This window comes from Amblyraja radiata, chromosome 26 (assembly GCF_010909765.2).
Source record: "Amblyraja radiata isolate CabotCenter1 chromosome 26, sAmbRad1.1.pri, whole genome shotgun sequence".
Taxonomy (NCBI): domain Eukaryota; kingdom Metazoa; phylum Chordata; class Chondrichthyes; order Rajiformes; family Rajidae; genus Amblyraja; species Amblyraja radiata.
In genome coordinates this window covers 21,374,498-21,508,039 of record NC_045981.1, presented here as the reverse complement: position 1 = coordinate 21,508,039, position 133,542 = coordinate 21,374,498, and the positions used below count along the sequence as shown (strand labels likewise).

General features: G+C 44.5%; 2 protein-coding genes across 2 annotated transcripts in view; one reads left to right on the top strand and one right to left on the bottom strand.

Annotated features, from left to right (window-relative positions):
• The window catches only part of LOC116988046, a 15,882-nt gene extending 3,034 nt beyond the window's left edge, over nucleotides 1–12,848 (top strand). Inside the window, exon 2 of the mRNA XM_033044469.1 lies at nucleotides 12,291–12,848. Coding sequence (XP_032900360.1) covers nucleotides 12,291–12,649 — 359 coding nt within the window. The 3' untranslated portion in view covers nucleotides 12,650–12,848. The remainder of the gene's footprint in view (nucleotides 1–12,290) is intronic.
• A 12,860-nt stretch (nucleotides 12,849–25,708) lies between these two features.
• Nucleotides 25,709–108,829, bottom strand: xylt2 (xylosyltransferase 2). Its single transcript, XM_033044468.1, has 11 exons — nucleotides 108,641–108,829; nucleotides 78,929–79,403; nucleotides 69,660–69,835; nucleotides 59,858–60,060; nucleotides 48,710–48,790; nucleotides 43,693–43,909; nucleotides 41,785–41,961; nucleotides 35,627–35,886; nucleotides 34,209–34,404; nucleotides 32,450–32,783; nucleotides 25,709–29,728 (listed from the first exon to the last, which is right to left on the bottom strand). The coding sequence occupies exons 1-11, from the start codon at nucleotides 108,767–108,769 to the stop codon at nucleotides 29,406–29,408; spliced, it is 2,571 nt and encodes an 856-aa protein (XP_032900359.1). The 5' UTR covers nucleotides 108,770–108,829; the 3' UTR covers nucleotides 25,709–29,405.
• Between the last annotated feature and the right edge of the window lie 24,713 nt (nucleotides 108,830–133,542).

Genomic DNA, 133,542 nt, shown 5'->3' with positions numbered 1-133,542 from the left:
CAATGAAATTCAGATTGCCATACATTCATACCAATAAAGAGCAACAAGACACCCAAATAAATTTTGAACATGAATTCCCACATTCCTCACTGTGATGGAAGGCAAAAAAAGTTCAACCTTCTTCTCTTTTTTGTTCTCCCGCGGTCGGGACACTAGAACCTTCCATTGTCGGGGCGATCTTGACTCTCGCAACTGGCGGTCGAGCCCTCCGCATCGGGGCGATCAAGCTCCCGCATCGGGGGGGATCTCAGCTCCCTGCGCTGGGTGATCGGACTCCCGAGTTGGGGCTGATCGAACCTCCTGCGGCTTGGAACTGACCGACATCAGTCCTTACCCGAGACTGTGAGTGCCTCGATGTTGAAATCCGCAGGCCGGGGTTGGAGCGTCGATCCCATGCAAGGGATCACAGGCTCCTATGGTAAATCCACAGCCCCGCGGTGGGGCTCAAAGTCAGTCTATGATCTAGAAATAAATTGCATCTCCGGCAAGGTTAGAGATTGAAAAAAGTTTCCCCTGACCCCCCCATCCCCCACATAAAACAAACCAGAGAACACAAAAACATGCTCTTTAACACATACTTAAAATAACAAAACGGAAAGGACAGACAGACTGTTGATGAGGCAGCCACTGCCGGTGTATAAAATCATGAAAGGAATAGAAAGGAATAGATGCACAGTCTCTTGCCCAGAGTAGGGGAATAGAGGACCAGAGGACATAAGTTCAGGGTGAAGGGGAAAAGAATTAATATGAATCTGAGGTGTAACTTTTTCACACAAAGGGTGGTGAGTGTATGGAACAAGCTGGCAGAGGAGGTAGTTGAGGCTGGGACTATCCCAACGTTTAAGAAACAGTTAGACAGGTACATGGATAGGACAGGTTTGGAGGGATATGGACCAAGTGCAGGCAGGTGGGACTAGTGTAGCTGGGCCATGTTGGCCGGTGTGGGCAAGTTGGGCCGAAGGGCCTGTATCCACACTATCACTCTATGACTCTATGACAGGATGATGAAGAAGGCAAAATATGCGCTGTCTTTCAGCAGTTGAGACATTGAGTACAGGAGTTGGAGCATCATGTTACAGCGGTACAAAACACATTGGGAGTTTTGGGTGCAGTTCTAGCCACCATAAAATAGGAAGGATGTGATTAAGCTAGAGAGGCTACAGAACAGATCCACAAGGATGTTGCCTTGACTGAAGGGCTTGATTGTTCAGGACAGATTGGATAGACTGGGCCTATTGTCCCTGGAACAAAGGAGCTGACGGATGCCATGATAAAGTTATATAATCTAATGGAAGGCACAGATAAAAAGACTATCTATCATAAAAGATTATAAAAGATAATCTATCCTATTTATGCCTTGGACAACTCAGCTATGGGGAAACGTTTCTTACTATCTACCCTCTTCACGTTTTTCATAATTTTCATTGAATTGTACCGCACAGAAACAGCCCACCTCATACATATGACCCTGATCCATATTCATGCTAATCTCATTTGTCTGCATTAGACTTGTAACCTTCTACACCTTTCCTATCCAAGCACCGGTCCAAACGAAAGTTTAATGTAGTACTAGAATCTGCATCTATCACCTCCTCTGGCTACTCGTTCTAGATAGCCACCACACTCTCTGAAAAAACATACCCCATCGTTTTCCTTTAAATGTCTCCCTGCCAGCTTAAACCTGTGCCCTCTAGTTGAATTTAAAACTAGAGGGCGCAGGTTTAAGCTGACCAGGGAGACATTTAAAGGAAAATGATAGGGTATGTTTTTCAGAGAGTGTGGTTTTCCTGGGGAAAAAAACTATGATAAAAGATAATCTATCCTGTCTATGGCCCTCAATTTTATAATAGGTTTACCCGTCAGCTTCCCTACATTCAGTGAAAATAAACCCAGCACATCCAATCTCGCTGTATAACTACAGCCCTCCATTCCAGGCATCATCCTGATGAATCTTTTCTGCACTCTCTCTTATTGTTACAACATGATTCCTGCAGTGTGGTGACCAGAACTGTGCATAATATTCCAAGTGTGGTCTATCCAATGTTTTGTACAACTGCAACATGACATCCCAACATATACTCAATTACTCAGCCTATGAAGCCAAACACATCAAATGTCTTCTTCACTACTCTAGCCACCTGTGGTGCCACATTCTGGGGGCTATGGACTTGTACAGGTCCCTCTGTACTTCCCAATATACAAACTTCACAAGTCCCAATATACAAGTTCACAAGGGATGGGGAGTGAGAGCGGAGCTACGGGATATAAAAGAGACCCTGGTGTGAGCCTCATCTGTAGTCGAAGAGGGGAACTGCCGTTCCCTAAAGAATGAGGACATCTCCGTTGTCCTGGGTGAAATCTTCAGCACTGCTCCGAGTGTTATGAGGTCTTTTCGCCTTTGCTGTATCCAGTGCTGGTTATGGTTGGCAACTGGCCTTGGGTAACAATGGTTAGCAACTGGCCTTGTGGACAGAACACAAGTATTCAGCTAAAGAATTGCCATGTCTATGCTTGATTTGTCAATGTAAAGTACCTTGAGAGCACATTGAGAGCACCTAATGCAGTGCACAAGATTTGAAGAGGTACATGTGAACCTCTGTCTCATCTGAACGGACTGCTTAGATCTGATTGGCTCTAGCCCAAGTGGGAGGAGAGAAGTGAGTCAGTGCCGGGAAAACTGTTGAAAACTGAGGAATTTGGTTTGTAAATTGGTAAATCAGGCAATTTATCAGTCAATTTAAGCAAGACGGCTCTTAGCGAGCGGCAGTGAGTGAGCGGCCTTGCGAGGGAAGTGCCCTGTGAGTAAAGTGTGAGTCTTTGGCTCGAGAGTCTTCGGCGAGGAGGCTGAGGAGAGGAGACCACGCAATACCACGCTTGAGAGGTAGAGACGAAAGAAGGAGATGTCAGGCAAGCTGATTCAGTGAGATGCTTGCAGTATGTGGGAGGTCAAGGACACCGCTGGTGCCTCTGGCTGCTACAAATGCGAGAAGTGCATCCAGGTAGAGCTCCTGAAGGGCCGTGTTGGGGAACTTGAGAAGCAAGTGGATGACCTCCGGTTCGTCCGAGAAACGGAATCGTTCCTCGACAAGTCCTACAGTACGATTGTTACACCTAAGGTACTGGAAGAGAGAAGGTGGGAGACAGTGAGAACGGGAGGGAAGCATGGAATGCCAACTTCCCCGGGTGTTGTACCTCTTGTGAACAGGTTCACCCACTTAGAAGCTGTCGGGACAGAAGAGGTGTTTACACTGGGCGGCGGACTGGCTTGCGATGCGAATAGGGCTGTTGAGCCAAAACCAAAAAGGCCTAAGGCAGGCAACGCCATTGTAGTGGGAGACTCCATTGTGAGAGGTACGGACAGGGGTTTCAGCGGCAACAGACGGGATGCGAGGATGGTGTGCTGCCTTCCTGGTGCCAGGATCCAGGATGTCACGGGCAGAGTGCAGAAAATCCTCAAGGGCGAAGGTGAACATCCGGAAGTGGTAGTGCATGTCGGCACAAACGATGTCGGAAAGAAGGGGATGAATATTCTGCAGCGTGACTTTAGAGAGCTCGGAAAAATGCTGAAAAGCAGGACCTCCAGGGTTGTTATCTCCAGTTTGCTTCCAGTTCCTCGTGCTGGCGAGAGCAGGAACAGGGAGATACGGGACCTGAACGTGTGGCTGAGGAACTGGTGCACGGGGCAGGGATTTAGATTCTTAGATCACTGCGATCTGTTTTGGGGTAAGGGGGAACTGTACAAAAGGGACGGATTGCATCTTAACAGGTGTGGGACCAGCATTCTGGCAGGCAGGTTTGCCACTGCTACACGGGTGGTTTTAAACTGAATAAGGGGGGTGGGGTGTCGAATGGGATAGTGGAGGATGGAGTTAAAGGGAAAGGGTTTCTTAAATGTGTGAGCGTAGAGACAGAGGGGTGTAAAATGAGGGTAGAAGCAATAGGTAGCAAGGTGAAAAGTAAAAGTGGCAGGCAGACAAAACCAGGGCAAAAATCAAAAAGGGCCACTTTTCAACATAATTGTATAAGGGGTAAGAGTGTTGTAAAAACAAGCCTGAAGGCTTTGTGTGTCAATGCAAGGAGCATTCGTAATAAGGTGGATGAGTTGAATGTGCAGATAGCTATTAATGACTATGATATAGTTGGGATCACGGAGACATGGCTCCAGGGTGACCAAGGCTGGGAGCTGAACATCCAGGGATATTCAATATTCAGGAGGGATAGAGAGAAAGGAAAAGGAGGTGGGGTAGCATTGCTGATTAGAGAGATTAACGCAATGGAAAGGAAGGACATTAGTTTGGAGGATGTGGAATCGGTATGGGTAGAGCTGCGAAACACTAAGGGGCAGAAAACGCTGGTGGGTGTTGTGTACAGGCCACCTAACAGTAGTAGTGAAGTTGGAGATGGTATCAAACAGGAAATTAGAAATGCGTGCGACAAAGGCAAAACCGTTATAATGGGTGACTTCAATCTACATATAGATTGGGTGAGTCAAATTGGCAGGGGTGCTGAGGAAGAGGATTTCTTGGAATGTATGCTGGATAGTTATCTAAATCAACATGTAGAGGAACCAACGAGAGAGCAGGCTATTTTAGACTGGGTATTGAGTAATGAGGAAGGGTTAGTTAGCAGTCTTGTTGTACGTGCCCCCTTGGGCAAGAGTGACCATAATATGGTTGAGTTCTTCATTAGGATGGAGAGTGACATTGTTAATTCAGAAATAATGGTTCTGAACTTAAAGAAAGGTAACTTTGAGGGTATGAGACGTGAATTGGCCAAGATTGACTGGCAATTAATTCTAAAAGGGTTGACGGTGGATATGCAATGGAAGACATTTAAAGACTGCATGGATGAACTACAAAACTTGTTCATCCCAGTTTGGCAAAAGAATAAATCAGGGAAGGTAGTACATCCGTGGATAACAAGGGAAATCAGGGATAGTATCAAAGCGAAGGATGATGCGTACAAATTAGCCAGAAAAAGCAGCATACCGGAGGACTGGGAGAAATTCAGAGACCAGCAGAGGAGGACAAAGGGCTTAATTAGGAAAGGAAAAATAGATTATGAAAGAAAACTGGCAGGGAACATAAAAACTGACTGCAAAAGTTTTTATAGATATGTGAAAAGAAAGAGATTAGTTAAAACAAATGTAGGTCCCTTGCAGTCAGAAACAGGTGAGTTGATCATGGGGAACAAGGATATGGCGGACCAATTGAATAACTACTTTGGTTCCGTCTTCACTAAGGAAGACATAAATAATCTGCCGGAAATAGCAGGGGACCGCGGGTCAAAGGAGTTGGAGGAATTGAGTGAAATCCAGGTTAGCCGGGAAGTGGTGTTGGGTAAATTGAATGGATTAAAAGGCCGATAAATCCCCAGGGCCAGATAGGCTGCATCCCAGAGTACTTAAGGAAGTAGCTCCAGAAATAGTGGATGCATTAGTAATAATCTTTCAAAACTCTTTAGATTCTGGAGTAGTTCCTGAGGATTGGTGGGTAGCAAACGTAACCCCACTTTTTAAGAAGGGAGGGAGAGAGAAAACGGGGAATTACAGACCAGTTAGTCTAACATCGGTAGTGGGGAAACTACTAGAGTCAGTTATTAAAGATGGGATAGCAGCACATTTGGAAAGTGGTGAAATCATTGGACAAAGTCAGCATGGATTTACAAAAGGTAAATCATGTCTGACGAATCTTATAGAATTTTTCGAGGATGTAACTAGTAGCGTGGATAGGGGAGAACCAGTGGATGTGGTGTATCTGGACTTCCAGAAGGCTTTCGACAAGGTCCCACATAAGAGATTAGTATACAAACTTAAAGCACACGGCATTGGGGGTTCAGTATTGATGTGGATAGAGAACTGGCTGGCAAACAGGAAGCAAAGAGTAGGAGTAAACGGGTCCTTTTCACAATGGCAGGCAGTGACTAGTGGGGTACCACAAGGCTCGGTGCTGGGACCCCAGCTATTTACAATATATATTAATGATCTGGATGAGGGAATTGAAGGCAATATCTCCAAGTTTGCGGATGACACTAAGCTGGGGGGCAGTGTTAGCTGTGAGGTAGATGCTAGGAGACTGCAAGGTGACTTGGATAGGCTGGGTGAGTGGGCAAATGTTTTGCAGATGCAGTATAATGTGGATAAATGTGAGGTTATCCATTTTGGTGGCAAAAACAGGAAAGCAGACTATTATCTAAATGGTGGCCGACTAGGAAAAGGGGAGATGCAGCGAGACCTGGGTGTCATGGTACACCAGTCATTGAAAGAAGGCATGCAGGTGCAGCAGGCAGTGAAGAAAGCGAATGGTATGTTAGCTTTCATAGCAAAAGGATTTGAGTATAGGAGTATTGCGTACAGTTTTGGTCTCCAAATCTGAGGAAGGACATTATTGCCACAGAGGGAGTGCAGAGAAGGTTCACCAGACTGATTCCTGGGATGTCAGGACTGTCTTATGAAGAAAGACTGGATAGACTTGGTTTATACTCTCTAGAATTTAGGAGATTGAGAGGGGATCTTATAGAAACTTATAAAATTCTTAAGGGGTTGGACAGGCTAGATGCAGGAAGATTGCTCCCGATGTTGGGGAAGTCCAGGACAAGGGGTCACAGCTTAAGGATAAGGGGGAAATCCTTTAAAACCGAGATGAGAAGAACTTTTTTCACACAGAGAGTGGTGAATCTCTGGAACTCTCTGCCACAGAGGGTAGTCGAGGCCAGTTCATTGGCTATATTTAAGATGGAGTTAGATGTGGCCCTTGTGGCTAAGGGGATCAGAGGGTATGGAGAGAAGGCAGGTACGGGATACTGAGTTGGATGATCAGCCATGATCATATTTAATGGCGGTGCAGGCTCGAAGGGCCGAATGGCCTACTCCTGCACCTAATTTCTATGTTTCTATCCCTGGATGGAAATGAGAGAGGAGGTTTTATAGAAAATTCCATTATAAAGACAAAATGTCTTAATGGAGGAAAGAGGATTAGGGACTGGAGAATTTAAGACTAGCAACAAAAAAGCGATTTTTCCTGCAGGATTTCAAAAATAAAGGTCTTTTCAATAGCAATAAGTTTATTTTGTTACTGCAAGCTAAATATACTAAATGCTTCTGCTTCTTTTCTTCTTTGGAGTTTTACGGCAGCCGGCATCCGCAATGTTGCATTGCTGCCACCTTCTGGCTTCATTCCACAGTATTCATGTCTTTATATTAGATCCTTTTTATAAGCCCAGAGGCCCTCAAGAAATCAAACAACAACTTTATTCCTTTTCCTTTCCATCCACACTCTAGAATGTTCTTTACTGATATTTCTGTCAATCCAATTTTCCTCATTTCAATGATCATAAATCCTCATTCTGTCTCATATCTCCTACATGCAACTAGGGCATGCTGAACTGTTTCTGGTTGATGGCATTCCTCACACAGCCCAGTAGGGTGTTTTCCCAATATTAATACTAAATGCTATGTTACATTGTTTATTAGAGTACCGCTGCACGTGTCAGTAGAGGTGATGGCTTGTTAATTCCAGTGAGCACCCACAGTGAAAGTAGCAGCTGTGTGGCGAAGAGACAATGGTGCCTGATTACTGCAGGGATGTAACATTGTACTGTTTAAATCTAATGCAGTTTTTTTTTTTGCCTATCAATTTCTGAGGTAACTTTTAAGTGGTTTCTAGTTTGCAATCAAAATGGTTTATAACCAATTTGGTCCACGTACTACAAATACTGATTCCTAATTAATTGATCATATATCCAATTTATGTAATGAAAGAGGCGTTATAACAGAATCACCTGTATTCTAATTTTGTTCCCATTGTTAAGTGTTTCAGTATTGAAGGAGTTAATAGCTCCTAGCCAGTTCTGACACTAATACAATTAAATACCATTAAATCTCTCCTACCCCTTGTTTGCATGGAGAATATTGCCTCCACATTTGCACTAGCTGATGGGTAAATAATGCACAGCTTGTATTATACTTACTCTAGGAATCATTTATTCTGCATGCTTGGCACTTTTCCAGTTTCCATTTTATTTTCCCCTTTTTTTATTGCTTTTGTAATAAACAGCAAACTAGATTGGAGAAGACATGAATCCTGGCTGCTTATTTGCATTTTAGAAGACAAGCACTGATAACATCAAAACAAATTTTCCCAAAGGAACTCAAAATCAGTAAGTCAAAAGTATTAAGTAATGTATTTTAACCTTTTGGAAACATTGTTATTAAGAAAAGCAATGTTTGAGATTATTCCCCAATTGCTCCAATTTATCTCCCCAAATATAATTTTTTATATTCCTTATTTAATTAATTTCATCATCCATTTCACTGATGCCAATTTTGTTTTGAAATCTTGGCATCTCATACCCTGAATAGAGATACTCCTACTTATGACAACATGACCTGGATTCCACGTGGCCATTGTGGACTCCAGTTCTCTCCCTCTCCCTCTCCCTCAATTCTAAATGAAAGAAATAAGAAGACAAGATGAAACCAAACTCCATGATTTTGTTTCCTGTAGAAGCTTCACAAATAACTGAACAACTTAGAATAAACAGTTAATTTCCATGATGAAAACTTTTAATACGTAATCCAAACAATAAAAAATGGATCAGGCACAACTCGCACAACTTCTGAAAGAGACACTGCCTGTTATGAGGCAGAGTTAACACTGCCACAAGATCAGTTTCAAATCAGTTTCACAATGAGTTGTAAAATCATTTAGTTAGTCACATCCCATTCCTGTAGAATATAGGATTAATATTTGAATATCTTCCAACATAGATTTAACAAACAATTGGCTGATTTTTCAATAATTCACACAGGTTAAGTCACAGGCTGTCACTGCCTCATGCAATATTTTAAACTCACAGCTCATCCAAGCACTTTAAACACAATACAATGTCTTAATACAGACTAAAGTACCCCTGAGACCTCATCTACATCTCTGACTCCAAGCATAAATTGTCTCCCTTATCCATGAATGATCGTACCTTTTCCCTAGTTACTCTCTTGTTTTTAATGTACATATAAAAAGACTGGGGATTTTCTTTAATCTGACAATAACAACTTCCAATGAAACATCAGTCACCTATCCAGGCTCATTTCCCAATATAATCCAGTATAGTCCTACCCGAAGTTGAAGCCTGTATCAGTGTTCCTCTCCAAATAGGATTCTTGTATCTAATTTTCATGTCTCAGGGAACCCCTACATAAAAATCATTATATATCTTTATTAATCTCTTTCTTTCTCTTTCATAAACCTGAAGTTCATAAGGCAAACATAATATATTTTTCTGATAACTGCTTGTTCAAGAGCACAGACAGGACTGATGGAGACCGTGCATGCGTTAACTCGAGTGAGTCACTTGATACGCAAATCCGTCAAGTACAGCTCCTGTTCACTGTCCATTAAAGGCCGTTTCACACTGGCGCCGTATAGACGTCGCTAAATATATTCCCTATGATTATTATACTTTTAAATGATATAACAAGTTGAAGACTTTATTATAATACCCAAGAATTTTCCAAGAATATCCCGTACGTGTATTATAAAATTATGAATATGAAATTAAACATAAAAATGACTCAAAATGCATTTACATATGATTAGCCTATTTATCACTTTTTCTCTCGGAACCCCTGGCGACCTCTCGCGGAACCTTAGCGTTCCGGGGAACTCCGGCTGAGAAACACTGACCTAGACGGACTGATTGGATTACTGAGGTGAAACCAAGTGGGATTTGGGGCTGCCCACCATCACTGACCACACAGTGGCAGCAGAGAGCAGCTGGAGACATCTGTGAAACAGATAACAAACTTTCCAACTGTTGCCTCTACTGATGACCATTCACTGCTGCTAGAAGCAAACCAGGCAACTGCACTGGGCCACTGCACTGCTTGTGTTAGACTGAGGGACAGTTTAATGTCCATTTAAATTTTTAAAACTTCTGGTAATTCACCGACTCTGGTCAATCTGTGAGCTGCAGCAAACCACAGCTTAACCTTCTGACAGGAGCTGATGTCCTTTGAGAAGGGAAACCTGCCGTCTACACCATCTGGTCTGGTATGGTTGTCTCTTACCGAATGGCGGTGCAGGCTCGAAGGGCCAAATGGGCTCCTACTGTACCTATTTTCTATAATCCCATTTACCATTGACTTGGCAATCTGTACATGAAGTCAGAGGTCTTGAATTTGGCTGCATAGTCATGAATGTAAAGGACGTAAAGTAAGGGCTGAGATCGCAGCCTTGCAGGGTATCGGTGTTAAGTATTATTGTGGAAGATCTCGTCGCCTTTCCTCACTGGTTGCGGTCTATTGGTTGGGAAGTCAAAAATCCAGTTGCAGAGGGGGGTGCTGAGTCGTTGATCCAGGTGTTTGGAGATGAGTTTGGTTGGAATTATGGCGTTGAAGGCAGAGCTACAATCAAATGATGAGTTTGGTATAGGTGTCCTTATTATTCAGTTGTTCCAGGGATCCAGAGAGATGACATCCGCTGTGGACCGTTTGCAACAGTAGGCAAACTGCAATGGATCAAGGCTGACTGGGAGGCTAGAGTTAATGTGCACCATGACCACCTCTCACTTCATTAGAGTGGATGTCAGAGCCACTGGATGGTAGTCATTAAAGCACAAAAGGCTGGAGTAACTCAGAGGGTCAGGCAGCATCTCTGGAGAAAAGGAATAGTTAACATTTCAGGTCGAGACCTTTCTTCAGACTGAGAGTCAGGGGGAAGGGGAATTGGAGATGTAGGCGGTACTTAGGATACGTTACCTTGCTTTTGTTTGGCACCGGGAAGATGGTGGTCTTTTTAAGGCAGGTTGGGACCTCAGGTTGGTGTAGCTAGGACTTAAAGATCTCCGCAAATACTCCTGCCAGCTGATCCAACAAGGTTCTGAGAACATGGCTGGGGACTTGTTTGCCGCGTGTTCACTCTCCGGAAGGCCGATCTGACATATATGATGGTGACTGTTCATTGCATCCTATGTGATGGTGATAAATTCCACTCTAACTCCAATTACAAGTTTGAAATTGACACCACTGTAGTGGGCCAGTTCTCAAACAATGACAAGGAGCATAGGAAGGTGATAGGTTTAGTAGCTGTTGTCAAGGCAACAACCTTTGGTACATGTTAGAGTGATGGGATGGGTGATACCATTCCACTGACCTGTTTAAAACCACCATAGAATGCTGTGAGCTTGTCAGGGAGAAATGTGTTCTTGTAAGCGATACTACCCAACTTTGCTTTGTACTCCTTATAGCCTGCGAGCTTTGCGATAATGGATGTGTGTCCATGTGGTCACCCTGGAACTCTGGTCTGAAATTCCCTTTTGGTACCTCTGAGGGCTTTGTGAATGTCCTACTTATATCCCCTATATAAGTCTGCGTCACCAGAGTTGAACCCCACATACTTTGACATCACCAGGGAGCTGATAACATGGTTCATTAATAGTTTCCAGTTGGGAAACTCTCGGATTGATATATTTGGTATGCAGTCCTCCACATATTGACTTGTGAGAGGAGGGATAGAAAGAGGCGATTAAAAAGTAAATGGCGGATGGAGAAGCGGAGACGTGGGAGATGAGTGGAAGGGGGAGAGGAAAGGTATAGAGAGTTCAATGTTCACCCTTCCTTGATCTCACTATCTTCCATGTCCTTCGCTCTGGTCAACACTGATGGGAAGTACTCATTCAGTACCTCTGTCCATTTCCTCTGCTCCAGGCATAACTTCCCTTCTTTATCCTTGAAGGGGGCTGCCCTCTCCCAACTTACACTCTTGTTTTCAATGTGTATGTAAAATGGTATGGGAGCTTCTTTAATCCTGCTCACCAAGAACACTTCATGGGACCCTTCATTCTTCCATGTATATTTATTGTTTGTGAAGTTCTGTGATAATGTAACACGCTTTGGCAAGGAAGCAAAACATTTCTCAAATCGGGATTTTAATATTCTCCCTATGTGTGCCCCATTGCAATGCAGACAAGCACAACAGCAGGAGGCAATGTAGCAATGGCCAGATTGGCTTTTGGTGAAACAAGAGCCAACCCAAAGCATTAACTGTGTTTGTCTCTCCACAGATGCTGCCTGACCTGATGAGCAGTTCCAGCATTTTCAGTTTTAATTTCAGGTTTACAGCCACTGCAGCATCCTGCTGTGTCTATGACATTGGTGGTGGGATGGGTGTTGGTACACTCCTTCTGCTTAACTGGATGAGTCCAGTGTATGGGCACTGTCCCACGGGGGCAACCTCTGATGCAAGCTGGGATGATATGATTGACAGGTCTTCCTGTCTTCTCTTGTTCCACAGCCAGTGAGAATGAGTACTGCTGGCCCTCCTACTTGCGCTGTTGGAACGGTGAGCAGCTGGACAAAGCCTTTGTGTTCTTGGACACGGATGAGGGAAAGGTCAACGCGTCTGCGAGTTACGGACTGAGCTCAGCCACAGCAACGTCAGCCCACGGAGTGCAGGTGGCACCGCAGGCTGCCAGCTCCGTCATGAGCGAGCTGTGCGGCATCAAGTTCGACACAACAACCCTCTTCAAAACCACAGCCAGTAACTTCTGCGTGCAGGTCACCTGTCAGGACACTATTTCCACCTCATGTGGCTCACTGAACACCACCCTGAAGTGTCCGCCGTTCTTGGCGACCGTGTGGTCCAGGTTCTAGCAGCCTGTGTGCTGAGGGATGGATGGTGGACACTGTCCGCAGTGAACTTAACACAGCAACATTTTCTAAAACTATTTTTTGTTGAACAGAAGAGTCAAAATATTTAGAACTGTTACAAAATGGCGCCCCAGAAATGCTGGGTGCCCCTCATTTTACAGAGAGGACAGATTTTTTTTTTTATAAATCCTTGTTTTGTGTATGTCTGTGAATTCAACACAAGGCACTAGATCAGTTCTTGATGCTGCTGAACGTCTGTCAAGCAGTCAGTGCGAGTCAACATCAAAACGGGACGGCCCCACCAACGGGGAGACTCAAGTACAGGAGATGAGCTCCCCAGTACACTCCTGGGACCTAGTGCGGAGGACGATACACAGGGGCATTTTTGAAAGATCAGACTGTGAGCGTGTGTTTGGCTGACAAGACAGATCTGATCGGTCAGAGAGTCTGACCATTATCCATATTGATGTGGGCAGGTGGGCTACACCAAGCTGAGTGTAGAGTAGTTACTGATGGGAAGTGGGGCAGGGATTTGTTTAGAAACTTCAGGAATGCACATCTAGTGTTCGCAAGTGAATCCAGTGAAAACACATTGCACAACACTGAATCCACTCTGGTGGATATTTGCTTAGTCTAGTGCAATATAGTATATTTCTCTCTGAATCCAGCATGGTGCAGCATATTTGTCACGATTCCCTTTTGATCCAGTGCATATCCCTCTGATTCCAGTGAGGTGTAATGTATTACTTCATAAAACTATCCAACCCTCGCCCTGCTCACTGGACTAGAGGAGCTCATGGCAATTGTTTTGAGCAGTCGTTCCTGGTCAACATTTTGCCAACTTGATCTCAGCATTACAGTTCCTACACAGGATGTGCATCATCAGAGCTTGCCCAAATGTTACACTCCTGGTAACCATGTGAACCAAGTGGTTATGATTCAGTGCTTCCTGGGAGGTTGGAGGGAGGGGGCTCACATGGTGTGGAAAGCATAGGTATTCAACTGTTTTAAATAGATGAATGTCACATGTAAATCCCAAACACTTTAACTCTGTAGTATGAAGTGCAACTGAACACAGAGTTCATTACAACAACTGCAAAGCATGCCTTAAACCTCTGCGAAAATGATGTTTCCTGATATTAGGGATGTGGGAAATTGTTGGACCATTCAGCCCCACTAATGGGCTGACACAGGCTCCCAAATTTCTGTAGAGAGCCCCCTATTCCCCTGCACCCTGTGTAATCCTGTCCCTTCCACATTCCCTTTTCACATCGTGAGCCCATGGTTTGCCACTGAGGAAAACATCTCTCACAATTTCCTCTCAAATCCCATCTAAAGCTCTTCATTTGTACTTCCCTGAATCTTCATGAGCAAGGAACAGAAGCTCTTGACATATCTTCACACTTAGCCACAAAACTGCACTGAATCTGCGTGATTCAGTTATGATTGTCATGATGCTCATACAAGGTCAACTTTCAGACCACAGTCCAATGTTCTGCTTAGTGCATACCATAACCAGAGCCTTCTACAATTGGAACATGGGTTCCTGTGGAAAGGTCCAACATTGCTTAATTCCTTTTAATCATTTTTAAATGCCTGTTCTCATTACAATGTAAGAAACAGGAGGTGAAAGCCATTGGGACCCCTGCAACTGTTTCTCCATTTGGGAAGACCATGGCTTTCATGCACTAACCTTACTCCCTCTGGTGGTGGCATTGAGTCCACATTCCTCCATAACTGCTAATTATTTACTACTGATAAATATTCCGATTGACCTTCAGGCACCAGACAGGTGAGTCCGGTAACATTTTCTGCACAGGACTGGCTGTCCCTCCCGGAATCCATATCCCTGTGGGCTTCAACTATCCTGAGTGGGCAGATTAAAATGCATTGATGGTGGCGTGGCAGTAGAGTTGCTGCCTCACAGCGAATGCAGCGCCAGAGACCCGGGTTCAAGCCTGACTACGGATGTTGTCTGTACGGAGTTTGCACGTTCTCCCCGTGACCTGCGTGGGTTTTCTCCGAGATCTTCGGTTTCCTCTCACACTCCAAAGGTTTATAGGTTAATTGGCTTGGTAAATGTAAAAATTGTCCCTAGTGGGTGTAGGATAGTGTTAATGTGCGGGGATTGCTGGTCGGCGCGGACCCGGTGGGCCGAAGGGCCTGTTTCCGCGCTGTATCTCGAAACTAAACTAAAAAATGTCACACCTCATTGTGTTTCATAGAGTAGCACACAGAAACAGGCCCTTTGGCCTGACATGATGACCATCTGGTCTAATCTCATTTACCATCACTTGGTGCCTAACGTTTGGTTTCTTAGCAATACAAGAGCTTATCTGGATGCTCTTGAAAGTTGTGAGAGTCTTAGTCTCCCCCACTTCTCCAGCAGTATGTTTCAATTTGCAACACTCTCTGGTCTCACCTTCCTCACATCTCCTCTTCGCCCAATCCTAAAGCTATGCAGTCTAACCTGACCCACAGTGCACTTGCACATTGGAAAGCTGCAATGAAAGGTCTGGCACATTGAGCTCTCAAATATTACATGCTTCAAAGCCTCAAGCTGCACTCACCATTAATTGGTACAAGAACATTGCACCCAAAAAGTGCCTCAGAAACATTTTAGATATATCTCCTCAAATCTGCTGCTACTGTAAATTATTTGAACTAATAGACACCATTACCTGCTGCTTTCAGGTGCATTCTTTTGGCATATATAGAACCAGTTATAAACCTTTTAACATTGCACCTGGATTCTGTGAAACATGAACAATTTGTATGAAAAATAAACAATTTGCAACAAATAAAATTAGAACATTTCCGTCTCCCATGAGCTATATTGAACACAAAAGCATGAAGAACGAACTAATGCCATTCCATAAGACATGATTCAATCATGGCTGATCTATTTTTTTCTCACAACCTTATTCTCCTGCATTCTCACCGTAAACTTTCATGTCCTTCCGAATCAAGAACTTATCAATTTCCTGCTTAATAAAACCCAATGTCTTGGCTTCTACAGCCATCAGCCATAGATTCACCACCCTCTGGCTAAAGAAATTCCTCCTCATCTCCATTTTGAAGGTACATCCTTTTATTCTGAGGCTGTGCCTTTGGTTCTAGACTCTTCCATTACTGCAAACATCCTTTCCACATCCACTCTAGGCCTTTCATTTTCTGGTAGGTTTCAATGAGAGATTCGATAAGTCCACTTATCTACCATCCCTTGTATTCATCAAAATTCAATCTGACAAGCAAATTCATTCATTTGCTGCAGATCCTCATTAATAACATACTGTTACACCAGTCAAATACAATTCAACTCCTATATTCTATTACTCCTGAAATACATAGCCTTAAATGGCAGGTCAAACATCGTAACGCATCAGGTTCACAGTCAATCCTGTTAGCAACAAAATTGGACATAGACGCTTTTAAATACCATTACTTTTCACCGCTCATTGGTACACAATATCAATCCAGTAGCATCTCACAGCAACACTACCTCATCTAGTTGCCGCACAACTTTGTGTCATCTCTCAACTCATTCCAACACCACCTAATCTAACTCCATTAACAGCTTCTTTCAGCAATATATTGGTAGAGCAGCATCTCATTTTTTTATTTCATCATACTCCTGCAACATCTCATTCCAGGACCACCACATACAATTTCAGCAACATCTGATCTCATCACAGGCATATCACATTGCCTTTATATTTGTACTTCTCCTTTCAGCATCATCTAATTGCAGAACCATTTCACAGATTTAAATTGGAAAGGGTGCAAAAGAGATCTACAAGGATGTTAACAGGTCTGGAGGGCAGAGTTACAGTGCCCTACATAATGTTTGGGACACAGACCCATCATTTATTTATTTGCCTCTGTACTCCACAATTTGAGATTTGTAATAGAAAAAAAACACATGTGGTTAAGGTTGAGAAAATTGTTAGATTTTAATAAAGGCCATTTTTATACATTTTGGTTTCACCATATAGAAATTACAGCAGTGTTTATACATAGTCCCCCATTTCAGGGCACCATCATGTTTGGGACACAACAATGTCATGTAATTGAAATTAGTCATGTTTAGTACTTTTTTGCATATCCTTTGCATGCAATGACTGCTTGAAGTCTGTGATTCATGAACATCACCAGTTGCTGGGTGTCTTCTCTGGTGATGCTCTGCCAGGCCTGTATTGCAGCCATCTTTAGCTTATGCTTGCTTTGGGGGCTAGTCCCCTTCAGTTTTCTCTTCAGCATATAAAAGGCATGCTCAATTGGGTTCAGATGGGGTGATTTACTTGGCCACTCAAGAATTGACCATTTTTTAGCTTTGAAAAACTCCTTTGTTGCTTTAGCAATATGTTTGGGATCATAGTCTTGCTGAAGAATGAACCGCCGGCCAATGGGTTTTGAGGCATTTGTTTGAACATGAGCAGATAGGTGTCTATACACTTCAGAATTCATTGTACTACTGCCATCAGGAAGATAAGTGAGCCAGTACCTTCAGCAGCCATACATGCCCAGGTCAAAGCACCCCCACCACCGTTTCACAGATGAGGTGGTATGCTTTGGATCTTGGGCAGTTGCTTCTCTCCTCCATACTTTGCTCTTGCCATCACTCTGATATAAATTAATCTTCATCTCATCTGTCTTGGCAAACTGTAACCCGGCCATCCTATTTTTGCGGCTAACCAGTGGTTTGCATCTTGCAGTGTAACCATATAACCATATAACAATTACAGCACGGAAACAGGCCATCTCGACCCTTCTAGTCCGTGCCGAACACGTATTCTCCCCTAGTCCCATATACCTGCGCTCAGACCATAACCCTCCATTCCTTTCCCGTCCATATAACTATCCAATTTATTTTTAAATGATAAAAACGAACCTGCCTCCACCACCTTCACTGGAAGCTCATTCCACACAGCCACCACTCTCTGAGTAAAGAAGTTCCCCCTCAAGTTACCCCTAAACTTCTGTCCCTTAATTCTCAAGTCATGTCCCCTTGTTTGAATCTTCCCTACTCTCAGTGGGAAAAGCTTCTCCACGTCAACTCTGTCTAATTTTAAAGACCTCTATCAAGTCCCCCCTTAACCTTCTGCGCTCCAAAGAATAAAGCCCTAACTTGTTCAACCTTTCTCTGTAACTTAGTTGCTGAAACCCAGGCAACATTCTAGTAAATCTCCTCTGTACTCTCTATTTTGTCGACGTCCTTCCTATAATTAGGCGACCAAAATTGTACACCATACTCCAAAATTGGCCTCACCAATGTCTTGTACAATTTTAACATTACATCCCAACTTCTATACTCAATGCTCTGATTTATAAAGGCCAGCACACCAAAAGCTTTCTTTACCACCCTATCTACATGAGATTCCACTTTCAGGGAACTGTGCACAGTTATTCCCAGATCCCTCTGTTCACCTGCATTCTTCAATTCCCTACCATTTACCATGTACTTCCTATTTTGATTTGTCCTGCCAAGATGTAGCAACTCAGCATTAAACTCCATCTGCCATCTTTCAGCCCACTCTTCCAACTGGCATAAATCTCTCTGTAGACTTTGAAAATCTATTTCATTATCCACAACCCCTCCTATCTTAGTATCATCGGCATACTTACTAATCCAATTTACCACACCATCATCCAGATCATTGATGTACATGACAAACAACAGTGGACCCCGTGGAGCTGTAGCCTCTGTATTTCTGTTCATGAGGTCTTCTGCAGACAGTGGTCATTGACAAATCCACACCTGACTGCTGAAGAGTGTTTATGATCAGTCGGACAGGTGTCTGGGGATTTATCTTTATTATAGAGAGAATTCGTCTTACCATCAGCTGTGGAGATCTTCCCTGTGCCAGTCCCTTTGCGATTAGTAAGCTCACCAGTGCACTCTTTCTTCTTAATGATGTTCCAAACAGTTGATTTTGGTAAGCCTAAGGTTTGGCTGATGTCTCCAACAGTTTTATTCTTGTTTCTCAGTCTCATAATGGATTGGGGGGTGGGGGGGGGGAGGGGACTATATATAAACACAGCTGCAATTTCTACATGATAAAAACAAATGTATAAAAATACCTTTTAATAAAATCTGACAATGTGCACTTTAACCACATGTGATATTTTCTATTACAAATCTCAAATTGTGGAGTACAGAGGCAAATACATAAATGATGGGTCTTTGTCTCAAACATTATGGAGGGCATTGTATAAGGAGAGTCTAGGTAGGCTGGGTCATTTTGTTAACAATGGAGGTTAACAGATGAACTTATAGAAGTTTATAAAATCATGAGAAGCATTGATAAGATGAATGGTCACAGTCACCAGGATAGGAGAGTTTAAATGTAGAGGACACAGATTTAAGGTGAGACGGGAAAGATTTAAAAGGGACCTGAGGGCTAAACTTTTTCCACAGAGAAGGTGGTGTGTACAAGGAACGAGCTACCAGAAGAAGTGGTAGAGGTGGGTCCACTCACAACAGTTAAGACCAGTACATGGATAGGAATAATTTGGAGGGACAGGGTCAGGCAAAGGCAAGTGTTAGGCAACTTGGTTGCATGGTAGAGTTGGGGTAGGTGCTTGTTTCCATTCTTGTATAACTCTTAAGACTCACCTTTCACCAAGTTTGCATTTATTTAAACGCAATTTCATTCCAGTGTGTTCTAATTCCTAGACTTATACCTCTTACAGATGACATTCAAAGAGGACTTTATCTCGTCCCATTGCTGTTTCATCTACACCGGTGTCAGTGCAAGTTCAGAGTGTTTAATTGTCACATGAGTCTAACATAGATTGTCTTGATGAGAACACATTCCTCCACACATTTCCTTATGAAGTTAATAACAACTGTGCAGTCTAATCATCTCGTCTAATCCCAGCACCAGCCCTTTCCTGGGCCACCATCTCCACTCACTGCAGAGCTGCCTCCACCCATTGTATCCCTATCTCACGCAACCAAGGCTTATGAATTCAATGAGGAATCACCTCACCGTTCTACAGCTTAACCTGAACTCATTGCACTGTCTCTATCCTATAGTGCCTCCTCAGAGTGGCAGCACCTCTTCAACACAATGCTGCACCTGGCAAATTACAGTGACCCCTCAACTAATTGTCACAGCTCCCACTGCAATGGCATCTCATTAGACAACAATGTCCTCTCTCTGCAGTGCAACATTAACTCATGTCATCAACACATACATCATTACTGAGCCTCTCAAGTCTTGGCATTGCTATCACAGCGCACTGCAGTGCAACCTTGATTAAGTCCAGTGGTACTTCTGCCCAGCAGAGATTCACTTCAACTCATCACAACATATAGCAGCGCCACCTCAGCACCAACTACATTGCAGTAACATCTCTGCTCATAGCAGAGTCCCTCAGCTGCTGCAGCAGCATCTTAAGTTGCAACAAAATATCAACACATCACAGGAAGGACACATGCCAACATTACAATGCACAACAGCATCTTCTCAGCTCTGTGATGTGGCACATCGTCATGGAGCTATACAGCACGGAAACCAGCCCTTCGTCCCAACCCATCCATGCCGACCAATTTGCCTAGCCGGACCAGTCAAATCCCTGCATTTGGGCCATATCCCTCCAATTATAACCTATCCGTGGACTTGTTCAAGTATATTTTAATTTTTTTATTGTACCCACCTCTGACAACTCGTTCCATATATGAGCATGGAGCTATATTCCTGGCAGGATCACCCATGGCGGGAAGATCAAGGGGCAGGTTCCTGACAAAGCGTGATCCAGAAGAAAGACTTGAACAATGAAACAGCCAGAGGAGGGTGGCTGGCCAGCTATTGGAGCATCACAATGGCTAAGAAAGTGGAAAAAGGTTGCAGCAGGGAGTGACTCCCAGCCGTTGCGGAGTCCATGGCATTGGACATGAGTCTGTCTCTGTCAAGGACAGTGTGGTGGCCGTCAGTGCACCATTGCCTAATGTTAATAGATGTCACACATTAAAAGACATCCACCTGGAGGGTGCAATAAACACTGTGGTTCCACAAACGACCACCAGCCATCTCAAGACCACCAGGGCGACAATCACATTCTATTTCGAGTGATTGCTGAAGATGACTCTCATTGTGAAAAAGTTGCCCTCTGATCCCTTTTACTTGCCCCTTTCAACATAAACATATGCCCTCCTGTTTTAGACTCCCCATCCCCGTGGAAAAGACTGACTATTCACCTAAACTATACCCTCATTATTTTATAAACCTCTGTAAGATCACCCTCAGCCTTCTACACACCTGAGGAAACTGCCCCACCTGTTCAACCTTCCCTTATCTGAAGAAGGGTCTCAACCCGAAACGTCACCCATTCCTTCTCTCCAGAGATTCTGCCTGGCCCGCTGAGTTACTCCAGCTTTCTGTGTTTATCAACCTTCCCTTATAACTCGAAACTCTCCAGAACTGGTAACATACTCTTAAACATTGTTGTATCCGTTCCAGTTTAACGACATTCTTTCTATAGCGTGATGACCAGAATACTGTATACAGTATTCCAGTCGTGGCCTTACCGATATCTTCTACAGCGGTAACTTAACATCATAACTCTTGTACGCAATATCCTGATCGATGAAGGCCAATCTGTCAAAGACCATGTATTGGCAACTCAACTAGTTGGCACAGTGTGGAGAGTTACTTACTCCCAAAACATCAGTTCAGAAAAGCCCAGCATCAGTACAATTCATTCAAGTATCTACCCAACAACTGAAAATTATCAGCAATATCACAGAGGTTTACCCTTTTGCCCATCATGTCATTCATCATCGTTGAAAACATTAGCGACACAGTGGTGCTGGTTTCTGACAGGAATGATGACGGACACACAACACATCTCTGTCCCCCAGTTCCTGCAGACATCTGCTGCTGGAAGTATCGGATTTTGGTGTGTGTGCTTTATCATCATTCCTTACAATGCAATGTATGACAGTGATTGCAACTTCTACTGAAGTGTGGATGGCCGTTGGCTCGTTAGAAGCTCATCTGCCCTTTAACAGGTCTTGTTTTTGGTCCAGCCCCCTCCTCACCTGGCAAACCATGTAGGGGAGATGGTTTAGTCGCAGACTATCCGACCATGGAGCAGGTAGCACGGGATTACATGGTACCTGTGGTGGGGGGAACTCCCCCCTGACCTGACATCATGTGCACTGATTCAATTGTAACATGCTCAATTTGGGTTTCACAGGACCACTTGGCTCCAGTCCTCATCACAGTCCAGGTCCAGACATGGACCAAAAGAGGTGAATACCACAAGGTAACATCAAAGTAGTATTTGACTCAATGTAGCGTGAGTCGTGATGAATCTTGTAAAAACACACATTGCCAAAATTAGGCTTTGCTCAAGACAGTTGCAATTGTTGGAGGTTAATCATCCCAGCCCTAGGACATCAATGCACAAGCTTCTCAGGGCAGAAGATCCTCAGGGCAGTGTCCCAGGCCTCACTATCGTCAGATTTTTCACCAGTCTCCTTACTTCCACTGTATAATCAGAAGTGGAGAAATTTGCCGATGACTGCACATCGCTCAATTCCATTCACAGCTCATCAGAGGTTGAGGCAGCAGGACCAGCAAATAACATTTGACGTTTTGTGGAACAATTATTGCCACCAAGGGAGTCAAACCAGCTACACTTTATGCTCAATGGCATTACCATTGCCAAGTCTCCAATACTCTCAAGGTTCTGGGGTGTGGAATAGATGGATTCTTCCGCTAGATAAATAATTGTCCTCAACTGCACCTCCTACTAAGGGACAAGATCCACTCATAAATGGCCAGCAACACACTGTCTCGGGCCACCATTGTCACATTTCTAATGGGTTGCAAACAATTCACCCACCAGTGGAATCTCAACTTTTCATGAGGATGAAAAGAACAAACTGCTGGAGTAACTCAGCAGGTCAAGCAACATCTGCGGAGGCAAAGGAATGGTCAACATTTTGAGACCTTGCAATAGGGCTGAATGAATGTAGGTGAAAGATAACCAGTGTGTAGTAGTGAGAGGAAGGGATAAGGCAGAGGCTGGTAAGTGATGTGGAACCAGGTGAGGGGAAATGATAGGCAGATGGATCCAGGTGGTGAGGGGGAATATTGAGACACAGATGAATAGATAATTAAAAAAGAATGGGCCAGATGGGGAAGGACACTAAGGGAGAAGGAAAGGTGAGTGTTTTGAGTCAAAACCCTGCAGCATAACATGGGTGGGAGTGGATAAGGAACACGGTGAGTGGGGAGAGGGAGAGGTTAGATTACCTGAAACTGAAAAATTCAATGTTCATACCATTTGGATGTAGGCTACCCTAGCAGAATATGAAGCTTTGTTCTTCCAATGTACTCTTGAAGTCACCCTGGCAGTGAAGGCTGAGGAGAAATAAGTTGGCGTGGGAAGGGGAACAGGTAGAGGTATGGGAATGGGAAGGATTAATGGGAAAGGAGTAGAGTTAGCAGAATGGGAAGGGGTAGGGGAATGGGAAGACAAAGGTTAGGGGATGGGAAGGGGTAGGGAGAGTGGAAGGAGAAGTTGTAGGGAGAAGCTTTGAAATTAAATTATTTTTTTTGTTGCTTTAGATATACTGTAGAAGCAGCTCCGACTGAATCCACTCTGAGAAGGAACAAAGATCATTAGGAATATTACAAGGATTGGCTCAAGCTAGGATTTCATGAAAGATACTAGCTGATAACATGAATTTTGAATGAGACTTCCGTATAGTCATGGAAGTGAGTGGTAGACTCTTCATTTGTTGAATCTTTATTGCTGCAAAGTCCAGGTTTGTTGAGAAGACATTCTCAAAATCTGCACCACAGGCTATGTTCCCCCACACAGAACATTTCTGGGACATTACAGAAACCATGCTGAGAAAATGATTATAAAACTATCTGGGACATTGAACGCAAAAATCAGCAGCTTGCATATATTGGAGCACTGCTTCCAACGCATCACTCCAGGTGGGAAAGAAGCCCGAAAGAGGCTGCAGGTTTCATTTAGTGGCTAAGGCCAGTATTTGACAAGAGTCACTTCATGGAGAAACTGGAGAAGCTAGAGTTGCTTGCATTAAAGCAAAGAGAAAAGGCAAAGAGAAAATTCAGCCCACCAAGTTCTCACCAAACATCAAAGCACACATTCACAATGGTCCTACACCTGTCCCACGTTATTCACTCTCCCTTACACCTGGGATAATTACAATTGCCACCAGCCCATATGCCTTTCGGATGTAGGTGGAAACCAGGGTGTTGGGAGAAAGCCATGTGGTCACAGGGAGAACGTGCAAACTCTACAGATAGAGTATTCATCAGGACTGAACCTGGGGCACTGAGCTGTGAGGCAGCATCAGTGAATTAGATACTTGAGGGAGAAATCTATCATGCACGACTCAGGGAAATAATTCAGGAATGGCCCAAATAGAATGGGTCCATACTATATGCCCAGGGAATTCTCACACGCCATTGTGATGGCTGTTTACATTTCTCCGTCCGCTGCGCGCGAGTGACGTCATCCACACAATCACCGTGAGACTCCAGACACAGCACCCGAGTGCTTTCATCACAATCTCGGGGGATTTAAACCACGTGACTTTGGACACTACCCTACCCACTTTCACTCAGTTTGTTGACTGTCCCACCAGGGATATGAAAACATTGGACCTGCTGTATGCCAATGTTGAAGAGGCGTACAGCTCCATAGCCCTTCCGCCACTCGTAAGATCTGACCACAACTTGGTTCACCTCTTTCCCAGGTATAAGCCAATGGTCCAGAAACTGCCTGTGATTACAAGGTCAGCGAAGAAGTGGACACAGGAGGCCTGTGACACTCTACATGGCTGTTTTGAGATCACAGACTGGGACGTGCCCACTCTGTAGTCCCCATTACATAAAGTTATGTGTGGATAACGTTGCCCCAGAGGAGAGTGTACACTGTTTCCCCAACAAGCCCTGGGTCACCAATGACATGAAGGCCCTTCTCCACCAGAAGAAAAGGGCCTTCAGGAATGGAGACAGGGAGGAGGTGAAACGGGTGCAGTCACCTGAAGCCACCCCTAGGGTACTCAAGGCATGTGCCAGCCAGTTGGGCAGAGTACTCCAGCTTATCATCAAACTTAACCTGAGCCTGGAGAGGGTTCCTGTGATGTGGAAGACATCCTGCCTGGTTCCTGTACCAAAGACAACGCACTCCAGCTCTGCCAATGACTACAGACCGGTGGCGCTGACTTCACTTCGTGAAGTCCCTGGAGAGGCTGGTGCTCACTCACCTGAGACCCCTGGTTAAACCCTACCTGGACCCCCTGCAGTTCGCTTAGCAAATAAAGATGGGGGTTGAGGACGACATCATCCACCTGCTCCATCATCCCTATGCTCACCTGGATAAGACGGGAAGCACTGTGAGAGATGTTTTTTTTTAACTTCTGCAGTGTTTTAACACCACCTGGCCTGCATTGCTGGGGAACAAACTGCCAAAGATGCGGGTGGGCGCTCCATTGGTGTCCTGGCTCACCAACTACCTGACTGGACGACCACAATATGTCAGGCTACGGAACTGTGTCTTGGACATGGTAGTGAGCAACACAGGGGCCCCACAGGGGACGGACCTCTCTCCCTTCCTGTTCACCAACTGCACCTCGGACTTCAGATATAACTCGGACTCCTGCCACCTGCAGAAAGTTTCAGATGACTGCAATTGTGGACTGCATCAGTGAAAGGAGGGAAGCTGAATACAGAGGTGTAGTCAACGATTTGGTTGAGTGGTGTGGGCTGAATCACCCGCAGCCCAACGTAGCACTAAATGTAGCCGCCAAGGAACGCAGGGGCGATACATACTAAGGGACTGTGGTACACTGTGAAATCGACAGAAGGATGTAGGGTTGGGTGTTTATGCGTGCTATTTTCATGATATTTATTTTAGTTGTTTATCTTTTTTAATATTTTACCTTGTATGTATCGTTAGCTTTTAGAAATGTTTGAATGGTGCACTGACTGGCTGACATTTTTAAATTTCGTTGTACATGGTTCATGTTACAATGACAATAAAGAAACTATTCTATTCTATTCTATTCTGATATGGTATATATTTTATTGTTTAAAAATATGAATTCTCCATTTTTCTGCAAAATTTCATGACGACGTATCGGAACAAATACAATTCTTGACAACAGAGGCAGGGCAAATGTTCAGTCACAAACAATTGGAGCTATAGTTGCATAGCCAACAAAAACTATACAAGGTGTATAGATATTTTATGTAACATAGCCTTTGTGAGCATTACAAGTTGTCCAAGTAAACATGGATAGAAAAATCAAACAGAATGTACTTTACTGAATTATAGACAGACTCTGTTTTAAATATGTAGTTGAGGCTGTGGGGTGAACTCAGGGCAGCGGCTTATAATTCTTGCTGCATTGATACAGGAGGCATTATTGATCCCTGCATTTCACAAGTGAAAATGAATCTTATTGCACATTAAAGAGTATTTAAAACGAGTTACTTTGCTCCTTTAGTGGGAAATTGTCCATTAAGTGCTTTTACTCTGAAGAAGGGTTTCGGCCCGAAACGTTGCCTATTTCCTTCGCTCCATAGATGCTGCTGCACCCGCTGAGTTTCTCCAGCATTTTTGTCTACCTTTGATTTTCCAGCATCTGCAGTTCCTTCTTAAACACATGTGCTGTTACTCTCCTGGTAAATGAAATAACATAGGAGGGCATTCAACCCTTTGTCAAATGTGCTGTGTCTCTCTGTCTAGTCACAGCCATTCCCCATCCCAGACTTGGCATCATCCTTGGAGTTTCATTTGATGAATTTTATGATTGAATTTGCTTCCATCTGCCCATTCAGTTTGAAAGAAGATTTGAGCTTCCCTATGGCACTTTTGCCCATTTCACCAGACATTCAATGTACTCAAGTGCCATCTGTAACTCATCAGCTTATCAACCATGGACTCATCATCCTCACTTGATGCCCATATTGACTAGTCTTTCTTCCCCAATTGAGTTCAGAAATTAAAGTTTGTTTAATATGGTCAGTCTTTTCATTGAGTTACTTTATTTACCGATTCCTGACAGTGACTGGATTTCAAAATGAATTCTGTGCAATTATTAGGCCAAATAAAAGTAATTTTTTTTCTCATTTCTTATTTTATTACTAGATTATCTCACTCAGTATGGCTGATGGATGTGGAAATGTAACCTATGCTTTCAACCATTAGAAAAGGCCTCATTGTTTATCTGACCTATGCCGTTCCTTCCTTGGTTATCTTTGATGGAACAGTGTAGAGGGGCTTCATTTTATTTCGGATCCCTGCTGCACTTACACAGCCAGTGTTTAGACAATGAAACATAGGAGCAGAAATAGGCCATTCAACCCATCGAGTCTGCTCTGCTCCTCTGATCTATTTTTCCTTCTTAACCTCATTGTCCTGCCTTCGCCCCATAATCTTTGACACCCTTTCTAATCAAGAACCTATCAATCTCTGCTTTATAGATACCAAACGACTTAGCCTCCACAGTCCTCTTTGGCAACGAATTCCATAGATTCACCACTCTCTGGCCAAATAAATTCCTTTTCTTCTCCTTTCTAAAGAAATGCCCTTTTATTCTCAGGCTGTACCCTCTGATCCTAAACTCTCCCACAACTGGAAACATCCTCTCCACATCCACTCTATCTTTCATTATTCGGTAGGTTTCAAAGACCTTTTTGATGGTGAAGTTACACTGTATGTGACACATGAAGTGCTGGTGATTGATGGGACAGTGTAGACGGAATTTTAATATCTACCCGACCTATGGAAGATCATTAATCTCAACCAAACTCTGATTTATTACCATAGATGCTGCCCAACCTGCTAAGCATTTCCAACTATTTTGTTTCTTGTTCAGATTTCCAGCATCTGCAGAATTTTGCCTGTGTAACACATGATATGTGTCCATTTATTTATTTAAGTATTTATTTGTTATTCCAGATCTGGCAGAGCCAGCATGTATTGCCCCAGAAAGTGCCAGTGAGTCGCTCCTTGAACTGGTGGAGGTGTTCCCTCAGTACCGCCAGGGAGAGGTTTCCACTGCTTAGACTGAACTATGTTGGCAGAATGGAGATCTATTGCCAAGTCAGAGTGGCGTGCGCTTTGGAGGAGAACATGCAGTAACAGGTTGTGACTGTTGCTGCTGCTGATCAACCACAGTGCCTGTTGGATGCCCAGTTTTGAGCTGCCAGATCTGTTCTCAGTCCACCCCATTCAGCCTGATGGTAATGATTGACAACACAGCAGAGGATGTTCTAGGTGTAAAGACAGGACTTTGGCTCCACAATGCTCTGCAATCTCCAACCAATATTCTCTGAGACAACTGCAGTTGCCACAGATAGATTAGCAAGGTCGAGGTAAGGTAGATTGTTCCAATGGTTTCTGACTGCTTGCCCCAGACCCCATCTAGCTGCTCTGTCCTTCAGGACTGAATCAACTCAATCAGTGTTGGTGCTGAATCCAGAGTACTTTGTGCCCTTGCTGCTTTCATGGCCTCTTCAAGTGTTGTCCACATATTAAAGCAGGTTAATCGGCTGACAGACCACGTCCTGAGACTTTACAGGGTCTGGAGTTAATGTTGAGGATTCCAAGAGCTACTGTCTCTGTCAATATATCATCATGCCACTTTGTCTGGTCTGATTGTCCTGTTCTAGTGGATTGTGAAAGAATAGATTGACACGTTGTGTTTGAGGTGTTGATGATGACACCAACTGCTTGATTGATCTGTGAGACAGTTCCTCCGATTGAGACACTAGTCCCTCAATGTTAACGAGGAAATCTTTACCGTATCTGAATTTGGTGGCTTGGTCGATGTTGGGCGTGCGATTTTCATTCGAACAGTTATGGTGATGAATGACATGCCGCGGCATTTCAGAGCCACCAACTTTAGAGGGTCTTAATGAACAACGTGTTGTCTCCCGAAGGGCATTAGTGAGCATGATGAGGTGTTGCAATGTAGTTTTGCAATCATTAGTAATTTTTAATTTCAGATTAATTTAAACCTCACAGGGATCATGGTGGGATTTAAATTCTGGTGTCTGGAGTACCAATCCTTCTTTACCACTGCACCCAAAGAGAGTTTTGATGCTGACACTGTCTGCCTGACATGGAAAGTGCTCTGTAGCCCATCACAGATGGTGAGCACAAACTAAAGATAGAATGTTGTTAAAAGTTGCGTCTTTATTTAGAGTTCTGTAGTTCAGGCCATGTGCAAATAAATCTTTAGTATCTGAAGTTAGTGATTCTCGTCCGCTGAGGGATAAGGTAATGGCTTTCAAACTATCAAATCATTGCATTAACTCTTTTCAGTAACAACCCGCTAAATTACAATCACAAAACATCATAGCAGAAGTGCTGAGGGACAATGATTTCAGAGGCAGTTGTGTGAAACTGGGAATAATGAGGTTGTCCTCAGATCTGTTCTGAGCCGCTCTACCAGGGACCACTGTCTTTTCATTCCTCTCACAGCCTTCGTGCCGGGGACAGACACCTCAGTGCAACTCCTGCTGAACTTCTGTGCTGCATTGGAGTGGTTGATCCAGGGTACTCGAAGAAACTGCTTCTCCATCCCCCTAAGCCTCGCGTTAAATGTTCGGTCCTTTTAACACAATGAGGTCATTCTTGTATGTACCAGTGCCACTCTTGACAAACCACTGGACTAACACACCAGCCCAGAGATGGGTTTCTTTCTACTCGGTTGAGTCCTATGCCAAATACTCACCCCAACCACCCTCCTTTGCTACCTCAGGCGCCCATCATCTTTCACTGGACCCAGTTCAGATTTGGGGTCATCGGATAGAGAACTCCAGGTTGTCTTCCGACAGGGTTGGAGTGCAGGACAAAGCGAAGGCTCTACTGCACAGGACTCAGTGGCTGACCAGAACTTGCTTACACTCTCATATATCCACGATTCCAGCTGCTCACCAACCAGCTGAGAGTTATGGAGAGCCTCCTTCTCAGCAAAGTCAGATGGAGGGAGATTCAATATCCCACTGAGGCGCTGGAAGCTCTGATCCATGTATTCATTGTTTGGTGGCCCACCATGAAGCCACTGGTCTTGTCCTGCATCACAGTAAATAAAAAAAGCAAAGGCTTGTTTAAATGACTAAATCTGAAATCAGCCACTGCAAGAAATAACTGACCATCGTCAGACTTTTCCCACCCATCCTCTCAAGAGTCCAGAATCGGGATGCACGCCAGAGAGGTGCTCTCTGTCAGAGGGAACTTTTTATTCAAAGCTGTAAGACTGAAGCCTACATGCTCCCACCAGTGGACATAAAAGGCACTTCAAGGCTGGTCATTCGGCATGTTTGTTTATGGGATCTTGTTGTGCACCATTCACATTTCCTATATTACAGCATTACAATTACTTAATTGGCTGAAAAATACTCTGCCATTTCCTGATGTCACGAAGGACTATAAAGTAAAATCTGTTTCTATGTTATGAGGACGCTTGGGGCTATAAAGAGCAACTATTCCATAACGGGCCTGGTGACAGGAGGCAGACGAGTGTTTCTCTGAATGGAGGTATGTGACCAGTGGTGTTCGGAGGGATCAGTGTTGGGACCACTGTTGTTTGGCATCTTTATAGACAACTTGCTCAAGAATGCCTGTGGTCTGATAAGTTTATTGATGACATGGAGATTGGTGGAGTTGTAGATAAGGAGAATGGTTGCCTAAAACAGAGATATAGATCGGCTGAAAGTTGGACACAACAAAGGTGGATGGAATTTAATCCAGACACCATGTTGTGATGTAATTTGAGTTGCCTAATATTAGCCAGACATATGCAGACTTTAGAATTATTGATGTACAGATGGATCATGGTTTGAAAATTCATAGCTCTCTGAAAATAGCGATACATTTGGATAGGGTAATAACAAAAGTGTTTACTTCACAAGTTATAGGAGTAGAATTAGGCCATTCGGCCCATCGAGTCTGCTCCGTCATTCAATCATGGCTGATCTCTGCATCCTAATCGCATTTTCCTGCCTTCTCCCCATAACCATCGACACCAGTTCTAATCAAGAATTCGTCTATCTCTGCCTTAAAAATATCCACTGACTTGGCCTCCACAGCCCCCTGTGGCAATGAGTTCCACAAATTAACTACCTTCAGCCTAAAGAAGTTTCTCCTCACCTCCTTTCTAAAAGAGCAGCACCCTTTAACTCCATGACTGGTCCTAGACTCTCCCACCAGTGGAAACATCCTTTCCGCATCCCCTCTATCCATGCCTTTCATTATTCTGTAAGTTTCAATAAGGTTCCCCCTCAGCCTTCTAAACTTTAAAGAGTACAGGCCCAGTGCTGTCAAATGCTCGTCATATGCTAACCCACTCATTCCTGGTAAATCTCCTCTGGACCTTCTCCAGATCCAGCACATCCTTCCTCAGATATGGGGCCCAAATTTGCTCACAGTACTCCAAGTGTGGCCTGGCCAGCGCCTTACAGAGCCTGAGCATTAAATCTCTGTTTTTGTATTACAGTCCTCTTGATTTAAATGCTAGCATTGAATTTGCCTTCCTTACTTCTTGATTCGACTTGCAAATGAACTTGTACCAGCACTCCCAAGTCCCTTTGCACCCTCCGATTTCTGGATTCTCTCCCCATTTAGAAAATAATCTACGCCTTTATTCTTATTAACAAAATGCATGACTCTGCATTTTGCTATACTGAATTTCATCTGCCACTCTCCTAACCTGTCCAAGTCCTTCTGCAGAGTCCTTCCTTCCTCTACATGCCTGCCCCTCCACTTACCTTAACACCATCTGCAAACTTGGCCACAAAGCCTTGAATCCCCTTATCCAAATCATTAATATACAACGTGAAGAGAAGTGGGCCCAGCACCGACCCTTGCAGAACTCCACTAGTCAATGGCAACGAACCTGAAATAGTGCCTTTTATTGTCTTCTGAAAATTGATGTAAACAACATCTACAGCCTCCCCTCTGCCTATCCTGCTATTAACTTCCTCAAAGAACTCCAGCAGATTTGTCAGGCAAGATCTTCCCTTCACAAAACCATGCTGACTTTGGCTTATTTTACCGTGAACTTCTAAGTACTACATAATCTCATCCTTGATAATTGACTCTAAATTCTTACCAACCACCGAAGTCAGGCAAACCAGCCTAAAACGGGGTGATATTCCTAACTAGTGATTCTTGAAATATCACAACTAATGCCTCCACAATCTCTGAGGCCACCTCCTTCAGAACCCTGGGGTGCAATCCATCACTGGGTCCAGGTGACATCCACCCTCAGACCTTTCAGTTTTCCTAGCACCTTCTCCTTAGTAATCGCCTCTCCACGAACTTCCACCCCCTGACTCTTTAGGATTACAGGCACACTGCTGGACTCGTACAGCTTCAGCCCAACTTGCCCACACCGACCAACATATCCCATCTACACTAGTCCCACCTGCCTGTGTTTGGCCCATATCCCTCCAAACCTGTCCTATCCACATACCTGTCTAATTGTTTCTTAAACATTGCAATAGTCCCTGCCTCAACTACCTCCTCTGGCAGCTCATTCCATACTCCCACCACCGTTACCCCTCAGATTCCTATTAAATCTTTCCACCTTCACCTTAAACCACTGTCCTCTGGTTCTGGATTCCCCTACTCTGTGCAAGAGACTCTTCCTCTCATGATTTTATACTCCTCTAAAAGATCACCCCTCATCCTCATGCAAAATGTCCTACAAAAGTCCTTTCTGAACCGAGTGACTGGGCCAGGGCAGTCAAACCTATTGCTCCTCTTGGTTTAGCACCACAGGGTTGAACGTACCTTTTCTGAGAGGCCGATTGCCACTGAAGGCCAGAGGAATCACCAGGAACTTGGTTTCTGCCAGCAGGACCCATTGGTGCAGCACTCGCACTGTCCAGCTCCCCGGCCGCAGAGGGTGGTGTAACGGGGGCTTGTACTGGGTGTACTCGGCCTCAAAATCCACTGTAATGTCGTAGGAGGTGGCAATGATGTACGTTGGATCTATCCACACCACCGTGGCAGTCATGTTAGGCCCTTTGGCCCACTTCTGCATCGCAATGGGCTCATCGAAGGGTGAAATTAGACCACCAAAGTTCCGGAACAACCGCTCCTTGGGGTCCCAATCTGTTCCCATCTAAACAACAAGGAGGGCGAATGGAAAAGGATCAGTTCACTCGACTGCAGTTGTTCTCAGAGACTACAAAAGTCAAAGTGAAACACTGGGTGATTTTACATGACATGGAGCAATCCATTGGGCTTCAGTTCTGACACCATCCATTTGCATTAGTATATTAAAACTACAACTCAAACTATGCTTGTCAGCGGCAGAATTGTATAAAATAATTATGTTAAATCATATGGTGATATCAAAATAGATGTTTAAGAATTTGGATAAAGATGAGGACAGGGTGTCATCCACATGGACTTTAACAAGATCTATGACAAGGTCTCACAAGGTAGGCTCGTCTGGAAGGCGAGATCACATGGGTTGCAGGGTGATCCTGCCAAGTGGGGAAAGGGGGGGGTGGGGGTGGGGGGAGAGGGAGAGGCAGTGGAGGGTTGTTTCTTCAGATTGGAGGCTTGTGAACAGCATGTGCCGTGGACAGTGAAGATGGTTGTCAAAGGTTACAACAGTGTCTGGATCAACTAGGGAAGTAAAGCGAGGAATGACAGATGGGCATGGAGGGGATGGGCATGGAGGGGATGGGCATGGAGGGGATGGGCATGGAGGGGATGGGCATGGAGGGGATGGGCATGGAGGGGATGGGCATGGAGGGGATGGGGATGGAGGGGATGGGCATGGAGGGGATGGGCTTGCTGGGATTTTTTTTTGTTCTTTCTTTGTCCCTCATCTGAACCTGTACCAATTGTACCTGAACCACCTCTTCCTTCAAGGCAGACCATGTTCTCTTACTGTTTTACCAGTCAAAGTTTGGTTCCATTTAAGAAAAATAGAAACAGGCTGTCATACTTAGAGAGCTTGACTTCCACTATAATTTTAATCTATTATCTACCAGAAGTACATGTGCAAGAAAATAAATAACTTTTCTGAAAACTCCACCAAATGTCTGAGGATGTGTCATTCAGAAAGGCTTATCGAAGGAGAGTATATTACAGAACTTTTTTGTAAAACGTCTTGTAAATGGTCACTGGAATACCAATAACAGGAAAGCTTATGTGACAACTGTGGAAATACAGGTGTGCAAAGGGCACAGTTTCAAGCAATAACGTCTTGGCTTAAAATTACAGTCTGCCCATCAAAAGGTCCGAATGTTGACTTTACCAGTTTTTGGTAACCCACACAGCAGCGTTCTCCTCCCACACTCACCCATCTCCCTTTGTCTGCCTTTCCCATCTCCACCTGCTTCCACCTGCCTACTCTCTCCCTAACACTCACGTGGTCCCACCTTTCATCCTCCAGCCTCTGTCCCTCCCCTCCCTCATGCTGCCACAGAGGGGAAATCTCCCCTCTTCCCTCTCCGTCCTGATGCAGGATCTTGACCTGCATCAATGGCAACACCATGTCTGCTCATTCACTTGGAGAGTGCTGACTGATTACCTCAAGGCTCTGCAGTCGGCCAAGTTCTGGGTCAGTGTTTGCCAGATGCAGCATGGTTCGAGGCGACACCCAGCTCTCCAGAGTTTCTTTCTGCCCGGTGGTCACATTCTTAACTTGCTGCATCACTAAATAACCTTGGAATTGATCATCGTAGAAGTAAAGGTGAACAGAGAGAGGATAGCCCAAAGGTTCATACCTGAAGAAAGGAACACATGCTCTTTAGCCTTCCGTGAAACAAACAAGTACAATTAAATCATTAATTTAAAAATATTTCATGTTAACACAACACTTTTGAGTAGGAAATTGTGCACCAAATGCAGCAGCACCTTAACCAAAACAGAAGCATCCATCTGCCTCTGCAGAAGCTGCTCAACCTGCTTAACCCCTCCAGCAGTTTGTTTTGGCTCCAGATTCCAACATCTGCAGGCCGTTGTGTCTGTAGAATTTTATCAATCATTTATCTCTGCAAATAGTTGACAGTTGTATTTGGTTGGTGTCTCCATTCATAGATCACAACTCTATTCACAAGATGGGTGAGGGGGTCAATACATATTGAAATATACTGTATAATGAAAGACCTGGACTGAGTGGATGTGGTGATGATTTTTCCAGTAATGGGAGAGTCTGGAACCACAGGGTACAGCTTTACCTTTAGAATGGAGACGAGGAAGAATTTCTTCAGCCTGTGGGTGATGAATCTGTGGCATTAATTGCCACAGATAACTCTGGACGCCAAGTCATTGGGGAAATTTTAAATAGAGACGGATACTTTCTTGATTAGTAAGGGCGTCAAGAGTTACAGAGAGAAGGCAGGAGAATGGGGTTGGGAGGGAAAAGAAGATCTATCATGATTGAATGTAGGAGTTGACTCGATGGGCCGAATTGCCTAATTCTGTTCTTATCTCTTATCTGAAAACATGGCAAGCAACTGCCAGCACGGAAAAATCTCTAACTACTTTCTCAAAGCTTCCTTAAATAAATTCAACTACTGCACCAACTCATGGGAATCCATGCCTGAAAAACATTCAAACTGCAGCAGGACATATTTGGGAAGGTGCTAACCACTTTCAATTGCTGTTGCCCATTGTAAAGAAAAGCTTGAACAGCAGATGGAGGCAACAACCAATCCAACAACCCTCCCATCTGTCCTATGGTAGAGTCTGTCGATTCATCACCCACCTCGGGACCTGGGCAACTCATGGGTCTGGCATCGAAAATCACACCGATGGTTGACTTTCGTTATATCACACAGTTTCATGGAATTTCTGGGCTTGACTGGGAGTAAGAAGCATGGCCATTCCCCACTGTCTGAAGGTATAGAGGACAAGGATCATGCTCCTTGAATTGGCCCAGAGAAGCTAGCTGCATGTGGAGTGTTTTACAGTGCGGCTCAGGTATCGGACCATCCACTCCCATACCTGCAGGAGCTGCCTGTTCCTTGTAGCCACGCCTGCACTTTGCTCAGGGCCAGCTTGAAGAAAATCAGGTAGCTGGTAATTGCAGCATTGGTGAGGCTGCTCACCCCATCCATCTGATCAAAGACATTCTCCCAGTAGGCTTTGAGAGCTGCTGTCCCAGTGGGGTAGTTTCCATACAGATGTGAGTCCAAGATGTCAATCACCTCCTGGTTAACTGTTGATTCAAACTTCCTGGCAAAAAATGTCGGTCTCGTCATTTGCTGTGAACAAAAATGTAGTAAGTTGAATAAGAAAGGAGTAATGAACATGTTGGAGAAACAGCAACTGTAGATGCTGGTTTATTAAAAAAAGACATTAAGTGCTGGAATAACTTAGCGGGTCAGGCAGCATCTATGGGGAACATGGATGATTCCTTCTTCAGATATCAGGATCCTTCTTCAGACTTCGTTTTTCCATGTTCTCCAGAGATGCCGTCTGACCCGCTTAGTTGCTCCAGCACTTTGCTTTAAATCTATTCCTTCCCTGAAACCACTCGGTTTCACAGGATTTCCAAGATTGTCAGGATCCCTGCAATACCTCTGCTTATCGACATTCTTCCAGAATTCTTTGATTCTTCATCCTGTTCCACTGTAGCGTGTGGGCTAGAATATTTTCAAAATGCGTTTCACCAGCTTGGTTCCAATATTTACCCAGACCCTCTATTCAATGTTCCTTTCAAACACAACTGGGCAAAGACCTCCTTTCTCAAACTCGCACATTGAAGAGTAAAGAGGCAATGGACTGCAAAGTGGATGTGAGGAGAGATATATATATAATCATGCAAGGTGGCACCTAGAGAGGAGATTGTGGTGAGCAGGAGGTGATTGGAGGAAGAAAATGGGAGTGAGAGTAGTTGGGAAGTTATGTCGAAAATTGGTGAGGTAGATTTTTGGATATTGTGGAGAGTTTAGTTTAGATTTTAAGTTAGAGATAGTGTGAAAATAAGTGCGTTGGCCCACCGAGTCCATGCTGACCACAATCATTTGTACACTAGTTCTATCCTACACACAAGGGACAATTTACAGAAGCCAATTAACCGACAAACTTGCAAGTCTTTGGAATATGGGAGGAAACCGAAGCAACTGGAGACAATCCACGAGGTCACAGGGGGAGAATGTACAAGCTCCGTACAGACACCCTTAATCAGGATCGAATACAGGTCTCTGGAGCTGTAAGGCATCACCTCTACCACTGCGCCACTGTGCCGCATCCAGTTGTGGAAGGTCTGTGTATGGAATGGCTGAGAGTGGCCCTGGTGAACCGTTGGTCAAACAATACGATAGAACTGTATCTATCCCAGGAGGGAAATTAATCTGCCAACAGTCATAAAACACAAAATACATGAAACATGAAATTAAAGTGAGGAGTGGAAAGGATTGGGGATGTGCAAAGATTGGGGAAGGGGGGGGGGGGTGGGGGAGGGGAGTCTCAGTCTATCTCATGACAGAAGGGGGAGGAGTTGTACAGTCTGATAGCCACAGGAAAGAAGGATCTCCTGTGGCGTTCTGTCCTGCGACTTGGTGGAACCAGTCTGTTGCTGAAGGTATTCCTCAGGTTGACCAGTGTGCCATGGAGGGGGCGAGCTGTATTGTCCAGGATGCTCCGCAGTTTGAGGAGCATCCTCCCATCCAAGACCATCTCCTATGAATCCAACTCCGCCCCCAGGACGGCACCAGCCTTCCTGATGAGTTTGTTGATCCTATTGGCTTCTGCAGCCCTGCTGCCCCAGCACATGGCAGTGAAGAAGATGGCACTGATTGGTAGAACATCTGCAACATCTTACTGCAGACGTTGAAGGAGCAGAGCCTTCACAAAAAGTACAGATGGCTCTGTCCCTTCTGGTACAGGGCTTCAGCATTCCTGGACCAGTCCAGATTACTGTCCAGGTACACTCCAAGATATTTGTACTCCCTGGTAAACTGCACATCCACACCATTGACGGAGACAGGGAACAGGGGTGTTTCTCTTGGTGACTTTTACCAACTAATTTTCTTACAGTAATCTCCAATTACAGATTTAGTGTCATGGAGTAGTACACGGCCTAGGGCCCATGATGTCTGTGTTGAACATGATGTCAAATTAAACTAATCCCTTATGCCTGATCATGCTCTATATCACTGCATATTCATGTGCCTATGTAAAAGCCTCTGAAACAACTCTATTGTATCTGCTTCCACCGCCACCCATGCATTAAGTGTCTGTCCTAATGCTCTGTATTCATCTGCCACCCTCAGGTCATACAAGATAAGCAACTTTTCCTATCGATATTACAACACACTTTTAATTAGCTTTTTTTAAAGATGTAACACAGTAGCATAATCAATTTTCCAGTGACCAGGTGCGCTTAAAGGAAGCGTGGGAAACAAAACGGAGTGATTTTAAAAACAGTGCGAGTGAGGAGCCCTGTGAGATTATCAAGAATGTGGGAACAGGGGCCTGGTGCGTTTGTGAGCGGCGTGCAAACAGGGTCCCGTAGATTGCTAAGGAGCATTTGATCAGGATCCTGATGAGTTTAAGGACCGTCAGATCATGGTCCTGGTGAGTTTAAAAGGTACTCTTGCTTTCGCTGATTCCATTTTTTTACAGTGAACTCTGTTAACAGAGGTAGAGCCATAGGAGCAAACGCTGGATGCAGGTCAGGTGAATCTGAAGGGATTCTGGGGGAGTCAGATACTAAACTGTTGTGATTTCCAAATAATTGGATAGCATATTGTTGGAATTTTATTCTACCTGCAGAATCTTTACAGGCAAGTTGGTCTGAAGGGCCTGTTTCCATGCTGTATGATTCTATGAAATGGAATGGCTGTACAATTACACCTGCAAAATGCCAGTGAGTCCAGGGAAGTTAGCACGTTTCACAAAGTCCCCTACCTGTTTCAAGGCTGCTCACACGGAGCAGTCTTGTATCCCTTTCATACAGCCGACAGGAACTTCTGGACTTCGGTTCCTGCGGCTGCAACAACTTTCTGGGCGATCTCCGTCTCGCTCCTGAGGTCGTCAGAGCAACAGAGCACTGGAGCCCCGGGGCTGGAGAACGCCAGCTGAGCCGCGGTGCTGGAGAACGGCAGCTGAGCCGCGGGGCTGGAGAACGCCAGCGGAGCCGCGGTGCTGGAGAACGCCAGCTGAGCCTCGGAGGAGCGGAGCGGCAGACCAGCAGCGCGCACCAAGCCAGCTCGGCCGACCGGAAGCACCAACAGACGGCGACGCGTACGAAAGCACCGCCGGGGACGCAGAGGTGGGTTAAAGGCCAGGTTAGAGCTAGCACCACACAGGGTAGCGATTCCTAGCCTTTTCCTCGCCAACGTGCGCTCACTGGCAAACAAAATGGACGAACTCCGGCTAAGGATCACCTCCCACAGCTGGACCAAAGACTGCAACATCCTGATCTTCACGGAAACTTGGCTCAACATCGACGTTCCTGATAGCGCCATCCAGCTAACGGGGCGACATTTACTCCGAGCGGACAGGACAACAGACCAGAGGTGGGGGTCTGTGCATCTATGTAAATAAAGCATGGTGCACGGACTCCACCATCATCGAGAGTCACTGCTCAGCTAACCTTGAGTTCCTCTTGGTCAGATGCAGACCGTTCTAACTGCCCAGAGAGTTTACCTCCACTGTTGTGACTGCAGCCTATATCCCTCCTGATGCTAATGCCAAGCTTGCAATGAAAGAGCTGCATACTGCTATTAGCAAACAAGACTCACAACCCCGAGGCAGCCTTCATTGTTGCGGGTGACTTCAATCACTCCAACCTGAAGACAGTACTCCCCAAATTCCACCAACATGTCTCCTTCGCCACTAGAGTAGACAAGACACTGGACAAAGTCTACACTAACATGGCTGAAGCTTACAAAGCCCCACCTTGGTCAGTCAGATCACCTCTCATTGTTCCTGGTCCCTAAGTACTCCCCACTCATCAGACGGGTTAAACCCACTGTGAGGACAGTTAAAGTCTGGTCAGAGGAAGCGGACTCCACACTTCAGCAGTGTTTTGGAAGCACTGACTGGAAGGCGTTTACAGCCCAGGCCACCCTTGACTCCCACACGGACATTGATTCCTACACATCCTCTGTTCTGGACTTTATAAACTCCACCATCAATAGTGTCACCATATTCCCGAATCAGAAGCCATGGATGAACAGCGAGATCAGGCTACTGCTGAAAGCAAGGGACACAGCTTTCAGGTCAGGCGATGCTCGAGCCTACAGTTCGTCCAGGGCTAACCTGAAGAGGGGCATCAAGAAGGCCAAGCACTGCCATAAGCTCAGGATTGAGGAGCACTTCAACAACAACTCCGACCCCCGACGCATGTGGCAAGGGATCCAGGCCATCACGGACTACAGACCCACCAACACCACCCCCACATCCAGCGACGCCTCCTTCCTTGAGGAGCTTAACCACTTCTATGGCCGCTTCGACAGGGACAATCTAGAGACAGCCATCAAGGCTGTGCTACCTGCCGATCACCAACCCCTCACACTCACCGCCTACGACGTGTACGTGGCACTGAGTAGGACTAATGCACGTAAGGCTGCTGGCCCTGACGGCATCCCCGGGCGCGTCCTCAGGGCCTGTGCTGCGCAGCTGACAGACGTCTGGACTGACATCTTCAACCTGTCACTTGCCCAAGCAGTTGTCCCCACGTGCCTTAAAACCACCTCCATCGTGCCGGTGCCAAAACACTCCACTGCGGCAAGCCTCAACGACTTCCGCCCAGTTGCACTTACTCCCATCATCACCAAGTGCTTCGAGAGGCTGGTCCTGGCACACCTCAAAGGCTGCCTACCCCCCACATTGGAATCCTATCAGTTTGCCTACCGCAAGAATAGGAGTACGGAGGATGCCACCTCAACGGCACTTCACTCCGCCCTCTCCCACCTCGACAAGAGACACTTACGTAAGAATGCTGTTCATCGATTGCAGCTCAGCATTCAACACCATTATACCCTCTAAACTGATCACCAAACTCGGTAACCTGGGCATCGACCCCTCCCTCTGCAACTGGATACTAGACTTTCTAACCAACAGACCCTAGTCTGTTAGGTTAGACAAGCACACCTCTTCAACCCTCACCCTGAACACCGGCGTTCCACAGGGCTGTGTGCTGAGCCCCCTCCTCTACTCCCTCTTCACCTACGATTGCACACCTGTACATGGTACTAACACCATCATCAAGTATGCAGATGATACAACGGTGATTGGCCTCATCAGCAACAACGATGAGTCGGCCTACAGGGAGGAGGTCCAGCTCCTAGCAGCATGGTGCGCTGACAACAACCTGGCCCTTAACTCCAAGAAGACCAAGGAGCTCATTGTAGACTTCAGGAAGTCTAGGGGCGGCACGCACACCCCCATCCACATCAACGGGACGGAGGTGGAACGTGTTTCCAGCTTCAGGTTCCTGGGGGTCAACATCTCCGATTACCTCTCTTGGACCCACAATACCTCAACTCTGGTCAAGAAGGCTCACCAGCGTCTCTTCTTCCTGAGGAGAATGAAGAAGGTCCATCTGTCTCCTCAGATTCTGGTGAACTTCTACCGCTGCACCATCGAGAGCATCCTTACCAACTGTATCACAGTATGGTATGGCAACTGCTCTGTCTCCGACCGGAAAGCACTGCAGAGTGTGGTGAAAATTGCCCAACGCATCACCGGTTCCTCGCTCCTCTCCATTGAGTCTGTCCAAAGCAAGCGTTGTCTGCGAAGGGCGCTCAGCATCGCCAAGGACTGCTCTCACCCCAACCATGGACTGTTTACCCTCCTACCATCCGGGAGGCGCTACATGTCTCTCCGTTGCCGGACCAGCAGGTCCAGGAACAGCTTCTTCCCTGCGGCTGTCACACTACTCAACAACGTACCTCGGTGACTGCCAATCACCCCCCCCCCCCCCCCCCCCCCGCCGGACACTCCTCCCACAGGAAAAACACTGATTGTATGCATGTAAATAGATTTATTTATTGAAATCATATTCTATGTCGCTCTTCCAGGGAGATGCTAACTGCATTTCGTTGTCTCTGTACTGTACACTGACAATGACAATTAAAGTTGAATCTGAAAGTCACACCCAGTGAATGGTGTGAGTATTCTACCTGACCAAGGAGTCAAACTCTCCTTACCTGAAGCCTTATGAAGTCTTGCGGCTTGAAATCATTTGGTGAGCAGCCACACCAGTCCACAATGTGCTTGTACTGGCACTTGCAGCCCAGCTTTCGGTTCCAGTTGGTGACTCGCAGGTTGTTATCCACTAATGTATCGCACATGAAACTGTTTTCCAATACAGTGTGGAAGAAAGACTGCAGAGGAGAGAGGATGAAGAAAATTATTGAGAGCAGAAAAGACTTACCGTAAGCACAGTGGACTCCACGGTTGATGTGCTGAGCCTGAGGCAGTGCAGTGTGTGTCCCTTATGACCCAGGGCAATTCGCTCTGTGAGACCTATGCAATGTGAGAGCATGATTTTCTGGTTGTTTAAGGTGAGAGGAGAAAAGTTTAAGGAGATGTACAGGGCATGTTTTTTTTTACTACAGGAAGTGGTGGGTGCTCAGAATATGATGCCATTTTGTGGCATTTAAGAGGGTTTAAGTTAGGCACATGGATATGCAGGGAATGGAGGGATATGGATCACATGTAGGCAGAAGATTAGATTAAATTGGCGTCATGTTTGACACAAATATGGGTGATCCTGTGCAGAACTGTTCTATGTTCTCTCCCCCAACACTAATCATTCTGAAGCTGGGACCTGGCTCTAAGCATTGTCTGTCCATTCCCTCCACAGATGCTGCCTAAACATCATTAGGGGCCACTTTGAGAGGACATGGGATCTTCTGGATAAACCTGTTACAAAGGGACTAACTCTAAGTTCTCTTCTAAGAAGCCATCGAGTACTTGGTGAGAGAAATGGAAAACTCATCAAACTCAGCTTTTGATGGGCAAAGTAGAGGGTGGTTTACTCTGTATCTAGCCAATTTCAGAACTATTCTGCTACGTTACAGTGACGAGGGGCTTTGCTTGTTATCAATGCTTTGGTGTACCTGCCCTAAGAATATTTAATGGACAGGATGATGTAGAAGAGTTATCACAAACTGCAGATTGGTTTGTGTAAACCGTGCTCCTCAATGAACTGGAACATTGTACGGATTTCACCTGAATCTGAAAGAAAGAATTTGCATAGAATTTTCTAACTGTTTTGGTATCAGTTCTCTCTTCACACATGCTGCATCCCCTGGTGAGTATTTCCGGCATTGCTTTTATATTGTCCATGCCAGTGTTCAATTTCGAGATTACTCCAACTGGATAGGCTGGGGGTGTTTTCTTTTGAATGTAGGAGGCTGAGGAGTGACCTTATTGAAGTATACAAAATCATGAGGGACGTGGATAAATAAAGTGATCGGTAACAGTTTTCCTCAGAGTTGAGGATTCTAAAACTAGCGGAAATAGGCTTAATGTGAGAGGGGACAGACTTAAACAGGACTTCAGGAGCAACTTTTTCACTCTGAAGGTGATCCGTATCTGAGGATGAGCCAGTGGAAGCTATAGAAACTACAGAAGAGGATACAATTACAGCTGTCAAAATACATTTGGAGAAACAAGGAACTGCAAATGCTGATTTACAAAAAAAGAGAAAAAGTACTGGAGCAACAGCAAATCAGGCAGCATCTCTGGAGAACATGGTTAGATGTTTCAGGTTAAAACCCCTCTTCAGACACATTGAGGTCGGCACAAGTTGGGGCAGTTCATTGCTGTATAAATCTACGAGTCTATAACTCCACTCCATCATCTCTATCAGCATGAATCCGAGCTAGGTTAAGCTTGCATATAACTTTTGTTCTATGTACTCTGGGAATATTTGATATGATGGATGGATGAGGTTTTCTCTACAACCAAGCCTGTGCTGTTCATGGCCTGAAAGCCTTTGGCTGTGATATTGCATGTTTGAAAAGGAAAGAACATCATTCCCAAGCAGAAAATAGCCTTGATTAGGAAGGCAGTGAACAGAACACATTTGAAAGTCAGTCAGGTCTCACCTCAGCTGGAAGCAGTGTGTACCAGTAGAACTGTTTCAGTTGTGTGACCAACTCATCCTGCGAGTACACCACATAATCAATAAACTTGTGAGTCAGAGCAAACCAGTCGGAACCGCCGTCCACTATAATGCCCTCTGGAATTTGCCTGTCTCCAAGGCGCCACATGTGATTATCACATTCGTGGAAGAGTCTGTCCAAACCCTGCTTCTTGATAAACCTGTAAATAGTAGGCATTTCACCTGAATTAATGAAGAACTCACATTTATATCAAGCCTTTGGATGTCCCAAAGTGCTCTACAACAAAGAAAAGCCTTTTAGGTGTTGCCATTGTGGCAAAACAGCAGCCAAATTGTACACAATTCCCCAAACAAAGTAAAATGACTCGGGTAACCAGTTCCAATGACATTGGCTGAGTAATGGACATGTCATGAGGAAACATTCTTTGACATTTCTTAGAACTGTGTTATGGCAACTTTTTAAATGTCTACTGAAAAGGCTGACTTTATTTACTCTCACAGTTGACACGTCCAATACCAATTCTTCAGCAGGTACACAAAAATGCTGGAGAAACTCAGCGGGTGCAACAGCGTTTATGGAGCGAAGGAAATAGGCAACGTTTCGGGTCGAAACCCTTCTTCAGACCGGGGGGGGGGGGGTGCGGAGAGAAGAAACACCAATTCTTCAGCGTTGCACTGGTCAGCCTGAATTACATGTAGAAATTATTCAAATTTGCAATGTTGACAGAGGAAAAACATTTACTATTTGTTTTACACAATTGCACTTTCTGTAGTCAATACTATTTGAACAAATCGCTGTCAAGAGCTTTCATAACTGCCTTGTAATGACTGTCATGAACATCACAGTGATATCTTGCAGGCAACCAACACTTTAGGCCAGCTCAGTTGTCCAATATACCTGCTTGTGGTTGTTCAGGAAGGGTGTGGAACTGGTCTGGATGGTCAACGCTTGCACCAGTCTGCGCTGCACATGTCATGGATACCTACTGTGTTTCCATGACAAAATGAGGATCAGAAGCACTACTTGATGGTATGCAGCAACTTAGCTTTTGTAACCCATCTTTCTCCAGCATTCTAACGCTCTCATTGAAGCTTTTCTCTATCAAGCCCCGAACATTTCTTCAAAACCTACCTCACCCAAACCTCAATCCTTCACACAATGCCCATTCCTCCTAAACCCCACTTCTTCCTTCAAAACACACACTCTGGAACCCCAATACTTCACAAAAGCCCTTCCCTTAGAACATAAATTTCTATCATAAAGAATTAGAAGATAGGACAGATCAATGAGCGTCCAAAGTGGTGGTGTAAAAGGGAAGAGCTTGGTTGCCTGCAAGATATCACTGTGATGTTCATGACAGTCATGGCAAGGCTGTTATGAAAGCTCTTGACAGCGATTTGTTCAAATAGTATTGACTACAGAAAGTGCAATCGGTTTGAAACGTTGCCTATTTCCTTCGCTCCATAGATGCTGCTGCACCCGCTGAGTTTCTCCAGCACTTTTGTCTACGTTGGAATACAGTGTGCAGTTCTGGTCACCACACTACAGGAAGGACACAAGTGCAATGGAGAGTGCAGAAAAGATGCACCAACATTTTTCCTGGATGAATGTTTCAGTTGTGAGATACAACTGGATAAACTGGGCATGTCTCTGTGGGAGTGGAGGAGGTAAGGGAGGGACATGAAAGAGGTATACAACATTATGAGGGGACATGGATGGGTGGATTATGAGAACCTTTTACATACACCAGTGGACAAAGAGGTTAGAGAGGATCTTTATTTTTCTTTACCTCGATGGTTCAGGCAAGGTTTGTTTGGCTAATGGATGAGAGAAAATAACGAATAGAGATTGCCAAAGGGTTTCCATCTCCAGCTGGATTGGAGCCCATGTAATGAAGCACTTCTCTAAGGAGGAGTATGAAGTAAGTTCCAGAGTAATTGCCAAGAGCAGTTTTTCCCAGAAAAATCCAGCTTACCAGAAACATATGGAGAAAAACAGCTACTCTTAAGAATAAAGAGGCTGGAAAGGGAAACAGAGAAATGTATACAAGGAAGATACAATGAACCAGAGAAACTGTAGCCTTTCTTTAATATTAGACCATTTATATCATCATGGAAATCTCAGCATCAAAAATATGTCTTCTGTACATGTTTGTGGCAGAAATAAGTGTGTTAAATTTGTAGAGTTCATCTACCCTGCTCCCACACACACTCTAACTCCTCACCTGACCTCGCAGAAACCTTTTGGTGTACAGTTTGACAAGTATCAAGCACCTTCAAGTGTGAATTCAGGCAGTACATTTTAGCAGACTATCGAGCTGACCGTTTCTCTCCCAACATTATATGCAGATGTCAGAATGGGTGGCCTGCTTCATGTCTTGCTTTCTAGTCCCAGTTACATAAATGTTATTGCATCAACTCCACTACTCTCCCAGCTGGGATTAATTGCTTCAGATATAAACATCAATCGCTGGCCACCCACGCATCTATTTAAATCATGGTAAACTCATCACAACCAAACATAATATTCTCTTTGTACAGATGCATAAAGTGAGATCAGAAATAGGCTCGAGTATTATCCACTTTACAAAAGATTAGTCTGTTCCAAAGCATGTCCAAATTCATATGAAGATAAATTGGGTGGACAAAGGTCTGCTGCCATCTACTGACTGCATTGCAGTAAGGATTCATGCCCTCGTGAGAGGAAGAGAGAAAACTTTGATAGTTTCAAGTGGCTTGGTGTTATTAAAGATCCTCAGAGGCAAATGCAGTAAATCTGAATGGAAATGATTTATCTTGTTCCTAGTTGAAGGATTTCCTCTCACTGCATTTCATATTTTAACACAAACCTTTGAGGAATATTTACGATGCCAGGAAAGACTGGAAGAAAACAATTGGGAGAGCAAAGAGGCCATGAAATATCTTTGGCAGTTAAAATTAAAGAGAATCCCAAGTCATTCAATCGGCATATTAGGAGCAAGAGGTTCGCTAAGGAAAGAGTGTGTGCCCTTGGGGACCAAATAGTAATCTATGTATGGAGCCTGGGATTCTAAATGAATACTTGTCTACAGTATATTCATCAAGGAGAAGGTTGTAGAGGATAGTGAGTTCAGGGACAGGTGTGTTGATACACTAGTGCATGCAAGTATTAAAAAGGTGGAGGTGTTGGATGTTTCAGAAAGTCCCACAGGCAACTTTTTAGTGTGCGCGGGAAGTTGCCGGGAAGTCCATTTGATGGTCGTACAGAGTTGTCGCATTGTGGTGCGAGTGCGAGTGTGTGAGTGAGCGTGCATGCGTTCTCCACTCTGACAGTCGCCGCTCCAGTCGACGGTTATTCATGCGAATGCCGGCGAGTTGACAGCCGCCAGCAGTCGCCTGAAAAATTGCCTGTGGCACAGGCCCATAAGGATGGAAAAATCCCATGGGCAGCATGAGATCTACCCTACGGGTAGCATGGACGAATATTGTTGGTATTGGTTTATTGTTGTCATCTCTGGTGAAAAGCTTTGCCCAGTATCCAATCAAATCATACTATTGAATTTGAAATTATTTTCCCATGATAGACTACCAAAAGAAAGAGGCTCAGTTTAAAGTGAGAGGAAGGAGTTTTGAAAAGGATTTGAAGAGTAAGCATTTTTTAAAATACTTAGAGAGTAGTTGATGTCTGGAACACTGCTAGAGGTGGTGGTAAAATCAGACGTAAATACTAGGTTTAAGAGGCATTTATCAGACACGATTAGGCAAGGCATAGATGGATATGGTCCTAATGCGTGCATGTGGGCTTAATGCAGGTGGGCAAAAAGGACAGCGTGGACATGGTGGGGCAACAGGCCTGTTTCTGTGCTGTACAACAATTACATATCTTGCTCTATGGGCTGGTTTATTTGTTGGGTAAATTTGAAATTTATTTGAATGGCATAAGATAATATCCCCATTTATGTGTTACAGTACAGCACCGGAACAGGCCCTTTAGCCCGCTATCTCTGTGCCAACCATAATGCTAACTTAAACTGTGCATCAGCCTGCACAATGACAGAACATTGTGCTGGAAGGAAGGTCATTAATGAAGCAGCCCCACACAATGATAGTTGGGCTCAGGGCACTCTCCTGAGGAACTCCTGTCTGAGTCTGCAACACATTGCAACATAATGGAGGAAAGCAGGCGGAATATTTTACGCCAATTGTTAATTTTGTTCTCCTCTGCTCATCTACACCAGGCTCCTGAGGCCACCCATGAACAATCACAAATGTGCAGCTAAACTCAAGCATGAGAATGGTGGGGTGTCAAGGTCACAAATCCACATTGCTCTATGTGCCATTCACTGTAACAACACAACTTGAAATTAAAAAAATTAAAAATAACGCCCTCCGTAGGCATTTGAATAACCCACCATTCAAACCCACGTCATCCATTCTGCTTTTAACAATCACGTAGCAGCTGTTATCAATGGATGCACGCAGCACAGAGAAGCCATCGCCCATTCACCAGCGTTCAAAGAACATCAAAGCCAGGGCTCTGCTGTTAGATGAGTGGCGAGCTGTTGTTTATCCATTTCAGATATTATAATAATCGGCTTCACTGCTGGAAACTGAGAAATAATCCGGAGTGATTCGGAGTCCCAGACTGTGGGAAAAATCATTGCAACTTATCCACAAATATCTCCTTCAGATGTCATCTCATTCATGTACTCAGCTTCAAAGAATGAATAGCTTCACCCATCATAAGCTTATCAGTGAAGTAGAATTGGAGTAGTATTCATTGGGGTACAACTATGCAGTTATCTATGTTTCCAACCTGCTACAGCTAGTGTAATCTGGAGTGGAGATCATTGTCTCAGTCTTGGTTGACTAAAAGAAACCTTCGACTCTGCAATGCCATTGTTGCTGATCCAATTGGATTGTTTCCGAGGCTGACACGAGAGGGGGGGGGTTAACACGCTCTGGGGATGCAAGAAGATTAATCACAACTTGTAAGCATTAGTCTACATTTCAGTACCTACCTGGCATTATCCCTGCCGTGTGATTTCAGGAAGTTCTTCCCTCTGTACTTGGAGAGGAATCCCACCAGCTCATCATTTGTCCTATGATTTAAAAAATTAACAATTAAAAAAAACTTAGCAAACTTCTCCTCTATATTTCACAGTTATGGAGCTGTCCCACTGTACGAACCAATTCAAGAGCTCTCCTGAGTTTAAAAAAAATCAAACTCGTGGTAAGCACGTAGAATGTACGTTGTGGGTACGTCGGAGCTTGGGACGTCTCTTGGCGACTCGTAACGCTAACAGCAGGTACTCGGGAAACGCCGTAAGCTCGTGAAGACTCGTGAAGATTTTTCAACATGGTGAAAATGTCCACGAGAGCCCCGAGTATCCACGAGCAGCTATTACCGTAATTCTCAGAGTTTGAATCTGGGAAACTCGGGAGAACTCTTGAATTAGCTCGTACAGTGGGACAGCCCCATTAGTACCTGTCAGATTCTTTGAAATCTGTGCTGTTCTGACTGTTCAATTTCATTTCAGGCTGCAGAATTTCTTCTTTGAAAACCTTAATGTTGGGGACTTGAACATTTTCCATGTTGGTTAGAATCTATCCTCTCTGGAGCAAGTACTAATGCAGTTTACATATAATGCAAACTCTCTCTCTCCTGCACCATCACACACTCCAAGGGCAGGTGTACAACAAATTAGATAGAGCAAATTCCCCTTTGCACGTTCAGGATACATTCTCAAGCAGGTACAAAGCAGTTGAGGTGCATAATTATGGGGTGAAGGACCTGTTTCAGTGCTGTACCTTTCGATAATAAAGCTCCCTTTACAGTGCTTCATCAAATATTCCCAGGGCAGCTGTAACGCAGGTGAGATACAAAGCTTTGCACCTTCTAACAAAGTTCACACATTGCCTTTCAGTGTAGTTGTGCTGTTTTTCAATTTCTTACACCAGCCATCCTGCATGGGGTTACCATTTTAGAGAGGAGTTGAGAAATAAAGGAACTTGCGTTATTTGAGCCTGATCAATTTTGCAGAAGTAGCAAAAGTCTTAATGTCTGGTCACCGAGCTACTAGGAGTGCGACTGTATATTGCATGAAATAGGAACTGTTAATTACAGCAAATAGGGATAGGAAATGAGCAATAAATGCCGTTAGAAGTATCCGTTAGAAGGGTAGGGGAGGAAGGAAATAAAAAAGAATGTTTAGGAGAGATATGGTGGGAAGAGATTGAGTAGAGGAAGGGCATGTACAGCAATAATAGTGCAGTATTTTTGAATGGATCATTGGAAGATATTCTGCCGTTAAACATATGCCGTACAAAGATAAAACATTTGCATGTGAAACACCAGTAAAAATAACTTTGAATTAGAAACATTGAAAAATAGGTGCAAGAGTAGGCCATTCAGCCCTTCGAGCAGGCACTGCCATTCGATATGATGATGGCTGATCATCTAAAATCAGTGCCCGTTCCTGCTTTTTCTCCCATATACCTTGATTCCTTTAGCCCCAAGAGCTAACTCTAACTCTCTTTTGAAAACATCCAGTGAATTGGCCTCCACTGCCTTCATTGGCAGAGAATTCCAGTTTCACAGGCGAGTAAGTTTATCCTCATCTCAGTCTTAAATGGTCTACCCTTTATTCTTAAACTATGACCCCTGGTTCTGGACTCCTCCAACATCGGGAACATTGTTCCTGCATCTAGCCTATGCAATCCTTTTAGAATTTTCTGTTTCTATAAGATCCCCTCTTACCCATCTAAATTCTAATGAATACAAGCCCAGTCGACCCATTCTTTCATCATATGTCAGTCCTACCACCCTGGGAATTTACCTGGTGAACCTACTCTGCACTCCCTCAATAGCAATAATGTACTTCCTCAAATTAGGAGGCCAAAATTGCACACACTACTCCAAGTGCGGTCTCACCAGGACCCTGTATGGCTGCAGAAGGACCTCCTTACTCCTAAACTCAAATCCTCTTGCAATGAAGGCCAACATGCCATTAGCTTACTTCACTGCCTGCTGTACCTGCATGCTTACTTTCAGTGTACAAGCACACCCAGGTCTCTTTGCACCTCCACTTTTCCTAGTCTGACACCATTCAGATAATAATCTGCCTTCCTGTTCTTGCCACCAAAGTGGATAACCTCACATTTATCCACAACATGCTGCATCTGCCATGCATCTACCCACTCACCTAACCTATCCAAGTCTTCCTGCAGCCTCATATCATCCACATCGCAGCTAACACTGCCACTCAGCTTTGTGTCATCTGCAAACTTGGAGATGTCCCATTTAATTCCCTCGTCTAAATTGTTAATATATATTGTAAATAACTGAGGTCCCAGCACCGAGCCTTGCGGCACCCCATTAGTCACTGCCTGCCATTCTGAAAAAGGACCCGTTAATTCCTACTCTTCGCTTCCTGTCTGCCAACCAGTTCTCTATCCATGTCAATATCCTACCCCCAATACCATGTGTTCTAATTTTGCACACTGATCTCTTGTGTGGGACCTTGTCAAAGGCTTTTTGAAAGTCCAGATACACCACATCCACTGGCTCTGCCTTATCCATTTTACTTGTTACGTCCTCAAAAAATTCCAGAAGATTGGTCAAGCATGATTTCTCCATCGTAAATCCATGCAGACTTTGACCGATCCTGTCACTGCTTTCCAAATGCGCTGCTATAACATCTTTAACAATCGACTCAAGCATCTTCCCCACCACCGATGTAAGGCTAACTGGTCTATAATTTCCCGTTTTCTCCCTCCCTACTTTCTTAAACAGTGGGGTTACATTGGCTTCCCTCCAGTCCACAGGAACCGATTCAGAGTCAAGAGAGCATTGGAAAATGATTACCAATGCATCCGCAATTTCTAGGGCCATCTCCTTGAGTACTCTGGGATGCAGACCATCAGGCCCTGGGGATTTATCTGCTTTCAGTCCCAATAGTTTACCCAACTCCATTTCCTGACTGTGGATTACCTTCAGTTCCTCCCTCCCTCGGTCCCCAAGTATTTCTGGGAGAATGTTTATGTCTTCCTTGGTGAAGACAGAACCAAAGTACTCGTTTAACTGTTCTGCCATTTCCTTGTTTCCCATTTTAAATCCACCTGTCTCTGATTGTAAGGGACCTACAATTGTCTTCACTAATCTTTTCCTCTTTACATAACTAAAGAAGCTTTAAGTCAGATTTTATATACCCCGCAAGCATTCTTTCATGCTCTTTCCCTCTTAATTAACCCATTTGTCCTCCTCTGTTGTTCTAACGCACGGATAAAAATTTACATTATTTGACAATTAAGATACATTTTATGTCTGTACAATTTGCTGTCCAAAGGAATACTAGAAATTCAGAAATCCATTTTTCTTATTTTTTAAGAAAACAATGGGCAATGTACACAAAGTTAATATCGTGGTCTCCCAGCACCAAAAAGATTTGATTTCAGAACTCATATAACTAATGTTCCATAGTATAAGATTATATCAAAGTGAAGATGTTCCATTCTACATTGATATAGGTCCTCCACAGGTTATGACAGGGTCTATTCCCGAGAACTGTTGGTTACACAAATAGTTCACGTTGAAAATGTAGCCACCGGCAGTATATTTGAATAAAAACATAGACCACTCCAGGGCAATCTGTAGTTAAACCTGGGAATTTCAGATCATTCAGATTTCTCTGCAAGGTGCAATGACTCAAGAGTGTTTTATTGTCATATGTCCCAAATAGAACAATGAATTTCTTACTTGCAGCAGCACAACAGAATATGTAACCATAGTACACAGTAAACAATATAATAAATGAGAGAAAACAATGGTAAGTGTGTATATACACACACATACTCACAAATACACATATATACAGATCATATATATTACACACACACACTCGCACACATACGTACACACAAAAAACAAACAATAATTGCAATAATAACACTAGGGCCACAAACCAAGTTCCAACATTGCAGAAGATACCTACAATAGCCCTGCAGGAACCAGCAAGTCCATCCCTCTGGACATATGTACAAACTGTCTACATGTCAGATGGTCATAATCTGGGGAGGACCTGTATTATTCAGGTCACAACTAAAGAGAGATTCAAGGAAATCTACAAAAATCATGGGGAAATCCATTTGTTGTTTGGAATCATATCAAGCACAATGGAAGATGGGGTGGTTGGTCTTCACCACAGGACGTCTTTGTGGGTGCTCCTCAGGGTGGTGTCCTAGGCCCAACCATCTTCAACTTTTATATCTATGACCTTCTTTCAGTCGTAAGGTCAGAAATAGGGTTGTTTGCGGATGTTTGCACAATGTGCAGTACCATTTGCAGCTCTTCAGGTAATGAAGCACAAAAAAAAAGCAGCAAGACCTGAACTATATGCGAGCATGGGGTGTTAAGTAGCAAGTAACATTGATGCCACATACTGTAAGTGCTAGGCAATGACGACATCCAACAGAAGAAAACGCAGCTCTCTCCCACTGACATTTAATGGAATTATTATCACCAAATCCTCCACTATCAATATCCTGTGGACTACCATTAACCAGAAACTGACTTGGAGTAGGAGTAGCCATGTACACAATGTGCCCTCAGTAGCAAGTCAGAAGCTGGGAACAACACCTCTCCTAACTCCTCAAACCTGTTTAACATTCACAAGGTTTAAGTCAGTAGCGCAGGGGTCGGCAACCTATGGCCCACGGGCCAGATCCGGCCCGTAACCCAAAATCATCCGGCCCGCAGGTGCATTTTTTCCCCCATCATCTACACTTCTTTGGACTGTTTAATACTGTTGGCCAGCAATTGCTATGAGCAAGACTTGTTTAATGCTCATAGCAATCCTGTTTTCTGATACAAAAAAATCAGAACGGATATAATTTCACGAACTGGGCAAAGAGTTAGTTGATTTGGTGGGCGCGGTTCCACTGATGTAAAAGTGCTGTTGCAGTTGCAGTGGCTGCGGTGCCTGGTGCTGTGCGGGTCCCGGAAGGGGGAAAGAGAGGGTAACAAAGGGTCTGCATGACGTTTATTAGAGAGGGGTGTGGGTAGTTTCAATACCAGTGTCTCAAACTAACTGCTACGTTCAGTAGACATAATATAGGTTAAATATATAAATATGTCAAAGTTTAGTTAGTATGTATTATTATATCCTCCATTTATTAACTATTGTGACAGATGTGGCCCGCCATCTGCTCAGAGACATGGGTCCTGGCCCCTATGAGAACAAGGTTGTCGATCCCTGCAGTAGCGCCATGGAATACTCTCCATTTGTCTGGATGGGTGCGGTTTCAACACTCAGGATGCTGGACACCATACAGACATAACGGCCCATGTGATAAGCACCCCACCCATAACCATTCACGTACTCCACCACCGACGCGACAGTATACCATGCAGCACCTCACCAAGGCTCCTTAGACAGCATCTTCCAAACCTACAACCTCTACCAGCTACAGGGCAAAAAAAAAAAAAGCATGGAAACATCACCGCCTGACAGTTGAACCCTAAGCAGCGCAACTTCCCGATTTGAAAATATACCATCGTTCCTTCACCACCACCGGGTCATAGTCCTGGAACTCCCTAACAATACCCAATCTCAGGAGCGTCAGCAGTTCAGGAGGAAAGGTCACCACCACCTTCTCAGGGGCAATAAGGAATGGGCAATTAAATGTTGGCTCAGCTTATGAAACCCACATCCCTTGAATGAATATAAGACATCTGTTCCAAGAGCTTCAAAACACTAGAGTTGGAATATTTATTTTGCGTTTCAACAAAATTGGAGCACTGGAATACTAATTTGACATCAGGTGAAACAAGGAGGCGCCTCAGAGGCTGTTGCAGGATTCACCTTCTGCTCTCTGAAATCACAAATGACATGGTCCACAAACGTTTAGGGCGCCTCTGAGCCTAGACCTTGCAGCACCGCGACATTTATCAATACTCTTTGCTGCTGCAGTCTGGATCCACCTTTCCTGGGATATAACGAGGGAATTAGGACCATCAACCTCATTTCTGATTAGTAAATAAATTAAAAGCATTAGCTGGGTTCGAAAGAAAATAGCAATGAGAGCAGAGATAGCTGTGTGGCAGAAGGCTTCCTGCTGGTATTATATCCTGGCAGATCTTTAACCGACCTGTACAATATGTCAGTGCTGCAATGACAGTGTCTAAACTAGGGCCAGGGTCCGAGTGGATCCTAATACGATCGTAATAATAGTTCTAAAACAAATGAAAGATAGTAAGCTAATGGCTGTAAATATTTTTTTACTCATTACAGATGAAGGGTAAATGGCAAGATGCCAATTAAATAAACCAGTTCAAAGAAATAAGAAATGTGTGATAAAATACTGGAACAGCAAGTCATATTACTGTTGTGGGTGATGCAATTATGTATTCCTTGCAAATCCAACTTGGACATGGCAATAGGTGCTGTGACATGGCTACAAGATGTCAGTACTGGGAGCAAATTATACCAAGTTTTAAAGTCTGCAGAGAACGTAGGAAAAATAGTGCCGGGTAAAGACCTTTCGGCACCTTCCGTCCCCATCCATCAGTCGTATTTTTTCATAAAAAACAAAGTGCTGGAGTAACTCAACAGATCAGACAGCATCTCTGGAGAACATGGATAGGTAACATTTCGGGCCAGGACCCTACTTCAGGCTGAATTCTTCAATCCTTACCTCAAATTTTCTATCTTTTTATGCCTGGCCTTTGTCCAACCATCCCAAACAAATACTAATTTATCCACCTCGCTTTGTCCAGCCCCTCCTCTCGCCCTCTCTTCCTCCCCCTCCACCACAATCAGTCTGAAGAAGGGTCCTGAGCTGAAATGTTACCTATCCATGTTCTTCCGAGATGCTGCCTGACCCAGAGTTACTCAGCATTTGTAGTTCCTTGTTTCTTCATATTTTTCCATCTTGTTCAGTTGCATGTTGATTCATGCAGGGGCAGTCTTCCAAGTCCACTACAAACATGTTCACTGTACGTCTCTAGTCTGGCAGACTAACTCCCAATTTGAGCAATTATTCTTCATTTGGTAATTTGGGTTCTCTGGCAGCGTCTGGTCCAAACCTCCTGTTAGGGCAGGAAGCCACCAGGCTGCCTTGATGTCCAGACTGTGACCCAAGTGCTCAGGCCTCTGTCACATCTCTTTGATGGTGGGCACAACTGTGGGCAGACTACTCCTACAATCACGAAGAAACTCCTGAACATCGTCAGGCGTCTGGAGTGACTGAACAGGGGTGTCTTATGTTCTCTGCCTGTTACTCTGCATTAGCTGGCTAGAGTGTTCTGGATGTTCACAGGCACCAACCCAGTGAAGACAAAACCATCCATTAATGGTTTCAGCCAAGCTGTAATGATTCAAGAGGTGTTGTCTAGGAATGAGTCAACTTTCTTCCTGTGGTTGGAACATTTCCATACCAGGCAAGCATATTTGGCAATGGAATGACATAAAGCAAGAACATAAAGTTCTGATCAGAGCTGAGTACACCGTTTTGAGTTTACTAGCTTCTGAATATTGTTATTTTGTGCATAGTAGTTCAAACTTAAACTAGATCAAGTGCAGACCCGTTGGGTCTGCTCCCCCAACGCAATATTCCATCACTCACCTGTTCCCCCCAATGCAACCCGTTCCCCCAACGCAATATTTCACCACTTTCTCTCTCCTCTCGCCCCCCCTCTCTCCCTCCGATCCTCGGCACAGTGAAATAATGCAGGGGTCGGGGCCCGGGGATGGGTGAATCACCCCGTGTGGGGGTAAGAGTTCGGGAGAATCACCCCGGTGTGGGGGTTGGGGCCCGGTGCCGGTGCAGCGTGGTCAGTGACTCTGGGTGGGCGGAGGGACCAGACTGTCCCCAACTCTGCTGCAGCTGACGGGGACGTTAGCGTAATAAATGTTAATCAATGTAATCGCCAAGTCTTTTTTCAATAAATGTTAATCAATCCAAGTTTTTTTTCAAGCAGCAGTCAAATTAAAGTGTAAAATCGCTAAGTAATAATCAAAAAGCAACCTGTTTAAAAGAAAATGGCGGTCTTTTGTGAAATCTAACTGGTTTAAAATAAAAGTTAATGAATGCAATTAGTTTTGAAAATTCAAGTATTATTGAAAGAATCGCGCAACTTTAAAAATGAAATAAATAAATAAAAAATAAGTTAAAAAATAAAAAAAAGCTTATCGTTAAAGAGAGCGAAGTGAGCAAAGTCAGAATGAAGCAGTCAGCTCTGAACTGGATCTTCACGCGACAGTCTTGGGAGAGGGTTTGAAGAACGTTGTGGAAGAGCAGTTGGAAGAGTGACCAATTGCAAAGTTGCAGCGTGGAAGAGTGACCAATGGCGAAGTTGTTTTTAAAATGCAAGTGTTTTAAAATATGTAAACTGCCGTTGGAGCGCTGGAGTGCCCCTCCTGCCCGGAGTGGCCCATCGTGCTTTGTAAACTGCAGTGGGAGTGCTGGAGTGCCTCTCCTGCCCGGAGTGGCCCATCGTGCTTTGTAAACTGCAGTGGGAGTGCTGGAGTGCCCCTCCTGCCCGGAGTGGCCCATCGTGCTTTGTAAACTGCAGTGGGAGTGCTGGAGTGCCCCTCCTGCCCGGAGTGGCCCATCGTGCTTTGTAAACTGCCGTTGGAGCGCTGGAGTGCCTCTCCTGCCCGGAGTGGCCCATCGTGCTTTGTAAACTGCAGTGGGAGTGCTGGAATGCCCCTCCTGCCCGGAGTGGCCCATCGTGCTTTGTAAACTGCAGTGGGAGCGCTGGAGTGCCCCTCCCTTCCCGAGTGTGGCGTCCTGGCTTGTGAGTGCATTGTGATGCCATTCGGATTTTTTCCCCCCCAAAATGGGTGAGTTTTTGGCACCATTTTTAAAACTTCAAGGATTAATAATTTCGGAAATATAGGTGGGAATGCGACGGGAAGATGTTTATCGCCACCACGGGAAAAATGTGAGTAGGATTTGTGAAAATGGGGCCTAGCATTTGGAAGAAGATAGGAAAACCAGATTGACACATCGTGGGCCCAAACAAGGCAAAGACATTTAGTATTTATATAGATAGATAAGGGTAACTATGGAGGCAAGAAAGCAGAATCAGCTAAAGTAAACTGGGCTAAGGAATCAGTCTATTCAGATACAATGAAAGACATTCAAGTAGATCTTTCAGACAACAAACACGTTACACTGCAATGAGAAAGGAAAATTCTTAGGAGATAACACAAAAGTTAAAGATAGCAAGAAAATTTAAAAACATAAATCATATAATTGCATAAAGATGGATGTGTCAGGTTAGAAAATTGAATGTAATTTAAGAAACAGAAATGAATGATTAATAAGAAAACAATTGCATACTAGATTGACAGCCAAATATATGAAAACAGGTAAGTTTCCATAGATACTTTGGTCCTAAAAAAATTGAGTTTGAAAGTGACCATTAAGCTGAATTATCAATCTTGCGACCGCCAAACATGGAGATCCTGACCTTGCAGCACGCAGGCACAGTGAGTACAGTGTCTGGAAGTGCCAGGGAGGTCTTCATTATTCCCAGTAACATGGTCACCAGGGCGTCCTCCAAGTACAAATAAAGCATCGAGGCCTACATTCGCTCCACTCTCACAACATCCTCCTGGCCAACATACAGTTCGTAGAAAATAATACCAAGTTCAAGATTGCTATCCCACAGGGAGCTGGAATGCTGAAAACTCTGGGTCATAAAAACATGGCTCATCCCCAGCTCTCCAAACTCTGCCCTTCAGCCCAAAGGTTTCTCAGTCCTTTGCATGAGGGTGTCATCAGGAAAAGGGAGAGGTGGTGTGTCTAACTTGTGGTAACCCCTTCACTGTGCTCATTCGCATCAGTCTTGTCCAACTCTTGCTCCTCACACCTGCAACATCAAACAGTGAAGTGCCGTCCCTTCTTCCTCTCAAGGGAATTCACCTCTGTCATCATGATTGCAATCCACATTCCACCCTAGGCAGATGTTCTGTGAACTCTTGAACTATATGCCTTGGACAAAAAGCACCCGATAGAGTCCCCATTGCCTTCTCCATCACCTCCGGCGTCTTGGACAAGGCTAGCTTGAAGAAGACACAAGAGACTGCAGAAGCTGTAATCTTGAGCAAAAAAGGTTCTGGATAAAATTAGTGGATTAGGCAGCATCCATAGAGGAAATGGATAGACTCCATTCCCTCCACAGATGCTGCCAGACCTGCTGAAATCCTCCAGCAATCTGCTTTTATAGTGAAGACATTTCCAAAACACCATAACCATGTCTGCAAAAACACCAGATCAAACACTTTTCACCACCGATGCTCCATCATCAGAGAAGCCTATAGTCACATTCCTCAATCATTTGGAATATTAGAGCAATTTATTGTTAGGTGTTTTCCCGGGCACATGTTAACAACACAAAGAACAGGGCAAAACAGATCTATGTAACTATACCGTATCTGTCTGCTTGTTACTCACTTGTACAGTTATGCAAGGCAGCTTTTGTTGCCTCCAACAGCTATCGTTGTCTTCGTTTTTTCAATCTGCTCTCATGTGTCTCAGTCTCTGCCCTCTCTCCCTCCCACTCTCCCTCGCTCCCTCCTTCCATCCCTCTCCCTTTTCCTCCCTACCTCCCTCTCTTATTCCCTCCCTCCCTCTTTCGGCCCCTTGAGCCCACCCACTGTTCTGTAAGATCAAGTCCAATCCCAACGTAACTGCAATCCCACCGCCCACTGGTAACTTTTTACCACTAGGCTTATCCAGAATTCTACCACAGCCTGGAAAATAATCAAAGGCTCAACTTCCACTGAGAAAGAATTCCAAAGACTCATTGTTATACGAGAATTTTCCCGAACAGTCTGTGACCCATAGCGCTGTGGCCATAGCGCTATGTTTAAAGCCCATAGCGCTGCAGTCGACTGCTCTTTGTTTAAATTCCCACACGTTAAACTGACAGTGCTCCATTTAAACCTTTGAGTGCCAAACCGGCAGCGCTGTGTGTATTACCTTTACACCCATTCGCGGGGCGGATGCAGAAATTTCCCGAAATTATTCATTTCCTTAAAATTACCCGAAGACAACCAGAATTTCCCGAATTTCGGGTAATTTCCTTCAAAGTGGAAACACTGCTTCAAGAGTTCCAAACGGAAGCTCATACATGTTGCTTCCCGTTTATTCAAACTGACCTGGTGGGGTAGTCGGTGGCACTCAAGTTAATGAAATAGTCCCAGTGCCAGTCAGTAATTTCCAGTAGATCCTTCATGCAGTTCAGGTACATCTTCAGTAGACTTGCCCCTCCCCATATTGTGACCATCCGCCATGGAGTTACACGGACGTTTGGGTATTGCTGTGCCAGTTGCATAACCTCTCTGTGCAAATAGTTAGAGCGCTGCAGGAACAGAAAGGCACAAGCATTAGTGACTGAAATAACTATTCATCATCTTGCACCCCTCTTTTCACCAGAATACTCTCCATTAATCCATGGTTACCTTATTACAGGTAGTACATGGTTAACCTGGAGTGAGTTCAGAAAACATTCACAAGTATGTTACTGGGATCAGAGGGCCTGAATAGAGAATAGGAGAGAATGGATAGGTTGGGATTTTTTCCCCTGAAGGAGCTGAGGAATTACCTTATAGGGGGTATATATAAACACACGCGGGGCATAGATAGATCCAAGTGAAGTCTAAGAGAGGCACAGGTTTAAGCTGAGAGGAGGACTTTTATTAAGGGGATCTGAGGGGCAAGATTTTCCATGCAGAGGGTGGTGGCTATATGGATCGTGTTGCCAGAGGAATCTGCAGGGAGGGTACAATTACAAGTTTTAAGAAACATAATTATAAGTACATGGTGAGGAAAGGTTTGGAAGGGTATGGGACAAACATAGGTAAATAGGATTGGCATAGATGGACAACGGTCAGCATAAACGAGTTGGGCCAAAGGCTGTTTCCATACTGTATGATTTAATTATGATTGAAAGAATAAAACAGGAAAGATCACAGGTAGAATCTTGCACTCATTAAACCATTGATGGGGAAGAATGAGACAAGGGTCAGCAGGTGACAGGTAGACCAAAGAGGCTGAAGGATGACAGGTAGATAGTTAGGTGGGGGAAGGGTGGAGTTGGAACATGGGTGACAGGTGGAAGCAAACATAGGGTAAAAGAAATGGGCAGATGGAGTTTCCTGCAGTCAAGGACGGTGCCATCGTAGACTGGCTGACTGACCCCTACTTAGCAGAGGCAAGACTGCAATTCTTGGACAGCTCCTCATACCCACTCCTGGGCTACATCCTCACGAATGAACACCAGGCTACCACCTCCCACCACTGTCGCAGATGTCAGGAGATCTCTCCTCCATCGCCTCCAAACTGATGGTGCTCTGACCCACACTTCCTGCTTCCATCACTTACCCATGATATACAAGGTCCACAAACAGGACTGTCCTGGTAGGGTCTACATTTGCCCCACTGGACTTAGCTGGGGAGCTACAGGACTTTATTTGGCCAGTCAGTCCAATGTAAGAATCATGACTCAGATAACAAGAGTGGTATTGTACTGTGTACTGACAAACTGATTTCTACAACTCAGAGGCCAAACGTTAACTGGCAGACACCCCTCCCTCTGGACCATGGTCCCACCACTGTTCAACCGGTTTCCCTTCAACAATAGAATCATTCACTTGGCTTAACGCATCCTCACAATGAACAACTCTGCCTTCAACTCCATTCACATTCTCAACAACAAAAGGCATAGCTAAGGGGAGATGTTTGGGCCCAAGCCACGTGCAGTGGGCCAATTCTCTCAATTTGTTCTGGCACATCCTTGTGTAGGAATGAACTGCAGAGGCTGATTTATAACAAAGATAGACACAAAATGCTGGAGTAACTCAACGGGTCATGCAGCACCTCTGGAGAAAAGAAATAGGTGATGTTTCGGGTCAAGACCCTTCTTCAGACCTATTCTTCTTCTGAAGGGTCTCGACCCGAAACGTCACATATTCCTTTTCTCCAGAGATGCTGCCCTGACCCGCTGAGTTAAGGCCCTGTCCCACGATTCGAGTTTACCCAAGAGCTCACCCGAGTTAAAAAAAAAAAATCAAACTTGTCGTAAGTACGTAGAATGTACGTAGCGGGTACGTCCGAGCTCGTGGATGTCTCGTAGCGGCTCGTAATGCTAACGGCAGGTACTCGGGATATGCGGAAACTCGTGAAGTTTTTTCAACAGTGAAAAATTTCCAAGAGTAAAAAAATACTCGTGATGAAGTACGACGAGTTTGATGGCGGTTTTTTTAAAAAACTCGGGAGAGCTCTTGGGTAAACTCGCATCGTGGGACAGGGGCTTTACTCCAGCATTTTGTGTCTATCTTCTGACACATCTATGACTGTGCTGTGCTGATTCCTGCACTGATACAGAACTCAAATGTTATCGATTATATTTCTGCCTATTTCTATCATGTTCTCACATTCACATGGTTCATTTGTGACTCTTCCCTTCTCTTTTTAGATTTTCCTGTCTCCAACTCGGGACAGGCTCGAGCCCGCCATCCATTACAAGCCAATGGACTCCCAAAGCTATCTCTGCTACACTTCATTTTACTCTGGCTCCAATAAGAGCTCCATTTATTCTTCCCATCCCTCCATCTCCATCATATCTCCTCTTATAATGGGGCTTTGCAATAAGTGCCCCAGAGGGGTCTTCCCTCACACAGAACCACAGTTCCCTGTCTACCATAATTGACTGAACCCATGACTGTATCTGCATTAGTAATAATCTTTCAAAACTCTTTAGATTCTGGAGTAGTTCCTGAGGATTGGCGGGTAGCAAACGTAACCCCACTTTTTAAGAAGGGAGGGAGAGAGAAAACAGGGAATTACAGACCAGTTAGTCTAACATCGGTAGTGGGGAAACTGCTAGAGTCAGTTATTAAAGATGGGATAGCAGTACATTTGGAAAGTGGACAAAGTCAGCATGGATTTACAAAAGGTAAATCATGTCTGACGAATCTTATAGAATTTTTCGAGGATGTAACTAGTAGCGTGGATAGGGGAGAACCAGTGGATGTGGTGTATCTGGACTTCCAGAAGGCTTTCGACAAGGTCCCACATAAGAGATTAGTATACAAACTTAAAGCACACGGCATTGGGGGTTCAGTATTGATGTGGATAGAGAACTGGCTGGCAAACAGGAAGCAAAGAGTAGGAGTAAACGGGTCCTTTTCACAATGGCAGGCAGTGACTAGTGGGGTACCGCAAGGCTCAGTGCTGGGACCCCAGCTATTTACAATATATATTAATGATCTGGATGAGGGAATTGAAGGCAATATCTCCAAGTTTGCGGATGACACTAAGCTGGGGGGCAGTGTTAGCTGTGAGGAGGATGCTAGGAGACTGCAAGGTGACTTGGATAGGCTGGGTGAGTGGGCAAATGTTTGGCAGATGCAGTATAATGTGGATAAATGTGAGGTTATCCCTTTTGGTGGCAAAAACAGGAAAGCAGACTATTATCTAAATGGTGGCCGACTAGGAAAAGGGGAGATGCAGCGAGACCTGGGTGTCATGGAACACCAGTCATTGAAAGTAGGCATGCAGGTGCAGCAGGCAGTGAAGAAAGCGAATGGTATGTTAGCTTTCATAGCAAAAGGATTTGAGTATAGGAGCAGGGAGGTTCTACTGCAGTTGTACAGGGTCTTGGTGAGACCACACCTGGAGTGTTGCGTACAGTTTTGGTCTCCAAATCTGAGGAAGGACATTATTGCCATAGAGGGAGTGCAGAGAAGGTTCACCAGACTGATTCCTGGGATGTCAGGACTGTCTTATGAAGAAAGACTGGATAGACTTGGGTTATACTCTCTAGAATTTAGGAGATTGAGAGGGGATCTTATAGAAACTTACAAAATTCTTAAGGGGTTGGACAGGCTAGATGCAGGAAGATTGCTCCCGATGTTGGGGAAGTCCAGGACAAGGGGTCACAGCTTAAGGATAAGGGGGAAATCCTTTAAAACCGAGATGAGAAGAACTTTTTTCACACAGAGAGTGGTGAATCTCTGGAACTCTCTGCCACAGAGGGTAGTCGAGGCCAGTTCATTGGCTATATTTAAGAGGGAGTTAGATGTGGCCCTTGTGGCTAAGGGGATCAGAGGGTATGGAGAGAAGGCAGGTACGGGATACTGAGTTGGATGATCAGCCATGATCATATTGAATGGCGGTTCAGGCTCGAAGGGCCGAATGGCCTACTCCTGCACCTAATTTCTATGTTTCTATCTATTTTTAGCATCCCTTTTTTTATGTCCACACTCCTCCCGAGTAGAGCAAAGATAGCGTTTGCTAAAACCTCACTTCCCACCTCACCAGCCTCCACATACAGCAGATCAATCCATCCCAATTGCCACCATCTGCAAGAAGATTGACACTAAGATGGGTGGTATTGTAGACAGTAAAGATGGTCATCACGAACGACGCAGGATTTGGATCAGCTGGGAAAGTGGGCTGAGGAATGACAAATGGCAGTTTAATTCAGATAAGTGTGAAATATTGCATCTTAGGAAGGCAAGCCAGCAAACTGGTTAGTGTTGTGGAGCAGAGGGATCTAGGAGTACAAGTACATAGATTCCCGAAACTGCTTCACAGATAAATAGGTTGGCGAAGAAAGCTTCTGGCATATTGGCCATCATTAGTCACGGAATTGAGAATAGAACTTGGGATGTTATGTAACTGGACCTACGTGGGTATTCTGAGAGGACAGAATGTACCTGAAAATATATGAGAAATAAGATGTCTTAAACAGATGAAGCACAGGGCAGCTCACCCCATAGGCAGAATGCTGAAAATGTTTTCCAGGAAGAGGCAGGCTGTTGGCAAGGATGGTTGAGAGTGATGTTTTACCCAGTTATGTCTCTGTTTCCAAGGGCCAGCTTTTCTGAAGGCCCATTGCTTTTAGTGCATAGGGCCACTCTTAAACAGATGTTGTTTGAATTGTTACAAGCCTAAGGTCCTACAGGATTTTTGGGACAGTGGTACATCTCGGTTCTTGCTACCAGGGATCCAGGTCATGGCAGCAGCATGTAGGTCAATGTGGTCTACTGCATGGTGCAAGTGTCTTACTAGTACAATGGCCTTACCACTAGGTTATTAACACAATGGCTGTTATCACTGTAAAATGCTGCATTCCATTACAAAGGAAGTCTTTACAGACCTGGTAAAGCTCAACATGATTATGTACAGTCAACATCGTTTAATGCAAGAAACTGCATCTTTACCTCTAATACTGACCTTCCCAATGATCCATCCCTAATTGATCCACTCCCTATTTAGGCTTCGTATCACATTTGGCAGTAGGTCTGTGCTAATATTCACAATGCCCACAACCTCTCATTTGATTATATTTCTGCCTTTTCTCTAGTTTCTGTTGTCTTCATATCTGCTGTGATTATGTCATTTTCAATATCTATGGTTCTTCATTGTCTTCTTGTTTCTTCAACCATGGGTTTCCTTTCCCCAGTTAACTGCACCCTCGACCATTTCAAATACCTTTCTTCTCCCAACCAGAAACAAGCTAGGATTCCATTTAGCCTAAATTACCACATTCAAAGAATCATCGTCCGCAATCTGACTTCTAATTGGACGCCAAAACCAAATTAATTTCCCTCTCTGCTCCACTTTCCATGTTCCAAAGGGACTGATCCCTTCGGAAGCCTCATTATCTCTACCCTTTCTCTGGCACATTCCCTTCAAGAACAAGAAATGCCACATGTACCCGTTATCCCCTTCCTCCCTGTACAGAGCCCAAAACGCATCTGTTGGTGCTGCAGGTTTAGTTTAGAGATAGAGACAGCGTGGAAACAGGCCCTTCAGCCCACCGAGTCCGTGCCGACCAGCGATCCCCGTACATTAACACTATCCCACACGATAGGGACAATTTACATTTATAACTAGCCAATTAACCTACAACTCCGCGTTGGATTGCAACCTTGTCGTGGTCGGGGAGCTTGTGTGTCTCTGTGAACCCTAGAGCTATGCCAGCGGGAGATTCGTCTCCTATTAGGGTCTCCCATGCTGGACAGGTCGAAGGGTAGATGCGAGACGAAGAGCAATCCACTGGTCCTCCAGGTTGGAGCTTGAGCACAGGGTTAACAACCCTGTCTCGTAAAACAAATATGTTATGGAAACAGCAACTGAAGGAATCAACACTACTGAGTGGAGGACCTTCGTTGCTGCCCTACATGCCAGGAGGCATAATAGGCAGTGAGTAATTAACCTACAAACCTGTACGTCTTTGGACATGTGGGAGGGAACCGAAGATCTCGGAGAAAACCCACACAGGTCACGGGGATAACATACAAACTCCGAACAGACAACCCTCCTGGTCAGGATCGAACCCGGGTCTCTGGCGCAGTAAGACAGCAATTCTACCGCTGCGCCAACGCGCTGCCCAGGTTTCTTGCACTTCTTCAAATTTAACTTACTTCAATTGCCACTCACAATGTAGTCTCCTCTATATTGGTGGAAATCAATATTGGCGGAATGGAAAATACTCCCATTCAGTCTGTAAGTATCAACACGCTCCTAGTTTCCTCACATTATTTTTCAAACTTACTCCCACTCTGAACACTGCCCTTCACTTTCCTACATGGTTGTAGCAAAGTTCAACATGTTTGAGGAATAGGATGCATTCTGTTGACTAGACACATTATAACATTTCACCACAGAACTTCCAGCAAGGATTTTATATGTGGTATCTGGCAGCTTTAATTTTCCCTTCCTCTAAAATTCAGTATCACACCATGCACTATGGGAAAGCCATAAACAAGGCCTGAACACCTTGACTGCAGCTTGAACACATCTTCTAGTAGCAGCTTAAAGAAAATGGAACGGGCCCCAGTATAATATCCAGGAGAAAACAGAGTACAGTAGAGCAACACGTATCTTCAGTTTAATTGGATCAATTGTCTCTTTCTCCATCCTAATGGTTAGAAAATGTTCTGGTGGCTATTACAATTACAGATGCTGATCAGAACATGGTCCACTTTGATGAATTCTAAACCCTTTGCTGGGAGGAGGGAACCTACCTGGGAATTCTTGACCCACCAAAATGATACACAATTAGGAAGGAACAGCCTTGGATGTCCTCAGCGTTGATACAATTAGTCCTCACAATGGAATTTGAAGGATTTTGAATCGATGAAAGTGCAGGAAAGACAATACATAGGGTTACAAAGCCCTTTGGCTCAACTCACAGATCATCATACTCATTACCTGTACAAGATCTGCCCGAAACTTCCTAAGTTCCAGAGAACCACACCAGCCTCTCCATATACCTACCCATGTAACTAAAGTCTCTCTTTGGAATCAATCTGGTAAAGCACATCTACACATACTCTCTAAAGTCACATCCATAACTGCCACAGTCACCCATGGTGTTCCTCAGGGATCGGTGCTGGGACCACTGCTTTTTATCATCTATATTCAACCTCTTGGCAATATTCTCCGTCATTTTGAAATCAATTTTCACTGCTACGCCAATGATACACAACTTTACCTCTCCACAAAACTAAACACCTCTCTTCCCCCAACTGCCCTCACCACCTGTCTTCAAGCTATCAGCAACTGGATGTCACTCAACCTTCTAAAACTCAATGGAAATAAAACAGAAATCATACTAATTGGCTCAAAGTCCACACTCTCCAAAACCCACCCGTTCACCATTTCAGTTGATGGCTCACCCATACCCACCTCCTCCCATGTCAAAAGTCTCGGCGTCATTCTGGACAGTACACTTTCCTTTGGCCCCCACATCAGCAATATCACACGCTCTGCATACTTTCATCTCCGCAACATCTCCAGACTCCGCCCCTCCCTCTCCAAAGACAATACAAAAGTCCTCATCCACGCTCTGGTCACATCCCGCATCGATTACTGCAGCGCCCTCCTCACTTGCACCTCCAATAAACTTCTTCATCGCCTCCAATGCATTCAGAACTCTGCAGCCCGGATCATCACCCGCACCAGATCATCGGACCACATCACACCCATCCTCACTCAGCTCCACTGGCTCCCTGTGCACCACCGGATTAACTACAAGATTTTACTGCTGACCTTCAAAGCCCTACACCACCTTGCTCCCCAATACCTCTCTGACCTGCTGCTACCATACACTCCTTCCCGGTCACTTCGTTCCTCCTCAGCTGCAATTTTAACTGTCCCCACATTTAGACTCAGCACCATGGGTGCCAGAGCCTTCAGCTGCTCTGCCCCACGTCTCTGGAACACTCTCCCACCTCCCATCCGTCACCTGGACACTATCGATCAATTCAAATCACAACTCAAAACACACCTGTTTAGATTAGCATACCCGACATAACTTCCACCATGTTCACCCTGATTTTAATGACTTAAAATGTTTTGTGTATTTTTTTTGTTTTTTTTGTTTATTGTTTTTAATCAACTTGATTTTAATATTGATAAATGTATTGTGATTTTATGTCCTGTAAGGTGTCCTTGGGTGTCCAGAAAGGCGCCAGCAAATAAAATGCATTATTATTATATTATTATTAAAGCAGGATGATCAGTCCTATATGGCAAAAGCTCAACTCTATCATATTTACATAGATACGCAACCGATTAACTAAACGTACGCAGTTTTTGAGTACATGTATGTCAAAAAAAAAATTATGCATGGCTATCGCACCAGCAGGTGTCCCCAGCAAGTGATCAGAAGTGCAGCACTGGATGATTTTACCTCCTAAATCCAGGAAAGATAGAGCTGGTTATATGTTTGGTATTGCACTGACCGAACCCAGGTAGCTGGTGCTGATAGCCAGCATCTGTGCTACTTTAAATTTTTGATATCCTAGTTGAGTTTCTGAGGCATATCACACTGGGGCATTAATTCCATTTCAGTTATATCAGAACAATATCCTTTCTTTGTCAAGTCAAGTCAAGTCAGTTTTATTCGTCACGTGCACATAAAGTGCAATGAAATGAATTTGCCAGCAGCGGTACAATAAAAAAAAGAACACACAATACACAATAAAAATGTAACACAAACATCCACCACAGCATTCATCACTGTGGTGGAAGGCACAAAATTTGGTCAGTCTACCTCCATTTTCCCCTGTGGTCGGGACCTCAACCGCATTGATACAAAAGTATAAAATGCTGGAAAGTCTCAGCAGGTCAGGCAACATGTAAAATATATATATTTCAGGTCAGGATCCCTTTGTCACACGTTCTGACGACAGCTTACGGACTTGAAACATTGATTGTTTCTCTTTTCACTGAGACTGCTGACTTAATGGGTTTTCCCAACATTTTCTGTTTTTGTTTAAGTTTACCAGTATCTGCAGTTGTTTTAAATTATCATCTACCGTTTCATATTATTTCCGAACTCAACCACTGTTTAGAAACATGGAAACAAGTTTAGGCCTTCATCTCCCTCCACTGCTCCATCACTCTACAAGATCTTTGCTGATCATTAGTCATAGTTCTCCACACTACATTTAACCAAACACCTTTTTTTTTAAAATCATCACAGAACAAAAAACAAAAATCAGTCGCCACAGGAACATTTCTAAAGCTTCGAAGAGTCAGGAAGTAAGACTACAAAGGAATTAGCATGGTTGATGACACCAACCACCCATTCCCCACGATCTCAGTCCTTAAAGACCCAGCTTTTATTTAAAAGTACCCGATACCTTGCTCTGGACTGCTTTTATTGATCATTTGAAACACCTAAATAAGATGCAGGATTCACAAACATAGCATCAGCAACTGCCTTCTTAATTTTGCTCTTCTAGCCTGCTGGTGAATCGGTGCTGTACTTCCCCGAGGCAAGTACTTTCTGGGGTTTAGTTCCCCATAGTTCCCATAATTTCACTCGTTATGATATTTTCTTGCAATTGAAACCACTTCACTACTCTTTACACCTGCGTGTACAGTCCAACATATGCAACACGCAGGTGAGGCTCCCTGTCAGAATTATGGAGTGCATACCTTGTCAACATGGATGTAGTAGAAGTGGCGCTGGTGATAGATGGCTTTGATCATCCGCTTAAGCTGCCTGATGGCTCTGCCATGAACGACAAGGACGTATGCAATTCTAATCGGATTTTGGATGGATGTTGGATCCACACTGCCATCTTCCCATTGGATGATGCTGTTCGGTTTCCCTACAAAGAAACATTATTAATTAGTACAATCGCTTGAACCATGCAAGGCTAATGCATTTTCCACAGGATCTTTCCCGTTTATTTTCCCAATTCTCTCTTCTCTTCCCACCACTAAAACAACCAGCCTCCAGCATACAATTCCTTTGAGCACCTTGATCAAACAATGGTGAGATGCATGACTGAAAACAAGAGCATCAAGTCCATAGTTTCCTGTAAGTGACAGGATGGGGGTGATGTTGAGCATAAAAATCTGGAAATCATATTGCATTGCTATACAACTTTGGTTAGGCTATGTTCAGAATATTGTGTGCAGTCCAAGTTGTTTCAATACAGGAAGGATTTGGAGAGGGTGGTCTGATCCCTATCACTGGCTGACAGGCCAGGAGAGGCCAATCTCCACCATCATTGGTAACAGTCATCCAATTAGCTGATACTGGTTTGGCCAGTGTGAGAGCGAGAGAGAGAGCGAGAGCGAGAGAGAGAGCGAGAGAGAGAGCGAGAGAGAGAGAGAGAGAGAGAGAGAGAGAAAAAAAAATTCTCACAGGGGGCTTATAGCGTCTACCCCCCCCCCCCCCCCTCCTTCCCAACCTCAGCCTCACGGACCTTAGCGTACCCCTAGTTCATAAAACCCATTTCCATCATTGCCCACAATCCTGGTGCTTGGACACAAGGCAGGGAGTGGGTAGGGCCGATCGGGGGGGGGGGGGGGGGGGGGGGTTGCTCCTGGGCCTGGCCAAAACGCCCATTCACGTGGTCCCCCCGCCGCCCTCCCACCCCCCCCCCTCCCCCACCCCCATTCAACGATCCGGACTTTGATCAGAGAAAGGGCAGCGGAGTAGGCACTCTGTCTATTTAGGTAAAAAGAAAAAAAAGCCAAGGTTAGCGCGTGTCCCGAAGAGACAGATGCAGGAGAGAATACCAGAGAATTTAAACTAATATGTTCTCTCTCTATAAGAAGGATAACAAATGTGTCTCAGAAACAGTGCAACACAGAGCCAGAGTGAAAAACTAACTGTAGGAAATTAGCATGAGTAAAACATAGCAACAGAAAAACTAAAGAGATTGAAAGCCAATAAAATCCCCAAGACCCAATGACTGTCTTGCCAAGATTCTGAAAGAATTGACAACAGAAGCACTGGTTGCCATACTCCAAAATTCTAAATTGATTCTAATAGAATGGAAGGGAACAAACATTATCCTACTTAGGCTCTGGGCCGAGCATCAAAAATGTGTCTAGAAATCAACTTTCGTGACACATGTCTCAGAACTACATGAAATTTTGCACAGATTTAGATAAAATATAATTGAGAAGGACGTCATAACTCTTCAGTGCCAAAAGTTGCACATTAATTAATTAAACTAATTAGAAAATGAGATCGAACAAGTAAGCGCCATCTAATGTCCAATGCCCATATTACACCATGGGGAGCCTGTTTCCGTGTTGCAGCCTCTTTAAACCATATATTATTATACTATTATATATGTGTGTGTGTGCGTGTGTGTGTGTGTGTGTGTGTGTGTGTGTGTGTGTGTGTGTGTGTGTGTGTGTGTGTGTGTGTGTGTGTGTGTGTATCTTGTGAATACGACTGTAATCATATATGATTATGTATAATTATATAAAAATAATATAATGAATATAATTTTGAAGTTATTTTTTTAATGAGACTGCCACAGAGGTCCGGTGCCTGAACCAGCCTAATTAATGGGTGAGTGCAGTTCCTGTGGGTTCCTCCGTTTATTGAACCCCACTGACTGCCAGTGTGCAGAGTGAGGGGTCACGGCCATAGTGGGACTGGGGCAGTGCCAGGCTGGGGGAAGGCTAAGGCATCTTCCACTGACAGGAAAATGCCTAACCTTAACTCGCCCCCCTTCCAGAGCTGCCCATGGCTAGAGCTGGAGCTGCTTTGGGACCGGCTGTGGGCTCCGTACGTGTGGCCCCGCAGTGCATCCACCTCGGCCAGCATTCCCTTCTGGTGGTGATGATGGTGGGGAGCAGCACTGCCCTGCACGCCTCTCGGGCCGACTTCAGCACCCCCCATAGCACCGGCTCCGTCAGACCGCCCGCTCGCTTGCTGCAACACTGGCCGGCCGACAGCCCGACGGACCCCTCGCAGCACCCACTGGAGGCCCGGCCCGACCGACCGCTCTCACCACCCACCGGCGGACTGACCGATCCTCCACAGCATCCATCGGCCTACCGACAAGCCCAACCGACAGACTGACCGATTGACCGACCGACTGACTGACCCTAATCCTAGCTCTACATTTGTTATTTATCATTTTTATTTAACAGTTCACATGATAACTTTATAAAGATAAATCAATTGAAAAACAAAATGATCGGCAAGGAGAGCATTACCTTTATTCCTTGGAAACCTTGTTATTGTTTTGATGTAATGAGGAGGCAGCCATGATCCCAGGGTCCTCGCTGCCTAGCGACCATAAAACAAAGCGCGGGATTGGTCAATTTGCGTCCGACCTCAATGTCAAACGTGCATTGATTGGGCAATTACCACTCGGGTAATTTGAGGTTTTTCTCATATTTCTTAAAAATGTGCAGGTTTTGGTCTTGACGAGTTTCAGGTATGATTTATATAATAATTTTACACAATATGTTAACAATTCAGGTAGTTCCATGAGTTGGGTCATGAACCTGAACGAAAAAGCTCCTCGGCCCACATCATAACTGTATACTCAAAAGGGAGAGTGTAAATGGGGGATCTACAAACCAGTTACATGATATTAATGCTGGAGTCTATTACTATGGAAGTGATAGCAGGGGAGTTACACAATATTAGGATTGACCAATCAACAAGGATTAGTTTTCTGAGGTTATTGCAACATTGTCCATGGGACCCGACTGTCTGTACCATGAAACCTGGCTACAGATATTATATTTGTTGAGCTAAATGTCAAAGTTTCAGTTTCCAATCCAACTGCACTAGTTTCAGTGGTGTCATGCATGGAATCTAAGCCAGCACAGACAAAATTGGCCAAGCTGGCACCCTCCCATGCCATAAAGAAATATGAAACCTGTTGATCTGTGAACTTTTCAAATGAAGATCTTCATTTCTGTGTGACTTTCAGATGTGACTGATATGCTATTTTAATACTATTAAAAGCAATAAGAACTCTTTACATTCTTTTAAAGAATGCTGATCCAATATTTTTATATCCGTTCACGATAGGACAGGCCTTTCACCTCATGCAATAGCCTTGTGAATCTCATCTGGACTGCCTGTGAAACATCCATTTTGATTTTCTGCATCGAGAACAGTTGAAAAAATTGATATATTTGCTGTTTCTTTCGCATTGTGTTTGAGTTGTTTTCTCACATTAATTACGGTACATTAGAGCAAATTTCTATTCTGTATCTCAAGCTTTTGATCTTGATTCAAGTTTGCCCTCTGTCCATGTAAATTCATGTTATCAGCAAGCGTGGATATTTTACAATGTGTCTCCTCCATCAAGTCATTAATAAACGAGTAATTGCTGCAGGCGTGGATAACTTTGCAACTTTGCATCCTAAAAGTTGCATCCTGTATTCATTTAGCTGCTGCCTTCTGTGTGATAACCAGCTTCAGCTTCTACTCAACCCACTTCCTCCATTACTGTGAGCTCTTGTCTTCGTTACAACCTTTTACGTGGCACCTGATTAATGCCATCTGGAAATCTGACTAAACTACATGTATAGGAAAGAATTGCAGATGCTGGTTTAAATCGAAAGTAGACATAAAATGCCAGAGTAACTCGGCGGGACAGGCAGCATCTATGGAGAGAAGGAATGGGTGATGTTTTGGGTCGAGTCTGAAAAAGGGTTTAGACCCAAAACGTCACCCATTCCTTCTCTCCAGAGATGCTGCCTGTTCCGCTGAGTTACTCCAGCATTTAAACTGCATGTATAGTCCTTTCGATTTGACTCTCTTAATGAATCTTTGAACAATTCCAGCCAATTTGTCATACGAGTTTCCTTTCATAAAACACATGCTGACTTGGTCTGAGAACATAATGCCTCTTTAAAGAACCAGCTATTTCTAGACAACTCACATCTTGCTCACAGTCGTATTCAGATAATTGGCCTATATATTCTTACTTTTTCTTTCCTTTCTTTGAATGTGGACATCGCATTTGCAGGTTACCAATTCATTTGCACCCTCTTAGAACAGCTCTGGAAATTGTCAACTAATGCCTCTATGTTTTGCAGCAACTTCCTTTAAAAGCCTTGGGTGCGGGAAATCATATTAAACCATATAACCATATAACAATTACAGCACGGAAACAGGCCATCTCGGCCCTACAAGTCTGTGCCGAACAACTTTTTTCCCTTAGTCCCACCTGCCTGCACTCATACCATAACCCTCCATTCCCTTCTCATCCATATGCCTATCCAATTTATTTTTAAATGATACCAACGAACCTGCCGCCACTACTTCCACTGGAAGCTCATTCCACACCGCTACCACTCTCTGAGTAAAGAAGTTCCCCCTCATGTTACCCCTAAACCTCTGTCCCTTAATTCTGAAGTCATGTCCTCTTGTTTGAATCTTCCCTATTCTCAAAGGGAAAAGCTTGATCACATCAACTCTGTCTATCCCTCTCATCATTTTAAAGACCTCTATCAAGTCCCCCCTTAACCTTCTGCGCTCCAGAGAATAAAGACCTAACTTATTCAACCTATCTCTGTAACTTAGTTGTTGAAACCCAGGCAACATTCTAGTAAATCTCCTCTGTACTCGCTCTATTTTGTTGACATCCTTCCTATAATTGGGCGACCAAAATTGTACACCATACTCCAGATTTGGTCTCACCAATGCCTTGTACAATTTTAACATTACATCCCAGCTTCTATACTCAATGCTCTGATTTATAAAGGCTAGCATACCAAAAGCTTTCTTTACCACCCTATCTATATGAGATTCCACCTTCAAGGAACTATGCACGGTTATTCCCAGATCCCTCTGTTCAACTGTATTCTTCAATTCCCTACCATTTATCATGTACGTCCTATTTTGATTTGTCCTGCCAAGGTGTAACACCTCACATTTATCAGCATTAAACTCCATCTGCCATCTTTCAGCCCATTTTTCCAAATGGCCTAAATCACTCTGTAGACTTTGGAAATCCTCTTCATTATCCACAACACCCCCTATCTTGGTATCATCTGCATACTTACTAATCCAATTTACCACCCCTTCATCCAGATCATTGATGTACATGACAAACAACAAAGGACCCAACACAGATCCCTGAGGCACCCCACTAGTCACCTGCCTCCAACCCGACAAACAACCATCCACCATTACCCTCTGGCTTCTCCCATTCAGCCACTGCTGAATCCATCTTGCTATTCCTGCATTTATACCCAACAGTTTAACCTTCTTAACCAACCTTCCATGAGGAACCTTGTCAAAGGCCTTACTAAAGTCCATATAGACAACATCCATTGCTTTACCCTCGTCAATTTCCCTAGTAACCTCTTCAAAAAATTCAAGAAGATTAGTCAAACATGACCTTCCAGGCACAAATCCATGTTGACTGTTCCTAATCAGACCCTGTTTATCCAGATGCTTATATATATTATCTCTAAGTATCTTTTCCATTAATTTGCCCACCACTGAAGTCAAACTAACAGGTCTATAATTGCTAGGTTTACTCTTAGAACCCTTTTTAAACATTGGAACAACATGCGCAGTACGCCAATCCTCGGGGACTATTCCCGTTTCTAATGACATTTGAAATATTTCTGTCATAGCCCCGGCTATTTCTACACTAACTTCCTCAATGTCCTAGGGAATATCCTGTCAGGACCTGGAGACTTATCCACTTTTATATTTTTCAAAAGTGTCAGTACTTCTTTTACTTTGAAACTCATAGTATCCATAACTACTCTACTCGTTTCCCTTACCTCACATAATTCAATATCCTTCTCCTTGGTGAATACCGAAGAAAAGAAATTGTTCAATATCTCCCCCATCTCTTTTGGCTCTGCAGATAGCTGCCCACTCTGTTTCTCCAATGGACCAATTTTATCCCTCGTTATCCTTTTGCTATTAATATAGCTGTAGAAACCCTTTGGATTTACTTTCACCTTACTTGCCAAAGCAACCTCATATCTTCTTTTAGCTTTTCTAATTTCTTTCTTAAGATTCTTTTTACATTCCTTATACTCCACAAGCACCTCATTTACTTCATGCTGCCTATAATTATTGTAGATCTCCCTCTTTTTCTGAACAAGATGTCCAATTTCCCTTGAAAACCAGGGCTCTTTCCAATTTTTACTGTTTCATTTCAACCGAACAGGAACATAAAGATTCTGTACTTAAAATTTCCCCTTTAAATGTCCACCATTTCTCTTCTACATCTTTCCCATAAAACAAAATGTCCCAGTCCACTCCTTTTAAATCACCTCGCATCTCATCAAAGTTAGCCTTTCTCCAATCAAAAATCTCAACCCTAGGTCCAGTTCTGACCTTCTCCATAATTATATTGAAACTAATGGTATTGTGATCGCTGGACCCGAAGTGCTCCCCAACGCATACCTCCGCCACCTGTCCCGTCTCATTTCCTAACAGGAGGTCCAGCACTGCCCCTCCTCTAGTAGGTACCTCTATGTATTGCTGCATATTCAAGTGACTTGTCTATCATTATACCCATTAATTTTTCTTATGAAAGGAATTGTTACAAGCTAATTTCTTCGATTGGAAACTAGCCCACCTGCTGGTCTTGGAATAAAGTAACCCCTCATTATAGGGGGTTGGGGAATGGAGTCAGTTATTGCCAATTGTTTGCTATAATCAAAAAAGGTATTATCATTGTATAACTGCGGTGGGAGATTGCAACCTTCACGTGGTCCGCCCTGTTTCGACGAATACAATCAACCTGGTGTGCACAATCAAATAAGATCCAATAGAATAAGTTGTCCTACAACTTTAGGATGTGCACATCATACGCAAGAAGAAGATTGTATAACTAGTAGAAACTAACAACTGCAGTTGTTGATTAATACACAAAATTGATCAAGTGCTGGAGTAACTCAGCAGGTCATGCAGCATCTTTAGAGAACATGGATAGTTGACGTTTCCAGTCGAGACCCTTATTTAGACTCTCGGTCTGGAACTGGGCCTGGAAATCAGCTGAGTTGACGGTACCAGCCTGCTGACGGAGTGGAGTCAATGGTCGCGGCCCACTGGCCGCCTGAGCACAGGCAAGGGTTGGCAGTGGCAGTGGCAGTGGCAAGCACGGTGAGGAAGTGGCCGAGGAAGCTGTGTGGGCCGGTGGTGGCGGCAGTAGGTTTGGACTGGAAGCGGCTGGGGAGGTGGTGCAAGCCGAGTGTGGCGTCGGCAGCCAGACCTGGAAGTGGCCAGGGAAATAGTGCAAGCTGGGGGTGACGTGTGCAGTTGGGCTTAGAAACAGCTGAGGTGGTGATGCAGGCCGGGTTGGCATCAATAGGTCCGTCACCACAACCAAAATCCATTATAAAGCGGTCCGTTGAAACAAGGGCTTATTGTATTTGCAATGTCTACCTCTGAAGACTCAAGTACTCCTCCCGATGCTTATGTTGTTAGAGTATTTGTCTCCACCAGCTCTCCAGGCAACACACTCCAGGTTCCAAACACCCTGGTATATATTCTTTCCTCAGATTCCCTCTAACCTTTAACATAAACTAATGCTTCTGGTTTTAAATATTTTTGTTATGGTGATGTTTCTTACTGTACAGCCTGTCATAATTTTGCAACCTGTCAGGCTCAACCTCGTCCATTACAAGGAAAATAAACCAGTCTATCTAGTCTAGTCTACATTAGCCTCCATCAGTCAGGGTATTAAGTATAAAAAGGACACCAAGTGCTGGAGTAACTCAGCAGGTCAGGCAGCATCTCTGGAACATGGATAGGTGACGTTTCAGGTTGAGATCCTTATTTAGAAGTTGGGATGTTATGTTACAGTTGTACAAGATGTTGTTGAGGCCACATTTGCAGTACAGTGTTCAGTTTTGGTCACTCAGCTGTAGAAAGGATATCATCAAGCTAGGATAGAGTCCAGAGAGGATGTTGCCAGGACTAGAGGATCTGAGTCATCTGGAAAAGTTGGAATGGTTAGGGTGAAGCATAGAGTCCTTTAGCCAGGGTAGGGAAATCAAAAACCAGAGTACATAGGTTTAAGTGGGAAGAGCAAGATTTAATAGAAATCTGAGGGACAACTTTTTCCACTTAGGGTGGTCTATTACAAGTACATAGGATGGTAAAGACAACATTTGGCACACTGGCCTTCGTCTATCAGAGAACTGAGTATAGAAGTTGGGATGTTATGTTACAGTTGTACAAGCCATTGAAGGCCACATCTGGAGTATTGTGCTCAGTTATATACAAAAGATGCCATTAAGTTGGAAAAAGTGCAGAAATGTACAAGGATGTTGCCAGAACTCAATACCCTGAGCTATTGGGAGAAGCTGCTCAAGCAATGACCTTATTCATTGGAGGGCAAGATACTGAGGGGTGACGTTATAGAGGAGTATAAAATCATGAGGACTGAGATTGGGTGAATGACAGTATTTTTTTCTTAGGGTAGGGAATAAAGAACTAGAGGACAGAGGTTTAAGGTGAAACGGAGAAGATTTAATAAGGACAGAGTGGCAACTTTTTTACACGGAGGGTGGTGAACACGTGGAACGAGCTGGCAGAAGAAGTAATAATAATAATAATGGATGGGATTTATATAGCGCCTTTCTAATACTCAAGGCGCTTTACATCGCATTATTAATTCACTCTTCAGTCACACTCGGTGGTGGTAAGCTACTTCTGTAGCCACAGCTAAGGCAGGCACAAAACAACATTTAAATGTCATTTGGACAGGTACATGGATAGAAAAGGTTTAGAAGGGTATGGGCCCCAATCTAGTCAACGTGGACACGTTGGGCCAAGGGGCCTATTTCCATGCTTTATGTCTTTATTTCGACACCTCGGATATGATCCATGCCCTGGAAGCGCTGGATGTGAATAGACAATTTCTGAATGTTCCAACGCTGAAACCCTTCGTAAGGAAAAAAGGCTTGCAATAAACTCAGAAGTTGAAAGAAACATTATTATTGCACTATACCTGAGAGGCGACAGAAACGAGGTACAGAGTGTGGCATCAGTTTCTCAGCCTGGTGTAAGCAGACCACATTGGCGATCTCTTGTTGGCACGACTGAGTGGTCGCCCTGGACAATGCAGACAAGGCATCCTTCCCTACAACATCACAGTTTGGAGAGAAGTCATTGCTGGTGGGCTGAGAGGCTCCTTCTACGCTGCCAACATCATTGTTCTTTGAGTCTCCTTTTACATCACTGACGTTTCTGCTGCTGGAGAGATTGCTCTGAATAACGTTGCTGAAGTGGATTCTTGGACCAACCCAGTGCCGCACTGCAGGTTTCCGCCTCAGTAAACTAGTCCTCAGTACACTGGCTGTGCTGCTCGGACGCTCCACGGCCTGTCTGCCTGCACTGTGCCGTCGGCTGGGCCCCAGGTGTCGGCTGTCAGAACTGTCCACCTCATTGCTGTCAGGTAGTTTGGTCCTCTTATCCCTCCCTGTCTGCGGAAATAAACAGCATCACCCAAGTTACAAGCCTGGTCAAAAATCAAGAATTTACACACACATCGTATTTTCACCACATTTTCCCATTCCATGATGGAATTTAGAATAGTTTTTGTTCTTTCAAATAAACTAAAATTCACCGTTCACAAACCGCTCAACAATGAACAGATAAAATGGTCTGTTATAAAACCTTCATAAAACCTTTCATACATACATCTTTTGTAAAATTACCATTGCGTTATTATAAATTTACCTGTTCACTACAATGAAATTACTGTGTTTGTTTTCCCTTGCACCCAGTTACTCCTCCCATACTCCTGAACTGGAGAACTTGCAGGATATTAGATGTAAACTAAATCCACTTCAGTTTAGTTTAGAGATACAGTGTGGAAACAAGCCCTTCAGCCCACCGAGACCACCCCAATCATCGATCGCCCGTACACAAGTTCTATGTTATTTCACTCAGATCCTGCACACTAGGGGCAATTTACAGAAGCTAATTAACCTACAAACCTGCACATCATTGGAATATGGGAAGAAACTAGAGCACCCGGCGGAAACATATGTGTTCACAGGGAGAACATACAAACTCCACATAGACAGCACCCGTAGTGAGGATCATACCTGGGTCTCTGGCGCTGTGATGCAACAGCTCTACCGCTGAGCCACTGCGCCGCCCCACTTCATGATGTCTGTTCAATGACTGTCATCATCAATTTTAGTGGGGTTTTCAATACAATCAAATTTAAATTTGCCAGCCTGCACTGGATCCCATGGCGTTTAACCTCTGGACCAGCTTATGAGTAGTTCTGCCATGACATGTTTCCATACCATGAATTGTATACAATGCAATTGATGAATCACAACATTATTTGTATTCCACAATCCTAATGGTTATAATGCAATTTCAATTGGGAACTATACACTACTTACAAATCACTTAGGAAATAGCCAAGCAGAAAAAAGCTGTCTTGCAAAAAAGGGTAGCGAAAATAAATAAATTCTATGTAACCTCCCTGTGGTAATCAGAAACCATTGTCTCTTAAGAACACAGCCTGCCAGTTTCACCGAGGTGACCACTGAAACGGACAAGCAATCACTTTTATTGACACTGCAATGATACTCTATTAAAGAATGTATCATACAGGCTTTAGTATTTTTAGCTTGCAGTAACAAAAATAAATTTAAAGCTATTAAAAAAACTTATTTTTAGAAAGCCTGCGGCAAGAAAGAGTTGTTATTGCAAGTCTAAAATATTCTCGCTCTTAACCCCCTTTTCCCGATTGACACCATTTTTTTAAATGCAATTTTTATAACACAAGGCTTCTAGGAATGCAACTATTGTATATAGCAGAACCATTGTACCATGTTAAACTCCATGTAGACAATATCAACTGCACTTCTCTCACCAATATACTTGGTTAACTCCTCGAAAAACGTCAATCAAATTTGTGAAGCAGAACTTCCCATGACCAAAGGCAACCTGACTATCCCTCTGTAATGTTGGAAATTGAGGGTGGGACCGGTCAGATCTATATAAAATTAAAAGGGACATAGTTAGGGTAGTCGAATCAGAACCTTTATTTCATGATAGAAATGTCAAAGAACAGAGGCCATAACTTTAAGGTCGGGGGGGGGGGGAGTTCATCGGAAGTGTGTGGAGCAGTTTTTTAACCTCAGAGTAATGGGTGCCTGGAACACGCTGCCAGGGATGGTGGTGAAAGCAGATGCAATTGGTGCTTTTAATAGGCTTTCAGATGGGCACATAAATATGAAAGGAATGGAGGGATATAGATCACGTGACACCATGCTCGGCAGTTTTGTAACTGACATTGTCAACGAAGCAAAGAATAGCAGAGAATGGAGAGCAGGGTGAGATCAAAAATAAAGGCTTTGCAATGTTCTAATCGCTCCGTTATAGCTGCTTTCCCTCTGCAGGCCTCAATTCAGGTTGATATTCATGAAATCAACAGTTCATTAAGATTTCAATTATTAGAAGTAATTGTTCACATTATTTGAAAATGTAGTAACTCAAGACTAACACCATACAAAAGCACGCCACTCAATTAATTACTCTTGGCATACAAATAAAACTGCAAGGCCGTTCTGCATTACATGGAAGGTAAATTGTAGACTTTTCTGCAGTAATAGAGATCATCAAGTACTGCCTGGATGAATCTAAAGAAGATCTGCTGCAAAGATATTGCTGAGAAATGTAACTTGTGCAATTCACGAGTAAGAATTCATTTAAAACAGCACAAGAGTATCGAGAATAGACACTCAGCGGGACAGGCAGCATCTCGATGGAAGGAATGGGTGACATTTCATGTTGAGACCCTTCATCAGACAAGAGTTTCGACCCTGCGCCTGAAAAATGCAGGATGTAGTGCGGTGGGCTTAAATTTGAGCTAATGATTCTGCCACGACTGGTAGAATTTTTATTGGATTGGAAACATTTGAAACAGGGTGTGGTCAGTTACAAAATGCTTGATTCACAAGTTACCCAGATATAAGCTACTTTTAGATGTGTAACTGTCAAAATACTAGAGCGAATAAAACCACAATTAACATCCAAAAATCTAGATATCAGAATCTCTGCGGTGATTAATTTAAAGAAAAGTAAATTCGCTTGCACTGACAAATCAGCTCACAAAGGCAGGAATAACTAAATAAATTTACGTCTTGAGATTTGAGCACTGGCAGTTGCTCAGAAATTGAGAACTTGCCAACTTTAAACAACTTCTCCATTGTCAAGCAAATAGTAATTCAATCCAGCAATGGCAAGGAGACAATATTAGGCATTCAAGATGGAGATGAGGAGAAATTTCTTCTCTCAGATAGTGAACCTTTGAATACTCTACCCCACATAGCTGTTGAGTCCAAATTTCTGACTACCATCAAGTTGATGTTTATGGTTTATAAAGCTAATGGGATGCTGGCAGGACAGTGGAGCTGAGGTAGTGCTCACGTCAGCGATGAACTTACTGAACAGTGCAGCCGATTCAACAGACCATGCGGGCTACTCCTGCTTCTAGGTCTGTCAGGCTCAATGTCAAAAGCCAAAACCACAAATAATGCCAAAAAAGAAAATAAAGGCTCAAAACGAACCAGGCAAATGGTAGTTACAAGTCAAGTAGTAAACAGAATGCTAAATATCACCAATACAGCGAACTCCCAGAAATAATTAGAACAATTAACCACACAGTATTGAGGAATATGTTTAGTCGAGACCTTGAAGTAAAAAAGGCCCCACACTATTTGATTAGTAATCTGGAATATTTTACATGAACCCAAAGGGGAAGACAGGGCCATTATTTAACATCTCTTCTATAACATGGGACAATACTGGCACACCCATCATACTGAACTGATCTCCCAGCTAGACCGTCTTCACACCACTGAATCACAGTTTAACCCATTATCAACAGACCACAACAACAACATTTTGTTGCCGAAACCCTGAACAAGAGTATGTCAAGTCTGATTTGACAATAACGCAAACACTTCATACTGGAAAAATATTGTTTCCAACTTATTTTACAGACTGTATCGATACGAACAATCCATTCCAAAAAGCAAGTGTCAGAAAGAACTGCAGATGCTAGTTTAAATCGAAGGTAGACACAAAATGCTAGAGTAACTCAGCGGGTAATGCAGCATCTCTGGAGACAAGGAATTGGTGACCTTTTGGGTCGAGACCCTTCTTTGATGTGGCAATGGTGACTGGTCATCAGTCTCCTGAAACTTGGGTAGTTCAGGCCATGTTTGAGCTTTTGTTTCTTTATCTAGTTTGTCCTGTTCAATCACGGAGCAGGAAGTTTGGAAGGGTGATTTTAGTAGTTACTCATTGATGGAAAATCCTAAAACAGGAATTCACAATATGTTGATATCATCAGCTGGAGAAGAATAAGATCAGTTATCAACTTCATAGCTGGAATACCAGGAATCATGAATTTAAAAATACCCCCTCCACAAAACCAAAACTGAAGAAAGTTCAGGAAATTACAAGGATAGAACACAATTGGGAGGACAAATAAAGCCAGGATACATACAATAAGCGTTAGGACCCTAGGTTAAGTACTGAGGAACGGAAGGATCTTGTATGTGTACTGCGATTTCTGAAGAGAACACAGGTAAATAAGGTGATATGGCTTAAGGACAATTGGCTTCATCTGTCAATGCTTCGGATATAATATGGAAGTTATGACAAAACTGTATAAAGAATTAGTTGGAGCTCTGGTTCCCACTCTTTGGGAAGAATGTGACTGCACTGAGGAGGATGTTCACAAGTCGTTGAACATTTTAGCAATGAGGAAAGACTGGAGGGTTTAGAGGGGAGGGACCTGACCGAGCTACACAAAATGAGGGGGAATAGATCAGTGTTCCCTGTTATTCATTATTTACATGAACAACTTTGATGTGAATGTTGGTGGCATGGTAAATTTACAATTGGTGATACAGTGGATGGTGAAGGAGGTTATCTACAATTAAAATGGAATCTTGATCAAAGGGACTAAGGGGTTGATGCATGACAGATGGAGTTTAAATGTGAAATACAATTTGTTTCATTCTTGTAAGATAAACCAGGGCAGGATTTGGTAGGTCCCTGGAGACAGTTGTATGACAGAGCAATTCAGCAATACAGGTACATATTTTCTTGAAAATGTCGACACAAATATAGACAGGCTGATGAAGATGGTGCACAGCATGCTTGCCTTTAAATATCAGTCACGGCATTGAGTTCAGAAGTTTGGACATCATGTTTCAGCCTAACAAAACATTAGTACGGTCACATTTGGAGTACTGTGTACAATTTTGGTTATCTTGCAGTAAAAGGATGTAATTAAATTGTGAAGAGTGCAAAAAAGATGTAGTAATATGTTACTGGGTTTAAGTTTGAATTACAAGTGGAAGCCACATAGTCTTTCATCCTGCAGTGCAGGACTCAGAGGGTTGGCCTTAGAGGATATAAAATCATGGGGGATATAGACAAGGTGAACATCACAGTCTTTTTTTCCAGTATAGGGAAGTCTAAAAGGAATTTGGGGATCAAATTTATTCACACACTGTTTGGTGTGTATGTGGAACGAGTTGAGGAAGTGGTAGAGGTGGGTATAATCACAACATTTAAAAGATACCTGAGCGGGTATTTGTATAGGAAAGGGTGGGAGACATATGGGCCAGATACAGAAAAGTGGGACTATCTCGGTTAGACAACTTGGTTGGCATGGACAAGTTGGACCGAAGGGTCTGTTTCTGTGCTGTATAGCTCTATAATTCGAGATAGGATAAATGGTAAGAAACTCTTCCTCTTAGCAGAAGTAACTATCGGTTATCTACCTTTAGGTTTAAGGTAGTGGTAGGAGATTACAAGAGGATCTGATTTTTTTAATTTCATCAGACGATGGTTGAAATCCAAAATGTGCTGTCTGGGGTAGAAAGTAGATAAAGTGGAGTTGTGCTGACACAATTCTGTGGTCTGGTCCTGAGCACAGAACAAGCAGATAAGGATGTTCTGGGATCTGGATTCTTGTGACAGGAATATAGATACATAGACAATAGGTGCAGGAATAGGCCATTCGGCCCTTCTCGCCAGCATCGCCATTCAATGTGATCATGGCTGATCATCCACAAACAGTTCCTGCCTTCTCCCTATATCCCTCGATTCTGCTAGCCCTAAGAGCTCTATCTCGCTCTCTCTTGAAAACATCCAGTGAATCGGCCTCCACTGCCTTCTGAGGCAGAGAATTCCACAAATTCACAACTCTCTGGGTGAAGAAGTCTTTCCTCATCTCAGTTCTAAATGGCCTCCCCCTTATTCTTAAACTGTGGCCGCTGGTTCTGGGCTCCCCCAACATCGGGAACATTTATCCTGCATCTAGTGTGTCCAATCCCTTAATAATTTTATATTATTATAGTTTTTATGTCTCAACAATCTGATGAATGCTGAATGCATAATGGTGGGACATCACCAGCAGGGATTTGAAGGAGATTTCAAAAGACATATTAGTATGGATAAGGACTGGACTTGCAGCTGTATAATCGGCTATAAATAATGAAGCAATGTCTGGAAAGTATATGGAGAAAAGTCTAAAAAGGTCCTTATGAGATAACCGGCAGCTATCATCCAGAGACCAACCACTGAAGACAACGTACCCAAGACAAGGAACAGGAGAAAAACTTGCCAAGTCAGGTTCCAAAACTCAGCCAGGTTCATTAGTGTAGGATATTGCCAAATACAGATTGTTGTGTCAGTGACGGAAGTTGCGCAGTAAGCTAAAGTTGTGTAAATAAATGAATTGTGAAACTAAAGATTAAGTAATAAGCTATGTCATGAATCTTTGTTGTTTGGATTTAACATGAATAAAGTATAGTTATTAATTGAGGCAAAGTCAGTCTGGGGCTTTACCAAGTGCTGCATTTAATTGACCACACATCCCACATTCCTATCAAATGCTGGAGTAACTCAGCGGGACAGGCAGCATCTCTGGAGAGAAGGAATTCGTATCATTCCTATCAACTCCCCTCAGATTCCACCACTCCCCTACACACCACGAGCAATTTGCAACAGTCAATGAATCTAGTAATTAATGTATATATCACCAGCCTCTCATGTTCCCTTCCCATCATCAGGTCCTGCGCCACCCGAGATTTTCTTTTTATGATAAAACTATTTTCTTAGAGAATAAAAGCATGAAATTCTCACACATAAAATAGGTCTTGATCTTGGTAATATTCAGAAGGCTGGCATGGAATGATCAGTATTCCACCTCCACGTTAAGAATGTTCAATTAATTATAATTGTAAACAATGCACGGTTTAACTAAGCATGTTGTGTAATCACCCAAAATTAACATAAGAGCAGTTCTGCTCTTCAGAATCCAACAACAGCTCCAGTTTACAAGTAAAATAAAAACAGAACATAATTACAGTTGTCAATTGGAATGGTATTTGATTGAATCCCTAAACTAAACAGAGATGACGCAAGACAGAAAACAATAAAAAGCCATTTTTATTCATATAATAAAAACAATAAATAAGTACACTCCCATCATGGAAGGCTGGAGGCTAAAAAAAATGTCCAATCTACTATTCTTACACTCTTAAACTTGGGTATGATTGTGCTTGTGTATAACAAGATTTTATTGAATTGTACGCAAAATAAATCCAATCAAAGCAATTCCAGAGAGCAGGAACATACGCAGTAAAAATTCCAAATTGGAAAAGTACAAACAGTCCTCAGCAAAACCCAAGTAGATGGGTACACAAAATGCTGGAGAAACTCAGCGGGTGCAGCAGCATCTATGGAGCGAAGGAAATAGGCAACGTTTCGGGCCGAAACCCTTCTTCAGACGCCTGGACTATTTCCAAATACACCTGGACTATTTCCGACACTTCCCTACCATTCCTTGACCTCATTATCTCCATCGCAGGTGATAGACTTCTGACCGACATCCACTATAAACCTACTAACTCCCATGGCTATCTGGACTACACTTCTTCCCACCCTGCTTCCTGTAAGGACTCCATCCCCTACTCCCAATTCCTCCTTCTACGCCGCATCTGCTCCCAGGATGAGGCATTCCACACCAGGGCATCTGAAATGTCCTCCTTCTTCAGGGAACGGGGGTTCCCCTCCTCCACCATAGATGAGGCTCGCACCAGGGTCTCTTCCATACCCCGCAACACTGCTCTCTCTCCCCATCCCCGCACTCGCAACTAGGGCAGAGTCCACCTAGTCCTCACCTTTCACCCCACCAGCCGTCACATACAAGTAATCCTCTGTCAGTTTCGCCACCTCCAACGTGACCCCACCACTCGCCACATCTTCCCATCTCCCCCCATGTCTGCCTTCCGCAAAGACCGCTCCCTCCATAACTCCCTTGTCAATTCTTCCCTTCCATCCCGTACCACCCCCTCCCATCCCGTACCACCCCCTCCCCGGGCACTTTCCGTTGCAACCGCAAGAGATGCAACACCTGTCCCTTTACCTCCCCCCTCGACTCCATTCAAGCAGTCGTTCCAGGTGCACCAGAGGTTCACCTGTATCTCCTCCAACCTCATCTATTGCATCCGCTGCTCTAGATGTCAGCTGATCTACATCGGTGAGACTAAGCGGAGACTGGCCGATCGTTTCGCCGAACACCTCCGCTCGGTCTGTAAGAACCTACCTGACCTCCCGGTGGCTCAGCACTTCAACTCCCCCTCCCATTCCCCGTCCGGCCTCTCTGTCCTGGGTCTCCTCCTTGGCCAGAGTGAGCAACACAGGAAATTGGAGGAACAGCACCTCGTATTCCGCTTGGGGAGTCTGCATCCTGCGGGCATAAACATTGAATTCTCCCAATTTTGTTAGCTCTTGCTGTCTCCTCCCCTTCTCAGCCCTCGGGCTGTCTCCTCCCATCCCTCAGCCCTCGAGCTCCTCCTCCTCCTTTTTCCTTTCTTCTCCCCGCCACCCCCCATCAGTCTGAATTCTTAAACACCAAGTAGATGGGTGCCTGTTACAATACAATGTGGAGAAGTGACATGTAACAGAGTCTGGGAAGTATAATAACACAACCTTGCTTAATCACAGCCTGCACTGTGATTTAATCCATCAATTTGGGGTACAGTTTGAATGTCATTGTGTAGCAGACACAGAATCGTAACAATCTTCTGAGGATAGCCAAAACAGGAAAGAAGAATATTCAGTAATCTTTCTTAGTTGATGGAAGTTGAAAGCTTTTGCTTGTGTAAGAACCTATTGAATAGTTGGAGCTGTTTCAAACATTTCGGTTCGCTCTGTTGGGTTCGCTATACCACTAGACGGATGAAACTCACATAGCTATTCTGGGAGGAGTTATTTGGTGGTTGTTGATGATCCTTGCAATGACTGTGACATGCAACACCAGGCCTTCTCGTATCTAATTTAATTTAATTGGACTGTGTGCAAACAGAAGATAATGCTCCCAAATAACTCACCCACCCAAAAATTCAACCTTTGTTGGAGTCCACAGAGCCTGCAGAGGACTCCAGTCATCTTAGAACTATAGAACAGGAGAAGAAGCAAGTCATCCTCAACCCTGAGAAACTATCCAAGATATGCAATACAGAGCCAGAAGAATAGGGAGACAGAACAAAAATCAATAGTAAGTCAGATCATTGCCAGAAACTGACAGGCAAGACAGTCAAAACCACAAAAAAAGGAAATAGCATATTGGATTTCATAAATACAGTCAGAAGAAATGAATGTAAAATTGAAAAAGGGAAGCTAAATTAACACCAGAGTTTGATAGTGACCTGGAAAATTATATTTCTCTCCTTGCTAACCAGTGCCAAAGTCATCATAAAATGAGAAATTAGCAGGGATTTGTAATGCAGATGATGCAAAGAACGCTCTACCACTAGAATTGAAACTAGGGAGAACATATTTTAGAAGTGAATATATAACTGAATCGAGATACATAATTTACCAAGCTCGGTTTAAGGAAATTACATGATTGAATTTAATAGCAACTCTTTTATATTTATATAATTATTAACTAGTTACCCAATCTAGGCAAAAAAACATAATGATTCAAGTTCTAGCTCCAAAGAAACCTGAAACTTAAATTGAGACACAGCTAAATGACAAAATATTCTCAAAATATGCTCAACCTGCCTCAGGAGTACAAAGTCAGTCTGTAATAGTGCAAACTAGTCTAAATCTATCAGGTTAATTAATTACTTATATTTCATTCCGTCCTGTTTGCTGCTGAGAAATACACAAAGGCTATTGAATTCTTGATTTGAAGGAAAAAGAACAAAGAGGTTTTCGATGAATCCAACTATACTTTAAAACATTTCCTACTCTAAATAATAAAAAAAAGTTGCATTTTTTGGGGATGTAACAAGTAGAATGAATAACGGAAGTCAGTGGATGTGGTGTATCTGGACTTTCAAAAAGCCTTTGACAAGGTCCCACACAAGAGATTAGTGTGCAAAATTAGAGCACATAGAGTATTGGGGGTATGGTATTGACATGGATAGAGAACTGGTTGGCAGACAGGAAGCAAAGAGTAGGAATTAACGGGTCATTTTCAGAATGGCAGGTCCTGATTAGTGGGTGCCGCAAGGTTCAGTGCTGGGACCCCAGTTATTTACAATGTATATTAACGATTTAGACAAAGGAATTAAATGTAACATCTATAGGTTTTTAGATGACACAAAGCTGGGTGGCAGTGTGAGCTGCGAGAGGGATCCTATGAGGCTGGAGGGTGACTTGGGTAGATTGGGTAAGTGGGCAGATGCAGTATAATGTGGATAAATGTGAGGTTATCCACTTTGGTGACAAGAACAAGGCGGCAGATTATTATCTGAATGGTGTCAGATTAGGAAAAAGGGAGGTGCAACGAGACCTGGGTGTCCTTGCACATCAGTCACTGAGAGTAGGCATGCAGGTACAGTAGGCAGTTGAGTATAGGAGCAAGGAGGTCCTACTGCAGTTGTACAGGGCCCTGGTGAGACCACACCTGGACTATTGTTAAGGGCCTGTCCCACCTGGGCGACCTAATCTGCGAGTTTAGAAGAGTTTGCCCTGGACTCAAACTCGCAGCATGGTTGACACAAGGTCCTAGGGAGTCCTATGAGGTCGCTGGAACTCTCCTGCATGCTCGAGGGAAGTTCCCGCCTACTCGCGCCTCAGCTAGGTCGCGGAAAAATTTTCAGGATATTGAAAAATTTTCCGCGAGTAAAATTTGGTAGTGCAGTGGAGTGGGGTCGCTATTTACTTACAGGCAGTCGTGGGCAGCCGTAGGCAATCTCCTTCGCTGTATAATAAAATTTAGCAGGCATTTTGATTGGCTCATTGGAGTTTTCAGGACCAAGGAAGACCTACCGGTAGGTAAAATGCCCTCTAAACTTTATTATATTTCTTAAAAGTGTCTTCACTCCTTCTCCCCCCCCCCCCCCCTCTCTAAAGGACCTACCGTTTACTGTGGCAGCCGTTTACCTTCATCTTCATCGCGCAGACAACGCTCCTCCTCTTTCCCTGGCCCCCACCTTCGCTCTGTGTGTGTGTGTGTGTGTGTGCGCGCGCGCGTGTGTAGCATAGGTTCATCAGGTTAATTCTCGGGATTGCGGGACTGACATATGATGAAAGAATGGATCGACTGGCTTATATTCACTGGAATTTAGAGGGGATCTGATAGAAACATATAGTTATTTAGGGATTGGACAGGCTAGATGCAGGAAAAATGTTCCCAATGTTGGGAGAGTCCAGAATCAGGGGTCACAGTTTAAGAATAAGGGGTAGGCCATTTATGACTGAGACGAGGAAAAATGTTTTCACCCAGAGCGATGTGAATTTGTGGAATTCTCTGCCACAGAAAGCAGTGGAGGCCAATTCACTGGATAATTTCTAGAGAGAATTGGATATAGCTCTTAGGGCTAACGGAAAGCAGGAACGAAGTACTGATTTTGGATGACCAGCCATGATCATATTGAATGGTGGTGCTGGCTCGAAGGGCCGGGTGGCCTACTTCTGCACTTATTTTCTATGTTTCAAAAAGCAGCATTATCTAACAATTCTGTAATTGTGAATTGTATAAATTATCATTTAAAAAATGTTGATATAAATGTGCAGCAAATAACCACAATATGAAATAAGACTTTAAGATATATTAAAGAACATGGGACAATACAGCAGAGGGGCCTGTTTCCGTGCTGTATCTCTAAACTAAATTAAACTAAAAAGAACAGGCCCTTCGGCCCACAATGTCTGTGCCGAACACTTATCAACCTGCAAATAATCCGTTTCCTTCCATTCCCTACATAACCTATGCCTACCAAAAATGCTACTCATGTATCCACTTCATCCACCACCCCTGGAAGCGCTTTCCAGGCACTCACCACCCATTGTGTAGAAAAAACCTGCCTCATACATCTCATTTACATTTTGCCTCTCTCACCTTAAAGCTATTCCCTCTAGTATTTTATTTTTCCATCCTAGGGAAAGGATTCTGACCATCTGTCCTGTCTATCCCTGATATACTTCTGCCATGTCTCCCAGCAACCTATGGCATTCCAGAGAAACAATCTACGGTAAGTCTGTCCAGCCTCTCCCTGTAGCTAATGCCCACTAATCCTGGCATCATTCTTGTTAAATTTATTTTCTACATGAAAACTTAGCTGCTTGTTATATTTAGAGATTATATATGTAAAAGTTACCTAATTTTCTGTACAGATGTTGTGAAATTTGCTTAGACTGCTCTTTCTTTCTAATCGCTATCGCATCCCATATTCAGCAAAGGTATTTCTCGCTACCTCCTTTCACTCACTCTCGCTTGGCATCCAGATGGAATTCAAATAAATCAACAGAGCAGTCATCTCTTTTTTTAAATACTGCTAATAGACATTTTTTTCTCTTCTCTCGACTGCCTTGTTCAGAAACATGTTTAGAAATTGGCTCTGTGGCATCTATGCCACTGGTCTGTAGTTATATTGATAGTTTTCAATGACACAAGAGACAGGTTGAAGAAGCTACCATTTAGTCACTTCTCATCTCACTCCCCTCCAACAAAGGATTATTTTGATCTTTGAACGGGATGGTCACTATTCAGAAAAAGCACAATGATTTGGACTAGAATCCAACAATCACAAGCCTCTTTTTTTGTATAGGTGTATTCCCCTTGATGGTATTGACCAGTTCTACCAGGGCTTCATAATGTTGTCAACCAAATATCACGGCATTTCCAAACTTCAGTTCTTTGATCTAGGTTTGGATGTTAGTGTACCAGATGGAATACAACAACAATCTTGAAGCTTCACGTTTATCATTACTGCATAAAATTCCCAATTTGGTTACATTTATGTTACACAGCTGTGTGGTGAAATGATTGAAGAGGCCAATTTTATAAAGACTGCAGCTTCCACAGTGCAAAATTGGAAAATAAATTTGGTCAGGGATTAATTTAATTCCAAAATGTAGTTAATTCTAAATGCAAACTTATTTAACTTATTTTGCACAGGGAAAAAAAGGCTACAAGTTAATTGCCCATTAAAAGCTATGGTTTACAGTTAATTGGGTGTTCTGCTTACTGATTCCACGAATAGGTAGTAATTATTGTTAGCAAAGGCAGAGTACTTGGGGAATTTGGTTGGATTTACAGCATTGAATTAATGTATCACAGAGTGCAAAAGTTGTTGATGCAGAGTGTGAAAGAGCTGCAGCTAAGTGTCACCAATATTTATGATATTCAAATTTGCTCAAAACGGGATTTTTTTTAATGCTTGAACTGATGCTTAATGTAAGAAATTATGCATTATTTAATGATTACAGAAGTTTGACTGGTACAGACTATTTATCACTTCATACATTGATGACATGCATTTGACAACAAACTATATATGAAATAAATACAAATCAGTGTCAGAGACTACAGATGCTGGAAACTAGCAAAAAACAAGGACGACTGCTAGAAGAACTCAGTGGGTCAGGCAGCCTCTGTGGAGGGAAATGAATAATCAAAACTAACATCATCTATCATTTCCCTCCTTACATGCTTGACCCGCTGAAGCTTCCAGCAATCCTATTTTGTTTTATAAATCAGGGAAGGAAATGCATTGCAGCTACAGAGTGGTAATCTCTGGGGATCAATGCATTGCTTAGCAACATATATTTACAATATCAGGTTGTATCGTGAGGAAGTCCAACTCAGGGTTGTCGAGCTTGGAGCTGTTACTGACATTCTGATGTATGAGGGAAGGAGAACATTCCCTGACTGACTAAAAGAAAAACACACATCATTAATTAGGTGGTAGCTCATGATTTGGATAGTGTTCAGCAAGATTATACAGTCGGGGTCCAACGTTTGAGAATCATGCAGCCTGTGAAGATGAGCGAACTAACACATGGTGGTACAGAGCTACTTAAGTTGGTAGGGCAGGGTTGGTAGTAAAAGGAAAGTAATGATGGTACAGGATAATGTACTCGGGGACAAATACTGCACTCTACACAAAAGCATGAATCTCAAAAGCAGATCTTAAACACATCACCTCAGGAACAGATAGGAACTTGAATTAGAATCAGAAGATCCAGTTGCCATGGATCATGCAGAAACGATCAATATAAGTGGAACCAAGAGAGAGATTCAGCCAGGAATATGAAGAGTTAGGTTCAAACAGACCAGAGTACTGAATGGATGATGCTAGCAAAGGGGTGTCCAATCCAGGGGACAGGGAATGGAGAAAGAGAGCTGTTCTGCAGCAATAGCCTGCATTCAAAACACACTGGAACAACTGTCCAAGATTGAGTTCGCATTACACAGGAGAGTAGTAATAATTGATTTTGACTCAGAAATTCTGAAAGTCTAATAAGTTTGGATAGAGATAGCGAATAACAGAAAGAATGAAAAAACACCATTGGTAAACTCCCAATGGCCATATAATACACAGAATATCAGTCAAGATAGGAATGTGTAGGAAGGAATGCATAAAACCAAAGAAAATCACAAAAAGCTGGAGTAACTCAGTGGGACAAGCAGCATCTCTGGAAAGAATGGGCGACGTTTCGGGTCGAGACCCTCTTCAGACTCAGTCTGAAGAAGGATCTCGACCTAAAACGTCGCCCATTCCTTCTCTCCAGAGATGATGCCTGTCCCGCTGAGTCGAGATAGGGACATGTAATAAAGGTATTGTAATAACCATGGGGAACATTCAACTTCACAGATTGGGCTAATCAAATTCGCAAAGATAATCCTGAATGAGTTCGCAGAATGAATTCAAGACAATTTCCTTGAACACATTTTTGATCCAATGAAGAAACAAGCAGGCTATGTTAATCATGTGTAATCAGACAAGATTAATCAGTGACGTCAGAATAAAATCCTTTGTTCCTTTATATAAATTTGAGATCCGGATTGGTCATAAAGCAATTACGTAGGTATGAATGGAAAGCTGGATAAAGTGAACTGAGAAGTAAAATTAATAGGTACAACAGTTGATTAGCAGTGGGAGATATTACATTATTATTTTCAATAAAATGCCTTCTATTGCAGTAAAGAGACCAGCTGCAGCTTATCAAAATTTAGACACAAGATCAAAAATGTAGTAAAACTCCGATAAGCCAGCATCTTTGGGACGTTAGTGGTGCTAGACTAGATTTCCTAGATTTTGGGGTGTTAATCCACCGATTCCCAAACACAGTTTTATTTAACATGTTACACAATAGAATCAGAGTTACATGCTACAGAAACCGGCCCTTTGGCCCAATGCATCCATGTCAGCCACGATGCCTTCTTGAGCTTGTCTTAGTTGCCTACATTTGACCCTTACCCCTCTAAATCTTTCCTGTCCAGAAACCTGTCCAAATGTCTTTTGAACTTTGTAATTGTACCCACCTCGACCACTTCCTCTGGTAGCTCATTGCATGTAAATCCCAACCCCCCCCCCCCCCCCCACCCCACCCACCAACCTTCTTACAAAAGGGTGACCAGAATTATACACAATATTCCAGGTGAGGTCTCATAAACATCCTCTACAACTGTAACACTATACTCTAACTCTTATACTCAGTGCCTTGTCTGATGAAAACTAGGGTGCTCTATGCGTTTTTTCACCACCTTTTCTATGTCACAACTTTCAGGGAATTGTGCTTTTGCATATCTTTTAGATTATTTTCATTCCATGTGGTTTGTTTCCATGTGACTAAGCCAATTATGCGCCTATTATTCATCTTGGAAATTCACATCCCTCTTCACAACATGCACTTCCCTCTTGGCATCGTTGCTTCACAAAAAAAAACTATCAAGTTAGTTGGACACATTTCAGCATTTACACATCTCCGCTGTCTCCACAGATCAGGACATGTGAGAATATGCATTTGATGATCAATAACATGAATTTCCACATGGATTGGTAATAAGATTAATGTTGGTGTCAATACAAGGTGAAGAGTCTTTTTTGTAGTAACTATTTTGTTAATACTGACAACATCCTCAGCAACATGAATAAATACATCGAATAAATAGAAAGAACATGTAATTGACAAATGAATGTCAGGTATGGATATGTGCAAACTGATTTATTTTCCTATGATTAATAAAAATGCCTTGGAAAATAAGATTCCAGACACAAGACAAGACACAAAAAGTAGCAAGGAGTCACAAGAGGTTGCATATGCTGTAATCTGGAGCAACAAGCAAACTGCTGGAAGAACACAGCAGGTAAAGCAGCATTTTGAGGGAAATGGACTGGACTAGAGGGGAGATAGCCAGAAGAAACAGGCAGCAGGTGATAGGTGGATCCAGGTAAGGAAGCCTTGATCTCCACTTCCTGATAGCTCCCCAAACCTGTACTACCCATTTCTATCTATGACCCAAGTACACAAATAGGACTGCCCCAGTAGGCCCACTGTTTCTGCCTGCTCCAGCACCACTCAACTCATCTTCTCATATCTTAACTTTGCTTAATACCCTCCCCTCATCCAATCCCTTCCCACCATCATCCGGGACACCTCACACACTCTCCACCATTCCTTGGCTCCCACCACCTTACCTGTATCATGGACATCCAAGTCCATTTATACCTCCATCCCACTAATAAGAAGGCCTCCCGGCCACCCGTTTCCTCATAGAACAGAGACCCACCCAGTTCAACTTGCATTCTCTTCTGCATGGAGAAATTTGTTCTTACCCTCACCAACTTTTGACTTCACATTTTCTTCATCAAAGTTATAGCCCGACTACACACACACCTGGGCCCCAGCTATACTTGTCCTTTTGTTGGCTATGTTGAACACACTGTTCCAAACGTGTCTAGGCACCATTCCCCAACAGCTACCTTGATGACACTACCTCCCATAGTCTCTTCCAAGGCCACCATTTCTTTCTCATGGTTTCTCAACCACCATAGACGGAGCCGGGACCTAACCTTCCCTGGGCCAAACCTTCCACTCCCGCAGCTTCTACACATCATTCTCAGACATTTCCGCCAGCCTCAACACGATCCTGCAACCAGTCACATCATGTCCCCCCCCCCCCTCCCTTCTGTTTTTTACAAAACACATTTTCTTGTGACTCTTTGGTTTGCACATTCATGCCCACGGCCGCCAACGCCTCCCCAGGCATTTTCCTTTGCAAGCACAAGAGGTGCAACCCTATCCATACACCTCCTCCTTCACAGACAGATATTTACATGCATCTCCTCCAACCTCAACTATTATATCTGGTGCGGTGGGATCAAACGCCGACCAGACAACCACTTCGCCAAACACTCACGCTCCGTCCGACAGGGCTAGCTGGAGCTTCAGGTTGCAAATCCCTTTAAATCCCCACCAATTCCCATACAGACCCGTCTGTCCTCAGCAAGAATGAGGCCACATGCAAACTGGAAGAATAGCACCTCATATTCCACTCGAGTAGCCTACAAGCCAAGGGAATTAACATCGAATTCTCCCTCTCTCACCATCCGATCCATCTAGGTCCTCTCAAGCATGCCTTTCTTTCCACTCACCCTGCTCCTGTCACCAATTCCTCTGCTCTCGACCACCACCACCTTCTGCCCATCACCCACCCCTAACCCCTCCACATCCCTTGACCTACTGAGTTTGTTCAGAAGTATGTGTTTTTGTTGTTGTTGAGAAGGTAACAATACAGACTAACAAGACCATAAAATGGGCCACACAAAACACTGATACTTTAACCCTTAAATGAAGAAACAAAGTTCTGGTCAACTCTCATTACAAATCAGGTGGACTGCAGTCCTAGTATTGTGAACAATTCTGCTCTCCGTATGGCAAGAAGGACAGTGGCCAAATGTAGACACAAGAGACTGATCTGGAGTGTTTCCAGCAGTTCATTTCAATTTCAGATTTCCATCATCTGGAAACCAGAGCAAAAAACAAAGTGAGAGGGGCTCAGAGAGTCAGGAAGCATCTGTGGGAGGAAACTAACATACAATGTTTTGGGTTGTGATCCTTCTTCAGACTGATAGGGCAGGGGGTAGAAAACTGGAAGAGAGAGAAAGGGGTGGAACAAAGCGTGGGAAGTAATAGGTAGAGACAGGTAAGGAGGGTTGATTGGCAGATGGATGGAGATGGTGACAAAGGCTAAAGGTGATATGGAGACAGAAGGGAGTGAGGTAAGGAGAAGAAAAGAACCGCAATGTAATCCAGGGGAAGAATATACATGGAAGGAACAAGGGGGAAGGGAAAAGAGGGTGATAAAGGAATTGAAGGATGGAAGAAGGGAAAAGAACAGGATGACAGGTGGTGGGAGAAAGATGTGTGCACTTGAGTGGGCGGGGGTAGAAATGAGAACGGGTGCCAGGGGGTTTACTTGAATGAGGACAAGTGAATCTTTATGCCATTGGTTGTAGGTTGCAATAATCAATAATACAATAATCCGTGGCAAAATAATTCCTATTCTAACTTGGTCTTCAGTTATCCACCTTTAAAAGCATGAAAATTAGCTAATAGATTATATTTTTTAAAGATGTACAATAAGAACTTTAATTTGGTACATCATAAATAACATCTGTCTATTGATAGCATACGAAAATCAGCTTTCATCCAATCAGCACAACAAGCAACAAAGCATCTCAATTTAAAAGCATACAAGATTGATTTTAAATCCCCAAGGACACTTAGTACAGTGCAGACCCCCAATAATCAGGCATTACCACAGATGGCACGTTACACATTGCCAGTTTGCTGCAGCAGATATGTTCAGAAGCAAAAGTGATTAATTAATTATGCTTTACCCAAATATCCTGCAGTTCTCCTGCTTTTTAACAATGTTCTGACTCCCATTTCATCTCTAGCCTTTGTCACTTGATCCATCTGCCAATTAGCTACCCTCCTCCCCCCACTCACCTGTATCCACCTTTCACTTGCCAGGCTTTGTCCCGCCCCCACCTCTTTTCCAAGCAAATCAAGGCAAATGGGGATCAGTTGGGAGGTAGAAATTGATCATGGAATAGTGGCAACTTCATAAATTCATAAGTCATGGGAGCAGAGTTAGGCATTTCGGCCCATTGTGTCTACTATGCCATTCCATAATGACTGATCTACCTTTCCCTCTAAGCACAATTCTCCTGCCTTCTCCCCGTAACCTTTGACATCCTTACAACACAAATGACGACTACTTGGCTCATCTTGTTCAAGCCCATCAATAAAGACGATCTCATCCATCTCCATTTCCCAGCCTTTGGTTTGTGGTCTTGACGTTACTATGCATCAAAAGCCCATCCAGGTAGCTCTCTTTCTCATGCTTAAGGGCTCCTCTTCTATATCCTTTTAGATAGCAGGTTCCTAGTACTCTCTGGCAAGATATTCCTTCAATTCCCTTTAACCCGCTTTAGTTATTAGCCATTTTGTCAAGAAAAGTAGATCCTTCCAATTCACTCCATCAAGGCTCTCAAATTTAATACATTGCAATTCAAGCATCCTTCTCTATTCGAAAATTCTCAACCCATCATAGTCGCAGCAGGTTGCCGAAAATTTTCATCATGTTGAAAATCCAGCGGCGACCAGAAAAATATATGACTCTTTGGGCGACTACTCACGACCATACAGGCGAACATGTCACGGCGTGACGTCTGTATGGTCGTGAGCAGTCGCCCAAAGAGTTGTATCTTTTCCTGGCCGCCGCTGGATTTTCAACATGATGAAAATTTTCAGCAACCTGCTGCGACTATGAAGGGTGCCAGCAAGTCTCCGAAAAAAATCGCGCGAGTGGGACAAGCCCTTAACTATTCTTTCCTCAATTAAGATTCTTTATTTCTAGCTACATCCTGGTAATTCCCATTGCTATACCAATCTAACTGCCTTTAATGTCATCCACTGCCACACATACCATGACTGGGTAACCTATGGTATGAATTCTATAATTGTAAGTAACATCACCTCTATTCACCATTCCCCACCTCTCGAACCCAATCACCCAGTTCCGTTCTCCACCAGATCTTCTCCCACCCCCGCCCTATCCGAGTTCACCATTTTGCTTCCCCCATTCTCTTCTACCTACCTCTTGTTCTACATTTCAAACTGTACCTTATTAGATTCCACCATTTGCACCCTTTTGGCTTCTCCACTTCCTTGATTCATCTGCCAAGCACCCCTCACCTGGGTCCACCTATCACTTGCTAGCTCATTTCCTTCCCCTCACCTCCTCCTCTCAGCTCTCAAGTCTCTACTCCATCAGTCTGAAAAAATATCCCAAACAGAAATGTTGATTGTCTATTTCCCTCTACAGGCAGCCTGGCCCGGTGAGTACCTTTGGCAGTCCAATTTCTGCTCAAGATTCTAGCATCCGCAGTCGCTTGTCTCCCCATCACAGTAAATCGCTTCTCTTGCACCTCTTGCACATATCATTCTTGTGATGTGGTGACCACAACTGCAAGTGGCTCCTTAATCACAGTCTAAGCGTTTCAATCAGCTCCTGCAGAACGTGAGTCATTGAAAATACAGTATCCATGGTGACATCTTAGCCATCTGCCTCGACTACTGTAAGTCTTCTATGACGATGTAATTCAAGATCCCTCTATTCATCTACACTTCTCAGGATCCTAACATACGCTTGGAATTTCACTGAAGTTGTTTTCTGCCTGTAATCAGCACCCACCTTCCTGCTGAACCCTTAAGCAGGCCCTTGGCACACACTACAGCAGATTTAACAGCCCTATTTCCCAGCTCAGTAATAATGAGCACAGCATGGAAGCATAATGGTCTCAACAATGATAATCGTCAGTTCAGAACTGCAATTACAGAGGCAAAAATCAGCAGGAATCCAAAGGCCCTGGCGAACAATCCACAGCAAATGGGGAATTTAAACTCAGTCAATTCAATGTTCTGGAATTAATTTGCAATGACTGGAAAGAGCTGCCAGAGGAAGTGGTACAGGCGGGTACAATTATAACTTTTAAAAGATATTTGGACAAGTAGTTACAAAGTCATACAGCACAGAAAGAGGCCATGCAACTCAACTCGCCCTGCTGACAAAGATGTCTATCTGTGCTAGTTCCATTTACCTGTGCCTGGCCCATATCCCTCTAACCTTTCCTATCCACGTATCTGTCCAAATGTCTTTTAAATGTTATAATTGTACTCGCACCGCTTCCTCTGGCAGGTCATTCAGCTAAATTCATATACCCCCCCACCTTCTATGTGAAAATTTGCTCCTCAGATCCCCTTTAAATCTTTCTTCCCTTACCTTAAACCTTTTATTTTTAGATGCCCCCACCCTTGGAATAGACTGACCAACTATCTTGTCTGTACCCCATATGATTTTAAATGCCTCTATAGATACAAGATACAAGATACATTTATTTGTCACATATGCCAGTTGGCACAGTGAAATGTGATCACCATACAGCCTGACAATAAAATAAAGAACACAACACACGATAGAGTTCAACATAAAACATCCCCACACAGCAGAATCAAAAGTTTCCCACTGTGAGGGAAGGCACCCAAGTCAGTCATCTTCCTCTGATGTTCACCCGTGGTTGGTGCCACCGCAGCCCTCCGCAGTCGCCACTATGGGCATCCCGCCACTCAGGCCCGCTCACCAGGATGTTGGAACTCCGACGTCGGAACGGGAGGCCAACCTCGGCGTCTTGGACCTCCAAAACGGCCACCGCTTCCCACCGGATTCCGCGTCCCCAGGCCGCGCTGGGCGGAGATGCAATGCTGGCGGCCCTCGGCAAAGGGCCTCAGGGTCTCCACAATGTCGGTCAGTGCCGCCCGTGCGTGGAGCTTCGCGAACCACAGCCCCGCGATGTTGGAGCAGTGGGCACAACGCTCCGGAGCTTCAAACGCCGATCCAAGTAGGACTCCACGGTGAATCCAGTGCCGCGCCGCCACTGCCGAAGCTCTGGTCCAGTCCCCGGTCTCCAGTAGGAAAGGCCGCTCCGATCCAGCTGGTAGGCCGCGAGGTGGGGGGCGAGGACGCGACTTGGAGAAATAGTCGCATCCTCGCCAGGAAGCAACCGGGAAGGGGTTAGATAGGAAAAAATGGACAGGCTGTAGGCAGAGGCACCTTCAATGTACTGCCCCTAGTATAAGATCACCACTCAATCTCCTATGCTCCATTTTGCTCATTCTTTTCCATGCTGCTTTTATTATTTAGCACACACATAAACTCAAGAACATACCTTTCCACGCTTCCAAATAAATTAGGATTGGTCCTGCTTTGATGGTAATGAGGGTCATGAAATTACAGATTGTGGGAGCATAGAAGTCTTCACCACCTCATGGATGCCCAGTTTTGGATTGCCAGGTCCGTTCTGATCCTGTCCCATTTAGCATAATGGCAGCACTGTACAACAGGTTTCATGTGAAGACAGGACTTTCTTGCCAAAAGATCAAAGAAGTATGATCGTTTTGCAGCTCTTCTTATTGAAGACTCAAATATTGTGTGGATACAGATACACATCCAATCCATGTTGGAAATGAAATAGGGAACCTTGCTTTACCATACCAGCAATCACAGGGGAAGGTAGGGCTGGTAGGAGAAGTGATGGGCTGGGAGGCAGAGCCATATAACAGAAACAGCTTTGATTGGGTCCCATATAGAATAGCTAGATTTTGCAATTCCAAGCCAAAGTCTGCCAATTTCCAAGGTAGCTCTTAATCGCTGACTCTGCAGAAGCTTTGAATCTGAAGATTAAACTCGGTGCCAAGCTATTCACGAACTCAAAGGGTCCACTTGATGAGTAGGGTGACAAGCAGCTACCAAAGGAGTCAATGGCTTGCTGCCCAGAATCGTGAACTCTTGGTTTCTCCACAACAAATTCAAGACAAACTTAAAGAGGAAAGGCTGCAGGGAAAGTTGGAGTGCCTTAAGACTCCCTCTAACATCTCACATTGATGCTCTGAAATAGTTTCAGAGCCAAAATTCAAATGTTTTGAGGACAGCAAGGAGTTTCCCTGAATTTGTTATGATGCAAATGTTGTTGCTCTGCCAAAACCTGGAACAGCAACTCCAGATGTGCCAGATGATTACCACAGAGAAGTTCAACTTTACACTAATGCAGAAACTCAACCTTCATATGTACACAATTCCCTCCATCACTTCCAGTCCACCCTACTCTCCTCCTAATAGCATATCCTCACTACCCTCCTCTCCAATCCCTTTACCTCCACTCCAGCCTTTCCTGCTTAATTTATTTTTCACCTCTCTCCCTCTACGCTTCTTCATTCTCTCTCCATGTACAACTATTCTCTTCACCATCTCCCCTTCCATTCTCATCTGTACTTGCTCTCCACTAAGCAACTCACCAGTCCCATTTGCACAATCTTCTTCTTAAAGCTATAGAATCATACAGCACAGAAATTGACCATTCTGCCAGACTCATCCATGCCTAACAAGATGCCCCATCTAAACTAGTCCTATTTGCCCTTGTTTGACCCATATCTCTCTAAACCTTTACCTGTCCAAATGTCTTTTAAATACTGTTATAGTACCCGTCTCAACTACGTCCTCGGGCAGCTCGTTCTATATACATTGTCTTTCATTTTCCTAATAAATCTTGCCCCCTCCCAATCTTACACTATTGCCCTCTGGTTCTTGATTCCCCTATCCTAGGGAAAAGATGTTCTTGGAGCGCTGAAGGGTGTACAAGATCTCTTATAGATTCACTCTATCAATTCCCCACATGATTTTATATATCTCTCTAAGATCACCCCTCAGCGCTCCAAGGAATAAAGTCCTAGTCTGCACAACCTTTCCCTATAGCTCAGGTCTTCAAGTCTTGGCAAAATCCTTGTAAATCTTCTCTGTACTCTTTCCAACTTAATGAAATCCTTCCTCTAGGCTTACCAATTTACCTCACTGTGTATTTAATGGAGAATGGAATCTGCATCCACCAAACCCACGGGCAGTGGGTTTGAGACACACACTCCAGACACACACTACATAAAAACATTTATTTACATGTCACTTAATTCTCTTCCCTCCATTTTATATTTGTAATCCCTTCACCAAAAGGGAAAGCCCAGTACCAACTTTGTCCACATCCTCATCCTTTGATCAAATCTCCCCTCATTCTTCATTTCTCTAGAGCAAACAGTCCCAGCTCTTTCCTTCTGGAATGCATTCACATTATTTCTATAATGGGACAACCAAAATTGAGGCTATACTAGTGTTTCATAAGGGTTTAGCATGAATTCGAAAGTTTTATACGTATCAATAAAGCCCAGAAATGTGTATGCCGTAACTGCTTTATCAAGGCTCAATCAGCCTTGCCGCTTTCCACGGGGAGCCTCCCTGCTTTTCTACAGCTGCAGACCCCACTACCCCCCCATCAATACCATATCTGGCACTTCCACTCACTCCTCTGATCTCTCCCTTCCCCCTCGCTTTCTTTCATCTCCAATGCTCCCCTTTCTTTTTGACATCCCCTTCTGGCTGTTTACCCTCTCTCAACCTTTTCATTTCCAAATGCAATTGTGACACAATCACCTCTACTTCTCCACTCCCCTCACCTAATCCAAGCACACCCTTTCCAAAGGTACAGCTCTCCACTCACTTTGCACCAATCCTAACCTCGTCATCAAACCCTCAGACAGTCTTGCAGATGCTAGAGGCATCTTTTGCACACCTCCTCTTACCTACCCCAGGATTATGACCCCACCCATGAACACCAGGCCACGTGTCCCGGATATGATAGATCTAATCACATTAATTCCAATTTCCTGGCCCCCATCATCTTATAGTCACCACGATGTCCAAACTCTACACACTTTCGTCCAATTCAAGAGTCTTCTGCTTTTTTCTGGAACAAAGTCCCAACCAGTTCCCCTCCACTCTTATTCTTCTCGCAGAACTTGTTCTTCACACTGTGTTTTTGATTTTCTGTTTTTGGATTGAATTCTGTTTTTAATTTGTGTCATTGTGATGTCTTTAATTACTTGTTTTACTCCGATTATATGTTTTTATTCCGATTACTATGTAAGGTGTCCTTGAGATTTTGTATGAAAGGCGCCCATTAAATATAAAATTTATTATTATTATTACTCTCAACAACTTATCTTGATTCCTTTCACTTTCTTCAAATCAAATGAATAATTATGGACACTCGGATAGGCCCTTACTACCCCTGTCTTTTTGTTGGCTGTGTGGAATGGTCTTTCTTCCAAACCTACTCTGGCAATTCTCAACTTATTTTCCACTATATCAACAACAGCATTGCCATTGCTTCCTGCACTCACGTGGAATTTGTCAACGTTATCACCTTTGCTCCCAACTTCCACTCGGCTCTTAAATTCACTTGGACCATTTCAGACACTGGGAATATAGAAATTTAGTATATTGAGCCATCTTTTCTGGATCTCTTAATCTCCATTCAGGGAACAAACTATCCATTGGTAACAACCATAAATCCACTGACTCCCCCAGCTACCCACCCAACCCTCCTCCCACTTTGTCTGCTGTAAGAATACCATCTCTTTCTCTCAGTTTCTCCATCTTGACCACAGCTGTTCTAAAACTCAGGTTTTTCATTCCAGGACCTCTGAAATGTTCTCCTTTTTATCAGCAATAGTGGCTTCCTTGCCACTCGTATTTCCTCCATGTTGCGACTGGTGGAGGGATCATATTGAAGGTAGCGGAAATGTGGAGAATATGTTGGATGCGGAGGCTGATGGAATTTAAGGCAAGGACTAGGGAATCTCTATCCTTGTTCTGTCAGGGGGTATGAGGAGCAAGAGTAGAACTGTGGGACTCAAGAGTCATGGGTGGGGGATCCATCTATTAAAGCAGGGGGGGAAATCATGTTTACTGAAGAAAGGGCATTTAAGATGTCTTATTTTCTATAGCCAACCTACATTTTATAATGTCGTAATTACTATGTTCCAAATTTCCCTACTGAAATTTAGTATATTGACCCACCTCAATCTCCAGAACCAGATGTAACAACGGCTCCAGAATCATATCGCTCAGAAAATTACATTTTCTCCCCAATCATTCCCTCTTCTCGCAGTACAACAGCTTTAAAACAAGTGCCACCAGATTCGGGAAGAACAACTTCTCCGTTCTTATTAGGCTACTGAACATCCTTTCATAAGCTAGGGTGTAGTCCAATCTTCCAATCCACTTCATTGCAGACCTCATACTGTTTTTATAATCTGTAGCTGCAATTAATTTTTTGCACATTGGTATTTTTTCTTTTTGCACTATCTGTTGTACTTGTGTATGGCTTGCTTGTGTATAATACTCGAGTATATATGATCTAACTTGATTTAACTGTATGAATGGAAAACAAAGCTTCACTGTGTCTCAGTACACGTGACAATAATAAATCAATACCAATTATCCTTGACATATTTTAGAAATTCTTCATCCTCTCTGCTTTAAACACTATAATTATCCCAAAGTAATTAGAGTCTCCCATTATAACTACCCTTTAATTTCCGCACTTCTCTGCAATCACCTGCATATTTGCCTATCTGTATCTGTCTTGTTGGCAACTGATAGAATTATACCCAAGTGTAATGTTCCCCTCTATTGATACTGAGTTCTAACCAAACACATTCTATCTTTGATTCTTCTACAACATCCTCTCTCCATCTTTGTCATATCCTATTTAATCAACATCACCACTGCACTTCCTTCCTGAACACTTCACAGCTAGGAACATTTCATGTCTCTTCCTGACCGTTTTTTTCAGCCACGTTCTAAGGTTATTGCAACATCATATTCCCACATGGCACCCTGCACCTGTAGTTCACTAACCTTATTTACCACACTTCATCTAAGCAGATATATGTGCAGTAAACCAAATTCTGTTTTATCCTGTTCCAGTCTGTTTTCCCACACTTCCCTCCCTCTCTCTCTCTCATCAGTCTATTTCCCCCTCTATTTTGTTCTTGGTGCCAACTCTCTCCCTCTTTCCCTTCCAGTCAGCCACCTTTCCATGGAAATCCCACCCTGCCCGTATTCCAAGTGTCCTTCCCTGCCGCCAGTCTGCCCTCTTGTCCCATCTCTAGCCCAGTCCCCGACTCTACGCAACCTACAGTCCCCATCCCTCCTTCCTGAATCATAAGTCCTCATCCCTCCCCTCCTGCCTCTGTTACGCCAGTTCTAACTCTCTCTTCCCATCAACCATCAACAACCTCTCATCAGCTTTAGGATCCCCTACTAATGCTCTCCCACTCAACTCCCAGGCCCACCCAACTCCAACACCCCTCTGCTCCCTGACCCCTCTTACCCTCTCCCTCAATGCCAGACACAATTCCTAACCCACACCAGACTCACATGCCTTCTCGATGCTCCCATTGCCTGCCTCTGTGGCTACCACAATGCTTCCAAGCACACCAAGCCATCTCAGATTACTTTGGCACCTCACTGCACCCGAGACTCTTAACCACCCATTCTCCCTTCTCCCCCTCCCAACATGCTCACAATCATCCCCTCCAGTTCCTCCAACCTTTCCTCCCTCTGGCACTCCTTGACCCTCACCCCCAGTAACCTCCAACTCTTCCTCTTGACACTTTTATGACGTCAAGCCCTCTCCCATCTTGCTTGCAACTGTCTTCCCACTTCCATCAGCCCGTACTCCCTCCATAATTCGCAGCCAGATCTCCCCCTACTATTCAACCCAGACTTCTTTGGCATCAGTCAGCCTTCCCACAATCCCCAGACTGTAATTCTCTCCTCACCCAGCCATGACCCCCATCCAGTCTTCGCCAACCCCCCTCCACCCTGCCTCCTTCCCTCAGGCCGACCCTCCTCCCTCGCATGCATTGCGCGTCCCTATCACCCACTTTGACAGAACCGCACCCTCCCCACACCTCACCTTCTGACCACAACATTCCTCACTTCCCTACCCCCCTTCCCCAGTAAACCTCAGCCCTCTATTACGTTTCCAGTTCTTCCTCTATAATCCCCTGCCCCCTACACCATGCCACACCCCTATAACCAATCAACATCTAGGCCTCTTAGACCCTGTCCCCTGAATAGCCCCAACAAAATCTCAAAACCCATGAAGCCTACAGTCAGTCTCCCCTGTCTGATCCCTGACCACTCCTCTCCGTTCTCTGACCACCCCTCTTCCTTCCCTTTCTCCCCCCCCCCCCCCCCCCCCCCCCCCCGTCTTCCCTACCTCACCACTGAACCCCCCCCCCCCCCCCCCCCCCCGCGCCCTTTCCTTCTCCTGCCTTGTCCTGGACCCTCTCCCCATCATCTATCTTCCCACCTTCTCCTCCCCTTCCCAACAGTCAACCCTCTCCCCTGCAAAAACCCTAAACCGGCTCCCCTGCCCAACTCTTGATCCCCTCCCCATTTATTCTGACCTTTTAAGAGAGAGCTAGATAGGGCTCTTGAAGATAGCGGAGTCAGGGGATATGGGGAAAAGGCAGGAACGGGGTACTGAAGAGGAATGATCAGCCATGATCACATTGAATGGTGCTGGCTCGAAGGGCCGAATGGATTACTCCTGCATCTATTGTCTATTGTCTACACCCCTCCCCTGCTCCTCTACTCCCTCTCCCCTTGCTCACTGCTGACCCACTCGCCTCCTCCTCTCTCCTTCCATCCGCTTCCTTACTGCTGATCCCTACCCTCCCACATCCCCTCATGTCTTACACCTGACCTCCTCCCTATTCCTATTACCTGTCGCACTCCTGACCCTAACCCCCTGACCAATACCCCTCCCTCCTGGCCACTACCCTTCACTCCTGACCCCAACCGCCTCCCTCTTGACCAGCCTCATCCTGACCCCCGACCCCACACCCCTAATCACACCCCACCCCCTCAGTCCTGACCGCGACCCCACCCCCCTAACCACGACTCCTTCCCTCTACTCCCACAACCCTCTCCCCATGACCAGATCCCACAACCCGTCCCCATAACCCCCCCCCCTCACGACCCTTCACTTCTGACCAAGACCCTCTCCCCTGACCACGTCACCTCCTCCCCCCCCACCCTCACTCCTGACCACGACCCTCTACTCCTAAGCGCAAGCCTCTCCCCGTGACCCCCTCCTCCCTGATCAAAACCCTCTTCCCCTTCCTTCCCGACCCCTTCACTCCTGACCCGACCCCTCCCCCCTGACCACGACCTCACTCCCCCCTCTCACCTCCCATGCCTCACTCCTGGCCTCCCCCTCTTGATGCTGTCTCCCCTCCCTCATCCCTCCTGTGCTCTCTCGCTGCCGGCTTCTGATTCTCTCCACCGCCGACCCCCTCCTCCCGGGTTCTTCTCCCATTGCCTCCCCCTAGCCGCTGCTTCTCCGCTATCTCCCTCACCGTCCCCTACCCCGGGTCCGGGGCGCAGCCTCACCTTGTCCTCCGCCTCCAGGCCGCTGAAGCTCCACACGGCCAGCGCCTGCACGGCCAGGATAGCCAAGGCGGCCGCTGCCGCCGCCCGGTACCGCCGCGCCAGCTTCCTAGCCCGGAGCTTGGCCACCATCTTCCCGGCCGAGTCAGCGCGGGGCCGCGCACTTGCGCGGGCTGGAGACCGGCCGCGGGATCGCGCCACGTGCGCGCGCGTGCCCACGTCCGCCGCGCGCCCCCGGACTGTCCGGGCGCTGGGCGCGAGGATGCGCCGACTCGCGGCTTCATTCACTGAATCACGGCGACCAAGCGAGGGGGAGGGGGGAGGGGAGAGGCCAGTCGGCCCTCAGCTCCCGCCTCTAGTGCGGGCTCCGTGGCACGACCACCTCCCCCCCCCCCCTCCCCGCCAAGCTACTGTTTAAATGTTCCGGACCCCTTGGTCTTGGTCAAAATCTCTCATCCCCATTCCTTCCGCCGATTGTTATCAATCTCTGTCCCCGTTCAGGGAGATCCTACCTGACCACACCATCATTCGAGGCTCCTCTATACTCTTGATTTATCCTCCGTTTGAGAGATGGTTCAATGTTACGTTATTGTCACATGTACCGAGATACAGTGAAATTATTTGTTGTTCAGTAAAAGTATTACTATACTATCTTTGTACAGTGCCCTCCATAATGTTTGGGACAAAGACCCATCATTTATTTATTTGTCTCTGTACTCCACAATTTGAGATTTGTAATAGAAAAATCACATGGGTAAAGTACACATTATCAGATATTAATAAAGGCCATATTTATACGTTTTGGTTTCACCATCTAGAAATTACATCAGCGTTTATACATAGTCCCCCATTTCAGGGCACCATAATATTTGGGACACATGGCTCCACAGGTGTTTGTAATTGCTCAGGTGTGTTGAATTGCCTCCTGAATGCAGGTACAAGAGAGCTCTCGGCACTGAGTCTTTCCTCCAGTCTTTCCATCATCTTTGGAAATTGTTATTGCTGTTTATCAACATGTGGACCAAAGTTGTGCCAATGAAAGTCAACAAGGCCATTATGAGACTGAGAAACGCGAATAAAACTGTTAGAAACATCAGCCAAACCTTAGGCTTACCAACATCAACTGTTTGGAACATCATTAAGAAAGAGAGCACTGGTGAGCTTACTAATCGCAAAGGGACTGACAGGCCAAGGAAGACCTCCACAGCTGATGACAGAATAATTCTCTCTATAATAAAGAAAAATCCACAAACACCTGTCTGACTGATCAGAAACATTCTTCAGGAGTCAGGTGCGGATTTGTCAATGACCACTGTCCGCAGAAGACTTCATGAACAGAAATACAGAGGCTACACTGCAAGATGCAAACCACTGGTTAACCGCAAAAATAGGATGGCCAGTGTACAGTTTGCCAAGAAGCTTAAAAGAGCAACCACAGTTCTGGAAAAAGGTCTTGTGGACAAATGTGGCAAATATTAACATATCAGAGTATGGAGGAGAGAAGGAACTGCCCATGATGCAAAGCATACCACCTCATCTGTGAAACACAGTGGTGGGGGTGTTATGGCCTGGGCTGCTGAAGGTACTGGGTCACTTATCGTCTTTGATGATACAACTGCTGATGGTAGAAGCATAATGAATTCTGAAGTGTATAGACACATCCTATCTGCTCTTCAAACAAATGCCTCAAAACTCAATGGCCAGCGGTTCATTCTACAGCAAGATAATGATCCCAAACATACTGCTAAAGCAAGTTTTTCAAAGCTAAAAAAGGTCAATTCTTGAGTGGGCGTCAATCACCCGATCTGAACCCAATTGAGCATGTCTTTTATATGCTGAAGAGAAAACTGAAGGGGACTAGCCCCCAAAACAAGCATAAGCTAAAGATGGCTGCAATACAGGCCTGCCAGAGCATCACCAGAGAAAACGCACAGCAACTGGTGATGTCCATGAATCGCAGACTTCAAGTAGTCATCGCATGCAAAGGATATGCGACAAAATACTAAACATGACTACTTTCATTTACATGACGTTGCTGTGTCCCAAACATGATGGTGCCCTGAAATGGGAGGACTATGTATAAACACTGCTGTAATTTCTGCATGGTGAAACCAAAATGTATAAAAATTGCCTTTATTAAAATCTGACAATGGGCAATTTAACCACATGTGATTTTTTCTATTACAAATCTCAAATTGTGGAGTACAGAGGCAAATAAATAAATGATGGGTCTTTGTCCCAAACATTATGGAGGGCACTGCAGGTAGGAAGGAACTGCAGATGCTGGTTTATACCGAAGATAGATACAAAATGCTGGAGTAACTAACAGAGGCAGGCAGCATCTCTGGAGAAAAGGAATAGGTGACGTTTCAAGTTGTCTGAAGAAGGGTCTGTACCTGAAATGTCACCATATCCTTTTCTCCACAGTGCTGCCCAACCCGCTGAGTTACTGTAGCATTTTATGTCTATCTTAAGCATATCTTAGATTCAGTACAAGTATAGTGGAATAGTATAATGAGACAGTATACAAGTGTTTGGCACCATTTTCAAATCCATGTTTGTTTTAGGTGTAGAGTTTTTAGTCTGGCCATAAAGGCCGATTGGCCTGGTGGCTTTGCAGGGTCGGCCTAGCCAAGCATAGCTGTTGGTGTCCTCCACTGCTGTTCCATGGCTTTGTGCAGCTGCAGCTCATGTCTGGTCCACCCGCTCGGTCTCTTGGAGCGGTGCCCGATCCAGCCAAACCCCAGGCTACTGCAGGGCCCCCAGGGGCCACACCATCGCGGTGCACTGCACTGCCTCCTGCAGCCAGTCCACTTACCAGCCCTTCTTTTTCTACCTCAGTTGGCCTCACAGGCTTCCCCGTCCGAGCACCATCACTGCAATGAGTGGCTGTGGTATCGCCCTCAAGGCTGGAGTATCAGCACTTCTTTGGCCATGAGGCCCACGGATGAGCTCTTTCATTATCTCCATCTGGGTTGTTATGGACAATGTGTCCATGGCTTTCGACATGCAAATCCATGCCATTTCCCTCTTCCTTTTCAATCTTTGGACTATCAATACTTCCTTTTTCTGATGCAGCTCTTCAAGACAGCTCAAGCAAGAACATAATTCTTGTTCCGGAAAGTCTGCAGTTTGTGTTGAGGCATAGCAGGACCTCCATAGTAAGAGAGAGAGTCAAGAGTGTTTTATTGTCATATGTCCCAGATAGAACAATGAAATTCTTACTTGCAGCAGCACAACAGAATATGTAAACATAGTACACAGTAAACAGTATAATAAACAAGAGAGTGAAAAAAGTTCAGTGTGTGTGTGTTTACTCACATACTCACAAATACACATATATATAGATCATATACACACAAAAAAAAACAATAATAGTGCAATAATATCAATAATAGTCCACATAGTTCAGAGCTTATTTGAGGTTGTAGTGTTTAATAGCCGAATGGCTGTAGGAAAGAAGCTGTTCCTGAATCTGCCGAAGTTCAAGTTGCCGAACCAAGCCATGATGCAACCAGTCAATATGCTCTCTACTGTACACCTGTAGAAGTTCAAGAGAATTCTTTCTGACATACCAAATCTCCGGAAGCAGAGGCGTTGATGTGCTTTCTTTATAATTGCATCAATGTGCTGAGTGCAGGAAAGATCTTTGGAAATATGCATGCCTAGGAATCTGAAGTTTTTTACTCCACCATTGTCCCGTTAATATAAACAGGATTGTGCATCCTCATCCTTCCTCTTTCAAAGTCCACAATCAGGTGCACAATCTCTCCAGGTGCGACAAAGGTTCACCTGTATCTCCTCCAACCTCATCTACTGCATCCGCTGCTCTAGATGTCAGCTGATTTACATCGGGGAGACTAAGCGGAGGTTGGGCGATCGTTTCGCCGAACACCTCCGCTCAGTCCGCAATAACCTACCTGAACTCCCGGTGGCTCAGCCCTTCAACTCCCCCTCCCATTCCCAATCCAACCTCTCCAGGTGTGACAAAGGTTCACCTGTATCTCCTCCAACCTCATCTACTGCATCCGCTGCTCTAGATGTCAGCTGATTTACATCGGGGAGACTAAGCGGAGGTTGGGCGATCGTTTCGCCGAACACCTCCGCTCAGTCCGCAATAACCTACCTGAACTCCCGGTGGCTCCGCACTTCAACTCCCCCTCCCATTCCCAATCTGACCTCTCCAGGTGCGACAAAGGTTCACCTGTATCTCCTCCAACCTCATCTACTGCATCCGCTGCTCTAGATGTCAGCTGATTTACATCGGGGAAATTAAGCGGAGGTTGGGCGATCGTTTCGCCGAACACCTCCGCTCAGTCCGCAATAACCTACCTGAACTCCCAGTGGCTCAGCACTTCAACTTCCCCTCCCATTCCCAATCCGACCTCTCTGTCCTGGGTCTCCTCCATTGCCAGAGTGAGCAACACCGGAAATTGGAGGAACAGCACCTCATATTCCGCCTGGGTTGCTTGCGTCCGGATGGCATGAACGTTGAATTCTCCCAGTTTTGCTAGCCCTTGCTGTCTCCTCCCCTTCCTTAACCCTCGAGCTGTCTCCTCTCATCCCCCCGCCCTCGGGCTCCTCCTCCTCCCTTTTTCCTTCCTTCTTCCCCTCACCCCCCATCAGTCTGAAGAAGGGTTTTGGCCCGAAACGTCGCCTATTTCCTTCGCTCCATAGATGCTGCTGCACCCGCTGAGTTTCTCCAGCATTTTTGTGTACCTTCGATCTTCCAGCATTTGCAGTTCCTTCTTGAACACTTTGTCTACTCCACTGCGATATCTCCTCAAGGTATGCCTACTTTGAAGAAGTTCTCCTCCTCTCTCCGGAGACAGTTTCACAACCTCCTCTCTAACTGCACACCCTCTGTGATCCCCCCTGCCCTCCAACTGTACGACCACATCCTTACCCAGACTCGATACCACAGTCACATTTGCTTCCTCGGGGCCTACCTGCGCCTCCATCTCATACCCCATGGCTTCCGGCTCCAGTTCCCTACCTCCCAGTTCGGACCCCAACCGGACCATCGGTACCGACTGGCTATCCACCGGCATACCCAGCAATTCTCCAACCGGGCACTGAGATCCACCCTGGTCGCGATGCGCCGGCACCAGCAGGACCTCACATCGACACTCCCTGAACTTCAGGCCTCACTAACCCATACCTGCAACGGACCCCAATTATATTTCATCCGCCGGAAGATCCACCTCTTCAATCAAAAATTCCTGGCCTACCTTAACTCCACCAAGGACCTTAAATTATCCCGCCTCCAGGCCGCTCCCGACGCCCCGCGACTCGACCACCAGCAGACTCCAGGCCCCAACTCTGGCCTGCATCGCCTGCCCGAGTCCCGCGACGCCATCTTGGCCACGAGGAGCACCTTCAATACTCACCAGGACGCCGCCTTCACCGACCTCCACATCGATGCCGCCGCCGACCCTCACCTGCCTACCGATGACGCCCAGCCTCGCCGCTTCTACGGTAACTTGGACCCCCTCCCCATCGCTGATTCCTCCAACCCTCGCCGCCCTCCGGGACCGCCCAGCCTCATCGCCACACCGGTCCTACCCGACATCGCCGCCGCACTGGGCCCATCCAGCATCGTCGCCGGACCGGGCCCACTGAACATCGCCGCCACACTGGGCCTGCCTAACATTGCCGCCGTACCCGACCTACCCAACACCGCCGCCGGACCCGACCTACCCAACACCGCCGCCGTACCCGACCTACCCAACATCGCCTCCGCACTGGGCCCGCCTAACATCGCCGCCGGACCCGACCTACCCAACATCGCCGCCGGACCCGACCTACCCGGCATCGCCGCCGGACCCGACCTACCCGGCATCGCCGCCGGACCCGACCTACCCAACATCGCCGCCGTACCCGACCTACCCAACATCGCCGCCGGACACGACCTACCCGGCATCGCCGCCGGGCCCGACCTACCGGACACCGCTGCCGGACCCGACCTACCCGGCATCGCCGCCGGACCGACCTACCTGGCATCGCCGCCGGACCGGGGCTCCCCCAACATGGCCGCCGCAACGCACCCTACTCATCTCGCCGCCCCACCGCTATGGCCGACCCGCGCCGCCCCGCCGACTATCCACCCACCGGGACCTCCCACGCATCGCCCGCGGACCCCGACTCAACTGCCACGGGGACTCCGACCATCGGGTCCGGTGACTCGCGCCACTGGACTCCGACCATCGGGTCCGGTGACCCGCGCCACTCCACTCCCCTCCAGCAACCCACAGCCGTCGCCTTACCTGGAGCTTGGACTCTGCACTGGGCCTGGAGCTTCCACGCTGCTCACTCCCACTCTCCTGGGCTTAACTCCACTGGGTCCTAGTGCCCATCTGCCCAGCCTTGCTAACCTCAGTGGCTGCTCCACTGACTCTCCCCCATCCCCCTCCAACTATGTCACCCCCGCTCTTCCCCACCCACATTACAGCCCTCTCACCCCCCCCACCCCCTGACCACCCACCACCCCTCCAACACCCACAACCCCCCCCCCCTACACATCGCCCCGTCCCCAGTCCACCCACCTGCCTTCCTCTGGCCCCAACTCCCATCCCTGCCGGGTTTTCACCATCCCCCCCGACCTCCCCCTCTCCCACACCGAGCGTTCTGTCCTCAGCAGAGGTCTTACCTTTGTCCCCCTCCGTCCCCATCTCAATGAGTTCCGCGCCCACCATGACTTGGAGCGCTTCAACCGTCGCCTCCGCCTCACAGCGCACTTCCATGGGAAGGAGTCCTCGCCCCCCAATGATGACCCTTTTTCCCATCTCCAACGCACCTCCTCCTCGTGGAACCCCTCTCGTAAAGTCCCGGCTCTGGAACTCTTTATCCAGAACTGCCGGCTCGACGGCAACCGCCTCAACTTCTCCACTCCCCTGTCTCACTCCAATCTCTCCCCCCCTGAACGCACTGCCATTGAATCACTCCGCAAAAACCCAGATTGGGTCATCAAACCAGCCGACAAGGGAGGTGCCGTGGTAGTCTGGCGCGTCGATCTCTACAAAGCTGAGGCCACGCGCCAACTCTCGGACACCTCCTCCTACTTACCCTTGGACCATGACCCCACTGACGAGCACCAGGCCACCATATCTAGCACCATCACTGACTTCATCAATTCCCACGCCCTGCCCGACCAAGCTTCCAACCTCATCGTTCCCCAGCCCCGCACGGCCCGTTTTTACCTTCTCCCCAAAATCCACAAACCCGGCTCTCCCGGCAGACCCATTGTCTCTGCTTGTTCGTGCCCCACCGAACTCATCTCCACATACCTTGACTCCATACTATCCCCCTTGGTCAAATCCCTTCCCACCTATGTTCTAGACACCTCAGACACTCTCCACCGCCTCCACGCATTCCACTCTCTAGGCCCTCACCCCCTCATCTTCACCATGGATGTCCAGTCACTCTACACCTCCATCCCCCACCAGGATGGCCTCAAAGCCCTCCGGTTCTTCCTCGACCAGAGGAGCAACCTATACCCAGCCACTGACACCCTCCTCCGCCTAGCGGAGTTGGTCCTCACCCTCAACAACTTTACGTTTGACTCCTCCCATTTCCTCCAAACACAAGGCGTAGCTATGGGCACACGCATGGGCCCCAGCTACGCCTGCCTCTTTGTCGGGTACGTTGAACAATCCTTGTTCAATACGTACCAGGGCCCCATCCCCGACCTCTACCTCCATTACATTGACGACTGCTTTGGGGCCACCTCCTGCACCCACACACAACTGACTGACTTTATCCACTTCACCACCAACTTCCATCCGGCACTCCAATACACCTGGACCATTTCCGACACTTCCCTACCATTCCTTGACCTCACCGTCTACATCGCAGGGGACAGACTTCTGACCGACATACACTACAAACCCACTGACTCACATGGCTATCTGGACTACACGTCTTCCCACCCTGCCCCCTGTAAAGACTCCATCCCCTACTCCCAATTCCTCCGCATACGCCGCATCTGCTCCCAGGATGAGACGTTCCACACCAGGGCATCGGAAATGTCCTTGTTCTTCAGGGAACGGGGATTCCCCTCCGCCACCATAGATGAGGCTCGCACCAGGGTCTCATCCATACCCCGCAACACTGCTCTCTCTCACCCATCCCCGCACTCGCAACAAGGGCAGAGTCCCCCTAGTCCTCACCTTTCACCCCACCAGCCAGCAAATACAACAAATAATCCTCCGCCATTTCCGCCACCTCCAATGTGACCCCACCACACGCCACATCTTCCTATCTCTCCCTATGTCTGCCTTCCGCAAAGACCGCTCCCTCCGCAACTCCCTTGTCAAGTCTTCCCTTCCCTCCCGTACCACCCCCTCCCCGGGCACTTTCCGTTGCAACCGCAAGAAATGCAACACCTGTCCCTTCACCTCCCCCCTCGACTCCATTCAAGGATCCAAGCAGTCGTTCCAGGTGCGACAAAGGTTCACCTGTATCTCCTCCAACCTCATCTACTGCATCCGCTGCTCTAGATGTCAGCTGATTTACATCGGGGAGACTAGGCGGAGGTTGGGCGATCGTTTCGCCGAACACCTCCGCTCAGTCCGCAATAACCTACCTGAACTCCCGGTGGCTCAGCACTTCAACTCCCCCTCCCATTCCCAATCCGACCTCTCTGTCCTGGGTCTCCTCCATTGCCAGAGTGAGCAACACCGGAAATTGGAGGAACAGCACCTCATATTCCGCCTGGGTTGCTTGCGTCCGGATGGCATGAACGTTGAATTCTCCCAGTTTTGCTAGTCCTTGCTGTCCCCTCCCCTTCCTTAATCCTCGAGCTGTCTCCTCCCATCCCCCCGCCCTCGGGCTCCTCCTCCTCCCTTTTTCCTTCCTTCTTCCCCCCACCCCCCATCAGTCTGAAGAAGGGTTTCGGCCCGAAACGTCGCCTATTTCCTTCGCTCCATAGATGCTGCTGCACCCGCTGAGTTTCTCCAGCATTTTTGTGTACCTTCGATCTTCCAGCATCTGCAGTTCCTTCTTGTCCACAATCAGTTCATTGGTTTTACTGATATTGAGAGCCAGGTTGTTGTGCTGGCATCATTTGGTCAGTCGATCAATCTCACTTCTATACTCTGACTCATCACCATCTGTAATTCATCCAACAATGGTGGTTCGTCGGCAAACTTCAAAGGTTCAAAGGTTATTTTATTGGTCACATACACCTAGGTGTAGTGAAATGCTTCTTGCCATGCAGCAAATAAAGAAAGAATACAGACATTAAAGTAATAAAGAGATTTAAACATAAAAACATCCCCCCACAATGGTTCCCACTGTGGGGAAGGCATAATGTCCTGTCCCCATCCCAAATTCACCCATAGTCGGGCCTATTGAGGCCTCCACAGTTGCCCCCATGGAGGCCCGATGTTCCAGGCCATTCTCGCTGGGTGATGGTGCTCCGGCGTCGGGAGAATCCTCACAGCGGCTTGGGACGCCTGGAACGGCCGCTTCCGTACTGGAGGCCGCGGCTTCCGAAGCCAACAAGGCCGCGCCGGTTGGAGCTCCACCACTGGCGATCTCAGCAAGAGATCCCAGGCTCCCGATGTTAAAGTTCAGCGCTGCCGCCCGCAGCTGGCCGCTCCACAGACCCGCAGCTCCGCAATGTTTTTTTGGGGGGGGTTTTCGGCGGTCCCAGTATACCGGAGTTCCAGCGCGGCGACCCGGGCAAGGCATCGCCCACTCTACGATAGCGCTCCAGCACTGTGCCGCTGCCGAAGCCGAGATACTGGGAGGTCCCCGACAGGAAAACGCCGCTCCAGGCCCGCTGGTAGGCCGCGAGGACGGGTCGACAGTGCAGCCCGGAGAAAAGCTGCCTCTCCGACCAGTAGGGACCCTGAAAGGTAGTTTCCCCCTTCTCCCCCCCTCCCCCCACATAAAAAAGGCTAGAACTCCAGAACAAAAAACTAACTAACTAAAAATAAAAAAAAGAGAGAAAAAACGGACAGCTGCAGGCTGGGCAGCCATACCATACAGGACGGCACCCCCTCCCCCTTGAGGATGGAGTTCGCACTGTGTCCGGCTACACAGTCATGAGTATAGAGTGAGTAGAGCAGAGGTGCTTCCGTACTGATTGTTATTGAGGAATAAGTGTTTCTGCCAATTCGAACAGACTGTGGTCTGTTGATGAGGAAGTCGAGGATCCAATTGCGGTGGGATGCACAGAGACCCAGTTCTGTTAGCTTGGTAACCACCTTTTTTTTGTATCAAAAATAATATATTTAATTACGATCACGATACAAAACCAAACCGTGGTAACACACCCACCACCATAGTAGAAAATCACCTAATTATCTAGACACTAAATTTTCAAACAACTATAATCCTTACAAATATACTAAATAACTTCTATACAACTATGTCCCTCTCTAACACCACCCAGGTGTGGACGTAACCCTGAAAAAGGGGCAAGCATCTGGCTCGGCCAAAGCCCTCTTCCGCCTGGCACCGTGGCTCGCAGATGGCCAGCTTGGCCAGGCCTAGGAGCAACCCAACCAGGACATCTTCGGCCCTACCCACGCATAGAAACATAGAAAATAGGTGCAGGAGTTGGCCATTCGGCCCTTTGAGCCTGCACCGCCATTCAATATGATCCTGGCTGATCATCCAACTCAGTATCCTGTACCTGCCTTTTAGCCACAAGGGCCACATCTAACTCCCTTTTAAATATAGCCAATGAACTGGCCTCAACTACCTTCTGTGGCAGAGAATTCCACAGATTCACCACTCTCTGTGTGAAAAATGTTTTTCTCATCTCGGTTCTAAAAGACTTCCCCCTTATCCTTAAACTGTGACCCCTTGTTCTGGAATCACTCCCTAGATCCCGTCACCAGTTCTCCGGTCGCTGACAGCAGAGCCGCTCCTCCGCCTTTTTTTCTTTTCTTTTGTTGTTATTGTTGTTGTATTAAAAATTATTTATTTAATTACGTTCATGATACAAAAACCAAACCGTGGTAACACACCCACCCAGGGAAGAGTAAGTAAGTAAGTCATTTTTATTTTTATAGCACTTTTAAATCAAATCACGTTGAAGCCAAAATGCTTTACAGAGACGAAATTAGATTACCATACATCCATATAAAATTTAAAAAAGAAAAAAGACACACACTCTGGGAGTTTATCATGAACGTCCCCCCACAGCAGAATCAACATTTTCCACTATGAGAGAAGGCACTAAAATGTCCAGTCCTCCTCCACTTAGTTCACCCGAGGAATCAAAAACAAGAAGGAAAAGTTTTAAGTGAGAGTGGAAGGATTTATTAGAAAGATGAGGTGTGATTTTTTTCACACAGAGAGTGGTGGATATATGGAACAAACTGCCAGAGGAAGTAGCTGAGGCAGTTAAAATAAGAACATTTAAAAGCTATCTAGACCGGTAAATGGATAGGAAAGGTTTAGAGGGATATGTGCCAAACATGGGCAAATGGGGCTAGTTTAGATGGAGCATTTTGGTCAGCTTGGATGTGTTGGGCTGATAGCTCTTTTCATGCTGCATGGCTATGAATTTAAACTCTACCACATTTTCAACTGTGTGATCTCTTTACAAAACCTTTGCTTCTTCCCCATCTATTTAATCCATTGTACTATTAATTAATAGTGGATGTGTTGTATGAGTCTGATTTATTTTTACCAAATGTGTTTTGCTGCCTCTCACCTTCAGTTAAAGCCTTTGAGCTGTTGTTGGTCAGCCTGCTCTTGCATATCTTTCCAATAATGGGAGCAGGCAGTTGTTATTGGCAAATACTAAATCATACCTCCTCTTAGATTCCTTGTCTGTTTGCCTCCGTTTCTTAAATAATTTCACAGCAAAAATGAAAAAAAATGGTGACAAGACAAATCATGGCTTGAATGCTGAGGTTGTGCTAAAAGTATCTGTGAGGTGATTGTGTGGTGACTGAAAAATATGAGATAGGAATGCATAGATTTGCATGTCAAATGCAACACGTGATTGTTAAGGATGGCCTTGCATTCAAGGATTCTGTTCAATCAAGTTCCAGTTCAAGTTACATTTATTATCACATGCACCAATTGGTACAGTGAGATTGAATTACCATACAGCCATACGAATAATCATGTGGCATTCAGCATATTCCGGGAGAATTCATACCAATGGGTCAGAATTTGCCGTCAAAGGCATGTTAACCTTGCTCATTGCTGACTTGTGCAAAAATTGGAACTTACTTCAGGTAACATGGACACTGACAACGTGCGCTGAGGAGGATGGGTTCAGAGTAAAAGATGACATTAATAAACTTAGAGAAGAACATTTAAATATTCTAAGATTTATTAATCATAAGTACATTCGATATTCCAGTTTATTATTTATTTTCCAAGGAAAAAGCGCTATTCAGTTAACAGTTAACAGCAGCTGTAAGTGTACAGATATCTTGTTGCCAATTCCTGATAACCCACTCAATTATTATACAAAGTTCTTGGTAAAGAGAGTGCGCAATCAAAAATGGGTGAAAGTGGAACTTAATGCAGGAGGAGAACATGCCCAAAAGTTTAATATTGTAAATATATCAGTAAATAATTTAGTAAATATATCTGACAATGGGCAATTTAACCACTTGTGATTTCTTTTCTATTACAAATCTCAAATTGTGGAGTACAGAGGCAAATAGATAAATGATGGGTCTTTGTCCACAGACCAAAATATAGATGATAACAATATTAACTATAACATGGCAGGACAAATTGAGTGTCTAGACTGTAGTATGTTGGATTATATAAATGATGGGAATGTGCTGTGTGAAAAGTGCCTACATTAAAGGTTTCTGTCATGTGTCTCTGCCCCAGAGGCATTAAGCTGGGCTGTGAGTTGGTGAAACTCCAAAACAAAGGGAGATGAGGAATAGCTGAACAGATTTTCTGCTGCTGTTAGTCACACCATTGTGGAGAAATGCTGGATCAGAAAAAGGAATGCTGAACAGAGAAAGAGAATTCCTCATGAAATCAAGGATCTACCGACTGATCCGATCCAACATACTTGCTACCTGTGGGTAACTAATTCAATTAATTGTTGTTAGAAAACCTGAATAATCGGATCATAATAGACTTTTTTTATCGATTGCACTTGTCGCATGCATACTGCTATTTCAGAGGGCTCTGTGCTGGTGAGAACAGAGCCTCTGGCAGAGTTCTAGCATTGCAGAGAACACTCTTGACTCCCGACTCCCCTTTGATTTGACAGGCAATTTCACAGGTGGATTTCAACGCAATGGGAATATTAAATGATATTGTTGGAGTCAATAGGGCAACAGCTCGACTGTCGTATTGAAGAACTGTGTGAAGAATCAAGAATGTAATTCATCTGCATTGGGAACAGATAAATGAGATTCTCACTTGCTGCAGGTTTCCAGGTCCATTAACGTAACAACATAACAGATAAATATACAAGAATACAATATATGTTCTGTTATACTAGGTAACAAAGCATAATGGTGCGGGAATTAATGTGCAATAAGTGGTTGATGGTGGATGGCCAAAGGGCCTGTTTCCACAATGTATCTCTGTGATATAATTACTTATGACTCCAACCACTGGAGAGGTTTCCCCTTGATATCGATTTAATTTAGATTAATAAGGAAACTTTGATGCCTCCCTCAGTTGAATGCTGCCTTGGGCAGTCACTTTCATTTCACCTCTGGAATTTAGCTATTTATTCCATGTTTGTATCAAAGCTGTAATGAGATCTGGAATCAGTGGTCCTGGTGAAACTCAAACTGGGCATCAGTGTGCAGGCTAGTCAAGTCAAGTCAAGTCAAGTTTATTCATCACATACACATACGAGATGTGCAGTGAAATGAAAAGTGGCAATGCTCGTGGACTTTGTGCAAAAAAACAAACAACCAAACAAACTACAAACAGAATGGAACAGAATCACATATTCTTTTACATATTAAATATTGTGGGCAGAAGGAAAAAGGGAAAAAAAAAGGTAGAGAAAAAAACAGCAATTAAAAAAAGTGGTAAGTACCACTTGATTGCACTGTTGACAATAGCTTACGCACTTTACTGATGATTATGAGTATTTGGATTCAATAGTAATTAGACAGATGGATTTGTCCTGTTTTTATTTGTGAACATAACACACCTGGGCATTTTTTCCACTGAATAGATTCCAGCATTGTATTTGTAATGGTACAGCTTGGTTAGAGGCGCAGCTAGTTCCAGGATCTGATCCCATAACCTTTGCTGTATTGTCTATTGTCTACTGCTGTCAGCTATTTCATGATATCCTGAATGATCAATCAATGCTCAAGAAAGTGATGAAAGCAGACATCAATAATAATTGCTTAGATCAGATAAGGTTAATTTGTTGTTGCACACACCATGGTGCAATGTAATTCGTAGTTCGCATGCCGCTCACAGAATAACAGTACAATGCACAAACAACAAATGTAAAAATAAATACAATGACGAGTAAAACAGCAGCAAAATGCAAGGTTGTTGTGGGAAATCTGAGCATTGCAAACAAATATAGTTTAATAAAAGAATAACTAAATGAGGTGGAGTTAATAAAAATATAATGTGGCAGCACCTCTGTGAATGAGATGAATGGTTCAGGAGTTGGATGGCAGTGGAAAAGAAGCTGTTCTCAAGACCTGTAAAGCTCTTGTATTTTCTCCCTAGAAGAGCAAAGAGAATTGCCAAGGCGGCAGAAATCATTGACGGTTCTACAGCCCCCCTGATACAATGCACCATGAAGATGCACTGAATAGAAAGAAGTTCGAGCCGGCGATAGACGAGGCTGTGTTCACCACTCTTCAGGTTCAGCTGCTCTTTTGACAAAGCAGTTGCTATGCCAGGCTGAGATGCATCAGAATATTTTCTGTAGTGCATCTGTAGTAGTTTAAGGGGATCCTTGTGGACATGCCAAATCCTTTCAAGTACATCAGAAAGTAAATATGTGGTCATCTTGATGACCACATCAATATGAAAGGACCAGTTAGGTTGCTGTTGATTTGGAAGCTGAAGAACCTGAAGTTGTCAACCCTCTCTACAGCAGCTCCATTAATGAGGACAGGGATGTGCTCACCCCCTCACTTCCTTAGGTCAACAACCAACTATTTTGACTCGCTGATGTTAAGGGCTAGGTTATTTTCCTAATAGCACAACACAAGGTTCTCAATCTGTTTCCTGTATATCATAAGTTTAAGGTGAGAGGATAAAGATGTAATGGGAACCTGAAGGAAACTTTTTCACACAGAGGGTGGCAGGTATATGGAATGAACTGCCAGTGGAGGTGGTTGAAGCAGGTACTTTAACAACATGGAAAAGACATTTGGACAGATACATGGATAGTAAAGATTTCGACAGATATGGATCAAATGTGGGCAGATGGGGCATTTAGATCGGCATGTGCAAGTTGGATCGAAGGGCCTGTCTCTATGACTATCATTTCTTTGTTGTAGATCTGACCAACAACATTGGGGAACTTAAAGATCAAATTGACATTGTACTTGGCCACTCAGTCATTGGTGTACAGGGAGTAGAGCAATGGACGGAATGGACAGCCCTGAGGGCACCAGAGTTGAGGGCCAGGGTGAGGAAATGTGACCAATTCTAGGTCTGCTTGTCTTGGGGACTGGAATGATAATCGGTTCCTTGAAGTAGACGGGGACAGAAGACTGAGTCGAAGTTGGAGGTTGAAGATGTCGATGGTGACCGTGGCCAGTTGATTGGTGAACAATTACTCAAGTGTAAAAGGCACTGAGCTCAGACAGTTGAGATATGTTGTTGCCAAAGAATGCCACTGATTTTGGCTTGTATCCGTGATGGTATTCAAACCCTGCCACAGTCTCCTCAATCTCTCCAAGGGTAGGCCCTTATTGAGTTTGTTGGAATGCATTTCTTCAAAAAAGCTCATTAACCCGAAGCATCAATTCTGTTTCTCTCCACAAAGATTCTGAGAGTATCCACAAATTTACAATTTTTGTGTTTGTGGGTATATTTGTTATGGAAATCTATAACCTGTTGTAATGGCTTATCTGCACAAATAGCCTGGCTAGTGCACTGCCAAGTCTCACATATACTTGGAAAAAAATTCAGAAATGTATTCAGAAGGATGTCTTTGATAATTAACTATTTGGTCCAATAAGAGACAGAGAACGGTTCTGGCCAGGTTAAAACAATACCAAATATTTGTAGGTAAGGCTGCAACGAAACAACTGCTGGCACAGATGTTTGAGGTGTAAGCTGAATAGTTGACCATAGAGAGAAACTATAGGTATCTTTAATGGCAAAAGTCAGAGAATATACAGAGAATAAACAAAAAAAGTTGCATACAATGCATGACAGTTACATTGTTCAAGAGAGAACAAAGCTAACTATGGTAAACTCAGAGGGGAATTTACAGTAAATGAAAAATAAAGCAGGCAAAGAAAGTATATGAAAAGGAATATAAAATAGTAAGGGTGCAATTAGGTATCAAGCAGGTGATTTATGGATGGTGTTGAAGATGATGCTGCGGAAATCTCAAAATGAGGGAAAGTAGAAGAAATTATGTGTAGGTGAAGTTTGATGAGGAGAAAGGCTGACTGGATTTAAATGTCACCCAATCAGATACGATGCTTTTCATGTGGCAGAGGAAAGTGAGGGTGCAGACTAGCAGCAGCATGCCCTAATTTTCCAAAATTCATTCACCTGAATTAACCAGATGAACCTCTAAGAGGAAAAGGATTCACTCAAATTTGTCATAAGTGGTCCAGACTTTTCTGGCTTTACCTTGCACTAAATGTTATTCCCATATCATGTATCTATACATTGTAAATGGCTCGATTGTAATCATGGTTTGTCTTTCTGCTGACTGGTTAGCTCGAAACAAAAGCTTTTCACTGTACCTGAGTACACGTGACAATAAACTAAACTGAATTTTCCAATTGAGACCCCAAACTCTAGATTCTCCCACACGAGGAAACCTGGTGCAAACCTAGCCTGTACAACCAATGGACATATAGCAACCTGGTCATTCCAGGCTAATGTTTTGCAAACCTCTGAACTCCTTTCAGTGCACTTACATCCTTCCTTAAATTATGGAGACCAGTACAGTGTTCAAGACCCAGAATGTCTCCTCAGATGTGCCTTTGTGTAAACTGAACATAACCTGTCTACAATTGCATTCAATTCCTCGACAATTAATGATAACATTTTGTTTCCTAATTTTTTGCTGAACCTCTCTACAATCCTTTTGCAAATTATCAGCTGGAATGTGTTATTTCCTCTGCATCTCAGCTCCATGATCTCTTAACATTTGGATAATAAGTTTTTATTTCCCCTGCCAAATAGACAATTTAACATGCTGTAATCTATTTGCCAGATGTTTCTCTTTTCACATATGCTTCTATCCATTTATAGCCTCCTTTGGCTCCCTTCATAACTTCTATTCCTATCTAACTGAGTATCATAGAACTCAAGAAATCAGAACAAGAGCTGGCCACCAGGCCCCTCATCCCTCTTCTAGCTTTTCAATTTGATCATGGATGATATATGCTGTCCTCAACTCTTCTAGGGAATTCCAGATTGTCAGTACAAAGAAATCTCTACTCACCTCACTTTTAGCGACTATCTCCCTATTTTTTATCTCTATCCCTCAGTCAGAACTCCCCCACTGGTGTAAATGTCTCAGCATCCACTCTGTCCGATCTTATATGTTTGAATAAGGTTATCCCTCATTCTTCTGAGCTCCAAGGAATACAGACCAAGCTGTCCAGTCTCTCTTGATAGGACAACTCTCTCATCCCAGGAATGAACATGATGAATCTCCAAACGACTATATATTTTCTTAGGTAAGGGGACAAAAACTGCACAGTATTCCAGGTGTGGCCTCACCAACACCATACAAAACCGAAACAAAACCTGCCTATTCTTAAACTACAACACTTTCCCAAACAATCAACACCAAAATTTAGCAAACATCGCTTTGGTAACCATGCAGGTGATTATATCAAGTGAAAAAAATGAAGGTCACGCCACTCATTATACTCTGCCAAAAAGAAAGAAGGTCTGTTCATGTCTACTGTGACTTTTTTCTTCTGTCAGCCAGCCAATTGTTTATCAATTCCTATGTCTCCGACAGCATGAGCAACGGGGAATGTTGCAGGCAAGGAAAGAACTGGTGTAAAAGCTGTAGTCATCTGCAATTAAATTTAATTAAATAAAGAAAATAATCCCTAAATATTCTTGATCACCTAGCAAGAGGAGGAAAGGAAATGTTGCTGCGGAATGAGGAGTGCGATGGGGGGCTGTTAAAAGCGTAAAATATTGCCAAATGCATAACACATTTAGAGCCTGTTTCAGATCGCCCTGGTAAAATGATTTGATAGATCCAGCAACCACATAATTTAAGATGAATGCTTCTCGGGCCAGGAACAAACAACAGCATATAAATTCAGGATATTGAATGAACAGACTTTAAAGGACTGCAAAATAAATTTTGAACTAGAAGAAAAATGTTTGCATTTACAAAGTACTTGGTTGTTCTCAGAATGGCTCAAAGGATTTCACAGGAGTTATTTTCGAAGTGCAGATTGAGATCTACAGTAGAAAAGTGGAATTGTTTACGGAAATAATTTGAAGGCAACCCAATTAATCAAATGTGCATCTGTGGTTATGATGGAATGTTTGAAGCCCTACAGACTCTAAATTGTGCAATATGTTGGTAGAGCAGGGGATTGATTTAATTTCACTTTTAAAAAGCTGGGTAAAAAGAATTGTTAGGATTTATGCAGAAGGTGCATTTGTGATTGTCTTCAATAATGTGTTTATAATAATGTAATGAGCAAGGAAATGTATTGGTTCCCATAAAAAATGACAACTACAATATAATCTGAGCTGCAGCAATGTGCAAGGTTAAGTCATAAATGCCTTTCAAAACTTCATGTTCCAAAGTACCCTTTCTGAAGTGTAGTTATGGTCAGAGAGTCATCGAGTCATACAGCATGGCAACAGGTCATTTGCCCCAATTTATCCACCATTCTGCATTAATCTCATCTCCCAGAATTTAATCCATAGCCTTCTATACTTAAATGTTATCGGCAACCCAGCTTCAATCACTCTCTCAGGCATTGTATAGACCAAATATGTCAAGCAAGATCCCATAAAGAGCAGTGTGCTAATGATCACATTATCAGTAATTTAGGAGTAACAGTGGGACAGGCAGCATCTCTGGATAGAAGGAATGGGTGAAGTTTTGGGTTGGGATCCTTCTTCAGACAGAAAGTCAGGGGAGAGGGAGACAGAGATAAGGAAGGGTGTGTGAAAATGAGATATCAAAGGAGATGAAGTTCAAGGAAGATCTTTTTCCTTGATCTCCATCTCCTTTGATGTCTTGTTTTCATAATTTACCTTTCCGTATCAGTCCTGCCATCCCGGGAATTAACCTGGTGAACCTACACTGCACTCCCTGAATAGCAATAATGTCCTTCCTCAAATTAGGAAACCAAAATTGCACACAATACTCCTGTTGCGGTCTGGTGAAGGCCAATGATTTTGGATGATCAGCCATGATCATATTGAATGGCGATGCTGGCTCGAAGGGCCGAATGGCCTACTCCTTCACCTGTTTTCAATGTTTCTATATAACATGCCATTAGCTTTCTTCACTGCCTGCTGTACCTGCATGCTTACATTCAGTGACTAATGTACAAGCACACCCAGGTCTCATTGCAACTCCCCTTTTCCTAATCTGACACCATTCAGATAATAATTTGCCTTCCTGTTCTTGCCACCAAAGTGGATAACCTCACATTTATCCACATTATACTGCACTTGCTATGCATCTGCCCACTCACCCAACCTGTCCAAGTCACCCTGCACCCTCATAGCATCCTCATCGCAGCTCACACTGCCACCCAGCTTTGTGTCATCCGCAAACTTGGACATGTCACATTCCCTCGTCTAAATTGTTAATATATATTGTAAATAACTGGGGTCCCAGCACTGAGCCTTGTGGCACCCCACTAGTCACTGCCTGCCATTCTGTAAAGGACCCGTCAATTCCTAATCTTTGCTTCCTGTCTGCCAACCAGTTCTCTATCCATGTTAATACCCTACCCCCAATACAATTTTGCACACCAATCTCTTGTGTGGGACCTTGTCAAAGGCTTTACGAAAGTCCAGATACACCACATCCACTAGCTCTACCTTATCCATTCTACTTGTTACATCCTCAAAAAATTCTAGAAGATTAGTCAATCATGATTTCCCCTTCATAAATCCATGCGGTCCTGTTACTGCTTTCCAAGGTGTGGAAAGGTGAGGACATGTTCATATAGGTTTAACTCTTAAATTGGTTCATCCTGTCCAGTAGCGTTTTCCTTTGCACACAATGGTGAAGGATATTAAGATTCCAACCCAGAATACAATTTGTGTCCTTGCTATTTACAGAGCTTCTTCCGAGTGTAGTTCAACATGAAAGAGCATTCAGTTGTCAACTGAAGGAAGATAGGTAGCAATCAGGAAGAAATTTCCTTGCTCAGTATTAGTCTTGATGCTATGATATTCCATTGAGTCCATCAATGCAGAGGGTTCCAAGGATTCCTGCTCCTGCCATTGTGTCACAACATGGACATGGGAAAGCATGGTGAGTGGCGGTGGATGAGTAGATATTTACACACAGTTGCAGCCAGCATGACCTGCAGTTCATGACATCACAATGGAAAGACAGCAGCTGGAGGCTGCATATGATTTCAGCTGCAGAAAATGTGCTCGGCCACATTAAGTGAATGAACAGCCAGACTTAGCTCTGCATCTGGGTCCTGCAAGCTGGGACATAAAGGAAGTTGTTGAGCTTGAAGCTGCAGTTATCTGCGAGTGAGTAATAGTGAAAGATGACAGGGCCAAGACAGTGTGTTCACAGTAGATTGATCTCAGCTCATGCAAGAGCAAGACAACGCTCATCAGAAGATGTTCCATCTCAGAGCCAACTGTATCTGAGCCTCCTTCATTGGAGCTGGCTATAACAGAATTTCCTGTTGGAGGTGCATCTTCTGCATCAGTGTCAACTGCATCAGAATGCGTTTCCAGCCTCACGATCTTCTTTTCTTGGCTAGTGCCTCAGAATCAAGGATATCTCCTCTCCTGCCCAAATGTCCCTTAACATTGTCTCTACCTGTCTCTACCACTTCCTCAGGCAACTCATTCCATATACTCACCACCTAATATGAAAAAATTACCCCTTAGATCCTCTTTAAATCATCTATCACCTTAATCCTATTCCATCCAGTTTTGGACACCCCTACTCTGGGAAAAAGACTGACCATTCATATATCTATACCGCTCATGATTCTATAAACTTTTGCAAGGTCATCTCTCAGCCTCCTTCTCTCCAGGGAACATTTCTTGCAGGAAATGGCCTTGCCTGGAATCTCTGTGGTGTGAATCCTTCTTGCTACTTGTCAGCCCAAATCAAGATTGCTCCTAGCTTTATCTAAAGAACATAAACAGAACATTGTACAATTGAGCATTTTTTTGTCAACGTCATGTCCTTTTTCACTTTGCTGATGATTGAAGTTGATGATTATGGTGAAGATATACCTGGGCTGTTTTTCACATGGTTGGATAAATGCCACATTATAACAGCACTGGAAATTCTTGGCTGTTAGTTCTGGAGTATAAGTTTTCAATAGTATAGTTGAATGATGTCTGAGCCCAGAGTCTGCCATGAGTTTAGCACCAGTAGTCAGGTCCCTGGCGAAACTCTACTGCTGAAACACTGTGCCGCCCCTGGTGTTGCATACTGACCTTTGGACTGCCCACTCTTGCTTTTTATGTGACAGTCTAGTCTGTGCCCATTATGGTGCCAGACTCTGTCCAGTTTTGGCTCTTCTGTTGAAATTCTCATCTGTGCTTTTGTTACTTTTCATTTGATTGGACCTGCACATACAGTATTGTTTCGTTTCGACTAGCAAGCACCCCAGACTGACAAGAAGTGAAAAAGTCCATACTAAATGCTACATGAGATGGTTTTAACCAACCTGGGTGAAGACTGTTCTAAAGGATGCCGACACCATCACTTGTTCAACCTTTCACACTGCACTCTGGCAAATCAAGTCCTGAAAGCTTATTGCTCAACTCGAGCTAATCTACAGGATAAATGAGAAACCAGCCCAACTCAGGTATAAATTCACTCAACGCTCAGTAATCAAGCTACAGTACACAGCCAAACCTTGGGTATAGGTGTGTTCAATAACTGAGCTCCAAGTCATTGTTGACTGATTCACTGAAGCAAACAAGAGGATGGGCCTTTCATTCATCATCTGCAAAACAAATGTGTAATAATATATTCACCCGTCCAACTGTACGTCATCTCTGACAATAAAGATCCATAAATGGACCCTGTAAAATGTTACCGTTTCCCATACTTTGGGAGTTGAGCCTCAGTGAGAGAAGACATTGATGATGAGATTCAGCTTTGCTTTCAACAATGCCAGTGCAGCCACTGACTTGGAGAAAGTGTCAAATCAGCACAAGGTGATTGAACGTTATTGCCTTCCATCACAGTGAAGAATGTGGATCGTGAGGCTGGAAATGCAGGCTGATGCAGTTGACACTGATGCAGTGAAGAATGTGGATGTTTATGTTAAATTCTATTGTGTATTGTGTTCTTTTTGATTGTATGGCTGCATGGTAACTCAAATGTCACCGTACCTTAATTGGTGCATGTGACAATAAATGTAAATATGAACTTGGTGTTCCAAGCAGCAGCGATCCCCGCTCTCCGGTTAGCACCATTGAAGCATAGCAATCTTGTCTGTACCAACTGATACCTATCTATGCTATTCCCATTCGCCCATATTAGGCCTGTATCCCTCTAAGCCTTTCTTGTCCAAGTTCCTGTCCAATTCCCTTTTAAACATTGTAATTGTGTCTGATTTACCACCTCCTCTGGCTGTTTGTTCCAGATACCCAACATCCTGTGTGAAGAACATATCCCTCAGATCTCCTTAAATTTCTCCCGTCTCAGCATAAACCTGTGCTCTCTGGTCCTGCACTCCCCGGCCCATGGTAAATGACTTTGACTATCATCTATCCTATATACAACCCTGACAATTATATAAATCTCTATAATATCACGCCTCATCCTCCTACAGTCTAATGAGACTAAACCTACCACCATTTTTTCCGTATAACTACAGTTATCCAATCTCTCCGTTCCAGGCAACATCCTGGTGAATCTCTACTGCACTCTCTCTATTGCTCCCACACTCTTCCTTTAGTGTGTCTAGCACATGCATTTGATTCCATTATCCTGTCTAAACGACTGTTTATTCACCCTATCTATTCCCCTCATGATTTTATACATCTCACTAACATCACACCTGAGCCTCCTGCACTCCAAGCAGAATATAGCTTTAGCCTGCCCAACCTCCCAAGGCCGTCAAGTCCTGACACCATCCTCTCTGGAATCTTTCCTAGTATTAATGACATCCTTCCTATAGCAGGGTGAACAAAACTGAACATAGTACTCCAATGTGGCCTCACCAATGTCTTGGACAACTGTAACAAAATGTCCCAATGTCTTTACTCAATACCCTGACTGATGAAGGGCTCTGTACCAAAAGCCTTCGTTACCACCCTATCTTCCTGTGACGCCACATTCAGGGAACTATGTGCTTGTACTCCTAGATCCCTCTGCTCTACAATCCTTCCCAGAACCCTACTATTCACAATGAAGGACTTGTCAATTGTTTGACTTCACAAAGTACAACACTTTGCACCTCTCTGTATTATTCTTCATTAGCCATTCCTCAGCCCACTTGCCTGCTGTATTTTTGCTAACCATCTTCACAGTCTATGATACCACTTACTTTAATTTTATCTTCTTTGTAATACATTAATAAAATATTTTGCTACTAGCTGCTCTCTAATCTGAATGTTTTTCATGCTCTATTTCGGAACAATTTTTTGCTTGTTCTTTGTTGCATCATTTTCAGGTGTTCTTGATAGTCACTTTTGTCAGTGATTGGTTATGTATCTCCCTTAGCTTTATACATTGCATCCATTTCTTTGCCTTTGTTTGCTTGAGTGTACAGTTGGAATATTTGCAATAAATTGGTTTTGTGTTATACCAAACATTTCATCAAACAATCATTGTTTCTCTGTTCAGTGTACCTGTCAACAACTCAACTGAGTTTAACATCTTCAGCTTTCTTCAAAGCCACCTTACTGAAGTACAAAGTAGCTGACGTGTAACTTTAACACATAGCAGCACCCCTGCTCTATTGGGTTCAGTCCAAAGGGAACTTCACTTCCTTTCAAACCTCTGTTGTACTTAAATCATTTACTGTATGCGGAATTGTGGAATTAATTTTTAAAGCACTTTGTTGGTATATTCTCAACAGCCTCCGAGAATGAATGAGGAAGAAGAATTGATGCCAGAATCTACAATAGATCCGAAATATAAAATGATCTCCTTATTTGAAAAGAAAGTGAAGCCCAAGCCATCCATGGAGGTAAAATAGTTTAAGCCGATGTGATGCTGTTTGGCCTCCAGGGGGAGCAGTTGATCAAGAGTGATCCGGTTGCAGACTCAAGGTATAAAGTGCCCACTGGCTTCATTGCTGTGATTCACTGAAATCCAAGTCTTTTGTCTTACCAAAAGATTAGACGTTAATGCACAATCCACAATCAATATACTGCACAGCAGAGCAGGGCTTATATAACGTTATAACTTTGTGCTTCATGGGAGTGCAACTAGCCCACTCAAGGGATAAGTGGTGAATGTGACCAAACGCTCAAAGAGGGAGGTTTGAATGAATGCCCTAAATGAATAGAGGGAGAGCACGGGGAGGTGATAAGATTGGGGAAGTGGAGGGAGGATATCGTGTAGGTCAGGGGATCAGTAGTTGAAAGCTTAGCTTCCAGTAGAGGAACAATCAAAATTG

Excerpts from the sequence above, each read along its gene's own strand:
- xylt2 (XM_033044468.1), bottom strand. The coding sequence starts at position 108,769 with ATGGTGGCCAAGCTCCGGGCTAGGAAGCTGGCGCGGCGGTACCGGGCG. Across the intron at positions 48,791-59,857 it reads GCCACCGACTACCCCACCAG|GACAAATGATGAGCTGGTGG; the intron begins GTCAGTTTGAAT and ends TTTAAATCATAG. Across the intron at positions 35,887-41,784 it reads AAGACTTCATAAGGCTTCAG|CAAATGACGAGACCGACATT; the intron begins GTAAGGAGAGTT and ends TTTTGTTCACAG.